Here is a 144,179-nt window from a genome sequence, read left to right as displayed (position 1 = left end):
AGAAAATTAGCAGACAACCATTTCTAGTTTTGAAGGTAACACATAATCGAACCAGGTAGTTCAAAATTACTCTTGCCGAGCCTTTGCAGCGCGGAAACGTTACAACATTTCGTTGCAGCTTCAAGAAGAAGCAGTTGCAAAACATTAAATTATGCTTACTACTTGTTTAACACACAGTGAAATAAGTTTAGCTTTTTATATTTCCGTTGACATTGAGATATTTTCCATTGACATTAAGTTTTTTTATGTTCTTCTACTGTTAACATCATAGATATGCGTAGTTGAACAAATTTTCATAAAATGGGTTGATAAACTTTATTTTAGAAAATCGAACAACGAAAATCATATCATGTCGTTACCGTAGGAAATAGTTACGCAGTTTTAGCACAACTAAAAACAAATAGATTTTTAATTAAAAAGTACACATTACAATTCTTTTCAAGGATGTTTAAATCTATTAAAAAGGCTTTTATTCTGTGTGCGCCAATATGCAACAAGGACATAACGAAGTAGAGTAAAGAACGCACAGTCTCACGAATCGTGAAACCAATCATCTACTTCTAGTAAAATTTGCCCTTTTGCATTTAATTACCTCAAATAAAATACATACCACAGCGAGGTAAGCTGACAGAAGCATGTTGAACCTGGAACCCTTAACCATGCACTGCAAACATAAACAAGCCCAGCTGAAGCTCACGCACGCACGACAGACGAAAAGTTTGGAACAAATCGAAATGGCAGCCCAACGCACAGGGCCAACAATAGCAACAATAATACCGAGATTTTCTCTGCTTCATTATTCCAAACATTGTTGTTTTCTCACCGGAAGCTGTAATTTAAGTTTCTCCTCGTTCTTTGCCTTTTTTTTTTCGTTGGGCCTTCCCTTCGCGTATGAACCCTTTTTCGGTTGATCGGTCGGGGTGAAATTGGAAGTTTGCGAGCGCTCGGTCCCGTCCGGTGGGTGGGGGGGACTAGAATTTTCTTCTCCAGGGCCCCCAAAACGACTACAGCGTAGGCCCCCAGAGCGAAAAGTGATGTGGGTTTTCGAAAATAGACTTCTGGTGGTGGAAAAAAAGGTGAATGAATGAAACTTTGATGGTGGATAGCGCTGGAGGAGGAGAAGGAGGCAGATGTGGATCGCGCTGCTGCCGATCGTGTCGATAGCGAACCAGCTTCAGCTTTAATTGAAGGAAGCTTGAAAGCCCCTGCTTGCTCGAAGCGTGATTTGTGCCGCAACGGGAGGGAAAAGATAGAAACACAAGATGTGCGGACCACGGCGGGCGAGCTTCCCGGGTCCTAACGCTACCTCCAGGGGCGCAAAGTAATTTGATTTCCCGGGCCACTCGGGTGCGATAAGTAAAAACAAACCAGTGTGCCAGGGCTGGGAAGGCCAGCATCCGTATTTCCAACCGGCGGGAGCTGGTCGTTCGGCCGATCATTGGGGCGGCAGCAAGAGAACTAAGGCGTGGAAAGCGATGAAACAACCCGTTGAGGAACCAACCGTCGAGCGTTGGAGGTGGTGCGGAGCGAGTGCCACGACCAAACCAGATCGCGCGCGGAAGAGGTTTGATCCATTTGGAAAGAGATTGACCACGATAAAGCAGGGGCCGAAAGAAGTGACCGGATCCGTCGCACCGATCGCAACACAGAAGCAGCACACAAATAAAAATGGTGGCCCCCTCCTGTCTGCCGGAGCAGTGTCTTCCCGACGCGCCGATCATTAATAATGTTTTGAAACTTTTGTACTCAAAATTTCACGCTTTTCATGAAGTTTATTACCCGCCAGCTGCCGGGTTCGATCGCCACTCCAATTCTTCGGCGCAGGTTACGCCACCAGCAGCGGGGGTTTTCGTAGTGCGTTTCCTGATCTTTTCTGCTGCTTCCTTCACCGCGCTAATGATATTGCTGCCCCGGTCGGGGTAGGAAATACCGATTTTCAGAAGTCAAATCAATCAACACATGCGATTCGTCGTGGATCAGCGCCTTTCAATGGGAGGCAAGTTCATCGGGATGAACTTTGCTATTCTTCACGCCGGGTAGCGCTTCACTCTATTCTCGTCCTAATCCTTTCGATCTAGGATTGCCCATTCCGCTAGCTATTTATTATTTTTTATTGTTGCTCTCGAACGAAAGAAAGAATCCAAATTACTTTGAGGCAACGGACGAAATCTTCATTAATCTTAGCTTTCGCTGTAAGCAATACCCGCAGCACCCGATCGCAATGGTTTTGGCGATTGTGAGCTGGAAATTTTTCTTGTTGGTATTGTTTCCTCTCTTTGTATGGTGTACTAATTTAGGAGAATAGTTTTTCATAACCAACTGATGATTTTGATTTGGACTAGTTTAAAATATGTTTCCATCAGGTAAGAGCAATCATGGACTGATTGAAACATGATTGTTTCACTTAAGTTCTTTACCGGTTTTAAGTAATGGCACTGGAAAAAAATGAGTGACCTGCGAAACATGTAATAAACGTCGCCATCAATTCAGAATCATTTTAGCATGCCGTTTTAATCGCAAGTGATAGTTGTTTATGCCACAATGAAGAATACTTCTTGTGACAGTACTTAAATGCAAACAAAAATGAAATGAAACTAACAAATTTGTTGTGTGATTTTGTGTTAATGAGATGCACCAAACAAATAAGAAATATATTTAATATCAAAACTTAAAATACTAAGATTTAAGCATAATTACTCCTGATAGGACATTTGACTCGTGAGTTTTTTTATGTGGCACTACATCCGGGACAAGGCCTCTTTCAGAAGAGAGTTACGGTGACCGAAAAACGGCATATTATATATCGGTGGTCAGCCGTTCGTAATACCGGAGGGTGCCAGACTCGTAAGTATAGTACGTGATATTCTTATAAATGCATCCCCGTTAATGTTTAGTCCTAGCTTATTGTTGGTTAAAGAAGTTCGGTACTATGTTCATAGATGACATGCCATTTGATCACATTAATTTGAGATTTTCACCAGTATAGCAGTAGGCTGTGACAATTTGACAATAAAAATATTTTTGCTATTATTGGAGGATTGGAATCCTGTAAACGCAACATTTATATTCCAATTCAATTATTTTGATTCAAATTTAACTAGTCTTGGCCTGTCCAAAAATCCATAGAGAACCTTTAGGTAATCCTGGACAGACAATGTTACATTGGAGATGCATTTTGGAATGGTTCAAGACCTGCAAGCAACTATCAGAGAAGAATGACGCAGGATACCCTTAGAAATTATTTAAAACTTGGCTTATTCGATCCCAAATTATATTTTCCAAACACTTCTGAAAAACATCAAACAGGCCAAACACTTGATATACATTTTCGGTTTGGTGATTTTCATGATAAACTATTATAATATTAAGTTACGTTTATAGTAATTTCCTTTCTAACAAAAATCATTTCATTCAAAAATGGTCACCGTACAATCAATGTTAATGAAAATCTCAAATAAATAAGACCAAAGAATAAGAAATCTTTAAAAAATAATACAAAACTGCTATAATCAATATGTTTAGAAATAAAATAAAATAAAAATGGTACAAATACAGTGTCTTATTTTGAATCCTTTTATTATAATAAGCAATCAATTTCAGCTTTGTACTCTTTGTGTTTGTTTGTTTTTATAATTCCTGTAACAAGTGCTTAGAAACATGTCGTTCGCATTCAGAATGAAATTACGCATCTGTAAACAGATGCTGTTAGACGAGAATCATGACTGCGCCTTCGAAAAATCTAGTAATAAGCAGAGCAAAAACGGAAACCCAATACAGTGTTGCGAGCGATCCGAAACAAGAAAGAAACAACCATGACGCCGAGGGACAACAAGCGACCGAAAAGTAAAACAGAATTGTTGAAAACACTTTTCCGTGGCGCCAGAAGCCAGAAGTACGATTGCTCAAACCGGGCCAAACACACCCCGATGGGCCGCCGTCGCCCGAACCAAATGGTAGTTCCGTCGACACCGTTCGCCCCGGCCCCGGCTCGTAACGTGTGAAAATCCAAATCAGTACGGAACACCCGGAGGATGACTTTTTCTTTTCCGAGCTCTGCCCCGAACCAACGTAGCGAGAGCAGCCCATTGAAAGCGGCCATTCTTGAGGCCCTCGGCTCCGTCCACGGTTTGCGTTTTCTTCTTCCAACCACTTTCCGGCCCACCACCACCACCGCCATTGGTTGTCGTGGCCGCCATTATCGCGTCTGGTCTGGGGTGCGATCCTTCGTGGAGCCTTCGAAGCGGCAAGAAGGATTGGAAGCAGGCAGTCAGCATCGCTCATCTTCGACGTCGTCTAGGGCTTTCGTTTGGTTGATTTGACTTTTCAATCACTATCGGTTCTCTTGACCTTTTTCCCCCCTCTTTGCCTTCATTACGGCTGCTTACCCCCTTTTCTACGCCCATCCCCCTCTTTGGGGGACCGCCAACTTCCATTTAAACCATTGTCGAGCTGTCGAGAGACGAGTCACTCTAGATCTCACCTTCGACGAGCTTCTTTCTTACTGTTTGGGCTCGCTTGTCTTGCCGTTTTTAATACTCTTGTTCTTCTTTGCCCACCCTCTTCCAGTGTCTCCCCGTCGCGATCGGCCAGTGGCATACAATCCGCCATGAAAACGTTAAACGCAGCACACACGTAATTTTTTTTTTTCCTCTCGTTCGACTCGACTCGGCGAAACCTGCGTGAGAAAATCTTTCCCATCGTCATTCGAAAATTGATTTAATTAGCGATTTTTATTCTGTGTGCTCCCAAACCGAGGCCGGCGCTACCGCTACCGCTTCCACCTTCCCCGTTCCCAGGAACCTCATTGCGTCTAGGTTTTTCCAAACGAGTGTACCCAAAATTTTCCTCCCAGCACACAACTCGCCCCACACGCTTTGTCCGCCAGCCTTTTCGGTTTGCCCTGAAACTAGGCCCTACGGCTTATCTTAGCAGGGTCTATGTTGCGGAGGGTCTGGTGCTCTGTCTTTGGCCAACGTTGGCGTCTCGGACCAGCTTTTCCCAGTCGTCCCGCACTTTGCGGGAAACATGGTAACGAGCAGTGCCGATCGAACAAACGGGGGAGAAGTCGTGAATTGGGTTTCTGCGGGAGGGAACAAACCCCACCGGTGGAAACCTTCCGAGGCGTCTCGGTGTTTTTCGGCGTGCGTCATCATGCGTAGCACGGTGGCGCAGCCCGATTGTATTCGATTGTCATGCATTATTTATTAGCGATTTTCTGCACCAATTCGATCAATTAGGTTGTCGTTCGGGCGAAGTGAGAGTAGTTGCCCCGGCGCTACACGCGAGGAAAGTTCCGCTTACACCGCTGGTTTAAGGTTAAGTTTTGCTAAGCCCAACCGCCATCAAAGCTGGTTCGGATGCCATCTGCGCATTCGCGGTGGCGAGCGGTAATCAGTAGATCCTCCCGTCGAGATCCAGTGCGCCCCACCGGGTGTTTGTGCAGCTGGTTGTAGACTGTGATTTGTGCGCCGGAAAAACCTGGACAAGTGGATGATGATGACGTCCCGGGTATTGGATGATTTTCGGTGAGAAACGATGCGCGCTTCCGATTGTCGGTTTTGGCCGCGGTTTAGCTACACCGGCGTCTGTCGGTAAGATTCGATTGGTTTCCAACCGAATTTCGCCTGATCCGGTGCCGAGGGGTTGAAAGGGGGTTGCGAGGAGGGCTGGTTTCGACTGCCACACTCTACTGCTGGCCCCAACTGGATTAGACTATCCCCGACTAACGGAAAAATGGCCCAAACTCCAACAGTTGCTGCTACGGGCAATTATTGTGTGGGGAAAGGGGTGAAAGAGTTGGTGAAGAAGCCAGCAGTTTTCGTGGGCCGTCCCGTTGAATTTTCCCGGACTCCCTATTCACTCCGCTTCCCGATCGATAATTTCCGTGCGGCCTGACGGAGAAAGAGCTGGAGCTGTTTTCGGTAGTTTTCAACCCAAAAACCAACTGGCGCCCGGACAGGGGTAGGAGGGAGCCGGGGAACGGGAACGGAGGTTGGCGTGGCGCTGTGCCAAGTGCCTACACACGGTCCAATTTTCCCACGCTTTGCACCCGTTTAGCTTTGCGCGCCAATCGATCGGGCGAGCGCGAGCTGACCTCTGGACCGTTGCTGCTGAACGGTACTTGCGCGCTCGAGAGGCGAGTTTAAAACGAATCCTCCCGTGAAACTGTAAACACAGGCCACTTCCGGCCGCGCGGGTTGCGTTGCGAAAAGGTGTGTTTGCGGTGCGGTGTGCATGCAAGGGAGGAAAGTTCAATGACCGCCGGGCGTTTTTCGGGCGGCCCTCAGGACGCGGAGGATAATTTGTTTGATAAACGTTTTGAAACTAGTATTGGTGGACTTTGATTGCCGGAACTAATGACGTGCACGAGGGGAAGTAGGTGTGCTGGTTGCGGGAAGTGTGAAAATACAGAATGATTTATTGGTTTTAGATGTTTCGTCACAGTAAGATGCGACAGAATCAATTTTGAAACAAACCGTAAGAAAACTTTAATGAAAAATCGGTTTTTAATATTTCTTTCGCGAATGCAGTTCTATTTTTCTGCTTTTAAAGTGTAATCCATGCACTTCTGTAGGTTTTACGTTTTAATTGTTTATATTTGCTTACCTTTTTTTATTGTATATAAGTTCAAAAATGACCAAAGTAAGATTAGAGGGTTCGCTATACACGGTTTATTACTTCATGGATTAACTGTAACTTATGAAGATAGTGATGGGGAGAATGCAAAAATTGACGTTTGCATCATTGATAATGTGTTTGCTAAAACAAGTGACGACAAAATGTATAAATACTATGAATTGTAATGTTTATTATGAATTGTTGCAATAAATTAGTTAAAATTGGCTACTATTAGAAATTAAACCTTTTTTCATAAAAATTGACAACATACTAGGGAAAGATCTGATTTAATAGCAATTAGTTCGCCAATGTTTTGGAAGGACAAAATTAAGTCAAAGTTGATAAGAACATTTTATAGTAAACAAAACCCTTAGATACAAAGACATGGTAGAAAGCATTAACTTTTAGATACTAAGTCATATAATAAAAAATATAGCCAGGGCAAATAGAAAACATTAACATTATTATTATTATTATTACAGCATTTTCCGGCTTTTTATTCCAAAGTCCCATCAAAACACTAACAAGTGCCAGGTTTCATCTGACAAATTGCGCTCTATATTGGCAAAAACGCATCATCGATGACATGGCAACATTACCGTTCTACAAAGCCACATTCAATATCTAACAATAACAACAAAAAAATACACAGCAAGACAATTGACAATTTTACCAAAGCTATTTAGTGAGTGCCAAACATGTTGATGAAATGCTAGTAAAATGAACTAAAATTTTTAAAAAATTGAAATTCTAACCTCGAAAGATTTTCTTCAAAATTGTTATTGATCCAATTTACCCTAATAATATTAATTACTGGAATAAAATATAATCATCTGTAGCATCAATTGAATGTTCATTGGAAAGACTTCTTTCATCGATCGGGTCCGCGTACGATCGATACCCTATAAGGATCTGCCTACGAACGTGCCGGATAAAACTATAACTCCAGTGCGAGTCTGCGTTCTCAAGATGCGCCCCGCCATTCCAACATAGCGAGCCGGTTTTCTAGATCAGACACCAGACCAGCGAGGCTCTAGATCGGCTAGAGGCTAGGGCAAGCCAAGGTCTGCAACAAAATTGACCATTCGCTTGCTTCGAAAGAAGGAAGAACAGTGATCCACGGTGCCAGAGAGCCCGTTTCACGGGCTGGAAATGGGCGCGAAGCAGCATCGGGAGAAGTTTTCTTTTAATCAATTAAATATGATGATGAGCCAAAGTCGATATATTTTGATTCAAAGTTTAAAGTTAATGATAATGCATAAAAAAGAAGGCCCAAGTGTTCGACCGTACGATGCTGCCGCCGCCGACTGGCTTATCCGGCCACCACCCGGCTGGTCCGTTTTACTCTTGGTGCGGCCTGGTCGCCGGTACTACCGTACCCTCTTTCCATTCACGACGCTGGCAGGATGGTTCTGTTCAACGTTTTGTCTGCTCCTTCCTTCTTACGAGAGCACGGGCACGTTGAAGTTCTTATTTCTGCCAGCCATTTCCGGAATCTCTGCAACATCTTCGTAGACGCTCGGGCCGACATCATCCCGGCATGGTGGAGCGAGTGAAGAAAAGCTTATGCTGACATCAATCTTTTTTGATTTTCGAGTCCCGGCAGACGGATGAGTGAGGATTTTTTTTTGTTTTGAGCGCACAATTTTTGCAATATCCTCACGGATCTGCCCGCGAACGATGGGGGTTTGTGTGACGTTTTGGCGGCGAAAACGTACGGAAGCATGAAGTCCGCACACTGTCGAAGGTCGGTACACCACCACCGCGGACCGATGTTCGTGGGAGAGTGCAATAGGAAAGGTATAAAGTGAAGCGAAAGAAAACACTTTTTTCAAGATCAGGCGAACACGGCTGAGCGAAAGGAATAATAATGAACTTGAGAGTCAGTAAAATTACACTTAATTGATTTCAGCTGAGCTGCGCCTCATCGACCGGAGGTTACACCGAGCCGGAAGTGGAAACGCTCCGGTTTGCATGTAGCTCGCCTTCCGCCACGTTCGGTTGTGGAGGGTTTTTGGGAACTTTATGCTTCCAAGAGGGAGGAAAAGCTATTTGTTTTAGGGTTACCGTACGGGGATTTGGGGTTTTCCGTCTGCCTGTGCAACTTCCTGCATTCGACGATAAGAAAGCTGCTAGAGACAAACTCAGCAAAAATGAGTTGTATTATGTGAAAGAAACTCCATTCAACAACGAACCATCGTTTCCAGCGATGCAAGATGTGACAGCACTACTCCTTTCTGTAGGAAACCGGAGGCGTCAAACCGAGAGATTGCTCAATTATGACAACGGCCAACGCGGCTGCCGTTGCCAATTGTTGTCCACTTCTTCCTGCGACGCCGTGTCCTGAGAAAGCGCCAACTCATGCGCATCCCCTGAATGGGCCCATTCCAGGCCCATCGATTCTTCAGATTCTTCTTCGCAAGCTGCGAAACTGTTGCAGCTCGACAACGGCGACTGGCGACGACGTCGAAGACGATTTCCGGTTACTTAACGACCTCGACCATCAACACTGGCAACTCACTGGCGCAGCCCTTCGCATGGGCGACAATGGTTCAGTCGCCACAGTCTCTCCGGGATGCCATTAACAAAACAAAAAGAAAAAAAAAACCGTGGGGAAAGAAATAAAAAAGAAACCAGAAAGATATATTAAGGTGACCAATCGAGGGCGACCGAATCCTTCATTCAAACCGCTCGTGATATCAGCGCTCGATCTGACCATCGTCTCCCTGGGTCGGAAGGGGGGGCAGGCGACCAGATTCATTCATATTTTATTTCCAACTCGAGAGGAGATTAGGAAAGGAATGAGCCCGAGGGGGAGGCGAAAGAGAGAGAGAGAACATGGATGGTGCACGAACGGGAAGTTTGATGCCTGCGATAATAAATCATCGTATGCTCGAGAAAGTATTGAAAATCGGTCTCTGCCCCAAATGGCGTCGGTGGAGAAAATGCCGCGCGGGACGCGGGGGCGATCGAGGGCCGTCTTACTACGTGCGCAGTAAAAGGACGCTGGATGCCAGCCAGGAGGAAGATACGATGTCCGCCGGTGGCAGTTCGTTCGGTAATTGATTGAACGAATGCAGCCGAACTTGGGCATCCGCGTTCCTCGCGTCGGGACAGCACTAATTCACGGCCCCGAGATGGCTCCCGAGAGGAGCACCAGAACCACCACCAACGCGGCGATGAGTTGGCAGAAAATGGTTGGTCGCTTTGCCAGACCAGCCGACCATCGTACGCTTTCGGCCGAGGACAGATGACGATCCTCCCGGTACTGAGCAAAGGTCAGTTCATTGAATACATGCATCTATCCACCAGGAGGTATGTCATTATAGAAACAACAAAGATTTTAAATGTGCGATAGAATCGTGTAAGATACACAAATTGTATATACACTTTACAATTCACAAAAAATTCCAGATTTCCTCCACATTCTTTCAATGGAGGATCTGTATAAATTTAGCTAAAACTGGAACGAAAAACAATAAAAACTATGAAAAATGGGTTATCAATTCCATATTGTAGTGGATTAAAGAGTTTTCCTCTTATGGCGATATAATACCACTTTAGCTTGTTTCAATATATTTCATACATTTAATTTCGCTTTTTGTTACGCTAACCGATTCTATAAACCTTTTCAGGTGTGAGGGAGAAGTATTTAGTGTTTTATGGCAAATTCTTGCCAGCAGGAAAATTCGTTGTCGAAAAATCGATTGGCTTCAAACTTTCCTTAAGAACGATACACTCGCTTCTCGGCCCGACCGAGACCGGTCGACATTGCCCCGGTTCCTAATGGAGTCTCTTTGATTTGATGATGGATTTCGATTATTCGACGATAAAACATTAGACCCAAACGAAAACGGTAGCTGCCGGGAAAATTATAGTCTTCTTTGTGATGCTGCTGCTGCTGCTGCTGCTGTTGCTACTGCCGCAGCCGTTGTTGTGCCGTGTGTTCTGCGCTTCAACGGCGGTTGGACGGCGGCCATTTAATAGAAGGCTGCGCCGTGACGCCACCACGTTTCGTCGCCGGCCCCGTCACTGTTGCAGCCGATTTTTCTATCCATTCTTCGGTATGATTCTCGTTTTTATTTTTCCTCTGTTTGTCCATTCGTTCCGTGTTCTATTCAAGATGACGCACTGTGTAACGCCTTCGTATGGATCCGATCCGGTCCGTAGGACGGATGCTGCGGATGGTCGAATCGTGGATGGGGAGAGTGTTGCTAGTTACTCGAGCGTTTATCAGATTCTCCTGGTTTCGCTACACCTTTTGTCTGGTTCAGGTGGGTTGCTCAGGTTTTTTTCTCGGGGTACGTTCACGTTGCGAGTACCCATCTTGGAAACATCGAACGGGGAAGCAGGAAAACAACTTCTTCACTTGTATTTAGAATCCGCCCGAACTACAATCCATTTCCTCTCTCATTATTGTTTGCTTGGGCGAACGTACAACTTGTCTTTTTCTATCGTTTGGCTGGTAAAGAATATGACAGACAGCACATCCCCGTCCGGAAATAATATCTTCATCGCGACGAGAAGAAATGATCTTCAGTGCCGTCGTGTGATCGTCAGACACGTTTTAATATTCGTCCTTCGTCCCAAGGATGGCGAAAGGGTGGTTGTATAATTTATAGCATACTATTGTATTTCCATCAGTAAACATTTAAACACTGTTTTCTAAAACAAAATTAAGTCCTAATCCAACGCTTAACGACCTCTCACTTGCCCTGTGCCAACGATGCGGAAACACATCCAATTATTATGTTTTGTTTTACAAACATGAGTCGCGGGGTGGCCTACGAAACTAACACTCTGCTGCACTGTTAATTATTAAAACCACGTACGATGTACGGAGGAATTACTTTCATCGTTGCGGAGACATAAATAGAACAACGGCGTACAACATATAAATAACACGCAATGTTCGCTTGTCTTCACTTCCTTTAGCGATGGGTGAAATAGAAAAATCGAAACAAATTGAACGCCATACTGGGGACCAACGAACCTTTTTCCACGATACTATTTACAAACAAATGAAGTGGTGTCTAACGTAGAGGAACAGGTAAGAATAAGCGTGATCTTCTAAGCATGCGATCTTCCCACTTGGTGGTTTGCGCGATAAACCTATTCGAATATTGATCAACAAAAATCCGGCCCGGCACGCAAATGGCGCGGATGCGCGCTCCCAAAAGGTCAACGAATTTCCACCGCCTTCCCCGTCGTGGACGCTAGTTTTTATATTCGCATTTTCCGCCCAAAAGCCGGACGCGAAAAATGTCGCACACAGTTAGCCAAATTTCGACACGCGTCACTTCGGGACGTCGCGTTACTTTCACTGCTGACGAGTGCGACAAGCAAATAATATCCACCGGTTGGCCCCGGGTGGGCCGGGAGAGATGCGGGGAAAACAGGAAGATAATAAATAGATGCGCAGATATTTGGCCGAGGAATGAGACCGAGCCAGAATGAATTAAAATAAAACATTCTAGTTTCGCGCACGGCGGCCAATTGTTCGGGTCGGTCGTAGCGTTTTCCCTGCGAAAACAAAACGTTTCCCACTTCAGTTCCGTGCTGATGTTCAGCGGATGAACATCTGACAAAGTGTTACTAGGACCCGCGGTTTGATAGAAGGAAAAGTGCTTCGAGTGGTGATATTTTGAAATATGTTTTTCTAACACATCATAATGAAAGTTATACAAAAGTATGTAATAACTTTGCTCGCCATACAGGAGTGATTTCTAAATGACAAATAATTTTCGATGAAGGAATCAATTCATCATAATTTGAAAGCAGAAGTGTCCAACGAATATTGAAAGTACAATGAACAAAGTGAAAATACAGTTATTTAATGCATCCAATCAATCCAAACAAATTATTACGGTTTATTAAAAATTCTTCTGCATCAAAGAAATTGCACCTGTTGGTGACACTACCGATACAAAGTGAATAAAAAATATGTGACATTCTTGCAATGAGCCAAAATATTCTTTCTACCATGGTGCAACGAGAGAAATTAAGCAACAGCTATCTATTTTTACCTCCCGTTGCAGCGCGTTTACAGCATGGCCAGTGCTACTGCTGCTGGCGGTGTTGCCCTCGAGCTACGCTCTCCCCGGACAGGCCACCTTCAACTGCCACCTGCGTGGCCGCGAGTGTAAGCTGTGGAACATCTACTTGGACACCCCGGAAGAGGTGTCCGAGGCGATCATCAGCACCGGCGGTGGCGGTTCGTTCGTCGAGGTGGAGATAGCGTACTCCTCGCTGCCGACCATCCCCCAGTCGCTGTTCGCGGACAACGAGAATGTGATCTCGCTCAAGATGGAGGACTGCGACGTGGAGCAGCTCGAGAGCCAGACGTTCGACGATGCGAGCGAGCTGAAGTATTTGCAGCTGCAGAAGAACCACCTGACCGTACTGCACGAGGATGGGTTCGTGAGGGCGTCGAAGCTGGTGCGCCTCAATCTGGGAAGCAATCGGATCGTGACGGTCGCGGAGCATGCCTTCCGAGGGCTGGACAATCTGGAGACGTTGCGTTTGTCGAAGAACAAGATCGTCCAGTTTCCGGGGAAGGTGTTTGCCGGTTTGCACCAGCTGACTGAGCTCAACCTCGACCATAATCACGCCGAGGAGCTACCGGATCGGTTGTTTGAAGAGCTGGGTCAGCTGCGGGAGCTGTACCTGGATCACAACTATCTCTCCGGGCTCTCGCGGAACACCTTCACCGGACTGTCCGGGCTAAGGAAGCTGATTCTCAAAGAGAACGAGCTGACTTCAATCGATCCACTTGCCTTCAGCCCGCTGACAACGCTGACTGAGCTGGTTTTGGAAGGGAACAATCTGAAACTGCTCTCCCCGAACACGTTTCTTCCGCTGACCTCTCTGCGGGAGCTCGTACTTACTGAAAACTACATCGAACGGCTAGATGATACGCTGTTCGCTGGCAACACTTACCTCGAGATATTGAAGCTGAACAACAACTCGCTCGAGGAACTGCAGCCGGCCGTGCTGGCTAGCTTGCGGAACCTGGAAGACTTGGCGTTGCAGCACAACGAAATCCGTGCGCTCGATAGGAATCTGTTCAAGCACACTAACAGCTTACGGTCGCTCCAGCTCGAGGGGAATGTCATTCAGAAGATCGCTCCGGGCACGTTTGACGGACTGAGGCGCTTGGAGGTGTTAGATCTGGAGGACAACAGTCTATCGACGCTTGATGGGGGGCTCTTTGTAGGGTTATCGTCGCTGGAGAAGTTGTACATTAACGAAAACCAGATCGAAGAGTTGAAAGCCGGCACGCTGAAAGGAGCGGATCGGCTGCGGAAGCTCGAGCTGGAGCAGAATGTCATCCGGCGTATCGATGAACGGTTCCTGGACGATACGACCCAGCTGCGCACGCTGTCGCTGGATGAGAATCTTATCGAGGAGATCCCAGCACGACTGTTTGCCGAGCAGAAGAGCCTAAAGGAGATTTCGTTGGAAAACAACAACATCAAGCAGCTACCGGAAGGGGTGTTTGCGTCGATTTCTACCTGCCTCGAGGAGCTGTACCTAGCGGACAACGATCTCGAGGAGCTCTCACCGGGCGTTCTCGATCTACCGCGGCTGGAGCTGCTCGACGTATCGGACAACAGGTTCCGCGAGCTTCCGGACGCGATGTTCAGCAAGGCAAAGCAACTGCACGAGCTGTACCTGGACGGCAACATGATCGACGACATACCGGATGCTCTCCGTTCGCTTATGCGTCTCTCGACACTCTCGCTCACGAGAAATAGACTGCGCGACATCGATCCACAGAGCTGGAGCATGATGCAGCGGCTGAAGGAGTTGTACCTATCGGAGAACTTCATCGAAGCGCTGACGCCACAGAGCTTCGAGCGGCTGGAGTCGCTGAAGGAGCTCGACCTGGACCGGAACCATCTGCACACCGTACCCGCCAACACGTTCGTGCGCAATGGCAATCTGGAAAAGTTGAACCTCTCCAGCAACCACCTGGAAGGACCGTTGGCGAACAGCTTCGCCGGTCTTTGGAAGCTCAAAGAGTTGCACCTTTCGGACAACCCACTTCGCACGATGGAGGCCAACAGCTTCCGGGATCTGCGAAAGGTAGAAAAACTGTCGCTCGAAAACTCGAGCCTGGCAGATCTGAGTGGCAGCCCGTTCTACGGAATGTCATCGTTGGAGAAGCTCGATCTGGACGAGAATCGGGTGCAGCGACTGGAGGGTTCATCATTGCGAGGGCTGGAGATGCTCGAGAAGCTTCACATACACCACAACCCCGTGTCACGCATTGATGACAACACGTTCAAGCATCTGGGCAACTTGAAGGTGATCTCGATCGGCCCGGGAACGATCGACTTCTCCGAGGATCTGCTACAGAACAACCAACGCTTGAAGGAGCTCTACCTGTTCGACTGTTTAGCCGGACCACTGCCGGGAAGGTTTTTCCACTTCAACAAGAAGCTGAAAACGCTTGCCATTGCCAGCAATGACAAGTTGGGTGGTTTGAACAAGCAGTGGTTTAAGGATCTGTCCAACCTACAAACGTTGATACTGACAAAGAACGGCCTCAAGCACTTCGAGAAGGGAATCTTTGATTCTCTCGATGGCTTGGACGAACTGCACCTCTCGGGCAATGCGGTTGGTGAGCTTGATAGGGACGTGTTTAGCAAGCTGTTGGGTTTGGAGGTACTTGACTTGTCCGATATGTCGCTTCGCATGCTCCCGATGGGCATCTTCGATAACCTGTACGACCTGGAGCGGCTGGATTTGGGTGAAAACCAGCTAGCGAATGGTTTAACAAATGGCGTGTTTAGGAATCTCTACTCACTGAAAGTGCTCTCGCTGGACAACAATCACCTGCAGACGCTGGATGCCGTGCTGTTTGATGATTTGAAGAATCTACGCGAGATCGATCTCAGTGGCAACGAGCTGAGCAGTCTTGATCCGCAAATTTTCCACGACTCACTCGACCTCGAGCTGCTCGATCTGTCGTCGAACAAGTTCACCTCCTTTGACCTACAGCAGACGACCTTCTCGAAAACGCTGGTCGAGCTCGATCTCGACGCCAACCAGCTGGTGTCGATCCGAATCACCGAAGATCTCGAAGAACTGTACGTCGAGAACAATCAGCTGACGACGATCGAAGTCGATAACTCTCCGTCGCACAGTCTGCGCAGCCTTTCGATAGCGAACAATAAATTCGTCGAACTCGACTCGCTGTATCGGTTCAACAATCTGGAGGAGCTGGACGCCTCGTACAACGAGGAGCTTCGGGTGCTTGAGCTCGGTCGCATTGCCCACACCATGTCCGTGCTGGAGGTGCTGAACGTGTCGCACTGCAGCGTGGAGGAGCTCGAGCTGAGCGAGCTCGAAATGCACGCGTTCCTGGAACTGCTCGACATTTCGCACAACAAACTGGGCAGCCTCGAAATGGACGCGTACCGACACTTCCCGGCGGTGGAGAGCTTCATCTTCGGAGGCAACGCGTTCCAGCAGTTTTCGATCGAAGACGTGCTGGGTAGCTTTAAGGATTTGGAGATGATCGGGCTTGATGGAACGGCGTGGGAGCCAGATTTCCTAGATGAGCTTGAACGCTACATTGCCGACAGGGATGTGCGTTTCTGGCATTACGGCATCGACGATGACAAGCCGTGCACGATTGGGAGGGCAGATAATTTGTTCTGTAAGTGAAGTGTGTGCCGAACCCCACGATACTGTGAGTGAAACGTGTCCCTATGTGAAATGAATAAGATGAATAAAAAATTCGCTTTCCTAATTACAAAACTATTAAATATAAGCTGGTAGTTATTATTTGAACTAAAACATTATTTTAGTAGCAATAAAGCACAGGTCCAACAGAACTTCGTGTGCAAAATGATGCAGCTCACTGGGAGCGATAAGAATTTCGCGCGATCTTTTACTTTGCTTCAGCAGTCTCATGCCACCGGGTCGGGTTATCGTTAGACCCGGTTTTTATTCCTTCAATGTTCAAGCACACATCGAACGGACAGACCGATGAATTGTTTTGCAATTTGATGCAGAACGTCGTGAATACATCAACTTGAACTCGTTTGTAGCACGATGCCGGTAATACCAAGGGTTACGCAAGAAAGATTAGTCCCACTGGTAAAGATACAGGTTGGACCGAAAAAAGAACGTGATAGATAGGCACCGGGTGTTAATCATGCAAAACGGCCAAAAAAAGGAATGATGGAAGATACTGGTAGGAACGACCTGATGCCCTGTTACAACATACAGTGAAGAAATAAATAAATGTGAGCGTTGGCGCTGATTTTTGCTGCAGGCAGCTGCAGAAGGCTCATCAGTTCCGTTTCGGTTGCGAGACGGTGAAGTGTGTTGTGTGTTTAGGCCCAGAAGTTGTCCGTAAAGAGGAACGCCTGCAACGATGGGATCCTTCATGAGGAGGTACACGTTGTTTGTGAACAGTATGAAAGTGAGTTTGGTGTCACAAGCGTTTCTAAATTACCCTTTTTCGTCGCTTTTAGCCTCTCGGTGGCATTGGTGATGCTCTGTGTTGTAGGGCTTAGCTTTGCGGAGGACGTGTTTGAGTGTGATGAGAACGAATGTACACTGGAGCTACGAGAAGAGGAGTTGGAGGGCGATATCAATTCGGCGAAGTTTCAGCTCACCGTCGAGAGCGGTCTGGTCGAGTTTTCGTTCGTCGATTCGGAAATTTCTACTATTCCCCCTGCACTGTTAGGCGAAAATGGGGACAAGATTGAAATCTTGGACGCGAGCGAATCCGATGTGCAGTTTGTAACGCCGGCAGCGTTTGCCAATGCGCGTGAATTGAGAATCGTGCGCTTGCAGCTAAATCGCATTTCGGAGCTGCAAAATGACCTGTTTGGCAATATTTCCACCCTGACGAGAATCAATGTAGCAAGCAATCGGATCGTCAATGTTGGTGAGTTCACGTTCCGCGGGTTGACGAACCTGAAGGAACTGCGGCTGTCCCGCAACAAGATTAGTGTTCTTCCAAGGAAGCTGTTTGCCGGACTGAGTTATCTCACCGATTTGAACATTGATAGCAACCGCATCTCGGTGTTGGAGGACGGTTTGTTTGAGGATCTTGCCCAGCTCACTGAGTTGTACCTGAGCTTTAACTACATTGAAAAACTCACCAATAACGCATTCGTCGGAGTGCCTTTGCTGACAAAACTTGCACTGCAGAACAACCGCATCTCAACGATCGAAAAGAATGCGTTCAAACCCTTGCCGTTGCTGAAACATCTTTGGCTGATGTCGAACAATCTGAAGGAGCTCGCACCGGAAACGTTTGTATCGCAGATCTTGCTGTACGATCTCGACTTAACGGACAATTATTTGAAAGATCTACCGAAAGGGTTGTTCCGCAACACCGTTTCGCTTGTGGAGCTAAAGATGCAGAATAATTCGATAGAGCAGTTTGATCGCGATCTTTTTTCTAACGTGCAAAAGTTACAGCGGCTTAAGTTGGAGAACAACAACCTGCAATCGTTACAGCGTGGGTTGTTTAAGAACCTGAAAAAGTTGGACACCTTGCTGTTGGAGAACAACGCTCTAGAGCACATTGTACCAGGCACGTTAGATCATTTAAAAAATCTACAAATATTAGATTTGAACGATAATGAAATAAAGTCCATCGAAGGAGGGCTGTTTCGAAAGAACAAAAAGATCGTGAAGCTGCTCCTGAAAAACAACCATATCAGTGCCCTTAAAGCTGGTTCGTTCGATGGGATGACCGGACTGAAGGCGATCTACTTGGATAATAACAAGATCGAGTTGATCGACGAAAATTTCCTTGATCCGCTTCAGATCATACTTCTCACACTGGACAACTGCGGTATCAAAGCGCTTCCTAAGGGCGTTTTCTCGAAACAACAGTTCCTGAAAGTACTTACGCTAAAAGGAAACAAGCTTGCTCACATCGATCCAGAAACGTTTGCACCTCTTCAACGGTTGACAGCCCTGGACCTAAGTTTTAATAGGCTTCGCAATATTTCAACTTCTTTGGCCAACCTTCGTCAACTCGATGTGTTGGATCTAGACAGCAACCGTATCAGCGAGCTGCCGGATAACGCATTTGCAAACACTACGTACCTTACGGTTTTGGTCCTTCAAAATAACTATTTGAAGGCCATACCGAAGGCTGTGACCACTCTGCCGAAGATGAGAGTATTAGGTTTGGCCAATAACAATATTAAATCCAGCGCGACTTCCGGTGGCTTGGAGTCGGTGGAGCTCCTACAATTGTCCTGGAACGAAATCGAGACCATTGACGTCAAGCAGTACAAAAACTTGAACAAGCTGCACCTGGACAACAACCGTATTGAACGTATTTCGCCGGACGCTTTTGAATTCAACCTGCGTCTCACCTCGTTGAGTTTGGCAAATAATCGGCTTACCGGTCCGCTGAACAATAGTTTCAGTCATCTTTGGAAGTTGGAAGGACTTGATTTAAAAAATAATCCACTCGGAGACCTGACGTTCGAAACGTTTAACGGTTTGGCAGAGCTCAATGGGCTATCGTTGGAAAATATCAGTCTGGCGAAAATCGACACCCATTTGTTAGACGCATTCAGATCGCTTGATAAGTTACATTTATCGGGCAATAAATTCACGGCCATCTCAACCAATGTCCTCGATCACTTCAAACGTTTAGGCGAACTATATATAAGTAATAGCGAAAAAGGTTTCGAGGATTTGGGAGGAGTTGCGGCGGTGGCAGAAATCAAAGAACTTTCGCTTTCAGCAGTAAACTGGGACGTTCCTGAGTATCTGCTCAGCAACAAGAGAATACTGCAGAAGCTATATATTCGGGGTGCTCGATTCGCCAGCTTGCCTGCGGACTTCCTACATTCGCCCAGATTCTTGAAAACGCTAGCAATTTCTGATAACAAAAACTTCAAGCGACTTCCAGCGAACTTCTTTAAGGATGTACCTTACCTCAAGGAGCTTACGCTGTCAAATAATAGCCTCTCGACCTTGGAGCCCGGAGTGTTCGATCCCCTTGCTCTACTTGAGTTGCTAGATATTTCGGAGAATCCGCTGAAAACCGTAAACAAAGATCTGTTCGCCAAGACGTACAGCGTAAAGGAATTGCAGCTGCGAAATATAAATCTGACAAGCCTGCCATTGGGAATATTCGATAGCCTCGACAATATGACCCACCTCGATCTGAGTAGCAATCAGCTTTCCACACTTCCGAAAGGAATCTTCCGTAAGCAGTACTTCCTGGAGTATCTTTCCCTGGAGGGTAATAGCTTTGAGCAGTTGGATCCTGCCGTTTTCGATGGAGTTTCGCGGCTGAATGTAATTTATCTCGCTCACAACAAATTAAGCTCGCTACACCCTCAGTTGTTCAGCAACCTCGTGCAGATTCAGGTGCTCGATCTGGGTTACAACAAGTTCGTGACGTTCGATCTGACTGCAACAGCTTTCCAGAATAAAGTCTCTATCCTAAGACTGGGCAACAATGGCCTCACGTCACTGAAAATCACACCAACCCTTGAGGGTTTGTTCGCAACCGATAACCAACTGTTCACGATCGAGGTGAACCAATCGAAAGAGTATCCGAGCGTTCTGAACCACCTTTACGTGGAACGCAATCGTTTCACAAACTTGAACAGTTTTGTGCAGTTTAAAGCCCTAGAAAATCTGGATGCCTCTTTCAACAATTTCACTGCGTTTGATTTTGGCGTGCTGTCCACACAACTCCAGGGTCTTCGCGAGCTGAGCGTATCGGACAACAACGTGCAGCAGATCAAAACCGATGGAATCATCAAGCAAGATAATCTCATTTATATGGACATTTCGAACAACAATCTCACTAGCCTGGATTTGGATGTTTTTGGAAAGTTCCGCTCGTTGCAGCACTTCATCTTCGGAGGAAACTATTTCGATACGTTCTCAATTTCGAACCTGCTCGCGGCATTCCAAGAACTGGAATCGATCGGACTGGAGGGAATACAATGGAAGTGTGATTTTCTTCACAGCTTGGAATCACCGATGAAGGAATCGTTCGTGGGGTATGTTTTCAAATCCCAAAAAGATGAGCCGAATGGTTGCGCCAAGGAAGTTAACGGGCTTTGCTGCTTCTAATGAATTGACTTGTAAATAAAAATAAATAAAATGACTACCATACTCAAACTAAGCGCCTCTGTTTTTATGCTTAACTTTAGAATGATTAACAATTTAGCAGAAAAACGACGCGAAGATATTCGAAATAAGCCATAAATACCTTACTGATAAATAATACCATCTGTACAATAGTTGGCGATCGCCAACTTCTGCAATTTTGAGAGTATTCCGAACAATTCAATCGTGACTATACGTCAACAAAACTTTGTTTTAACTGTTTTTAAATGTGGCACGACATCCCCTAGTAGGAAGAGGTCTCTCTCCGAAGAGAGTTTATGTGAACGAAAGACGGTATATTATAGGAGGTCTACCATTCGTATTACGGAAGGGTACAAGACTCGTGATTCGATCTCACACTTGTGGTGTGCTGTTTCCTCGCGCTACCGCTGCGCCATGGGCACCCCAATGTTTCAAATTTTGATGAAACTAAAACTTCTTTGGGCAAGTGTAGCTTGTAACGAAAACAGTTTGCTAACAATATCCCTCTGCAAACACGTATTTCTTTTGATAACCAGTTCTTCTCGTTCGTTGTACGCCTCGTACAGTACGAGCTCGAAATGCACGCGTTTCTGGAGCTGCTCGACATTTCGCACAACAAACTGGGCAGCCCCGAAATGGACGCGTACCGGCACTTCCCGGTGGTGGAGAGCTTCATCTTTGGAGGCAGCGATCTGGAGATGATCGGGCTGGATGGAACGGCGTGGGATCCCGATTTCCTAGATGGGCGTTTCTGGCATCAAGACATCGACGATGACAAGCCGTGCACGATTGGGAGGATTGATAATTTGTTCTGTAAGTAAAGTGTTTACTGAAACCCACGATGCTGTGAGTGAAACGTGTCCCTATGTGAAATGAATAAGATGAATAAAAAATTCGCTTTCCTAATTACAAAACTATTAAATATAAGCTGGTAGTTATTGTTTGGACTAAAACATTTTTTTTGTAGCAATAAAGCACAGGTCCAACAGAACTTCGTGTGCAAAATGATGCAGCTCACTGGGAGCGATAAGAATTTTGCGCGATCTTTTGCTTTGCCTTAGCAGTCTCATGCCATCGGGTCGGGTTATCGTTAGACCCGTTTTTTATTCCTCCAATGATGCTGCTCATTTATCAAGCACACACCAGACGAACAGACAATGAATTGCTTTGCAATTCGGTGCAGATGGTACTCGACGCGATAGGGAGTCGTGAAAACGGCGACCAGAACTCGTTTGTAGCACGATGCCGGTAATGCCAAAGGTTACGCAAGAAAGATTAGTCCCACTGGTAAAGATTCGGTTGGGCAGAAAAAAAACAACGTGATAGATAGGCACCGGGTGTTAATCATGCAAAACGGCCAAAAAGAGGAATGATGGAAGATTTTGGTAGGAACGACCTGATGCAAACCTGTTACAACATACAGTGAAGAAATAAATAAATGTGAGCGTTGACGCTGATATGAGTCAAGGTCAATCGAATTCGTGTATTTTTACTGCAGGCAGCTGCAGAAGGCTCATCAGTTCCGTTTCGGTTGCGAGACGGTGAAGTGTGTTGTGTGTTTAGGCCCAGAAGTTGTCCGTAAAGAGGAATGCCTGCAACGATGGGATCCTTCATGAGGAGGTACACTTTGTTTTGTGAATAGTAGAAACGTTAGGTTGGTTCCTCAAGTGCTTTTACATGACCCCTTTTCGTTGCTTTTAGCCTCTCGGTGGCATTGCTGATGCTCTGTGTTGTAGGGCCTAGCTTTGCGGAGGACGTGTTTGAGTGTGATGAGAACGAATGTACACTGGAGCTACGAGAAGAGGAGTTGGAGGGCGATATCAATTCGGCGAAGTTTCAGCTCACCGTCGAGAGCGGTTTGGTTGAGTTTTCGTTCGTCAATTCGGAAATTTCTACTATTCCCCCTGCACTGTTAGGCGAAAATGGGGACAAGATTGAAATCTTGGACGCGAGCGAATCCGATGTGCAGTTTGTAACGCCGGCAGCGTTTGCCAATGCGCGTGAATTGAGAATCGTGCGCTTGCAGCTAAATCGCATTTCGGAGCTGCAAAATGACCTGTTTGGCAATATTTCCACCCTGACGAGAATCAATGTAGCAAGCAATCGGATCGTCAACGTTGGTGAGTTCACGTTCCGCGGGTTGACGAACCTGAAGGAACTGCGGCTGTCCCGCAACAAGATTAGTGTTCTTCCAAGGAAGCTGTTTGCCGGACTGAGTCATCTCACCGATTTGAACATTGATCGCAACCGCATCTCGGTGTTGGAGGACGGTTTGTTTGAGGATCTTGCCCAGCTCACTGAGTTGTACCTGAGCTTTAACTACATTGAAAAACTCACCAATAATGCATTCGTCGGAGTGCCTTTGCTGAGAAAACTTGCACTGCAGAACAACCGCATCTCAACGATCGAAAAGAATGCTTTCGAACCCCTGCCAATGCTGAAATATCTGTGGCTGCTGTCGAACAATCTGAAGGAGCTTGCACCGGAAACGTTTGTATCGCAGATCTCGCTGTACGACCTCGACTTAACGGACAATTATTTGAAAGATCTACCGAAAGGGTTGTTCCGCAACACCGTTTCGCTTGTGGAGCTAAAGATGAAGAATAATACGATCGAGCAGTTTGATCGCGATCTTTTTGCTAACGTACAAAAGTTGGAGGAGCTTGAGTTAGAGAACAACAATCTGCAGTCGTTAGAGGGAGCGTTGTTTAGGAATCTGAAAAGGTTGGACACCTTGCTGTTGGAGAACAACGCTCTAGAGCACATCGTACCAGGTACGTTCGATGATTTGAAAAATTTAGAAGTGCTAGACTTGAACGATAATGGAATAAAGTCCATCGAAGGAGGGCTGTTCCGAAAGAACAAAAAGATCGAGAAGCTGTTCCTGAAAAACAACCATATCAGTGCCCTTAAAGCTGGTTCGTTCGATGGGATGACCAGATTGAAAGAGATCTACCTGGATAATAACGAGATCGAGTTGATCGACGAAAATTTCCTTGAGCCGCATCAGATCAAAATTCTCACACTGGACGACTGCGGTATCAAAGCGCTTCCTAAGGGCGTTTTCTCGAAACAACAGTTCCTGCGTACACTTATGCTAAAAGGAAACAAGCTTACTTACATCGATCCAGAAACGTTTGCACCTCTTCAACGGTTGAAAACCCTGGACCTAAGTTTTAATAGGCTTCGCAATATTTCAACTTCTTTGGCCAACCTTCGCCATCTCGATTTGTTGGATCTAGACAGCAACCGTATCAGTGAACTATTGGATAACGCATTTGCCAATAATACACACCTTGCGAATTTGAACATTGACAACAACTATTTGAAGGCCATACCGAAAGCTGTAACCACTCTGCCGAAGATTAAATATTTAACTTTGGCCAATAACAATATTAAATCCAGCGCGACTTCCGGTGGCTTGGAGTCGGTGGAGGAACTACTCTTGTCCGGCAACGAAATCGAGACCATTGACGTCAAGCAGTACAAAAACTTGAACACGCTGCACCTGGACAACAACCGTATTGAACGTATTTCGCCGGACGCTTTTGAATTCAACCTGCGTCTCACCACGTTAGGTTTGGCAAATAATCGGCTTACCGGTCCGCTGAACAATAGTTTCAGCCATCTTTGGAAGTTGGAAACACTCGAGTTAGACCACAATCCGCTCGGAGACCTGACGTTCGAAACGTTTAACGGTTTGGCAGAGCTCAATGAGCTATCGTTGGAAAATATCAGTCTGGCGAAAATCGACACCCATCTGTTCGACGCATTCAAATCGCTTGATAACTTAGATTTATCGGACAATAAATTCACGGCCATCTCAACCAATGTCCTCGATCACTTCAAACGTTTACGCGAACTCTACATAAGTAATAACGAAAAAGGTTTCGAGGATTTGGGAGGAGTTGCGGCGGTGGCAGAAATCAAAGAACTTTCGCTTTCAGCAGTAAACTGGGACGTTCCTGAGAATCTGCTCAGCAACAAGAGAATACTGCAGGAGCTATATATTCAGGGTGCTCGATTCGCCAGCTTGCCTGCGGACTTCCTACACTCGCCCAGATCCTTGAAAACGCTAGCAATTTCTGATAACAAAAACTTCAAGCGACTTCCAGCGAACTTCTTTAAGGATGTACCTTACCTCAAGGAGCTTACGCTGTCAAATAATAGCCTCTCGACCTTGGAGCCCGGAGTGTTCGATCCCCTTGCTCTACTTGAGTCGCTGGATATTTCGGAGAATCCACTGAAAACATTGAACAAGGACCTGTTCACCAAGACGTACAGCGTAAAGGAATTGCAGCTGCGAAATATAAATCTGACAAGCCTGCCATTGGGAATATTCGATAGCCTCGACAATATGACCCAACTCGATCTGAGTAGCAATCAGCTTTCCACACTTCCGAAAGGAATCTTCCGCAAGCAGTACTTCCTGGAGTATCTTTCCCTGGAGGGAAATAGCTTTGAGCAGTTGGATCCGGCCGTTTTCGATGGAGTTTCGCGGCTGAATGTAATTTATCTCGCTCACAACAAATTAAGCTCGTTACACCCTCAGCTGTTCAGCAACCTCGTGCAAATTCAGGTGCTCGATCTGGGTTACAACAAGTTCGTGACGTTCGATCTGACTGCGACAGCGTTTCAGAATACAGTTTCCGCCCTAGGACTGGACAACAATGGTCTCACGTCACTGAAAATCTCACCAACCCTTGAGATTTTATCCGCAGTCGATAACCAACTGTCCTCGATCGAGGTGAACCAAACGAAAGAGTCTCCGAGTGTTCTGAACCACCTTTCCGTGGAACGCAATCGTTTCACAAACTTGAACAGTTTTGTGCAGTTTAAAACCCTAGTATATCTGGATGCCTCTTTCAACAATTTCACTGCGTTTGATTTTGGTGCCCTGTCCACGCAGCTCCAGGGTCTTCGCGAGCTGAACGTATCGGACAACAACGTGCAGCAGATCAAAACTGATGGAATCATCAAGCAAGATAATCTCATTCATCTGGACATTTCGAACAACAATCTCACCAGCCTGGACTTGGGCGTTTTTGGAAAGTTCCCCTCGTTGCAGCACTTCATCTTCGGAGGAAACTATTTCGATACGTTCTCAATTTCGAACCTGCTCGCGGCATTCCAAGATCTGGAATCGATCGGACTGGAGGGACAACAATGGAAGTGCGATTTTCTTCGTAGTTTGGAAGCACCGATGAAGGAATCATTCGTTGAGTATGTTTTCAAACCCCAAGAAGATGAGCCGAGTGGTTGCGCCAAGGAAGTAAACGGGCTTTGCTGCTTCTAAAGAATTGACTTGAAAAAATAAACAAATAAAATGACTACTTTACTTAAACTAAGAGTCTCTTTTTTTATTTCAAAATTTCAACATTTCAGCTAAAAGACGAGGCGAAGATATTCGAAGTAAGGCATCGTCACCTTATTGATTAATAATACCACTTGCGAGTGTTCCGAACGATTCAATCGCGACTATACATCAACACAACTTTGTTTAACTTTCTAAACTTTGTTTGAAATATTAATGATATAGAAACTTCTTTGAACAAGCTTAGCTTATAACGAAAACAATTTGCTAACAATAGGGATAGTTTTGTTACCACCAACCACATATCTGTACATCTCTTTTGATAACCAGTTCTCGCACAAGTCGCTGACCCATGATCCCGGAGCAAGAATCGACAGACAGAAGAAAAACAGAATCAGAAGAACTTGGTGCTAATCACGACCGGTGGTACGCATTGGGACATAACCTTGCTAACGAAAAAGCGAAATGTTTTGTTAAGATTCTGTTTTTTATTTGACCTCTAAAACATGAGCGATAGGTGAGCCCACTAACAAAAACAAGTTCTTGATACGGGTTTTTGGTTTTCTTCGCGTAGCCCTTCCATTCTTTGCTAACGAAGGCTGATACAGCTGTAGGCAGTATTCAACTTTATTACCTTAACAACAGCCGAAACACGCACTAGTTTCATCTCGACTGCCCGTGGGAGCAGTTCGTTCGGAGTGAAAATGGGTAGCGTAAACTTGAGGTAAATCACTGTGGCAAAAAGGAGTTTTTGAAAAGTGAACGTGGAAAGAAATAGTGAAGGTGTTTTTCTTTTATTTCTTTTCTTCTAGTTTATATATAGCTATTTGTGTTTCCGTTTTACTTGCAACATGTTTTGCAACCAACGAGGATGACAGTGATGAAAACGATTGTTTTGCAAGTACCGTGTATGAGTGTGATGACGACGATTGTCGGTTTAAACTGCAGCTGACGGAAGCCGACGAGAATTGCAATTCGACAAAGTTTCACCTGACTTCTGAGAGCGAGCTTGTTACTGTGACATTCTATGGGTCGGCTATGTTTACCATTCCAAAATCGCTGTTTGCTGATAACGGGTACAAAATAAGTGAATTGGACGCTTCTTACTCCAGAGTGCAGGCCGTACATAATAGTACATTTGGCCAGGCACACGCTCTAGAAAAGCTATCTCTCAATAGAAATAACATCAAGCACCTGCCGAGCTACATCTTTGCCAATTCGACGAACTTGACATCCATTAGAATTCGGAGCAACCAGTTACGTGATGTTGGAGAGTTCACCTTTCAAGGATTGATCAACTTAGAAAATCTTCAATTGGGGGCCAATCAAATACAACAACTTCCCCGCAAACTGTTCGCAGGATTGAAGCGTCTTTCATCGTTGGAATTTTCCAAAAATAACCTGGCAGAACTGGACGATGCGTTGTTTGAGGACCTTCGGGAACTGAAGGACCTGGATCTGAGCTATAACAAAATAGAAAAACTACCCAATGCCGTATTTGTCGGAACACCACAGTTGAAGGAGCTCGACTTGCGAAACAATAAAATTGCCAGAATCGAAAATGATACACTTCCGTTGCCCAAACTCAAGACGCTTGACCTATCGCGAAATCAATTGAAGCAACTGCCGAAGGAGTTGTTTCAGAAAACCGTATCGCTGGAATATCTCCTTCTAAAGAGCAATGCGATTGAGCATCTCGAACCTGACTTGTTTAAGACGTTGTATAAACTGAATAGATTGTTGCTGGAGCACAACAAGTTGCAGTCGTTGGATGTGGCGTTATTCAAGAGCCTGCGCAGATTAGAAGACCTGTCCCTCGAATACAATCAGCTGCGACACATCGAACCGGGGACGTTTGACGCTTTGGTGAACTTGGAGGAACTAAATCTAGGCCACAATCAATTAACGTCGATCGATGGTGGCATATTTGGGAAGCTAAAAAATGTGAATAGACTTTATCTGAGTGACAACAAGATCAAAACTCTACAACCCGGTGCACTTGATGGAATGTCAAATTTGCGATATCTCTACATCAATGGTAACAAACTCAGGACGATCGATGGAGCTGTTTTTTGCGCCAATCGACAACTGCGAACTCTATCGCTCCAGCGAAACAAACTTATCTATGTTGCACCTGAAGTGTTCAACTGTTTGGAAATCACTGATCTGGATCTTGATAAAAACCGTCTACGAAACATTTCGATAGCAGTGAGAGATTTGGAAAAACTCGATCTATCGAACAACCGTTTTCGCAACCTACCGGACGATGCGTTTTCGAAGCTAAAGAGTCTTGAAACGCTTAGAATGGATAATAACTATCTGGAGGCCATACCGAAGACGGTTACTGGACTACCAGCCCTAAGCACGTTGACACTGAAGAACAACAAGATCACTTCCACCACTGTCGAGAGTGGCCTGCAGGCGATAGAACAGTTGGAATTGTCCAATAACCGAATAACCCGAATTGAATTGGACCAATACCAGACTTTGAGGTATGTGTATCTTGCTAAGAACTACATAGAGGACTTCCCGGAAAATGCACTTGCCAACATCAAATATCTGCAAACACTGGATTTGGCGGATAACCGACTCAAAGGTCCATTGGAAAACCGTTTCAAGCATAATAATGGACTGGAGGATCTCGTTTTGGATGGTAATCCCTTGGGAATTATTACGAATAACTCCTTCGTCGGACTGGGCGGCTTTGTACGGAAATTATCGTTGAAAAACACAAACCTGACCGATCTTGGAACCAACGCGTTTGCAACCAATTCGACATTTAATGAACTGAATTTGTCAGAAAATTACATTTCCAAAATTGGAGAAAATGATTTTAACGGCGTAAAGAATATCAACAGGTTGTATTTGGAAGATACTCGAGTGGAAATTCAAGATTTCCGTGGTCTACCTGATGGGATCAGAGACATTTTTGTTTCGGCCGAAAGTTTGGGTTTTCCCTTTACTCTACTTCGGAACAAAGAAAAACTGAATATGCTTTGGATGGGTGGTACAAAGTTTTCAGTCCTAACGTCAGGTTTCTTCAACGATACCCGCGTGTTGAATGTGTTGCAAATCACAAACAACAAACAACTGCGAAATCTTCCATCGCATTTCTTCAAGGATGCCACACGTATAGAAAGACTCGTGCTTTCCAACAACAGCTTGTCAACGTTAGACCCAAGTGTGTTTGATCCGCTTTTTGAACTCTACCACTTAGATATTTCGCGTAACCCATTGGCAACATTGGATAAAGAGCTATTCACCAAAACAACAAAACTGACTAAATTGATCTTGCACAATGCCAATTTGACGAACCTACCACTTGGCATATTCGATAGTCTCGAGGAGCTGGAGACTCTCGATCTAGGAAACAATCAGCTGTCTTCGCTTCCGAATGGTATTTTCCGTAAACAGTACTCGTTGGAAACCCTGGGTCTTCAGGTAAATGGTATCGAGCAATTAGATCCGGCCGTTTTCGACGGAGTGTCGCAGTTGCGAAACCTCTACCTCAGCCACAACAAGTTAAGCACGCTGCACCCTCAGCTGTTCAACAACGGGGTACTTGATTTCCTCGATCTGAGTCACAACAAATTTATAACGTTCGATCTGATGGCGACCGGTTTCCAGAACACATTAGACATCCTAAGCCTAAACGGTAATGGGCTTACGTCGCTGAAAATCTCACCAACTCTTCGTCTATTGGAAGTAGCCGATAACCAGCTGTCCACGATCGAAGTAAACCAAACGGAAGAATCACCCAGCATTCTAGAACAGCTTTCCGCCGAACGCAATCGGTTCACCAACTTTGATAGTTTTGTGCAGTTCGGAGCCTTGACCTATCTGGATGCCTCCTACAATGACTTCAGTGAGCTGGATATTGGGAGTATTTCCACGCAGCTGCAACTTCTCGAAGGATTGAACGTATCGGACAGCCACGTGCAGCGAATCAAAGCTGATGGAGTCAAAGAACAAGACGCTCTCACCTACCTGGACATTTCGAACAACAATCTCTGGAGCCTTGATTTGGCCGCATACGGAAAGTTCTCCTCGCTGCAACGCTTCGTGTTTGGAGGAAACCGTTTCGATACATTCTCGATGTTGGATCTGCTCGTGGCATTCCAAGATCTGGAAGCGATCGGATTGGAAGGAACTCAGTGGAAGTGTGATTTCCTTCGTACCCTGGAAGCACCGATGAAACAATCTCTTATTGAGTATTTTTTCAAGCCGGAAGGAAAGAAGATTCAGCTAAGTTGCATCTAGAAATCTGCCTACTGTCTTCGCAATGACAGAATGAAATTCACTATAATAAATAACAAATATGTTTAATCTGCAATTGAATGTATTTCATTTCATGACTAATTATCTTTTCATGGAATTATCTTGTTACCGAAAAATAAGGTGTGATTTGAAAGAAATTGTTTTGGCAGATGGAAAAACAGAACACCAAATGGAAATATAGTATGAAAATCTTCTTTACTCTCAAGAGTCTATCGAATTCACGTGAAACCAAATCTGCTACTATAATATTCTTGACCAATCGCATTGACCCTTGACCGATTGCACTGACCCAGCTCCGGTTAATCTAGCAAGCATAACGAGTCTAAACAAAAGGGTCTGCGCAATGTGAGTGGCTATTATGTAAGATGACTGAGAGCAGAGATAAGCAAGATACTTTACGAAGGAAACGTAATTCATGGCACAAAACACAGATGTTTTTTCGCGAAATCTCTGCTCCGTTTAGCTGATGCCTTTCAAATGACTTTAAGAAAGAGTGATAATGGTTTTTGGCAGCTTCAAAGATGATAGGTGTCGAATGGTAAGTGTGCAAAATATTAGCCTTAAATAATGCGTAAATGCTGAACACAGCTTCAGTTCCGTTTTGGCAACGAGAAGGAAAAGTTAGATCGTTGTTAAAATGGGTTACATTAAACTAAGGTGAGTGTGAAAAGAGTATTAGTGACTGCTGGTGAAGTGCAAGTGAATATTAGAGCAAGGCTGATGGTTGGTTTACTGCTTTCTTTTCAGACTTTCGATTGCGTTTCGCTTGTTCGGTTTAATTGTACTATGTGCCGGTTTCGACCAAACAACGTACGATTGTAATAACGTTTTGTGCAGCTTTAAACTTAGCCAAATCGATGAGAATGAGGATGTGAATTCGCTTAAGTTTGTCGTAAGCGAAGACAGGGATATTGTCATGGAGGCACAGTTTTACGAATCACGAATCCAAACCATTCCTTCTTCGCTGTTCGATAATAATGGGGAGAAAATTGTAGTATTTAAAGCCGGGCATTCGAACTTGTTGAGAGTACAACCGAAAACTTTCTCACTGGCCTCACGGTTGATGGGTTTACATTTGGAACATAATCTCATCTCCGAGCTACACAACCACATGTTCACGAACAACAGTAAACTTCAAACGATCGACTTCTCGATGAATCGGATCTCAAAAATAGGCAACTTTACCTTCGAAGGTGCGATTAGCTTGCAAAAGCTTAAATTATCACACAACTTGATCACAACCCTGCCCCAGAAGCTGTTCCAAGGATTATCTAAGCTTTACCAGCTGCATATTGATCATAACCGTATTACCAACTTTGAAGAAGGTTTGTTTGCGGATCTCCAGAAGCTGAATGAACTTTATCTAAACAACAACCAAGTCGAAAAGCTGAGCAGTAATGTATTCATCGGTTTGACACAGCTGAACACGCTTGACCTGCAGAAGAACCGAATCGCACTGATCGAATTAAACACATTCAAACCGTTGGAGAAGCTGACAAACTTACGGTTGAACTCGAATAAATTGAAAACTATCGCACCGGCCACATTTACTTCGCTCAACCTACTCGAGGAGATTGACCTAACGAATAATTTGTTCAATGATTTACCAAATGAATTGTTCCTGAACACCGTTTCACTTCAGATACTTCAGATGAGCAATACTTCATTGGAGTATATTAATAGCGATCTGTTTAAAACATTGAGGAAATTAAGAACGTTGGAATTGAAGCACAACAAGTTGCAGTCATTGAATGGAACATTATTTGAAAATCTGGGCAAGTTGGAACACCTGAATTTGGAAAATAACAATCTGCGACACATCGAACCGGGTACATTTGATAAATTGAAGCGGCTGCGACTGTTGGACCTAAAAAGCAATGCAATAACGTCGATAGATGGAGGCCTGTTTCGAAAGTTGAGATTTTTAACAGAGCTTTTCCTCGGTAACAATGAGATCGAAGCACTTAAATCCGGTTCACTCGATGGATTGACACGATTGACCGATCTTTTTTTGGATGGTAACAATATCAAAACGATTGAAGAGAATGTCTTTTGCGCTTCTCAAGAATTGAGCACTGTATCTCTGGAGGATAACAAGCTTACTCGGGTTGCACCGGAAACATTTAGCTGTTTGGAAAATTTATACCATCTGAACCTCGATAAAAATCATCTGCAAAGCATTTCGTTGGCTGTGGAATCTCTGAACAAGCTCACTCTATCCAACAACCGGTTCCGTAGCCTATCGGATGATGCGTTTTCGAAACTGAAGAATCTTAAAACGCTCGAAATGGATAATAACTATTTGGATGTCATCCCAAAGACGGTTGGGGGATTGCAGAGTCTTACTGGTTTGTCACTAAGGAACAACCAGATCAATTCCACATCAGTAACCGAAAGTAAGTTGCAGGCTTTAGAAAGATTGTACTTGTCGAATAACAAAATCTCACAAGTTGAAGTAACTAAGTACGAGCAAATCGAAGAAATATATCTTGACAACAATTATATTGAGGAAATTCCGGAAGATGCATTTACGCAAAACGAAGAGTTACGTAAACTGGATTTAGCGGGAAACCGACTCACTGGACCATTAGAAAAACGGTTCAAGGTGAATTATAGCTTGAAACATCTACGTCTGGATGGAAATCCACTTGGATATATTACAAAGAACACGTTTGCAGGTGCAAACAGTCGACAACATTTGTCGCTAAAGTACACCAACCTAAGCGATTTCAGTAATAATCCCCTGCAATCTACAAATTATGTTGACGAACTTGACCTCAGCGGAAATAGTTTGACATACTTCAACGAAACCATTCTAGCTAGTTTTCGAGAGCTATACTACTTTTATTTAAATGATAATAAAGGTAGCATTGAAAATTTGAATGGTTTGACAAATATAACCACTTTGCGGGTCATTTCCATTTCGGCCGACCGTTGGATTGTTCCTGAAAATTTAATAAAAACCAAGGTATGGCTGTACGAACTTCATATGTATGGTGCTCAATTCTCCAGCTTGCCTACGGATTTCTTCTTCAACACAATCAAAAACTTTGAAAAACTATCCATCAGCAACAACATGATGCTTTCAAAACTTCCGCATCGCTTCTTCAAGAATGTACAATACCTAAAGCAACTGACCCTCACAAACAACAGCTTGTCATCGTTGGAACCGGGAGTGTTTGATCCACTGTATGTCCTTGAGTATTTGGATATTTCAAACAATCCGTTGAAATCGTTAGACAGCACATTGTTCAACAAAACGACCCGACTCACGACGCTGAAGTTGCGGAACATAAATGTGGCCAATTTGCCGATAGGTATATTCGACACCCTCGACGACCTGGTCAGCCTCGATCTGAGTAGCAATCAGCTTTCCGCACTTCCGAATGGAATCTTCCGTAAGCAGTACTTCCTGGAAAGCCTTTCTCTTGAGCGAAATACAATCGAACAGTTGGATCCGGCCGTTTTTGATGGAGTGTCGCGGTTGAACTATATCAATCTCAGCCACAACAAGATAAGCACTATCCCCCCTCAGCTATTTGGTAACCTGCTACAAATTGGTGAACTTGATCTTGGTTACAATAAGTTCGTGACGTTCGATCTGACAGCGACAAGTTTTCAGAAAATACTGAAAACCCTAACCATAGATGGGAATGCCCTTACGTCGTTGAAAATCTCACCAACCCTTGAAATTTTGTCCGCAGACGACAACCAACTGTCCACGATCGAAGTAAGCCAAACGAAAGAATCTCCCAGCGTTCTGTCCCAGCTTTCCGTCGAACGCAATCGGTTCGCTGGCATTGATAGTTTTGTGCAATTTAAAGCTCTGGAGTATCTAGATGCCTCCTTCAACGACTTCAGTGTATTTGACTTTGGCGTCCTGTCTACGCAACTCCAGGGTCTTCGCGAGCTGAACGTATCGGACAGCCACGTGCAGCAGATCAAAACAGATGGAATCATCAAGCAAGAGAATCTCATTCATCTGGACATTTCGAACAACAATCTCACTAGCCTGGGCTTGGACGCATTTGGAAAGTTGCCCTCGCTGCAACGCTTCGTCTTCGGAGGAAACCGTTTCGATACGTTCTCAGTAGCGGATCTGCTCGTGGCATTCCAAAATTTGGAATCGATCGGATTGGAAGGAACTCAGTGGAAGTGTGATTTCCTTCGTACCCTGGAAGCACCGATGCAACAATCTTTTATTACGTATTTCTTCAAACCGACTGGAGAAAAGACTCAGTTAAGTTGCGTCTAGGAATCTGAAGAAGTTTGCATTGTTTTATGACACGATCGATCAGTTTGTAATAAAGAAACAGCATTTGATAACTGCGTCTTTGTTTTTTTTTTAACTACTTCTAGCAAAGGTGGAAATATCTAATGACGGAAAAAAGGTTCATGTGGAAAGAAAAAGGTTAGATGCAATTGACAGCAGGATGGAAAAATCGGTGTCATGCCATTTTTGGTAAAAAAACTACCTTACAGACAGCACTTTGTGGGCAGGTGCGTTGTCGTGGTCCCAGTCCCGTGGAAGAACCAGCGTCGCCACAGATCCGTTGTTTTGCCTCAGCATCTTAAAATCCCCCAGGTGGAAATTTTAGTATGTCCTCCATCCTGGAGGAACGAATTCTGAACAAAATTGTTGATTTATAAAACATTTTCGTTCGGTTTTGAGGTTGGGGGGGTGTGTGTCTCATTTTTTCGCCGATAAAAAGAAAATCGCTACACTCGAAAAATTCTCAAAGACAAGCGGATGCACTCACAGCAACACAACTTTGCATACTGATCAAGGAAAGGCTAAGCTTGAAAAAAAAATTGACCACAATTCTCCCCTGCCCCCCTCGTAATATCCACGCACCAAAAATCTCATTGCTATAGTATCCATTACTTTTGCCTCAAGAAACAGACCTAGTTCCTAGAGTAAAAAAAAAAAAAACACGACGTAAATTGGAATAAGGAAAACAAACCTGGTAGTAATTAGGAACGGTGGCACGCATTACGCTAAATATTGACAATAACAAACAAGAATATTTCCTTCAGTTGATGTTTCGTTTTTGACCCGTAACGAATAAGCGATAGGTGAGTCCACTAACCCAAACAAGTTCTTGATACGGGTTTTTGTTGATTGCGTGTTACTGAATAAAGACTGATATAGCTGTGGACAGTATTCGACATCGGGAAGAATAGTACAAAGACACATTAGTTTCATCACGTCTGCCATTGGAAGCAGTACGTTCGGTGTAAAAATGGGTAACGTTAACATGAGGTAAAACAGTGTGGCAAAAAAAAGTGTTTGAAAAGTTTCTAAAAGTGGATTTAGAAAGCCCTTTTGTTTCCTTTCTTCTAGTTTATATATAGCTATTTGTGTTTTACTTGCAACATGTTTTGCAAGTATCTTGCACGAGTGCAATGACAACGATTGTCGGTTTCAACTGCAGCTGACGGAAGCCGATGAAAACTGGAATTCGACAAAGTTTCTCCTTACTGCTGAGAGTGGCCCTGTTATCGTGGAATTGTATGGTTCAGCATTGTCTACCATTCCCCCATCCCTGTTTGCTGATAACGGTTACAAAATAAGCGAACTGCTTGCTTCTTCGGCTGGTGTGAAGGTAGTACACGTCGATACATTTGGCCAGGCACACGCGTTAGAAAAGCTTGACTTTGATAGAAATAACATCAGGCAACTGCCGAGCTACATGTTTGTCAATGCGACGAACTTGGCATCCATTCTAATTCGGAGCAACCAGTTACGTGATGTCGGAGAGTTCACCTTTCAAGGATTGATCAACTTAGAAAATCTTCAACTGGGGCACAATCATATACAACAACTTCCCCGCAAACTGTTCGCAGGATTGAAGCGTCTTTCATCGTTGGGAATTTTCCAAAATCGCCTAGCGGAACTGCACAATGATTTGTTTGAGGACCTTCGGGAACTGAAGGACCTGGATCTGGGCTATAACAAAATAGAAAATTAACCAATGTCGTATTTGTCGGAACACCACAGTTGGAAAAGCTCAACTTACGGGAGAATCGAATCGCCAATATCGAAAATGGTACATTTTCATTGCCCGAACTCACAACTCTTGACCTATCGCGAAATCGATTGAATCAACTGCCGAAGGAGTTGTTCCGAAGAACCGTATCGCTAGAGAATCTCTTTCTGTGGAACAATTTGATCGAGCATCTCGACCCTGACTTGTTTAAGACGTTGTATAAATTGAAAAGATTGTTACTGGAACACAACAAGCTGCAGTCGTTGGATGTTGCGTTATTCAAGAGCCAGCGGGGATTGGAATACCTGTCGCTGGAATACAATCAGCTGCGATACATCGAACCGGGCACTTTTGACGCTTTGGTGAACTTGGAGGAACTAGATCTGAACCACAATCGATTGACGTCGATCGATGGTGGCATGTTTGGGAAGCTCAAAAATGTGAATAGACTTTACCTGAGCGACAACAAGATCAAAAGGCTACAACTCGGTTCACTTGATGGAATGTCAAATTTGCAATATTTCTACATGAATGGTAACAAACTCAGAATGATCGATGGAGGTGCATTTTGCGCCAATCAAGAGTTGCGAACTCTATCGCTCCAACGAAACAAACTGATCCATGTTTCACCAAATGTGTTCAACTGTTTGAAAATAACTGATCTGGATATTAGTAAAAACCGTCTCCATAACATTTCTATCGATGTGATAACCTTGGAAAAACTCGATCTATCAAACAATCGGTTCCGCAACCTGTCGGACGATGCGTTATCGAAGCTGACGAATCTGTACTCGCTAACCATGGATGATAACTATCTAGAGCTCATACCGAAAACGGTTACTGCACTACCAGTCCTTAACACGTTGACACTGAAGAACAACAAGATCACTTCCACCAATGTCGAGAGTCGCCTCAATTGTCAAATAACCGAATAGCACGAGTTGAACTGGACCAATACCACAATTTGCGGAATGTATTACTCGACAAGAATGACATAGAGGACTTCCCGGAAAATGCACTTGCTAACATCAAATATCTGCAAACACTGGATTTGTCGGGAAACCGACTCACCGGTCCATTGGAAAACCGTTTCAAGCATAATGATGTGCTGGAGGATCTCGTTTTGGATGGTAATCCCTTGGCAATTATTACGCATAACACATTCGTCGGACTGGGCGGCTTTGTACGGAAACTGTCGTTGAAAAACACAAACCTGACCGATCTTGGAACCAACTCGTTTGCAACAAATTCGACAATTTATGAGCTGAATCTATCAGAAAATTACCTTTCCAAAATTGGAGAAAATGATTTCAATGGCGTAAAGAACATCAACAGGTTTTATTTGGAAGATAATGGAGTGAAAATTCAAGACTTTCGTGGTCTACCAGATGGGGTAAGGGACATTTTCGTTTCGGCCGAAAGTTTGGTCTTTCCTGTTACTCTGCTGCAGAATAAAGCAGATCTGTTTATGCTTTCGATGGGTGGTACAAAGTTTTCAGTCCTAACGTCAGGTTTCTTCAACGATACCCGCGAGTTGAATGTGTTGCATATCACAAACAACAAGCAACTGCGGAATCTTCCATCGCATTTCTTCAAGGATGCCACACAAATACAAAGACTAGAGCTTTTCAACAACAGTTTGTCAACGTTAGAGCCGGGAGTGTTTGATCCGGTTTTTGAACTCTACCACTTAGATATTTCGCGCAATCCATTGGCAACATTGGATAAAGAGCTATTCACCAAAACAACGAAACTGACCAGCTTGGTCTTGCACAATGCCAACCTGACGAACCTACCACTTGGCATATTCGATAGTCTCGAGAAGCTGGAGACTCTCGATCTAGGAAACAATCAACTGTCTTCGCTTCCGAATGGCATCTTTCGTAAACAGTACTCGTTGGAAACACTGGATCTTCAGGTGAACAATTTCGAACAGTTCGATCCGGCCGTTTTCGACGGAGTATCGCAGTTGCGAAACCTCTACCTCAGCCACAACAAGTTAAGCACGCTGCACCCTCAGCTATTCAGCAAAGGGGTACTTGATTTCCTCGACCTGAGTTACAACAAATTTGTGACGTTTGATCTGACGGCGACCGGTTTCCAGAACACACTGGATATCCTAAGCTTAAACGGTAATAGGCTTACATCGCTGAACATCTCACCTACTTTGCGTGTATTGGAAGTCGCCGATAATAAGCTGTCCTCGATCGAAGTAAACCAAACGGAAAAATCACCTAGCATTCTAGAACAGCTTTCCGCCGAACGCAATCGGTTCACCAACTTTGATAGTTTTGTGCAGTTCGGAGCCTTGACCTATCTGGATGCCTCCTACAATGACTTCAGTGAGCTGGATATTGGGAGTATTTCTTCGCAGCTGCAACTTCTCGAAGGATTGAACGTATCGGACAGCCACGTGCAGCGAATCAAAGCTGATAGAATCAAAGAACAAGACACTCTCACCTATCTGGACATTTCGAACAACAATCTCACGAGCCTTGATTTGGCCGCATACGGAAAGTTTTCTTCGCTGCAACGCTTCGTGTTTGGAGGAAACCGTTTCGATACATTCTCGATGTTGGATCTGCTCGTGGCATTCCAAGATCTTGATGTAATCGGATTAGAAGGAACTCAGTGGAAGTGTGAATTCCTTCGTACCCTGGAAGCACCGATGCAACAATCTCTTATTGAATATTTTTTCAAGCCGGAAGGAAAGGAGACTCAGCTACATTGCATCTAAGAATCTGACTACTGTCTTCACAATGACAGGATAAAACTCACTATAATAAATAACAAATATGTTTAATCTGCAATTGAATGTTTTTCATTTCATGACTAATGGAATTATCTTGTTACCTAAAAATAAGGTTTGATTTGAAAGAAACTGTTTGGGTAGAAGGCAAAACACTACACCACATGGAAATACAGTATGAAAATCTTCTATTACTTTCACGAGTCTATCGAATTCACGTGAAACCAAATCAGCTACACTAATACTCATGACCGATCGCATTGACCCTTGACCGATTGCACTGACCCAGCTCCGATTCATCTAGCAAGCATAACTAGTCTAAACTGAAGTATCTGCGCAATGTGATTGAGTGGCTATTATGTAAGATGACTGAGAGCAGAGATAAGCAAGATACTTTACGAAGGAAACGTAATTCATGGCACAAAACACAGATGTTTTTTCGCGAAATCTCTGCTCCGTTTAGCTGATGCCTTTCAAATGACTTTAAGAAAGAGCGATAATGTTTTTTGGCAGCTTCAAAGATGATAGGTGTCGAATGGTAAGTGTGCAAAATTTTAGCCTTAAATAATGCGAAAATGCTGAACGCAGCTTCAGTTCCGTTTTGGCAACGAGAAGGAAAAGTTAAATCGTTGTTAAAATGGGTTACATTAAACTTAGGTGAGTGAGAAAAGAGTATTAGTGATTGCTGGTGAAGTGCAAGTGAATACTAGAGCAATGCTGATGGTTGGTTTACTGCTTTCTTTTCAGACTTTCGATTGCCTTTTGCTTGTTGGGTTTAATTGTACTATGTGCCGGTTTCGACCAAACAACGCACGAATGTGATAGCTTTGTGTGCAGCTTTAAACTTAGCCAAATCGATGAGAATGAGGATGTGAATTCGCTTAAGTTTGTCCTAACCGAAGACCAGTTTATGGTCAAGGTACAGTTTTACGAGTCGCGATTAGAAACCATTCCTTCCAACCTATTCGCTGATAATGGGGAGAAAATTCAAGTATTTGAAGCCGGGCATTCGAACTTGTTGAGAGTACAACCGGAAACTTTCTCACTGGCCTCACGGTTGATGGGTTTACATTTGGAACATAATCTCATCTCCGAGCTACACAACCACATGTTCACGAACAACAGTAAACTTCAAACGATCGACTTCTCGATGAATCGGATCTCAAAAATAGGCAATTTTACCTTCGAAGGTGCGATTAGCTTGCAGAAGCTTAAATTATCACACAACTTGATCACAACCTTGCCCCGGAAGCTGTTCCAAGGATTATCTGAGCTAAAAGAGCTGCATATTGATCATAACCGTATTACCAACTTTGAAGAAGGTTTGTTTGCGGATCTCCAGAAGCTGAATGAACTTTATCTAAACAACAACCAAGTCGAAAAGCTGAGCAGTAATGTATTCATCGCTTTGACACAGCTGAACACGCTTGACCTGCAGAAGAACCGAATCGCACTGATCGAATTAAACACATTCAAACCGTTGGAGAAGCTGACAAACTTACGGTTGAACTCGAATAAATTGAAAACTATCGCACCGGCCACATTTACTTCGCTCAACCTACTCGAGGAGATTGACCTAACGAATAATTTGTTCAATGATTTACCAAATGAATTGTTCCTGAACACCGTTTCACTTCAGATACTTCAGATGAGCAATACTTCATTGGAGTATATTAATAGCGATCTGTTTAAAACATTGAGGAAATTAAGAACGTTGGAATTGAAGCACAACAAGTTGCAGTCATTGAATGGAACATTATTTGAAAATCTGGGCAAGTTGGAACACCTGAATTTGGAAAATAACAATCTGCGACACATCGAACCGGGTACATTTGATAAATTGAAGCGGCTGCGACTGTTGGACCTAAAAAGCAATGCAATAACGTCGATAGATGGAGGCCTGTTTCGAAAGTTGAGATTTTTAACAGAGCTTTTCCTCGGTAACAATGAGATCGAAACACTTAAATCCGGTTCACTTGATGGATTGACACGATTGACCGATCTATTTTTGGATGGTAACAAAATCAAAACGATTGAAGAGAATGTCTTTTGCGCTCCTCAACAATTGAGCACTGTTTCTTTGAAGAATAACAAGCTTACTCGGGTTGCACCGGAAACATTTAGCTGTTTGGAAAATTTATATCATCTGAACCTCGATAAAAATCATCTGCAAAGCATTTCGTTGGCTGTGGAATCTCTGAACAAGCTCACTCTATCCAACAACCGGTTCCGTAGCCTATCGGATGATGCGTTTTCGAAACTGAAGAATCTTAAAACGCTCGAAATGGATAATAACTATTTGGATGTCATCCCAAAGACGGTTGGGGGATTGCAGAGCCTTACTGGTTTGTCACTAAGGAACAACCAGATCAATTCCACATCAGTAACCGAAAGTAAGTTGCAGGCTTTAGAAAGATTGTACTTGTCAAATAACAAAATCTCTCAAGTTGAAGTAACTCAGTACGAGCGAATTGAAGAAATATATCTTGACAACAATTATATTGAGGAAATTCCGGAAGATGCATTTACGCAAAACGGAGAGTTACGTAAACTGGATTTAGCGGGAAATCGACTCACTGGACCATTAGAAAAACGGTTCAAGGTGAATTATAGCTTGAAACATCTACGTCTGGATGGAAATCCACTTGGATATATTACAAAGAACACGTTTGCAGGTGCAAACAGTCGACAACATTTGTCGCTAAAGTACACCAACCTAAGTGATTTCAGTAATAATCCCCTGCAATCTACAAATTATGTTGACGAACTTGACCTCAGCGGAAATAGTTTGACATACTTCAACGAAACCATTCTAGCTAGTTTTCGAGAGCTATACTACTTTTATTTAAATGATAATAAAGGTAGCATTGAAAATTTGAATGGTTTGACAAATATAACCACTTTGCGGGTCATTTCCATTTCGGCCGACCGTTGGATTGTTCCTGAAAATTTAATAAAAACCAAGGTATGGCTGTACGAACTTCATATGAATGGTGCTCAATTCTCCAGCTTGCCTACGGATTTCTTCTTCAACACAATCGAAAACTTTGAAAAACTATCCATCAGCAACAACATGATGCTTTCAAAACTTCCGCATCGCTTCTTCAAGAATGTACAATACCTAAAGCAACTGACCCTCACAAACAACAGCTTGTCATCGTTGGAACCGGGAGTGTTTGATCCACTGTATGTCCTTGAGTATTTGGATATTTCAAACAATCCGTTGAAATCGTTAGACAGCACATTGTTCAACAAAACGACCCGACTCACGACGCTGAAGTTGCGGAACATAAATGTGGCCAATTTGCCGATAGGTATATTCGACACCCTCGACGACCTGGTCAGCCTCGATCTGAGTAGCAATCAGCTTTCCGCACTTCCGAATGGAATCTTCCGTAAGCAGTACTTCCTGGAAAGCCTTTCTCTTGAGCGAAATACAATCGAACAGTTGGATCCGGCCGTTTTTGATGGAGTGTCGCGGTTGAACTATATCAATCTCAGCCACAACAAGATAAGCACTATCCCCCCTCAGCTATTTGGTAACCTGCTACAAATTGGTGAACTTGATCTTGGTTACAATAAGTTCGTGACGTTCGATCTGACAGCGACAAGTTTTCAGAAAATACTGAAAACCCTAACCATAGATGGGAATGCCCTTACGTCGTTGAAAATCTCACCAACCCTTGAAATTTTGTCCGCAGACGACAACCAACTGTCCACGATCGAAGTAAGCCAAACGAAAGAATCTCCCAGCGTTCTGTCCCAGCTTTTCGTCGAACGCAATCGGTTCGCTGGCATTGATAGTTTTGTGCAATTTAAAGCTCTGGAGTATCTAGATGCCTCCTTCAACGACTTCAGTGTATTTGACTTTGGCGTCCTGTCTACGCAACTCCAGGGTCTTCGCGAGCTGAACGTATCGGACAGCCACGTGCAGCAGATCAAAACAGATGGAATCATCAAGCAAGAGAATCTCATTCATCTGGACATTTCGAACAACAATCTCACTAGCCTTGGCTTGGACGCATTTGGAAAGTTTCCCTCGCTGCAACGCTTCGTCTTCGGAGGAAACCGTTTCGATACGTTCTCAGTAGCGGATCTGCGCGTGGCATTCCAAAATTTGGAATCGATCGGATTGGAAGGAACTCAGTGGAAGTGTGATTTCCTTCGTACCCTGGAAGCACCGATGCAACAATCTTTTATTACGTATTTCTTCAAACCGACTGGAGAAAAGACTCAGTTAAGTTGCGTCTAGGAATCTGAAGAAGTTTGCATTGTTTTATGACACGATCGATCGGTTTGTAATAAAGAAACAGCATTTGATAACTGCGTCTTTGTTTTTTTAATTACTTCTAGCAAAGGTGGAAATATCTAAGGACGGAAAAAAGGTTCATGTGGAAAGAAAAAGGTTAGATGCAATTGACAGCAGGATGGAAAAATCGGTGTCATGCCATTTTTGGTCAAAAACTACCTTACAGACAGCACTTTGTGGGCAGGTGCGTTGTCGTGGTCCCAGTCCCGTGGAAGAACCAGCGTCGCCACAGATCCGATGTTTTCTTCCGGCTGTTTTGCCTCAACATCTTAAAATCCCCCAGGTGGAAATTTTAGTTTGTCCTCCATCTTGGAGGAACGAATTCTGAACAAAATTGTTGATTTATAAAACATTTTCGTTCGTTTTTGAAGTTGGGGGTGTCTCACTTTTTCGCCGATAAAAAGAAAATCGCTACACTCGAAAAATTCTCCAAGACGAGCGGATGCACTCACAGCAACACAACATTGCATACTGATCAAGGAAAGGCTAAGTTCTCAATGAATTCAAAAAAAAATTGAACCCGATCCTTTGTTCCGTCCCCCATCCCTACTACCCAATTCCCGTTACATTTGGATCCCCTCTCGTAATATCCACGCTCCAAAAATCTCATTGCTATAGTATCCGTTACTTTTCCCTCAAGAAACAGATCTAGTTCCTAGAGTAACAAAAAAAACACGACGTAAATTCGAACAAGGAAAACAAACCTGGTACTAATTAGGAACGGTGGCACGCATTACGCAAAATATTGACAATAACAAACAGGAATATTTCCTTCAGTTGATGTTTCGTTTTTGACCCGTAACGAATAAGCGATAGGTGAGTATACGGTTCAAACAAGTTCTTGATACGGGTTTTGTTGATTTCGTGTTACTGAATAAAGGCTGATATAGCTGTGGACAATATTCCACATCGGGATGAATAGTACAAAGACACATTAGTTTCATCTCGACTGCCAGTGGGAGCAGTTCGTTCGGTGTGAAAATGGGCTACGTAAACTTGAGGTAAAACAGTGTGGCAAAAAGGAGTGTTTGAAAAGCGAATTTAGAAGTTAAATAGTTAAGGTGTTTTTGTTTCCTCTCATCTAGTTTACATATAGCTATTTGTGCTTTACTTGCAACATGTTTTGCAAGTAACTTACACGAGTGCAATGACAACGATTGTCGGTTTAAACTGCAGCTGACGGAAGCCGATGAGAATTGGAATTCGACAAAGTTTCTCCTTACTGCTGAGAGTGGCCCTGTTATCGTGGAATTGTATGGTTCAGCATTGTCTACTATTCCCCCATCCCTGTTTGCTGATAACGGTTACAAAATAAGCGAACTGCTTGCTTCTTCGGCTGGTGTGAAGGTAGTACACGTCGATACATTTGGCCAGGCACACGCGTTAGAAAAGCTTGACTTGGATATAAATAACATCAGGCATCTGCCGAGCTACATGTTTGTCAATGCGACGAACTTGACATCCATTCTAATTCGGAGCAACCAGTTACGTGATGTCGGAGAGTTCACCTTTCAAGGATTGATCAACTTAGAAAATCTTCAACTGGGGCACAATCATATACAACAACTTCCCCGCAAACTGTTCGCAGGATTGAAGCGTCTTTCATCGTTGGCAATGTTCCAAAATCGCCTAGCGGGACTACAGAATGATTTGTTTGAGGACCTTCATGAACTGAAGGTCCTGGATCTGAGCTATAACAAAATAGAAACATTAAGCAATGATGTATTCGCAGGAACACCACAGTTGAAAGAGCTTGACTTGCGGGAAAATCGAATCGCCAATATCGAAAATGGAACATTTTCGTTGCCCGAACTCACAACTCTTGACCTATCGCGAAATCGATTGAAGTATCTGCCGAAGGAGTTGTTCCGGAGAACCGTATCGCTAGAGAATCTCCTTCTGAGGAACAATTTAATCGAGCACCTCGACCCTGACTTGTTTAAGACGTTGTATAAACTGAAAAGATTGTTACTGGAGCACAACAAGTTGCAGTCGTTGGATGTGGCGTTATTCAAGAGCCAGCGTGGATTGGAATACCTGTCGCTGAAATACAATCAGCTGCGATACATCGAACCGGGAACGTTTGACACTCTGGCGAATTTGGAGAAACTAGATCTAAGCTACAACCGTTTAACGTCGATCGATGGTGGTATATTTGGGAAGCTCAAAAATGTGAATAGACTTTACCTGAGTGACAACAAGATCAAAACTCTACAACCCGGTGCACTCGATGGAATGATAAATTTGCAATATTTCTACCTACACGGTAACAAACTGAGAACGATCGATGGAGGTGTATTTTGCGCCAATCAAGAGTTGCGGACTCTATCGCTTCAACAAAACAAACTTATCTATGTTTCACCAAAGGTGTTCAATTGTTTGGAAATCACTGATTTGGATCTTAGTAAAAACCGTCTCCAAAACATTTCGATAGATGTAAAAACGCTGGAAAAACTCGATCTATCAAACAATCGGTTCCGCAACCTGTCGGACGATGCGTTTTCGAAGCTAACGAATGTGTACTCGCTAACCATGGATAACAACTATCTAGAGGCGATACCGAAGACGGTTACTGCATTACCGATTCTTGTCTGGCTGTCTCTGAAGAACAACAAGATCACTTCCACCACTGTCGAGAGTGGTCTCCAGTCGATAGAATCATTGGAACTGTCAAATAACCGAATAAAACGAGTCGAACTGGACCAATACCACAATTTGCGGAATATATTACTCGACAAGAATTACATAGAGGACTTCCCGGAAAATGCATTGGCCAATATCAAATATCTGCAAACACTGGATTTGTCGGGAAACCGACTCAAAGGTCCATTGGAATACCGTTTCAAGCATAATGATGGGCTGGATGTTCTCCGATTGGACGGTAATCCCCTAGGAATTATTACAAATAACTCCTTCGTCGGACTGGGCCGTTTTGTACGGAAACTGTCGTTGAAAAACACAAACCTAACCGATCTAGGAACCAACTCTTTTGCAACCAATTCGTCAATTTATGAGCTGAATCTGTCTGAAAATTACCTTTCCAAAATTGGAGAAAATGATTTTAATGGTGTAAAGAACATCTATAGACTGTATTTGGATGATAATCGAATGGAAATTGGAGATTTCCGTGGCCTACCTGATGGGGTAAGGGACATTTTTGTTTCGGCCGAAAGTTTGGTTTTCCCTTTTACTCTGCTGCGGAACAAAACAAAATTGATAATGCTATGGATGGGTGGTACAAAGTTTACAGAGCTAACGGCAGGTTTCTTCAACGATACCCGCGAGTTGAATGTGTTGCATATCACAAACAACAAGCAACTGCGGAATCTTCCAACGCATTTCTTCAAGGATACAACACGCATAGAGAGACTCGTACTTTCCAACAACAGCTTGTCAACGTTGGAGCCGGGAGTGTTTGATCCGTTTTTTGAACTCTACCACTTAGACATTTCGCGCAATCCATTGGCAGCGTTGGATAAAGAGCTATTCACCAAAACAACGAAACTGACCAGCTTGGTCTTGCACAATACCAATTTGACGAACCTACCACTTGGCATATTCGATAGTCTCGAGGAGCTGGTCACCCTCGATCTAGGAAACAATCAGCTGTCTTCGCTTCCGAATGGCATCTTCCGTAAACAGTACTCGTTGGAAACCCTGGATCTTCAGGTGAACGATTTCGAACAGTTGGATCCGTCCGTTTTCGACGGAGTGTCGCAGTTGCGAAACCTCTATCTCAGCCACAACAAGTTAAGCACGCTGCACCCTCAACTGTTCAGCAACCAGTTGCTCTATTTCCTCGATCTGAGTCACAACAAATTTGTGACGTTCAATCTGACAGCGACCGGTTTCCAAAACACATTAGACATCCTAAAACTAAACGGCAATGGGCTTACGTCGCTGAAAATCTCACCAACTCTTCGTGTATTGGAAGTAGCCGATAATAAGCTATCATCGATCGAAGTAAACCAAACGGAGGAATCACCCAGCATTCTAGAACAGCTTTCCGCCGAACGCAATCGGTTCACCAACTTTGATAGTTTTGTGCAGTTCGGAGCCTTGACCCATCTGGATGCCTCCTACAATGACTTCAGTGAGCTGGATATTGGGAGTATTTCCTCGCAGCTGCAGCTCCTAGAAGGGTTGAACGTATCGGACAGCCACGTGCAGCGCATCAAAGCTGATGGAATCAACGAACAAGACGATCTCACCTATCTGGACATTTCGAACAACAATCTCACGAGCCTTGAGTTGGACGCATTTGGAAAGTTCTCCTCGCTGCATTGCTTCGTGTTTGGAGGAAACCAATTCGATACATTCTCGATTCAAGACCTGCGTGCGGCATTCCAAGATCTGGAATCGATTGGATTAGAAGGAACGCAGTGGAAGTGTGATTTTCTTCGCCGATTGGAAGCGTCGATGGAAAAATCTTTTATTGATTACTTCTTCAAAGCGGAAAGAAATCTTATTCAGTTAAACTGTTCCTAAGAATCTGAGGGTGCCAATTTTTTTTCTCTGATTTGAAAAATTATTGAATCATCTAGCTGCGGAAACAAAAATTAATTCCGTAAGAAATCAATGGGATATAATACAAAAACAAGATTGTTTATAAATATTGATGGCTTGTGTGTTTTCCTTTTGTTGCCGCAAGTCTTCGGAACATTTCCACCACATTCATGTCAAACCATATCAAGATCAAGTTGACCGAAACCACTGACCCTAGATCGATTTTAACTAGACGAACTGATTACTGAAAGTGCTTGCATGGTAATTATGTCAGACTACTGAGGAGAAAGCTAAATAAAAAAGCTTCTGGAGGAACGTAATTCATAACACACAAATAGACAGTTTTTCGTACAACATCTGTTCAATTTAGGTAATGCTGTTCAAAAGACTTTAAGCAGGAGAGATAATATCATATACTAGCTGTATAACCCGATTTCCCCAAGAGTGTTTTCATTCTGAATTTTGAGTTTTACAATCGATTTAGAGACCATCCGATTTAGAGACCACAAATAATGTGTAATTGATACCCATATTGTATTTTTTTATTAAGGTATGTGAGAGCCCCCCTTTCCCTTTCCCCTCAAAAGATGAAATTTTAACCCATGCTATTTTTTTGATTGATTTGATGCAATCACATATACCGTTGACATTTATATATTTAATTTTCGCTAGCTTCAAAGATGATAAGTGTCGAATGATAAAAGGGCAAAAAATAAGCCTTAAATAATGAGAAAATGCTGAACATAGCTTCAGTTCCGTTTTGGCAACGAGAAGGAAAAGTTTGATCGTTGTTAACATGTGTGGCATCAAACTAAGGTGAGTGTGAAGTATAAGTGAACGCTGGTGAAGTGCAAGTGAATATTAGAGCAAGGCTGATGGTTGCTTTACTGATTTAAAATCAACGTTCGAATGTGACTGTTACAGGCTTCCAGAGTACATTGGAAACCCTTACCTTGAATGGAAAAGGCATAAGATTGCTGAAAACCTCACCAGCTCTTGAGACTTTGTCCGCGGGGTGACAAGCAGCTGTTCGATCGAAGTAAACCAAACGAAAGAAGAGGCTTGGGCACGATAGGAATTTCGTATTATAACGATAGTAATAATTTTATTCAAAAACTGGTAACCATACCAATACTTCTCAAGTTATTGTGGTTAAAGGACAAGTAATCTTTAAAAACAAATACAAAATTGAAGGGAATGCTGGTGTGCGGTTCCGAAAATACAAAACCGCTCAAGAGTGAGGATTCAAAGGATCACTCCCGTGAGATTGGATCCGTACCAACATTTTATAAAAACAGAACTTCACCAAAACCGATGCCTTCCAGACGACCTTCACTAACAGAACGTTAATTATGCCGTTAAGCCAGAGCGTGTTCTTGATAATGGTTCTTTTTATACGTCACTAGGAAGGGTGTTTAGAGACGAATGACCGAATAGGTCAAAATCTCTAAAACTAACCAAACAAAAAAAACTAGGAAGGGTGTCAACTCCAACAGTTGACCAAACAGCCATGTCCACGCACGAACCAGTTCCATTTCGGCTGGGAATAGAAGCAGTCGGTTATGTAAGAATGGGCATCTCAAAAGCAAGGTAGTTCTGTGTATTAAATTAAAAATTGATGAGAGTATTTCGAAAGCAAAACATAAAATAGTTCTCCAGTTTTATTGTCTTCTTCTGTTATCATCTTTTGTTTTGTTTTTCTAGCATACTGATTGCGATTTGTGCTTTCTATTTCAATGCAACATGTTTGGCAAATAACGTGTTCGAGTGCGATGAAAATGAATGTCAATTTGAGCTAAAGACGGGGCAGACGGCGCTCAGCGGAGATGCGTATACGACCAAGTTTCTACTGACTGTCGAGGATGGTCTGGTTAGCGTGACTTTTGTGCAATCAAAGCTGTTTATCATCCCAGCATCGCTGTTTGCGGATGGTAATGGTATCAAAATAGATAAATTGGACGCATCAGACTCAAATATATTGGCCATCAATGCACGCACATTTGCCGATGCGACCGCGCTAGAATACCTCGATCTGCAAAAAAATTGCATCACGGAGCTGCAAAACAACGTGTTTGCTAATGCGACCAAGCTGATCAGCGTTGAGCTGCAGAGCAACAAGATTGCTGATATTGGAGAGTTAACCTTTCAAGGACTGGTGAAGCTGACAAAACTTCGACCATCGTTCAACAGGCTGGGAAGCCTTCTTCGCAAGCTGTTCGCGGCCTGCGGCGTCTTAACGAACTGCATCTAGCTCATAACGGCATTGTCGAACTGCCGGATTGTTTGTTTGATGACCTTAGTGTACTAACGGTACTAGACCTGACGTATAACGATATGAAACAACTCAACGGCGATATTTTCGTCGGTTTGCCCCAGCTGAAAATTCTTGAGTTGCAACACAACCGCATAGCTACTGTCGAAGAGAATACGTTTCCTTTGCCCAACCTAACGCATCTTGACTTGTCGAACAATCGTTTAAAACATCTGCCCAGGAAATTGTTCCTGCACACCGTTGCGCTGCTGGAGCTCGAGTTGAGGAACAACTCCATTGATCACCTCGACGTCGATGTATTCGATAATATAAGTCATTTACAAAAATTTATCCTGGAGCACAACAAGCTGGGGTCGCTGGATGGAGCACTGTTTAAAACCCTGGACAAGTTGGAAAGCCTGCTGTTGGAAAACAACAATTTGCGCCAAATCATCCCTGGCACGTTCGATAGTTTGAAGAAACTGAAAGTGTTGGACCTGACGAACAACGGACTAACGTCCATCGATGGAGGCCTGTTCCGAAAGCTTCGCTTCGTCACACACCTTCTCCTGGATAGGAACAAGATCAGAAATGTAACAAAGCTTGGTTCACTTGGTGGACTGGTACGGTTAGAGCAGTTCTATTTGGAGCACAACAAAATCGATAGTGGCATATTCTGTCCGCATCGACTGTTGCGCATTTTATCTCTCAAAGGAAACAAACTAACTCGCATCGCACCAGAAACGTTTAACTGCCTGCCAGATTTGAACGAGTCGGATTGAAATAGCAATCGTTTGGAAAACATTTCCTTGTCCGTAGAATCCCTCAGGGAGCTTGACCTGTCCAACAATCGCCTTCGCAAGTTATCGGACGAAGCGTTTTTAAACATGGACAGTCTTATAAGGTTGAACATGTATGACAACTTGCTAGAGGTCGTACCGACTGCAATAATAAAAATACCAAACCTTGAAAAATTATCGCTGAGGAACAACATTATCACTTCCACCGCTCTTGATGGCTACGCAGAGGAATTGAAGCAATTGTCCTTGTCAAATAATGTGATAACCCAAATTCCTTTAAAATCGTATCCAAAGTTGAGACAACTATATCTCGATGGAAATCGAATTGAAACTATCCCAGAAAAAAAACCTTTTCTCAACTAACACCTAACCTGAATGTCCTCGATTTAGCGAAAAACCAGCTCAATGGTCCTGTAGAAAAAAGCTTCAATAATTATAACATCAACGAGTTTCGATTGGATGGAAACCAAACCTGAGTGATCTCGGGGACAATCCATTCGAAGGCAACGGTATCATTAGAAAACTGGATTTATCAAGAAACAGATTATCGAAAATCGGAACAAATCTCCGAGGCATCCAATACCTCCTCGAGTTACATGTGAACGACAATGGAGTAAGCATTCAAGAGTTAAGTTTGATAGGTAAGGACCTCCGTACAGTTTCAATTTCCGCCGAAAATTTGGTATCCCCTGATGATTTGCTAAAAAATGTTACGCTCAATGAGCTTCACTTGCTCGGCCCGCTGTTTTCTAGCTTGACATCCGATTTCTCTCAAACCAACAAAGAGTACTTAATAGATTTAACTATTTCAAACAACAAAGAACTTTCGAAACTCTCTGCGAATGTTTTTAAAGATCTAAGCGAGCTAGAGAGGCTCACACTTGCAAACAACAGTTTGGTGACGTTGGAACCGGGAGTCTTTGATCCACTTGTTCTACTTGAGTTATTGAATATTTCCGATAATCCGCTAAAAACGCTGGACACGAAACTGTTCAACAAAACCACCCGGCTCACTACGTTGATTTTGCCTAACGTAAATGTGACCAACCTGCCGCTAGGTATATTCGACAGCCTCGTCGACCTGGTTAATCTCGATTTGAGTAGTAATAAGCTCTCCGAAAGGAATCTTCAGTAAGCAGTACCCTCTGGAGAGTCTTTCTCTAGAGGAGAATGTAATCGAACTATTGGATCCGGCCGTTTTTGATGGAGTTTCGCGGTTGAAGAATATCAACCTCAGCCGCAACAAGTTAAGCACGCTACACCCTCAGCTGTTCGGCAACCTTTTACAAATTGATGAACTCGATCTTGGTTACAACAAGTTCGAGACGTTCGATCTGACAGCGACAGGTTTTCAGAAAATACAGAAAACCCTAACCATGGATGGAAATGCCCTTACGTCGTTAAAAATTTCACCAGCCCTTGAAATTTTGTCCGCAGACGACAACCAACTGTCCACGATCGAAGTAAGCCAAACGAAAGAATCTCCCAGCGTTCATTTTTGTGCAGTTTGAAGCTTTAACAGATCTGCACGTTTCCTTCAATAACTGGAAATTCGAACTGGAAATTGGCGCTATTTCCATGCAGCTACAAGCCCTCCGAGAGCTAAGTGTATCGCACGGCCACGTGCAGCGGGTCAAAACCGATGGAATCAACGAACAAGACGCTCTCACCTATCTGGACATTTCGAACAACAATCTCACGAGCCTTGGCTTGGACGCATTTGGAAAGTTTCCCTCGCTGCAACTGCTTCGTGTTTGGAGGAAACCGATTCGATACGTTCTCGATATTGGATCTGCTCGTGGTATTCCAAGATCTTGAAGCAGTGGAAATGTAATTTCCTTCGTACCCTGGAAGCACCGATGCAACGATCTCTTATCGAGTATTTTTTTTAAACCGGAAGGAAAAGAGACTCAGCTTCGTTGCATCAAGGAATCTACTTATTATGATCGCAACTACAGGATGAAATTCACTTTAAGAAATCAAGAATATGTTTAATCTGCAATTGAATGCATTTCATATCATATCATGACTAATCATATCATTACTAATGGAATTATCTTGTTACCGAAATATAAGGTTTGATTTGAAAGAAATTGTTTTTTGAAATCGAAATTTTCGAGTCTTGAATTGGACGCATTCGGAAAGTTCTCTTCACTACAGATTTTCGTCTTTGGAGGAAAACGTTTCGAAACGTTCTCTTTTTCGTATCTACTCGCGATATTCGAAGAACTGAAATCTGTCGAGCTTGAAGGAGCGCAACGAATGTTATGAAATAGAGGCGAATGTAGCTGAAAGGCTCAAAGCCTCTATAAAAATAAACCAACAACATCATTGAAGGAGCGCAGTGGAAGTGTGGACTCCTTGGAAGCGTCGATGCAAGCATCGTTCATTGATCTGTGGTTGAAATACAAAGGAACGGGGACTCATTGCATCTAGGGAGCTGAAGGCGTTTGGTGCACTTAAAATAAAGTTCAATGATGCTGGATAATAAATATTTTAGGGTTGTACATTGCGCAAATGAATTTAATTTGACTGTTTTTTTGATTAAAACTAGTGCATGGTTGACTGAAAGATTTTTATTGCTCTTTCTGTGTCATACATAAAACTTTTACCAGCTTTTAGCGCTAATTTTTTACTTACAAATTACAGGTTCAAAAACTAAGGTAAACTGTCGCTATTTTTCTAATTAATAGGTTTAACTCACACACAAATTTGCACTATCACACCCTTAAATTATAATTACGTTTGATGTCCGAACAGCCAAAATTAATGTTTTGTTATTAAACAACAATAAAAAGGACAAAGCGAACTTTGTGTGAGCTATGTATCTTTATGCCTTTTAAATACAAATTGTCTCCAAGTACTGATTTGAAGTTTTATTGGTTGTTTTAAACATATTGAAGATAATTCAGCTTTTAGTCTCAATTCCATGCTGGTGGATAATCGGCAGTGGGCTGTTTTAACGAAAGGAAGTATGAGTAAATGAGCCAGTTTAATAAGAGATTTCTTATAGGGTTCTTCTTATTAACTGGAGCCAGTTTAATAAGAGGTTTCTTAAAGAAATGAAAATAAAAACATGGAAAGATCAAATGGCAAATCGTAGCACGATTTATTATGTAATGCCAGTTGTGCATATAAGCCACACATCAAGTAGGAAAGGCAAACGAAACAAACTGCTGGAACTGAGCCATCCATGTAAAACATTATCTGCACACCACAAGAAACACAAGGTCGATTTTCGATAACTTCTACGAGCTGTCTGACCTACTGATACCCGCTAGCAGGTTTGGAAATCATGAACATATGTTTGACTTTGCAAGATTAGTGAGCTTTAACTTTACGTGTTGTTAAAAACAGAGACTTAAGATTAGCAAATACAGCATGCATTAAAGGGATATGACCAATATTTTGTTGTCCTGAAACTATTCAATGCATGAAATAAGATGAACATTGAGAAAATGAACCAAAACAGGAACAAAACATAACGCATTCTATTGGTTTTTGTTCTACCGTATGCGTGATAATGTTTGCATCATTTAGCAATAACAAAATTTGAAATATCCTCAAAAATTTTAGGATGTTGTTTTTTCATTTCCATTGTCCAATTTGTGGCCATTGTAGTCTCCATGCGCTTGCGGAATGCACTGCTGGTTCTAAAAATGTAGGTTAGGTCTAATTCTCTCGAAAAACATTCTGGTCAATGTTTTCCGGAGGCTTGTCATACTTGGGTAGAGTTTAAGTTGAACTTCATAAAGCGCCATATTGAGTAACCCGGAATTCAGCATGGTGGCCACATATCTTTTGACCAGAACATTAGCTGTTCCTGCCTCTAGTTTTGGGTGGGTTTCGAGGGATGGGACAGAGCCCCATGGATAGTTATCCAACCTTATCCCTGGCCAAGACCTTTTCCACTGTCCACCGGAATTTTTTAACAATATAATTTTTTTTTTTTTTTTTTGTTTCATAGAGCATTTTATTTTAGAGAACCATCTGTGAAGAAGAACCATAAGTCTAAACGTTGACTTCTTTACAACGCGTAAAATTTAAGGAATTCGAAAAACAATGTTCATTGAATTTACAAAAAAAAAATTAAGTAAAGCAAGGAAAAGTCAGTATACGAATAAATGTGCATATCAGAACACTTCCTAGAAACAATGAGCAGTATCAGCAGGCTATATACTAGCAGCTATTTAATGTCGGACGCCTAAAAATCGTGTAACCTTGAAATTGTTTTCATTTCCTCTTTACTAATATGCAAGAACAATAATTGTAAATGATTTATCTGTGAAAGTGATGGGAAGAAAGTGAAGGAAACATTAAACTATAACTTTTCGTTGTCTTCCAAACTTGTGTTGCTAGAATTATTTCAGAATATCTAAAGATAAGGTTCCTAGTTCCTAGGTATTAACGAAAGCCAATGCAAACGCTACCAAATAATAGAACAATGTTTTGGAACATTATTATTTTGCATATTTATACAGTAAAAACTGGAAGAAAAAAAAACTGAAACTAATTTGGTGTCGTTAGTAATAATGAGGAAGAAAATAACGTAACTGAATGAAAAAAAATTGTTCAATGTGTAAGAGTCCGACTTTGGTTGCCTGTCACTGTATGCATTTTATCAACGTCATTGAAATAAGCAGAGTATGGAAAACAAACAAAATTGTGCTCAATCGGCACTTTGGGGCATGGTTTGAACAAAGATAAGGTATGTGGGGTTGCCCTTACACCATCAATCAGGGAGGATGTAGCCAAAAAGTAAAAAAAAGTTCCGCTTGCAGTGTTCGTTCTAAGCATTCGTTGATAAGTGGTGCAAAATAAACGAAAGGTTAGCCGATAATTAACTCAATGTCTGTGTGTTTTTTCGTCCCAAGATGTTTGTGCAGCTGTCCTCAATGACGCGTGCACAATGACCATATTGCAATCTTTCTTATTATTATTTTTTTTATTTTGCAATAATCAGGACTGCGAGGGTTATATAAGAGTGAGGTTATCCCCCAGCCGAACCCAGGATCGTTGTTTGCGCCTGAAGGGTACAAACTGTGTCAGTTCCAAAAGAAAATTTCAGTAAGTTCGAGAGTGCCCTCACTGTAGGGGTAGTAGTTCAAAAATGTGGCTCAAAACAAGGTAAGTCCTAGGCAGGTGATATTTTGCAACATCAATATTATTTTTCGCTCAAACCAGTTCTACAAGATTCTTGTGTAAGTAAACTGTGACTGTGTTCTTCTGTTTCTCCAGCGCGCTGACATTCCTGTTGCTCTGTGTTGTCCTTCAAACAGCCAGTGCAATCGAAGAGACCAAATTTGAGTGCAAACAATGGACGTGTGAATTCACCAACATCTACTTCGGCTCACCGGAGGAAACGGTGGTGGGTTTTAGGTATAAAAAATTTTTCCCACTCCAATCTCTAGACTCCTAAGAAGGAATTCAATTTAGAGTTAGCAAAGCTATGAAATTTCATTAACAATGAGGAAAGATGTTTATTTCGAACCCAGTAACTATGTAATTATTATTCACATTTTATTGTATTTTTATGTCCTACCCAATAAACTATACTACTACTACTACTACTACTACTCACCGGAGGAAACGGAGAACTTCACTATCGATTACGATCTGAATAACAATTATTATGTCAAGTTCACACAATCTTATATTCCTACTATTCCTCCTAAACTGTTCGTAGAAAAGCACAATATGCAGTTTCTCACGATTGATGAGTGCGATTTGTACGAGATCCGGCCCAATGCTTTTAAGAAAGCTAAATCGCTTGCAATACTCAAGCTTAGAGAAAACCGTTTGGAGAAGCTGTACAGCGGCATGTTCGAAGGTGCGAATAAGCTGAATTTGCTCGATGTTGGTCATAATCGGATTAGTAGCATTGAGAACAACACATTCGCTGGTGTTCGGAGGTTATTGAGGCTCCAGTTGAACCAGAATCGTTTTTCGGCCTTACCGAAGGATGTGCTGAAGCAACTCCCTATCCCAGAAACTTTGAATGTGGAATCCAATTTGATCAGCGAGTTGGAACAGGGTGTTTTTGCCAATATGGGTAGTTTGCAAAGCCTGGAACTTGGACACAATTTATTGCGCACGTTGGAAGCAGGTGTATTTACAGGATTGGGAGAACTGCTAGACTTAGAGCTGTTTCATAACCTATTGGACAGTATCAACGAGCAAGCATTCGCACCGCTTACCGAACTAGAATCGTTGGATTTGAGACACAACCACTTAAAAACATTGGCGAAGGACACTTTTGCGCAACTCACCAAGTTGAAGAATCTACGTTTAGATGGGAATTTTTTCACTGAAGTGGAAGCGAGTGTATTTGCGAATAATCGTGCCTTGAGATGGCTATCCCTCGATAGCAACGCCATAAGTGAACTCGCAAACGGTACATTTGGCAGCTTGGCAAACTTGCAAACTTTATCGCTCGATAACAATCGGTTGCGTCAGATTGACCAATATAACCTCGATGCTAAGAGCTTGGAACACCTTTCGCTCCGAGGCAATTTACTGAAAAAAAATTCAACCAGGCACATTCGATGAAATCACCAGTTTGGAGCATCTCAATTTGGAAAACAACCTACTTACATCAATAGACGGTGGTCTGTTCCGTAAACTTCGCCGCCTGGAGCAGCTTAATCTCAAGGGAAATAAAATCGAAGAGCTACGAGCAGGAGCACTGGCAGGTCTAGGTGGCCTGCAGAAGTTGAGCATCGATAGAAACGCTATTAAAACAATTGATGAACACTTCTTGAACGACACACAAACGCTGGGAACATTCTCGATAGCGGATAACTTCGTGCAACAGATTCCTGCCCGGCTCTTCGCCAAAAAAGATTCCTTAACGGAAATTACGCTGGCAAACAACCTCATTGAGGAACTGAAACCAGGAACCTTCAGTTTCAAGGCCGATAATGAAGTTATGTTGAACCTAGAACGGAATCTGCTGGTGCGACTGGAAGATAATGTTTTCAACATTAGCAAACTGGAATCCCTCAACCTGAATGACAACCATATTGAAGAGATTTCGGAAAAAGCGTTCGAAAAACTAGTTGACTTGAGAAAACTGCAGCTAGATGGAAATCTTCTGCGCCATATTCCTGCTGCCATCAACAAAACAACGGCACTAGAATCTCTCTCGATTAAGAACAACCCACTGGAAACGATACAAGCAGACCAGTTCAGCCAGTTAAAGCAGCTAATTACATTGAACTTGACAACCGATCATATCGAAACATTTGAGGCCGGATGCTTCCGTGGCCTACAAAATTGCGTTTCTACCTCAGAATGTGTTCGGGGATGTACGGGAACTGAAAAGTCTGATCATCGATCAAACGGACTTCTCGGTATTCAACGGTTCCCAGTTTCAGGCATTGGACCAAATCGAGTACCTATATGTGAATCATAGTATCCTGTCCGAGAGCGATGTAGTGTTTTTGTCGAGTTTTGACTAACTTGAGATACTTTCAATCGAAAACACAGAGATACCATCCAACGGTAGTCTTTTCAAATCTTTACAAGCTTTGGAAAGTGTCTATTTGAAGGACAATTTCCTCACCACTATCGGCGAAGACTTCTTTGCAGGGGCACCTAAGCTAAAGGAGATTGATTTGACGGAAAATCAATTAACCTCGATCAGTACCAAAGCGTTCCAGGGACTCAAGGATCTGAGTGTGCTTCGCATCGGCCCGTACAGTGGTGTGCTGAAGGACATTGTCGCCGGGAACAAGCAATTGGTAACACTTACCCTGGAGGACGTGGACTTTTCTACCCTGTCGGATCAGTTTTTCTCGGTTACCAGAAAGCTACAAACACTAAAGATTCGCAACAATCCCAACTTATCACAGCTTAAACCTACTTGGTTCAAACATATGTACTACTTGAAGGATTTGGACTTATCAAGCAACAACATTTCGCAAATTAGCGCAGAAATCTTTGAAAGTGTGTTTAAACTAGAAGCAATTTATCTGAACAACAATCCCTTGAAATCTTTAGATAAATTGGTGTTCAAGAATTTCCCATACATTCGAAAGTTGGGCCTTGAAAACATAACGCTCACCGAGCTTCCATTTGAAATATTCGACGGGCTGTATAAGCTTGAAGAGCTATACCTTGGCGCCAACCAACTATCCAACCTTCAGAATGGAACTTTCCGACAGCTGATTTCTCTAACAACTCTTGACTTGAAATATAATTCGATCCAGTACCTGGGGCCGTTCCTGTTTGCTGATAACCCACGCCTTAGGAAGGTCAATCTGTCTCACAACAAGTTGCAATACCTTGACACTAGCCTCTTTGCTCGTCAGCTGGCGCTTCAAGAGTTGGATATCTCCAACAACTTCTTCTATGCCTTCAATCTTCAACAAATGAGCTTCGGTCCAACACTGAAATATTTGTTCATCGATTCTAACATGCTTATGTCACTGGTAATCACACCTTACTTGGAGCAACTTACAGCCGATAGCAATCACCTCAAAGCGATCGTTGTAGACAAATCGCCTTTCTACAAGCTAACCAAGCTGTCGATAAATAGCAACCAATTTGAGAGTGTTTCTCAACCGGCTTATCCGTTCTACAACTTGAAGGAGCTATCAGTGGCCCAAAATGTCATCCCGGGGATCCATCTACCGACAATCCTTAGCAAACTACCTAGGCTGAATTTCCTGAATGTTTCCCTTTCCGCTGTTGGCACTTTTGGATCTGCAAACGAAGTGAAGCAAACGCGTCTGAAGGTGTTGGACCTATCGAACAACACACTCACTGCGGAAGAGGTCGAGAGGGTGAAAAACCTGCCAGGACTGGAAACCTTTACCATCGGAGGCAACCAATTCGACCACTTTCAGGCTGATGTGGTGCTGAACAATCTGCCGAAGCTGAAAACTCTCGGACTGAGTAGCTCAGAGTTAACCTGCGGTTTTACGAAGAACATCGAAGGGCTAGCAAAGCAATTGCACTTCACCGTGGAAACTTATTCTGACACCGATCTGTTTAAGGAGAATTGTGGAGGACAAACAGAATAAGAGGATACGTTTGAAAGGAATGGAAATGATGGACATACAGTTTATTGATTGAAAAATATAAAGAATTTGATATATTCATTTTGATTCATCAGCTCAGTAAAAGAGAAAGAAAAAGTTTTGGTATTTACATAATTGTATTTAAAGCATGGTTATGGTTTGTGTTGTATGTAAAACTGCAGTCCTATTAGCATTAGAATTCGTAAGCGAACGTAGGTCAAAACTTCAATGTGGCCAACCTGCCGCTAGGTATATTCGACAGCATCGTCGACCTGATTAATCTCGTTTTGAGTAGTCACTTCTGAATCGATCGGGCTTGAAGGAGCGCAGTGGAAGTTTCCTTCGCACCTTGGAAGCGTCGATGCAAGCATCGTTCATTGAACATTTGTTGAAATACAGAGGAACGGGGACTCATTGCATCTAGGGAACTAAAGGCGTTTGGTGCACTTAAAATAAAGTTCTATGATGCTAGATAACAAATATTTTAGGGTTGTACATTGCACAAATAAATTCAATTTGACTGTTTTGTTGATTTACAATTGTGTATGGTTGACTCAAAGATTTTTATTGCTCTTTCTGTGTCGCATATTATTAACTCGCATTGAATATAAAACTTTTACCAGCTTTTAGCGCCTATTTTTTACTTACACATTATAGGTTCAATAACTAAGGTAAACTGTCGCTATTTTTCTAATTAATAGGTTGAACTAACGCACAAGGTTGTACTATCACACCCTCAAATTATAATTAGGTTTGATGTCCGAACAGCCAAACTTAATGTTTTTTTTGTTCAACAACAAAAAAAGGACAAAGCGAACTTTGTGTGAGCTATTTGATAAGAGGTTTCTAGAGGACATGAAAATAAAAACATGGAAAGGTCACATGTCAAATCGTATCACGTTTAATTATGTAATCCCAGCTGTGCATATAAGCCACATATCAAGGAGCAAAGGTTAACGAAACAATCAGCCGGAACTGAGCCATGCATGCACAACATTATCTGCACACCACAAGGAAAACAAGGTCGAAATTCGATAACTCGGACGAGTAGCCTGACCTACTGATACCCGTTAGCAGGTTTGGAAAAGATGAACTCGTATGTTTGACTTTGCGAGATTTGTGAGCTTAAACTTTTTTGTATGAGGCACGACATCCCCAAATGGGACAAGGCCTCTCTCCGTAGAGTTTTCGGTGACCGAAAGACGGTATATTATAGATCGGTGATCAGCCGTTCCTAATACCGGGGGGGTGCCAGACTCGAGATTCGATCCCACAACCGTGGCGTGGTGTTTTCCTCACGCTTCCGCTGCGCCATAGGCACCCCAGCTTAAACTTTAGGAGTTGGAAAAAACAGAGATTTAATATTAGGCTAGCATTTATATTGGCACATGCAGCAAAAAGGCGATATGATTAGGGTTGTGTAAATCAGATTCAGATTCATGAATCCGAATGAATCTTTGCATTTAAAGAATTCATAAATCTTTCGTCGAGAGATTTATGATTCTCAAAGACTCAGCAACTGATGCAAATGATCGGCCAAAAATGGACAGAAGGACCCCACTTTTTCTTTGGTCGCATGCTCCACGGCTATGAATGAATCGTGGAGATTCGAGACAGATCCATGAAAGATTCATGAAGGTTCATGACGGTTTCGAAAGATTAATTACGCTTTTTATTTTTATTAAGCATTAAGAAGGTTAGAATCCGCAAAGATTCATGAATCCATCTGAATGAATCTTAGGTGAAAGATTAGATATGACTATTATTTTGTTGCCCTGAAACTATGCAATACATGAAATAAGACAAACATTGGGAAAATGAACCAAAACAGGGACGAAACATAACGTATTTTATTGTTTTTTGTTCTATGTCGATGATTATAAAGCGCGTAGAAGAGAAGTTTAGTTTTTAGTTTAGAGAACCATACGTGTGTTCATACACCGACATAAGAGATAAGTCTAAACAGTGATCTACAACGAGTAAAATTTAACGAATTCGAAAAACAATATTTATGATTTTTGCAAAAAAAATTAAAGAAAAGCGAGAAAAGTCAGTATACGAATCAGTATACGGAAAAGATGCACATTCCAACGCTTCCTTCCAAGTTTTCATTCCCTCTTTACTAATACGCAAGAACAATAATTGTAAATGATTTATCTGTGAAAGTAATGGGAAGAAAGTGAAGGAAACATTAAACTATAACTTATCGTTTTCTTTCGCTAGAACGAAACATTAAAGTATAACTTATCGTGATGTTGCTAGAATTATTTTAGAAGATCCTAAGAAAAGATTCTTCGGTAATGACAAGCGCCAACGCAATCGCTACCAAATAATAGAACAATAATTTATATGTGATTTGTAAGATGCTCGAATTTTACGCATGATTTAAAGTAAAAACTTTTTTGAATTGTTTCGCAACATGCTGTCTAAATTAAGTGTTTTGGACCATTATTATTTTGCATAATTATACAGAAAAAAAACTGAAAGAAATGGAGGAAGAAAATAACTTAAGTGAATTAAAAAAGATCGTCTAAAGTGTAAGAGTCCGACTTTGATTGCCGGTCACTGCATGCATTTTATCAACGCCATTGAAATAAACAAAGTATTGAAAACAAACAAAATTGTACTCCATCAGCACTTCGGGGCATGGTCTGAACAAAGATAAGGTGTGTGGGGTTGCCCTTACACCATCAATCAGGGAGGATGTAGCCAAAAAGTAAAAAAGTTCTGATTGCAGTAAACATTCTAAGCATTCGTTGATAAGTGGTGCAAAACAAACGAAAGGTTAGCCGGTAATTAACTCATTGCCTGTGTTTTTATCGTCCCAGAATGTTTGTGCAGCTGTCCTCAATGGCGCGTGCACAATGAACATATTGGAATCTTTCACAGTGCTGCAGATAACCAGGACGGCGAGGATTATATAAGCGTAAGGTTATTCCCCGAACCTAGGATCGTTGCATGTCCCTGAAGGGTATAAATTGTGTCAGTTCCAAACGAAAATTTCAGTAAGTTCGAGAGTGCCCTCACTGTAGGGTAGTGGTTCCAAAATGTGGCTCAAAACAAGGTAAGTCCTAGGCAGGTGACATTTGGCAACATCAATATTATTTTTCGCTGAAACCAGTTCTACAAGATTCTTGTGTAAGTAAACTGTGACTGTCTTCATCTGTTTCTCCAGCGCGCTGACATTCCTGTTGCTCTGTGTTGGCCTTCAAAACGTCAGTGGAGTTGAAGAAGCCAAATTTGAGTGTAAAAAATGGTCGTGTGAATTCACCAACATCTACTTCAGATCACAGGAGGAAACGGAGAACTTTACTATCGATTACGACCTGGAACACTATCATCATGTCAAGTTCACACAATCCAATATTCCTACCATTCCTCCCAAGCTGTTCGTAGATAGAGATGCTATCGAGCAGCTCACGATTCTTGACTGCGGTTTGTATGAGATCCGGGCCAATGCCTTTAAGAAAGCTCAGTCACTTAAAACACTCACTCTTAATGGTAACCGGTTGGAGAAGCTGTACAGCGGCATGTTCGAAGGTGCAAGTGAACTGAAATCGATCAACATTGCTCGTAATCGGATCAGTAGCATTGAGAACAACACATTCGCTGGTGTTCGGAGGTTATTGAGGCTCCAGTTGAACCAGAATCGTTTTTCGGCCTTACCGAAGGATGTGCTGAAGCAACTCCCTACCCTAGAAACTTTGCATATGGAATCCAATTTGATCAGCGATTTGGAAGAGGGTGTGTTTGCCAAGTTGGTCAATTTGCGACGACTAGAACTGGGACACAATTTACTGCGCACATTGGCAGCAGGTGTATTTACAGGATTGGGAGACCTGCGAGATCTAGAGCTGTTTTATAACCGATTGGACAGTATCAACGAACAAGCATTCGCACCGCTTACCGAACTGGAATCGTTGGATTTGAGTCACAACAACTTAAAAACATTGGCGAAGGATACTTTTGCGCGCCTGACCAAGTTGGAAAAGCTACTTTTAAATGGTAATTTTATCACTGAAGTGGGGCCGGGTGTATTTGCGAATAATCGTGCCTTGAGATCGCTTTCCTTCGATAACAATGCCATAAGTGAGCTCGCAAACGGTACATTTGGCAGCTTGCCAAGCTTGCGAAGTTTATCCCTTGCGAATAATCGGTTGCGTCAGATTGACCAATATAACCTCGATGCTACGAGAGTGGAAGACCTTTCACTCGAAGGAAATTTGCTGGAAAAAATTCAACCAGGCACATTTGATGAAATCACTAGTTTGGAGTATCTCGATTTGGATAACAACCTGCTTACATCAATAGACGGTGGTCTCTTCCGTAAACTTCGCCGCCTGGAGCAGCTTAATCTCAAGGGAAATAAAATCGACGAGCTACGAGCAGGAGCATTGGCAGGTGCAGGAGGACTGGAGTATTTGTACATCGATAGAAACGCTATCAAAACAATTGATGAACACTTCTTGGACGACACACCAGAGCTGCAAACATTCTCTGTAGCGGATAACTTCGTGCAACAGATTCCTACCCGGCTCTTTGCCAACAAAGCATCATTGAAGGAAATTACGCTGTCGAACAACCTAATTGAGCAGCTGAAACCAGGAACCTTCAATGGCGTGGCCGATAGTGCCGTTACGTTGAACCTAGAGCGGAATCTGTTGGTGCGACTGGACGTTAATGTTTTCAACGTTAGCAAATTGCAGTCCCTCAACCTGAATGACAATCTTATTGAAGAGATTTCAGAAAAAGCGTTCGAAAAACTAGTCGACTTGAGAAAACTGGAGCTAGATGGAAATCTTCTGCGCCATATTCCCGCTGCCATTAATAAAACGACAGCACTAGAATCTCTCTCGATTAAGAACAACCCACTGGAAACGATACAATCAGACCAGTTCAGCCAGTTGAAGCAGCTAATTACATTGAACTTGACAACCGATCATATCGAAACATTTGAGGCCGGATGCTTCCGTGGCCTGAAATCGCTTGAAACACTGGAACTCGAAGGTGATAAACTTGCTTTCCTACCTCAGAACGTGTTCGGTGATGTACTGAAACTGAAAAGTCTGATCATCGACCAAACGGACTTCTCGGCATTCAACGGTTCCCAGTTTCAGGCATTGAAGCAGATCGAGTACCTGTACGTGAATCAAAGTATCGTGTCCGAGAGCGACGTAGAGTTTTTGTCGAGTTTTGGCAAACTTAAGCTGCTTTCAATCGAAAACACAGAGATACCATCCAACGGTAGTCTTTTCAAATCTTTACAAGCTTTGGAAAGTGTCTATTTGAAGGACAATTTCCTCACCACTATCGGCGAAGACTTCTTTGCAGGGGCACCTAAGCTAAAGGAGATTGATTTGACGGAAAATCAATTAACCTCGATCAGTACCAAAGCGTTCCAGGGACTCAAGGATCTGAGTGTGCTTCGCATCGGCCCGTACAGTGGTGAGCTGAAGGACATTGTCGCCGGGAACAAGCAATTGCTAACACTTACCCTGGAGGACGTGGACTTTTCTACCCTCTCGGATCAGTTTTTCTCGGTTACCAGAAAGCTACAAACACTAAAGATTCGCAACAATCCCAACTTATCAGAGCTTAAACCTACTTGGTTCAAACATATGTACTACTTGAAGGATTTGGACTTATCAAGCAACAACATTTCGCAAATTAGCGCAGAAATCTTTGAGAGTGTATCTAAACTAGAAGCAATTTATCTGAACAACAATCCTTTGAAATCTTTAGATAAATTGGTGTTCAAGAATTTCCCATACATTCAAAAGTTGGGCCTTGAAAACATAACGCTCACCGAGCTTCCATTTGAAATATTCGACGGGCTGTACAAGCTTGAAGAGCTATACCTTGGCGCCAACCAACTATCCAACCTTCAGAATGGAACTTTCCGACAGCTGATTTCTCTAACAACTCTTGACTTGAAATATAATTCGATCCGGTACCTGGGGCCGTTCCTGTTTGCTGATAACCCACGCCTTAGGAAGGTCAATCTGTCTCACAACAAGTTGCAATACCTTGACACTAGCCTCTTTGCTCGTCAGCTGGCGCTTCAAGAGTTGGATATCTCCAACAACTTCTTCTATGCCTTCAATCTTCAACAAATGAGCTTCGGTCCAACACTGAAATATTTGTTCATCGATTCTAACATGCTTATGTCACTGGTAATCACACCTTACTTGGAGCAACTTACAGCCGATAGCAATCACCTCAAAGCGATCGTTGTAGACAAATCGCCTTTCTACAAGCTAACCAAGCTGTCGATAAATAGCAACCAATTTGAGAGTGTTTCTCAACCGGCTTATCCGTTCTACAACTTGAAGGAGCTATCAGTGGCCCAAAATGTCATCCCGGGGATCCATCTACCGACAATCCTTAGCAAACTACCTAGGCTGAATTCCCTGAATGTTTCCCTTTCCGCTGTTGGCACTTTTGGATCTGCAAACGAAGTGAAGCAAACGCGTCTGAAGGTATTGGACCTATCGAACAACACACTCACTGCGGAAGAGGTCGAGAGGGTGAAAAACCTGCCAGGACTGGAAACCTTTACCATCGGAGGCAACCAATTCGACCACTTTCAGGCTGATGTGGTGCTGAACAATCTGCCGAAGCTGAAAACTCTTGGACTGAGTGGCTCAGAGTTAACCTGCGGTTTTACGAAGAACATCGAAGGGCTAGCAAAGCAATTGCACTTCACCGTGGAAACTTATTCTGACACCGATCTGTTTAAGGAGAATTGTGGAGGACAAACAGAATAAGAGGATACGAGTGAAAGAAAGGGAAATGATGGACATACAGTTTATTGATTGGAAAATATAAAGAACTAAGCTGCAAGCATGTTAATTTGATATATTCATTTTGATTCATTGGAAAGATCAGCTCAGAAAAAGAGAAAGAAAATGTTTTGGTATTTACATAATTGTATTTCAAGCATGTTTATGGTTCGTGTTGTATGTAAAACTGTAGTCCTATGAGCAGTAGAATTCGTTGGCGAAAATAGGCCAACTATATAGTTCCCTCGCAAAGTTTTGTTCGTTAGTCGAAGGAAGAACATTTCTTTCAATGGTTCTCGGGTTTGGGCGTTTACCCACTAGGCAGCTCGAAATATCGTCCTACGCGCGTTAAAAACGTCCTACGTGCGGAACAAACGTTCTACTTTTTTGTATAGGGGTGAAACAAATGCAATACGTTTTCGAGCAGTCGTCCTACTTTGTCCTACTTCCCATACAAAACTGCTGGATGTTTGTTTCATTTTAGGACGTTTTTGGGACGATTGCTCGAAATCGCCTAGCGGGTAATTTCCAATACCAATACGGTTTATGACTTTAAACAGGATTTGTATACGTATCATAAAAGTATCAGATAAACAGATAAATAGATAAATTTTCATGGTTTTGGCCCAAAAACGTTTGGATAAGTCTATATACGATTTTTGTGAAATATATCCATTAAGCTTCTTATCAAGGATAAAAGGTGCATCCATAATCTACCTTAAAGTTTTGATTAAATTGCACCAAATTTCGGGGATTCTGTTCTCAATGGTCACCAATACTGTTAATTGTCCTTCAATTTTTTTTTAAATTAACCGGTTTTCATTTATATTCAACTCATAACAAAACGGATAAAAAGTACTTTTACTTGCAGAACGTAATCTTCTTCTTGGCGTAACGACCCCGAGTTTGTCACGCCTACCCTTTAAGGGCTTACGAGACTTGTTTCCCTGTTGTACGTGGATAGTCAGTCCTCTCGTACAGGGGAGGGTCCGGTCTCTTTTGGGATTCGAACCCACGCCGCGTTGGGATTGCAGAACGTAATGCCTCCATTAAAATTGGAACCAATTGTCCAGAAGCTCTCACGAATCCGAGCTTCGGCTTTCCAACTGAGCTGAGAGATTCTGGAATATTCTGTTGTGCAGCAGTTGGCAGATAACCTGAACAAACAACCTGCTGCTTATTTGACTGCCAGATGATGTACAAAACAGCCTTGTCGCTGCTCGTGCTCGTGTCCAGTTTTGCCGACTGACATAATCTTGCCAATGTGAGTTGGGCTGATGTTATGTAATGCTTCGACCGCAAGAAATGGCGAAAACTGTTATCAACAAATGACCTAGCAATGACCGTTCTGATTTCCTGTGCCATGCACCACGAAATATAATGCACCCATGATCCGTCTGCTGGGTCAGTTTACTAACGAAAGCCTTCGTAGCAGGGTGGTGGAATTGTGAAAATGTGGTCTACAGCAAGGTAAGATAGTGCGAATTTCAAGTTGTAAATTCAAGTTAAGCAATTCGTGCTAAAGTGTACAGATTCGATACTTTGAAGAGAAAAATTGCAAAATGGTTTAATCCTTCACTGGTTCCTTTTTTCTACTGAACAGTTCACTATTGTTGGTCCTGCTATGTCTTGGTGTTCACGAGGCTAAGAGTGAGGTTCCGAAGCGGTTAACTTGTGAACCGGAAACATGTGTGTTTCGCGATCTGCACTTCAACACCCCCGAAGAGATGACCGGTTTGGTTATAGAGTACGACAGCGATTACTATAATACTGTACAAATCGAAGATTCGACCATTCCAATAATCTCACGAGCCTTTGTAACGGAGGATGTTCAAGTGCTCAACATTACCAAGTGTGATCTGTACGACATCCTGCCCAACACATTTCGAAAATCAGTTGAACTGAAACAACTTTACCTCGACGGCAATCGCCTGCAGAAGCTCTACCATGGTGTTTTTCACGGTGCAAGGAAATTGGAAGAAATCGAAATCACCAATAATCAACTCAAAACCATCGATCTGGAAGCTTTTCTTGGTTTAACGAAATTGAAGAAGCTGGATTTCAGCGGAAACCAGATATCGACACTTCCGAGCGATATTTTTGTGAACATTAAAACACTTACTTCGCTAAAGTTCAACGACAACCTGCTGCAGCAGCTGGATGGTGAGATGTTTGCTGATTTGAACGAGCTTGAAGAACTCGATTTTGAGAGTAATTTACTTCGCACGCTAGCCGCAGATACGTTCGAAGGACTCAACAATCTCAATCGGTTAATTCTGAAAAACAATTTGATTGAATCCATTGATGCACATGCCTTCGCTCCACTCGCCAAGCTCACCGTTTTGGATTTAAGTGCAAATAGCTTCACGACAATCACGAGAGATCTTTTCCATCCACTCACCAAATTAAAAGAATTACAGCTGGAAGACAACTATATCAATCAGTTGGAAGAGAATGTGTTTGAGAGAAATACTGATCTAGAAAGGCTAGACCTGAACAACAATCTTATTCCTGAACTCAAACCAGCCTTACTCTCCAATTTAACGCAACTGAAATACTTCTTTGCTTCAAAAAATCTTCTCCGGACGATCGACGTAAATCTGTTCCGGCACAATACTATCATGGAAATAATTTGGCTCGATGGTAACTTGCTGGAGAGCATTCAACCAGGCACATTTGATTCACTCGGTCTGCTGGAGGTGCTTTACCTTGAGAAAAATCAGCTTACTTCTCTGGATGGCGGGTTATTCATCAATCTGAGTGAACTGAAAGAGCTTAATGTGGATGAAAATCGACTCCAGCAGCTTAAAGCTGGTGTACTAAAGGGCGCATCGAAGCTCGAGAAACTTACCATTAACAGTAACGCTATAAAAGAAATTGAAGAGCATTTCCTGGACGACACGCCACGGTTGGAGACATTTTCAATCGACGATAATTACGTAACCATTGTCCCGGTGGGGTTATTCAGAAACCAAACGAAATTGTCAGAAATCATCCTGTCGAACAATCATATAAAGGATTTGACTCCTGGAACGTTCGATAAGCTATTCGATAGTGCTACAGTGCTCAATCTCACCGGAAACCTTCTGAACGCAATTGATGTATCCGTTTTTAATATAAGTAATCTACAAACCTTGGATTTGGGAGAAAACTTCATACAAGAATTGAAAGCAACAGCATTTGAAGGTCTACCAAACCTCACCGAACTACACATTAATGAAAATTTAGTGAACCACATCCCGGAAGGCATCAACAAGGTTACTAACTTATCTAATCTTATGCTCAGAGGTAACTACATCACAAAGGTCACCGAAGGTCAGTTAAGTCAGATGAAGAAACTTGAATATTTGAGTCTGTACAACAATGTGATACAATCGATCGAGAACGGTTCCTTCCGAGGGCTAGATGCTTTGCTGTGGTTATCGCTCGGTAAAAATGAACTTTCTAATCTACCCAATGGCGTGTTCGCTGATGTGACCAATCTTCAGAGCCTCTATATGGATGAAACGAACATCTCATTTTCAACCGATGCATATTTTCAGTCGTTGAAAGCTCTGGAAACCTTGGGCTTGGATGATAATATTCTATCGATAGTTGGAATCGATTTCTTGTCGGGACTGTCCAAGCTTAAAGTGATTTCCCTGATAAATACAAAAGGAGTTTTCAACGGAAGCCATTTCAAATCGCTACAAAGTTTGGAAACTTTTTATTTGGGAAATAGCAGCACAACCACCATCAGTGAAGACTTCTTTGCTGGAACATCGAATCTAAAATTGATTCATTTAACAGATAGTCCTTTGACTTCGATTAGCTCTAAGGCATTCAGTGGTCTTAAGAACCTGACAGAGCTCTACATCGGCCCATACAGTGGAGAGCTGAAGGACATCGTCTCAAACAACACGCAGCTGACAAAACTAGGGCTCATAGAAATGAACTTTACCACCCTCTCCGATCACTTCTTCACGGCGACCAGAAAGCTTGAGACGCTAGCGATCACAAACAATCCCAATCTGTCGCAATTGAAATCAACGTGGTTCAAACACTTGCATTACTTGAACTTTTTGGATTTAACAAACAACAACATTTCGTATATAAAACCAGAAATCTTCGAAAACTCGCCTTTGCTCGCAAGTGTGTATCTGATGGGCAACCCGTTAAAAACGTTGTATAAAGGAATGTTCCAAAGTGTGCCTTTATTGACAACTTTAGACTTAGATAATACAACACTATCGGAACTCCCAGTAGGCACATTCGATGGGTTGTTTAAGCTCGAAAAGCTTTTCCTGTCCGATAATAACCTGTCTCACCTAGCGAACGGAACGTTCCGTCAGTTGCATACTCTATCCTTCCTAGGTCTTAGCAACAATTCGATCGAGCAGCTGAATCCGTTCCTGTTTGTGGATACTCTACACCTGCAAAGCATTGATTTGTCCTATAATAAGCTGTCAAGCATTGACGATCGTCTTTTCGCTCATCAGCTGGGACTTGAAGAGCTAACTCTCTCCAACAATTTCTTCGTCACCTTTAACCTGCCACAAATGGGTTTTGCTCGAACGTTGACAACTCTGTCAATTGAATCGAACATGCTTACGGCACTGACGATAACGCCATACTTGGAAGAGCTGAATGCCGACAATAATCACATAACGACGATCGAGGTAGTCAACTCGCCTTACTACAAGCTAACAACGCTGTCGGTAGAGAACAACAATTTTGACAGCATTTCACCGGCATATCCGTTCTACAACCTGCAAGAACTTTCAATCGCCCAAAACGCCATCCCGGGAATTCATCTGCCGACGATCGTCAGCAGATTTCCTAGGTTGGAATCGCTGAATGTTTCCCTGTCGGGTGTTGCAACGCTTGGATCTGCAAGTGAAGTGAAGCAAACTCGTCTAAAGGTGTTGGACCTATCGAACAACACACTCACCGCAGAAGAGCTTGAGAAAGTGAAAAATTTGCCGAGACTGGATACATTTGCCGTCGGAGGGAATCAGTTTGACAATTTTGCAGCCGATGTGGTGCTGAACAATCTTCCGAAGCTGAGAACTCTTGACCTGACCGACTCCGAGTTGAGCTGCGGATTTACCAAGTACATCGAAGAGATAGCGAAGGAGCTTCACTTTACAGTGGAAACATTCTCTGGCACTGACCAGTGGGAGACAAAGTGCAGAGAGGCGGAAGAAAACTCCACAGAAACGAAATGAAAGTGAAACATACCACATACCATATACTTGTTCAATAATGAAGCATGAATGTTAAAATAAATAGAAAAGTAACCTTGCAGCAAAATTTGTCGGATTGAATGATTTTAAATGCTTATTATTTTAAAGAATGTTTGGCAACTGTGGTGTATTTGTAACATAAATGAAGCTCAAGAAATCGAGGCGAAATTGTGAAAATTTGGACTACATGTACAGAGAGGCCCTTGCAAGATGTAGAATGTAAAGTAGCTTATGTAGTTTGCAGTTAATGCAGCAAATGTTTTTGAATTGCAAATTCGATTAAAACCTTTTAAACCTGATTACAGTTTGAGACCATTAGTCAATTTTTGATGATTTGTTTGATTTTTTCCTATGGTAGAAACTTCTTTATTTAGCTAATCGCGGTTGGTCGGAAGGAGGTAAAATTCTCAGAAATTCGGCGAAATACGACTCTATCATTCCTGTCATCTCTCCTGTTCGCCGTGACTGTGGATGATTTTATGTCATATCATAATCTCACACAACCACCAAAAACTCACGCAAAACAAAATGTAATACAAACCGTAACGAAGCATTGTACTGTGTACTCAGTTTTTCTGTGCGAGTTCAAGGTGCGACGGAACAATGTTGAGCCATGCAAACGGGCATCGAAACGAAGAGGATAGTACAAAGAACAATCTCTCATTTAAAATTTTCTAAAATAATTGTTCGTCAGAAAGTTAATGGCTTTTGTTTCTGTTTTAGCGTGTTGTGTACTGGCTTTATTGGTGTACTGTACGTTACGAAAAATTTGGAAAAACAATCGACATGAATCCATAGTAACGCGAGTCTTGGGATCGCCGAAAAAAAAAACTAAAAACACGAGAAATCTTTTCTGCATACTCGCCGACCTCAGCATTTTTACACTTGTTCGACAACTGTAACTCGGATTTATAAGAGAAAGTGTTCGAGATTTGAAAGAGAATGTGTTGCCCTATAAAGGCTGAATCTGAACGATAATCTTAACCATGCTCGCCAATCTAATGCAACTGAAATTATACTCTTCCTCGGAAAACCTATAACGAACGATCGACGTAAATCTGTTCCAGCACAATACCAGTGGCTTGAAGTAAACTTGCTGGAAAAACTTCAACCGGGCACATTTGACTTACTTCATTTGCTGGAAGAGCTATACCTTGAGAAACAACCAGCGTACGTCTCTTGGTGGTGGGTTATTCATCAATTTCAGTATTCAAAAGAATTCGATCGATTTGCATCAGCAAATGAAAATCTAATTCAGGAGTCTAAAGCTGGCCTAAAGAAAAATCGGCCCATGAGCGTCGGGGCTCACCACCTTGACGGCGTGGGTTCGGATACCAACCGAGACCGGACCCTCCCCTCTACGAAAGGACTGACTATCCACATACATATAGGGTAAAACGTCCTTAACGGGGCAGGAATGACCAACAGTAACAAATAATATTAAAACCATCACGTCTGCGTGCTCTTGAAAATCCTATCATGGTCCCATGCACCACAAGAAAAAACCAAGATTGCAAAGTACGTTGATAACCCTGTGCCAACAGTTGTTCCGTTAAAGTTAATCGCAACTGTAGCATAAAATGAACCAAAAACGAGGCATAAATCATGTTTTGGTTGTTCAACACAGCTGAAGATTGCGGAAGGTTTTTGATTCGAGCTACTAAATAAACAAAAGTTTAATTAGCAACGCTCTGCCTTTCTGCATGCCAGATGTGCCAGATCGTTGTGTGTTTTTCTATTTTTTCGCAAACTGATATAACCTCACCATGCAAAATTCAGCTGATATTATGCAATCCAGCGGCCATAAGTAACCGCGACATCTGTTATCAACACATAACCTAGCAATGACCGATCCGGTCCAAGCAGGACGAAATATAATGTGCTCAACATGCGACCGCTGTTTCAGTTTGCCAACGAGATTCCTCGGAGTGGGATGGTAAAATGGTGAAAATGTGGTCTACAGCTAGGTAAGATAGTAGTGTTTCCAGCTGCAAGTTAAAGCTTTGCAGTAACAGTTTGTGCAAGCGAAAGCGGATTTGATTCCTCATAGTGTAAAGTGGTTATAAAGGTTTAATGTCCTTAATTTCTGGTTTCCTTTTTTCGCTAAACAGTATACTATCGTTGATGGTGCTTTGCTTTGGTGTTCCCGAGGCTAAGAGTGAGGTTTCGAAGCAGTTAGTTTGTGAACGATCAACATGTGTGTTTCGCGATCTTCACTTCAACACCCCCGAAGAGATGGACGATTTGGTGATACTATACTTCAGCATTTACTACACTACTCTACGCATCGAGAACTCTACCGTTCCAACCATCGCCCGAGCTTTCGTGACTAAAGATGTTGATGTACTAAAAATCACCAAGTCCGGTTTGTACGACATACTGCCAAACACATTTCGAGACGCTGCCGAACTGACCCAGCTTCATCTCGACGCCAATCGATTGCAGAAGCTCTACAATCGAATTTTCGTCGGTTCGAGTAAATTGACCGAGATCAAGATCACCAATAATCAAATCAAAACAGTCGAAGGGAATGCTTTTGAGGGTTTGAAGGAACTAAACCTGCTTGATTTGACCGGAAACCAGATATCTACACTTTCGAGAGACATTTTCGCGGAAGTAGGAAAGCTTACTACGCTAACGCTCAACGACAACCTGCTGCAGCAGCTGGATGGTGGAGTGTTTGCTGATTTGAAGCAGCTTGAGGAACTCAGCTTGGAAAACAATTTCATCCGCACGCTAGCTAATAATTCGTTCGAAGGACTCAACAATCTTAATCGGTTACTTCTGAAAAACAATCGGCTTGAAACCATCGATGCGCGAGCCTTCGCACCGCTTGCCAATCTCACCGTTTTGGATTTAAGTGGAAACAACATCAAGACAATCACGAGAGATCTTTTCCACCCACTTCCCAAACTCGACATCCTACACTTATACGACAACTATATCAAACAGTTGGAAGATAATGTGTTCGAGAAAAACACTGCCTTAGAAATACTCAACCTGTACAACAACCTTCTTGAGGAACTCAAACCAGATTTGCTCACCAGGTTGGCGCAACTGAAATACTTCTCTGCCTCGGAAAATCTTCTGCGGACGATCGACGTGAATCTGTTCCGGCACAATACTAAAATGGAAAACCTGTGGCTCGGTAGTAACTTGCTGGAGAGCATTCAACCGGGCACATTTGATTCTCTACGTCAGCTGGAGCTGCTTCACCTTGACAATAACCAGCTTACTTCCCTAAATGGTGGTTTATTCATCAATTTGAACGCGCTCAATGAGCTTAATATGAACAAAAATCGAATTCAGGAGCTTAAAGCTGGCGTACTGAAAGGTGCATCGAACCTTAAGAAGATATTCTTCAGCAGTAACATGATAAACTTAATTGAAGAACATTTTCTGAATGAATCCGTTCAGCTCGTCCAATTCTCAATCGATGATAATTTCGTGAAAAATGTACCAATCGGGTTGTTCCGGAAGCAGACAATGTTATCGCAAATCGTCCTGTCCAACAATGTGGTACAGCGTCTGGAACCGGGCACGTTCGAGGGGCTACCAAATGTCAAACATGTGTTTCTGGCTGGAAACCTGCTGGAGCGAATTGATGCTACTGTTTTTAACATAAGCACTTTGGAGGCGTTGGTTCTTAAACACAATAACCTACGCGTAGTATCGGAGTCTGCGTTTTCAGAGTTACCAAGTCTCACCGAACTGCACCTGAACGAGAACTTTTTCGACCAAATTCCAAACGCCATCAACAAGGTGAACAATCTAACTTTGCTTGATTTTACACAAAATCGTATCGTAAAGCTCGAACAAGGTCAGTTTAGTCAGATGAAGAAGCTAGGAAGCTTGGGTTTGTACAACAATGAGATTCAATCGATCGAGGATGGTTCCTTCCGTGGACTCGATGCTTTGGTGTGGTTAAATGTTGGTAAAAATCCAATTTCCAAGCTACCAGCTGGTTTGTTCGCTGATGTGACCACTCTGCAGACCCTCTATATGGAAGAAACGAACTTTTCGGCATCGAACGACGCATATTTCCAGCCATTGAAAGCCCTTGAAGACATTTCCTTGAGTGATAATATTCTATCGATAATTGGAATCGATTTCTTGTCGGGACTGTCCAGCCTTAAAGAGATTTCCCTGATAAATACAACAGGAGTATTCGACGGAAGCCATTTCAAATCGCTGCCAAGTTTGGAAACTTTTTATTTGAGAAATAGCAGCACAACCACCATCAGTGAAGACTTCTTTGCTGGAAAACGGAATCTAAAATTCATTGATTTGGCAGATAGTCCTTTGACTTCGATTAGCTCTAAGGCATTCAGTGGTCTTAAGAACCTGACAGAGCTCTACATCGGCCCATACAGTGGAGAGCTGAAGGACATCGTCTCAAACAATACGCAGTTGGAAATACTAGATCTCAAGGAAGTGAACTTTACCACCCTCTCCGATTATTTCTTCACAGCGACCAGAAAGCTTCAGTCGCTATCGATCACAAACAATCCCAATCTGTCGCAATTGAAATCAACGTGGTTCAAACACTTGCATTACCTGACTGTTTTGGATTTAACAAACAACAACATTTCGCATATTAAACCAGAAATCTTCGAAAGTATCCCGATGCTAACCGAACTGTACTTGGAAGGTAATCCATTGAAAAAGTTAGATAAAGGAATGTTCCAACGTATACAAGCGGTAAAAATATTGGCATTAACTAATACAACGCTTTCGGAACTGTCAGTCGGCACATTCGATGGGTTGTTTAAGCTCGACGAGTTGCATCTGGACTCTAATTACTTGCCTAACCTGGCAAACGGAACATTCCGTCAGTTGCATTCTCTATCCTTCCTGGATCTTAGCAACAATTCGATCAACCAGCTGGATCCGTTCCTGTTCGCCGATACTCCGCGTCTGAAAAAGATAAATCTGGCTCATAATAACTTATCAAGCCTTGACGATCGTCTTTTTGCTCATCAGCTGGCGCTTAAAGAGCTAATTCTCTCCAACAATTTCTTCGTCACCTTTAACCTGCCTCAAATGGGTTTTGCTCAAACGTTGACAAAACTGTTTATTGATTCGAACATGCTCACGGCACTGAAGATAACGCCACACCTGGAAGAGCTGAAGGCCGACAATAATCACATAACGACGATCGAGGTAGTCAACTCGCCTTACTACAAGCTAACAACGCTGTCGGTACAGAACAACAATTTTGAAAGCATTTCGCCGGCATATCCGTTCTACAACCTGCAAGAACTTTCAGTCGCCCAAAACGCCATCCCGGGAATTCATCTGCCGACGATCGTCAGCAGATTTCCTAGGTTGGAATCGCTGAATGTTTCCCTGTCGGGTGTAGCAACGCTTGGATCTGCAAGTGAAGTGAAGCAAACTCGTCTAAAGGTGTTGGACCTATCGAACAATACACTCACCGCAGAAGAGCTTGAGAAAGTGAAGAACCTACCGACTCTGGACAACTTCAACATCGGAGGAAATCAATTCGACAGTTTTGCGGCCGATGTGGTGCTGAACAATCTTCCTAGGCTGAGAACTCTTGACCTGAGCGACTCCGAGTTGAGCTGCGATTTTACCAAGTACATCGAAGAGATAGCGAAGAAACTTCACTTTACAGTGGAAACATTCTCTGGCTCAGCAAAGTGCGAAGAGGAAGAAATAGAGTAAAAAACCTCTACGGAACAAAATGAAAGTTAAATATTTAATGAGCTGAAAATAAACTGGTTGCTATTGATGTTCATTTGCTTAAACGATTTAACGGTTACACGACGCACGAACTTTACACGACTAAGGCTGGTGTCAGTACTTTGTCGCACGATGTTTTTCCGGGCGACAGGTCCGCCAATTTTTCTGTAATTTTTCAAATTCTAAGTCGATTAAATGAATTTTATTATTTTTCTTAGATGAAACCCACAACTCCGAGTTTATAAAGTCCAACTTTGTTGACAGATAAAATCGGATGCGTCCATCCGATAAAATCAAATGATTTTGATTTTATCGCGCGAAGCTTGCAGCTGTCAAATCCCATACATTTTTGCCTGTCGAAACCTGACGCAGTAAAGCACTGACACCAGCCTAAACGTTAATATTTTAAATAATCTTGGTCAAAAATAAATGTGTCTTGATTTGATGTTATCAAGTTTTGATTTTTATGTTAACTGTAATGTCTATGGATCACCGGAAGATGATTCTAGACAGAATTTTAAAAAAGTGTGGAATACATATCGATGATGTTTTGAATAGACACGGCTCCACAACGGGCGATCGCCGTCCAACGAATGAATGGCGAAGAATGAACAGATCATTGAAATTATAATCCGCCAAGATGCGAGTTTTCCTCTATCCCCCCATGCAACGGGGATACACGACAAGAAACGATTGATTGTGATGCTGCGAAAGTATGCTGGAGATCGAAAAATTTAGCTCCCGGTATTGGGTCAGTTTCCATCGGACAATCAATACACTTCCAGCAGGTGCCCACTGGTGAATTCAACAAACCGTGCCAGTTTTTTCCCGCTTTTAACATATCCGTTGACGACCAAATAAAAAAAAAACCAAACCCCGAAAACTCTTTTGGTGCTCGATAATAACTCATCTATTTATTATACGATTATGAACGGATAATTACGATCAATGTTGTTTTTTTTTGCTCGCCTTCCGCTTTACCACGCACATCAACAACCGATTCGGGCTTCTGGTTCTGAGTCCGTCTCGTGGACCGTCAATTTTTTCGGTCGGTGTGAAAGATTTGCTTCCCAGCTGCGTTCCCTCAAAATCAGCGGGTTGACTGAGACCGTATCGAACGGGCCACATCCTGCCGTGGGCTTCTGTTCCCGCTGGCTTCGAGCTAACGATGCTATCGAGCCTCGGGTGGTTTGGGGGCCGGCGAGAAAGCTACGAGATGCTTTAACAGTCGAGTGTGAGTAAAGTATAAAACAAAATAAAAATTTGAACAGGAAAAAATTTAGAAGAGGAATTCAAATGTTTTACTGTTTAATGCAATTCACAAGATAACATTCTAAAGTAAAGGCTAGAGCTATTGTTGTGACAATTAGTAGACGTGTTTACGTTTAAGGATCAGGAGCTCTACTGGTTAGCACGTTGACTGCCAAGGCTATCACTTTTGATAGCCAGCTGCAATTAGTTCCAAAAAGTTAAATAAAAAATATAACATAAAAATAAATAAATAAAAATGCAACTAAAAGCTATAGTACATTTTATAAAGAAATATTTATCTAAAATGATCGTACTAAAAAATTGTGCAAAAAACGCTTAGTAGTCCATATGTTAGAACGATTCGCTTGTTGTTATCAGTGCGTTGTCCTTGCTCTATCAGTAACACAATTTTTAAGGTCGATTCCAATTGTAATCCGCCTTTTCTTCGTCAGCTCCCGCATCGGACGTAAGGTTCGTTTCTTGTTCGTTTCTAGTAAGTTAGTTAAGTAACAACTTTGTAAAAATAAAAATAGTAAAAGACAAAAAACCCCGAAAAAGAACACATTGTAGGTATATTCTTCAGCAGTTATTTTAAACAACATGCATCCTTACGTATATTAACACTTTACATAGCACATAGCTAGTAACAAGCAATGCGGGATTTGCCTCGAAACTTACATAGTATACGGTTGTAGTGATTTGTTTTAAAAACAAGTGTTAGCATATATTTGATAAAAAACAATTATGAAAAATGGTTGGTCTAAAACCGCTAGGCAATCAAATTGTTAAATCAGCATTAATAAAACATGATAAAAGAAAGGGAAACCACATGATGAAGAGGCTTATATGCCATATAACATATTTCAAACTTTTTCATTCCTGTCTTAATCCATTTATTTAAGATTTCTGACCCTCCAAGCCAACTTCCACTTGGAAAGAATATTCTCCATCAGGCCTTCTCAACTGATGGAGCTGGACGTGTTTTTTTTTTTTTTTGGTATCCCTCAATGGTAAAGGTCTCTACTAGAGTCTAGTCGATCTCGTTTCGCTTCTAGCGCTACCGACCAGGAAAGGCGGGGGGAGAATGTTACGTGGTCATTATATCTTCCGGGTTCATTCATGTTTTCGTTTCGTATCGACAACGCGACGCCTTCGTGCACTCCCCGGGCAACGTATCGTCCATCGCAAAGAAGCCCCCGAGCCCCATTACGTAGGTGCGTGTGTTCGGGATGATGATGACGATCAGGAGATGCCGCGAACCGATTCCGTGAGCAAATGTAGCATCAAGGTTAGGGGGCGAACGAAGCTGACCAGCGCGCAGTCAAAAACGCACACGACAGGCCTACAACACCCCAACAGGGATGAAAGCAAAACCAAAAAGTCGGAGTACGCTCGAATGGTGGTGGCTTTTCGGAGCCCAAAGTGCGTCATCCGGCCGTAGGGTACACCGCTTACCGGGAATGTACTCTGATCCGAGCTCTCGCTGTCGTCGCTCCAGACGGCCGTAGGCTTGCTTGTTGGAGGATGTGCGTGCGAATTTTTCAAAGAGAAGAAGCTTGCCGAATCCAGTAGCTAATTAGGAGAACGCACGCTCGAGCGTTTGAGATGTTAACCGCTCACAAAATGGTCCATGACAGTTCTGCAGTCCCGTTTGGGTGAAGGAATAATGTTGAATAAAAGGAAACCCAATTTGAACGTATCACGCGATCCAGGCTGTATCCTCGCAAGGGATGCTAAGATATATAACTTTTTAACTGTGAAAAAGTGTAATATCAATTGTAAGTAACGAGCTATGGTCGAAAAAAAACCTGTAGAAGAACATTTTGAAAAAGTGGTATGTATATGTAATTAATAGCTTTTTTTAAACAGTGAATCTTAATTCCCTCAAGTATAAAGCAGATTGTTCCTTTTAAAGTCTATTAAAGCATTCCATTGCGATGCTTTAAATCACTTCCTCCCGTCGTGTATTCCGACAGCGGCAGCTCGTTAAACATAACACGCGCTGGTGACCTTCGGCCACGGGATCAGGCACATCTAGAAGAAGTCGAATTACAGGACCGAAATGTGTCGCTCGGAAATAGCAACATTCTGCAGGCGGGCTTGCAAAGGCCATTCCTAGCCCACTCGATGCTGCTCCGATTGCTTGTTGCTCCTTACAGCATCATGGCTTATTCTGCAAACATTTCGGGAATGCACCGAGGACCCTCGAAAGTGTCAACGGCGTCTGTAAACATTGCTTTCTTGTGATGTTTCCCGCAGCCAGTACAGGGCAGGCCGGAACAGAGGGAAGGATAATGGCAGCAATTAACAGATTTAGCAATCATCATTGGCCTGGCTGTACATTTTCATTCATCATTCAGGCCCGACTTGGAGTGGAGCTTCATCTGTTCGGTCGGGGGTAGATATTTTGTCAACCATTATTGGTACTTTTACTGGTTAATGATAATTAACTGTGGCAATATATCGCACGGTTGTGGAACAACTAATTTTTTTTTTCTTGTGTTGTTTTATCATGAGTTGTCGCATTGGAGATGTTTTCAATTCAAACGTCAAATGTACGTCGTCTCCAACCTTACAGGTTGTATGTATCTTTAACATGATTAAATCTTCATCAATGTTGCTCTCTGTTTCACACACTGCCACTGCTGCATACATCTCTTTCGCTCATTTATGCTGCAAAGATGCTAAACAACAATAACCGATTCAATGACCTTCGCCGCTGGAAAACTAATTTCGAACGGTTCCTTACCGGTTCGGCTGACCAATCACAGTGCCCCGTCCTGTGTGTTGGTCACCAACACTGCCGTCCATTACGCACACACGCGCGCACTTTCCCACGCACACACACGCAACCAATTGGTAAACGCCTACGAACGCCATTTTTTGTTGTTGAACGCCGGAAAGAGGCGGAGTTCAGTAGCCCGGCGATTGGGTTTTAGGTGTGCGAGAGCGAGCAGACCGAGCGCTGGTGGAGCGAACGAAGAAAAGAGAAAACCAAACCGATTGGAACAAAACCGGCTCACGATGAGGTAGTTGCTGCCAAAGCTGATACTTGCGCTACGTATTCTACACATCAACCGGTTAAAGGGCATTTCAGTGAACCAACGTACCCACACGCATACACACACATACACACACACACGCACACGCAGAAATGGCCTCCACACACAGCGCAACGTTGGTGTGGTCGACGATAGTTTATCCAGCGCGTTTGAAGTAGTCTTTAACGCACTTTGTTCGTGGTTGGTCGCGTAACGAGCGCGTGTCGTCCGGGTTTTTTTTTCGGCTGGTGGGTCCCTCGTCGACGTCGTCGTGTGTGCACTTTTCCGGCGCCCTTTTTCTCGCCCCCATGGTGGAAATTTGGCTGCGATACAGCTTCGTTCGTGTGTGACGCGGTGTGTGTTCTATTCCGGCAAACAAGAAAAAAAAAAGGAACAACGAGCTCGAATCGGCCATACCAAACGGTTTGTGCACGAAACAATAGCGGATGGTGTTTGAAATTTGTGTTTGTAGCATACCGAAGAGCTCGGGTTAAAGGTGTTGCCGAAAGGAGGTAAACTTGTTTTTCCACAGTGAGTTCACAATTGCTGCAAGTGTTTGCAGAATACTGCTTGCACGGAGTTAAGGTTGTTCGATCCAACGCGCGATTCGCTCCAACGGCATCGGAGAATTCATTCAACGGATTCGGTTCACCTTCAAAACAACCTGCCAGCCGGAAGTAGAGATAAACGCCCCGCAGCTCGCGCTTGTGGAAGGCTTCAGTTCCCAAAGTGTGTCCAAAGAAAAAAAAGGAAAGAAAAAGAAAAGGAAACAAGATTGACCGCGTGAAAGTGTCCCACGAGAGTGTGTTCGGCGACCCTAATAAAGCCCTCGGAACCGTTCGGAGCACAGCGGGAAGCCGCTTCGATTCGTTCCAACCAGGTTCGCGCGTGGTGTAAATTGTGTGCGGTCCACGGAAGATCCTTTTGGGGAAAAAGAAAGATAGAAAAAGAAAAACGATCGAACTCGATCGTCCTCCGATCGCCGGTCAGAGAGAAAAGGAAGCAGTGCGTGAAGACACCCGAGGCAAGAAAGGAACCAACCGACGTGTTAATGTGATTTTGTGCCCGATTGGTCCGGTTCGACAAGGGATTCGCCGTCCCGAAAAGTGATCTGGCTTAGTGTGGAAGCAACGAACCGGCAGCGGGTGTGCTTCAGTTTTCCGAAGCCCGCCGATCCTGCTACATGAGTGTGTTCAGTCGGAGGTGAAGGTGAATGCGTCCGAAAAGTGGTGTTCTGGTGTGAGCTTTCCTCGGTGAGGAAATTTCACTACGCAAAGTGTCGCAAAGGTTCTCGTGCCGGCCCTCACTTGGGAAGCAGTGAAAAGCCGGCTAGGCCGAAGGAAGTGAGCTAATAGTGACCCGTACCGTGTTGTACAGTAAGCGTTCCCGGGGTGAAACAGTGCAGCAAAAAGGAGTAGAACCGAAGGGAAGAAATAGAAAATCATCCTTCGGTAAAGGGGTTGTGACACGGCTCGAGTGCTCACGCAGCGAGCAAGATAGAGAGTGAAATAGGTGACCACGCTTACAACAACGGCCTTACAATTCATTTCGATAAAGTGGCCTCGATCGGCGCCAACACGCTCAACTTCACGGACCTGGGGAGCCCTTACGAGGGCCCCCCAAGCACACCCCAGTCCGGCATGGACGCCCCGGATGCGCCGCACACGCCCAAGTACATCGATGGCGGTGCGACGGCGGCCGCGCCCGGCAAGTCGGCGTTCGTCGAGCTGCAGCAGCACGGGTTAGTGTCCACCTTCGTTATCCCAAGCAGTGATTGTATCTTCAAGAATTAGGTGTAACTAAACAAAACGAACAGGGCCCAAAAACAAACAAATTGACAAAGATAATTAACATTGAGTAGGTTACCCCATCAAACATTTTCCTTCGACTCTTAAAAGTGCATTCTATACCGAATGAAAATCATCATGGCATGAAAACCCAAAGTTTGCTTGTTTGTGATTCGCAAAAAATAATTTGAGCCTAACGGAGGAAATATTTTTCAACATTTTCTTCTCAAAGTGAACAGAATTCTGCAAAAAATAAAAACTTTCGAACGGTAATATAAAACCAAGAACCCAGCTAAACCAATCAAGAACGAAATTTCAGTCATTGCTGAGTAGTGATGCTGATTTCAACTGAATGATTACTATTTACACGCTATGATTTATTTTTTCTTGTTGAATTAAAAAAAGAAAACAATTTAAATTTAACTGGGTTAAAAGTTCTTCACTCACGACCTTCTCGTGCACATCTATAAATGTGCAACATCTACGTTTTAATGTGGCAAAGAATTTGAAAGTTCCCAAAAGGCCTAACCCTAAGTGGTTTGATACTAAAAACCTCAAATTTTAAATTTATTTCCGACGCCCATGAGAGACTTGAATGCCATCAACGTAGAAGTCGGGGAATAACAATCATTTTGAAAGTGTTAAGACAAGTCGAGCAGCATTATGCACTGGGTTTGTTTTTTTTCAAAAACTTCATTACGCACTGAGAATTCATACTTTGTTCATTTGAAGCATTCTTTTTAAATTCTATGCGAAACACTCTTATAAAATTATAAAAACAACAACGCAATCATCTCGAAGTATAGAAAATTATAATAATTCATTACTAAGGGAAAAACAGTTAAATTAATAATCAAGATAATTGTTTACTTGAGGCCATTATTGATTTTCATTTGAAAACAAAATAAGTCAAATTTTCGTGCACTAATCAGACGTTTCCTCCGTTCCGTCGGTTTGTCGGCTGATGCTGCACATGTTTGTGTGTGTGTGTGGAGGTGTGTCACGGTGTACAATAAAATCAATACCGAATTGCTTCAATTAGGCGTTTAATTGTACCGGTTTCCGCCGGTGCAATTAGCACCCAATCGATGGTGCATCATCATCGTCGTGGCCGGTCGGACGGTTGTTGTTGTCGTCAGGCGAGGTAGCAACCGTAGCAACAGGACCGTTAAAATCACGCATTGGGAGGCAATTGGGAGGTGACGATAAAAATTTTGTTTCGTTCCACACCCTGAGGTCCTGGCATTGGTGCAGGGTGGTTGGTGAAAGTGAATCACGGAATGGGGTGCGCAAGTGTTGTGACATATTTTCGGTGATGCACATTTCCATTTCGCACCATTCGAACTCCGCAAGTGGCTCGCATCAGTTAAAAGATATTACCGTTAAGTTCTCACGCGGAAACCGTGTATCCTAAAGGGAACCAGAATCGCAGGAAATACCGATCGCAAGCCAAACAGACTTTCCGAGTGGAAAAAGAGAGGTTTAAAAAAATCCCAACTCAAACCGAATGTCAGTAACTGGCGGGCAAATGTTATTTATATATGTAACGACCATTACTATTTGCAGCGATAATTAACACGGCTAATGATAATGATTACCGACGTCTGGGTGGCACGCGCTACCACCTTCCCACCTTCGCGTCGTGGGAAGCGATCATAAACGTCGTCACTCGCAGGGAACTCGTTGTGGAAGTAGTAAAAATAAAAAAGAGGCACGAAAGGGAAGAAAAAACCGACCATAACCTTCCGATCGTATCTCCGGGTCGGTAGCATAATGTGCGCATAAAAGTAACACAACCATCCACTCGCTAGCAGCAGAAGCCGAGCATTGAGCGACTCGATATGATCGATGGATTGATTGTGATCGTTCCGTTGTCGCGTGATGATTGAGGGAAAAAAAGCTGAAGCATTCTGGACCCGGTTGCGGGCGGATAGTTTCTCGATCGCCAATGAGATCGGGAGGTCCTGTTGGATGCCCGATTTGGCTGGGCACCATTTCACACAACACGCTTCTCTTTTTTTACAAGCTCCAACTAAGGATCAGACCCCGGGAGTTGTCTAGCGTAACATAAATCGACACCGGTATGCTGGTCGACGGTTGTTTGTTTTTAACTCGTCGAGACATCCGAAAGGCCGTTGCTTTCTTTGCCAGTTTTTTTTACGATCGCCTTTACGCTGGTGCAGTCGTGTCGATACAGTTTGTCAAGTTTTATGGCCCGCACACGCGTCTAGTACCTCATCGGTGCCCTGCAAGAAGCGCCTTTCCCTACCCTCAAAGCCGCCCTCTTTCCATTACGTTCCGCAACGAGGTTTTGTTCGCGCCTTTCGGACCAGCAGCCCCCCAAACCCGAAGCAGCTCCGGGTAGTTAACGCCCAACGCGGAGAGAGCTTTACTTTTGCGTGCCTCCACCGTTAAAAGTAATAACTTTTTGCTCCCGTTTCGTTCTTGCAGGTCGTTCGGGCGCGGGGGGGGTAGGGGGGGTTTATGGCTAAAATAAAAACTAAAGATAAACAACGAAACAAAAACACACCATACTCCTGCTTTTATGAGCCATTGCTGCTAATTTGTCTACCGACCGGCGATAGGAGAAAAGCACATACACAGCCACACACGCACACCATGGGCTCGTACGTGGGTAGTTCCTGTGCGCTTCCGGAGGATTGATTTATGCTAGTTCAATCAAGATTTGCGTTTAATGTTTGTGCAGCTAAATGGCCACGGAGGGAATGGCAGGTGAAAAACAGTCGGGGCTTTTTTATGGCCTTAACAATAGTTTTATTGCGCTACTTTACAACGAGACTTGCTGTGGGAGAAGCAGTCTCGATTGCCCGTCGAGCCTTGAAGAGGATGTGATTTATTTACTCACAGTCAACACTAATTCGCCCGGTTTGTTTTTGTGGACCATTTTGCTGAGTTTGTTTTCTTCGGGCTACGGTCCTGCGTAATCATTCGGTTTCAATAGCTAATTTTTCTTCAGATATTATAGACACACTCCATCTTGACCGCACGCAATATTTTTGTAAAAGTCTCTTTAAATGATAGCTTTCTTACTGTACGCGCTAACTGTCAAACATTAAATCAGCTTTTGTAAACGAAGTGCACGTGACATGTTTCAGTTGCTAACCAAAATTTGGGTTTCCAATGTTTTCTCCTTCCACAAATCAATCCAAGTAAGCATTCGTGTGCATTTTCATAGAACTCAATCGTTTTATCGTTGTCATCGTAATATTCTGTAATATCGGAATACATTTCATTTATTCTAATGTTTTTAAGTAGAATTGAAAATTTTCCTAACTTCATTTGCGTAAAATTTAGCTAGAAGCGATGTTAGGAACTAAGATGCTCAATTGAGTCTATAAATACAGTCAATTGAGATGCTTGAATGTTATCATGCGATAAAAATGTCTATCTCTTTCTTTGGGCTTAAATGGGTAATTTCCCAGGTTTAACTTATTTAAAAATGTACTAAACCAAATGTTGCCCATTTTTTTAATATTAATTTCATATTTGCACAGCTATTTTATATACGCTATAAAAATATGTCTTTGAGTGTGGCTCTTTCCCATCTTTTTATCACGCCGTTTCTTAAGCATTGGTTTTAAAACTCGTGTACCATCAGACACTCTCGCAACAAATGGCTGATGGTCGGCACTCCACACTCCCGAGGAGCCGGAAAAATGGAGCCATCTAATTGCTCTTGCTTTTCTGGGTTTAAATCGGGTGGTTTCTGCTTTTCCCCCTCCAGCTGTGCATCATTCCCGGCATGTGGGGCGCGCGGGAGCAATCTGTTCGGGTGGTAATGGCTCGATCGAAATTGAAGGTTCGCTGCCGAAAATTGAATTATACGTAAATTGTTTAATTCACTCCGCGGCACACGGAGTCGGAGCTCGCCTTCCCCATCGGGCCCTAGATATCGCAGTCGCCGACCGAGTTGCTAAGCACGTTTATGCTTTTCGGTGTGTTTTGTTGCTTGGTAGTTTTTTTTTTCTGGTACGCTTTTCCCCACGCGTCTATTTGAACACACACACACCATTTGAACGCTGACGGACGCCATGGTGGAAAAACCGACCATCCGGTAGCCCGCACTAGGTGGCGTTTATTCTTTTTCACCCTCCGGTTCCATTTTGCTCCAATGAAATCATTTTCCCTTGCCTACACACAAACGCAAATAGGAGAGAAAGGAAAACTCAGGGACAGAAATGCGTCAGTTCATTTTGTTTTTTCTTGTGGTGTGGCGCCTTCCGTTTCAAGTATATATTTTCTCGTACACAACGAAAAAAGGTTTGATAGGAAGCACACAATGCATAAAATTACACCCTTCATTTTGGGTTCGCGGGCTAAATTCAATCTTTGGTTTTGGGAATGCATTTCTCGCGCACAACCGTTTAATGGTGCGTCTGTTGACCATTACACCTTGATAACCAAACCTTTTTCCGACCAAACACCAGCACACGATCGTGCGCGCGATAATTGTAACGTTGTAAAGGTAGTGCATTAGCTAAAAACATTTATTGATTAATTTTTTCTCTGCTCCCGGGCGCTTTTCTCCAACTCCTCCCCGGCAGGTACGGTGGCATCCGGAGCGGCTATCAACATTTCAGCGGCCAGGGAGGCCAGGATTCGGGCTTTCCGAGTCCGCGCGGTGCCCTCGGCTACCCGTTTCCACCGATGCACCAGAACACGTACTCTGGCTACCACTTAGGCAGTTACGCTCCACCCTGCGCTAGTCCACCAAAAGATGGTAAGTTTTCCGGCAAAACGAAAAACAAAAAAACCGCAAAATTGGTGTTCAAAAGTGCTCCAAGAGTGTGCAGATTTTTTTCCTCTCCCCTGAAGCGAATGTGTGCAAAAGTGATACGAGTGTGACAAGAAAATGAGCGGCGGAAGCGATCGCGAAAATGCTATGTGGTTGAATGATCGTAACGTGTTTATCCGTTTCTAAAGTGTTACTTCAGTGTTCACTCGAGTGAGTTCGAGTGTAAATGTGAAAAAGGCTATTTTTTTATGTGCAGAAATGGATGGGACTTTTTATTCTTTCAACGAAGCTAGCGGTGACATCGTTATGACAGTTTGATTTCCCATTCGGTGGAGGGAGTTATTCCGATGTTTGTTAATAGACTTAATTAGTTGAACCCAAATATTCAGGGTAGGAGACGTTTGATCAAGATGCGACTACCATTAGCTAAAACAAAGCGGACTAAAAGACGAGCTTTTTCATAATGAACCAACACGTCAAATGAAATATTCATTCAGACAATAATTAAAGAGGCATTTGATAAATATTCTACTTCACCTTAAATATTCGCCTCAGGACGGTTGACGGAACGGGAAAACAACCGCCAGGTTTGGGTTTATAAATTGCACAACATTTGTCTGATGCACCATCAAGTATAGCAAAATAAAACAGTTTGCGTATTTTTTTTGTCCAGTTTTATTCATTCGCAAAACTCAAAACAAGAAATAAGTCGCAAAAAATACATAATGACCCAAAGATAAACTAACTCGGTTAAGTTTTACGGACGGATCAAATTGATGCTACGGCCATTTGTTCATATTAGCTTGAAATGAATAAGTAATAAAACATTTGCTAAACGACCAGACCAGCAAGGATTGCAAGATAGTTTTTGTGTTTCAAAAGAAGTAAGAATATACAAAAGGTTCGACGGAGACGTTTCGCTTCTAAGCACCTTGGCTCGTGCCACGGTTGTGTGTTGTTTGAGGGCGCAAAGGTGCAAATTAAATTAGATTCCAACCGCGGCGCTCGTCGGAGGGTTGCAAAAGTCGAGCAAAAAAAATTTGGCGCCAGCGCGAAACAGCTTGCTCTAAATAATAAAATATGGTTCGAATAAGAGAAGGTGATCAACCGATAGAAAAAAAAGCACGAAACAATAAAAAAGGACCCTTGTTGCGGGCACAAATCGAATCGACACCACGACCGTCCCTCCCTAGCTGAGAGCGGAATAAAATGGCGCAAGGGAAAGAAGCACACAATAACACCGTGCAACTGTCGCTCGGAATGAAAACGCCGACGGCTGGCGTCTGTGGTGCCCTTAGGAAAACCCCGGGCCGAGGTTGCGCCGGTTCGTTCGGAACAGTTCTCTCAAAAGAATTCCGTTCCTCAGCGGACGATTTCCGGTACCGGCGTGCCGGATCGGTTGGTTGGTAGGCGGTTCCCGGGAACGGCTAACGTCCTCGGGGGGAAAACGATAAAAAAATACGACGGAACAAAAACACATCCAACGATCCCGGCCAGCTCCCAGGATTGCTTGTATTTTCTTTTTTTTTTTGTCATGCAAAACACGCTCCGACGAACCACGCCATGTGATCGCATTGACATCAAGCGGAATGTGAACGCTTTCAGCTGTGTCCTGTCCACAGCGAACGACGCTTCGATTGAACTCCCATTCGGGTTCCTTCCACGGTTCTCTTCTATTTGTGTGCGTCTCAAAGCGCTCCCCCTTTCATACTCGCTTCCGGTTGCGGCACCATTTTCCGACCAATCCGAGCCGATGGCACAGAAGGACGACGAATGGTACGCATCGACACTGAAGACCAAGAGTCGTCGCAAGTGTCGGGGACGGATGTGATTTCTCTCATTTGAATAATAAAAGTGCGTCAACCCATATGGAGGGCTAGGACGAAGTGCGGGAAGGACCATAGGGTAGAACCCGAACCGGAAACCGGAAGCGTCCGGCGAGCAAATTCGCGCGACGATCAGCGACTGTTTGTGTGGCGCGGCCTCTTATGATAGGCATGATATAACAATTTTATCGATGACTTTTGCGAACGAATGAAAGTGAACGCCAGTCAAAGAAAGAACCGTTTTGCGTCTTTTTTCCCGCTTCATGGTAGAACATACAACAAAAAGGTTTACAATATTGGCAGAAACATAAAAATAATACACATTTCAACCCATTTGAAAGTGGATTTGTGTGATTGGTTCTTATGTTCTGATTCAGCATGAAATACCGTAACCTCAAAATAACCTCGTACCCGAATTAACATCTAAATCCAAAAATCCAGCATTAAAAATGATTTAAGAACAAACATCCACACATTTTGCATTTTCCGACTCGATCGCAAAGTACAACTGCTTCGACAGACGATCGCCAAAACTGTGTGGAAAACGGTTCGTTGCCTAAAGCTCTCCACCGGCGAGCGAAGGAGGACTCCCGGGAGAAATCGTAGCCTTTTGGGAATGCGTGCCACAACAGGCTCGCCCAGAGCCGGACCCCAACATCGAACACACCTTTTACGTATATGTAGGGCATACCGAAAGGCGAAGGACCGTCGCCAAGGATTTCTACGAAAAACCGGCAAGCTCCCGCCGCGAAGCGGATTTAGGCCCTCGGCTTCGGCGTTTCGGACGCCTTCGCTTTCCGGGGACAGTTTCCCGTAGATGGTGTGCGGGATCTGCGTGAGCATATCTCACTCCCCTCCCAGGGAGACTGGGTCTGTGCCTTTGTTTTAAGTGGTCAAAATTAATGTTTTAGAAAAATATGTTGTCATATGTAAACAAACCTTTTTGCACATTGATGAACAACATTGTAGAAAATAAAACCCCGAAAAGTGTTCAACCAGTTTAAACTTGACCGACTTTCGTCCAACATCGCGCCCTCAGTTGCATTTTGTGAATATTTTATCGCCGACTCGGGTGAATGAGTTTGATTGACACAAAAGACACTCGGGGGGAAGACGCGGATTGCGTCTCTTTCTCGTGCAAAAAGTGACGAAGAGGTGGATAAAAATCACGATACAAAATCGAACACATCCCGCTGCCAAAGGCAGAACCTCGGCCACCAAAGCGCGTACTGCTGAAGGGAAAATAAGAAACACAACCAACATCGGTGTACGAAGGGCATTGTAGTGCCGGAGCGAAAACCTCGGTGCGTCCTCGGTGGTTTTGTATCGAAAGAAAACGAAGTTTCGAAGATAAAAAAAAACCCGCGAATCTGAGCACCCATGCGTCGCACCCTTCCGCTGGTTTTCGGAAACCCGGGAAACAATTCGCGGTGCGTATGTTGTACGCAACCGTGCACATGTCTCCTTCGAGGAGCACGCTGTGCACGCTGGAATAATTTATTCCCAGCTTCCCTCCCCGCACGCTCGCGATCGGTCGCGATCGGAGGAGTCTTCGTTACCTGTTCGGAGTGTATTTTTTTGTAGTTGCTTCATCTACGCATGTGTCATGCGCGTCATGCTTTTCCGTCAGCAGTCACTCAAACCCCCTTCACAAGTGTTCAGCCCGCGCGCGAGCAAGAGTGAGAAAATGCGAAAAAATATATAAATAAAAAACGACAACCCTCCCCGGGAGATCGACGGATTGTAGAGAAAAGAGAAAAAAAAACAACCCGGCAAAAGATGTGTTGATGCTCGTCAGCAATAATGAAAGACAAAATTCAAAAATACTTTGTTGTGAAAAGGTTGGCGCTTTTTTCTCGAGGCAGATTTTTAATGCATCGTTTTGGGGGGGAAACGCACGCAAAAAGATCGTAATCAAATCGTGTTGTTGAAATTGCTGGAAGATGCGTTTTGGGTTCACATCCCACCCGCCCAAAAGTATTGTCTGATAAGAGATGGAAATTGAAAATTATCCTATGTGTTGACGAAATGAATGGAACACATGGTAGCGAGCGATGAGAAGTGATCGTTCAAATTCGGTTCAAATCAGATGTAGTTTGATATCAATTTGGTGGCCTCCAAAGAAACACCCACCAAACAAACGGAGGTAAACAACGGGGGTAATGTTTCAATATTTTTAACCTGCGGTGCATACAGTACGACACAGTACAGTAGCACACTCCACGATGGAGCCAGCAGTAGGGCAGACACACGAACACGAAATGGACGAACAAACACGCACCACGCAATATGGCTTCTCCATTTCCCGGCCCGCGCGGGCGCATACCAACCCCGCTGATCGCGTCGGTGCAGTGCGTTTGTATGGGTGCTTGGTGCGCAGGTGGAGGAGGTGGGGGGGGGGGGGTATGTTGGTACACATAAATTAACATTTTTGATTAAATATAAAGCAACGTATTTAATGCACCTTTGTGCGCTTGGGGTTTTTTTTTCTCCCCTTCTATGTGTGCATGATGGATGCATTCCAGGGTGTGATAGTTGTTCGTGTGCGTGTGTGTGTATGTGTGAATATTGGTTCTTTTAACACTTTATTTAACAAATATGCTCATTTTTCTTCCGCTGGTGCTGTGAAGAGTTTACTGGAACAACTTAAAACACGCACGCTATTTAGTGGAATGGTTTTGTTTTGGAAACTGAACGATATTTCGAGACTCACGAGTTGAAACATATATTCATCAAATGAAACTTTTGTTTACCTAGTTGCTGTCTTCTATAGTAGCAAATACATTTTCCAATTCAACAGAGACATTTTATATCACAAGAAAATAAAACAAACTGAATGATGGGGTTACAAACCAAAGATGTAAAAATGGCTAATTATTTAACACAAAACTATTCGTCTTTTTCAACCTCACGAATTTAAAAATAAAACATTTTAACAATATCATCAAAACAAGCTTTTTTTGTACTTATAGAAGACTTCAATTCTATAGTTGTAAATACATTTTTAAGTTCAACCGACGTCGAAGTTCAAGTTTTCTGCAACTAGAAAAAACACAACTAAACAATATTTTTTCAAATATTAGAAAGATGGGAAAATGGGAAATTTGTATTTCAACCAGTATAGATTTATGCTGGAAAATAAATGGTCAGTCAAAATTTGAATTCAAAATCATGCAAAGAAATAATTCTTGATTCACCACCAGAGAAAATGTCGCTGCAACAATGTTGCCTAAAACGATGCAAGGAGTTGAAGTCAAACTTTTCCACCGGCGAAACTGTTCAAAACTGCGATGGAAATCAATTGCTTTCCAATCCGGTCCAACCAGTCCCGTCCACCAGGGAAGGGTGGGGCGATTTGCCAGCCGTTGGGTGGAGAATCTAAAATCCGAAGTGATGCAAATGAAGTTTGTGCACTTTCTGCAACACGCACCCCGGGCGCGGTGTGGCTGCCCGTCGTGGACAGTCTTGTGACGTGGCGCTTCAGTTTTCCCGTCATCCAGGGTGGCCCGCTTTCCACGGGAAGGCAAATTCAAATCGGGTCAACCGAAACCAGCGCGACCGCGTTTGATCGATACTTTCGTGTTGTGTCCCGTTGACCCGTCAACATTGTTGCCGGACCCGCGCGCGCGCCTCCGATGCACTCACGCACTGTGCACGTTTGCATTTGCGGCAGTATCGGTGTGCATCCGGTGCATCTTTTCCTCTCCCGCCCCCTTGTATCACCCTCCCCACGACGGGTGGAACGGTGTTAATGAAATCATTATCGTCTCTTTCTGCGCACCGCTGGTGGATGCAAGGGCTCGCGTCGCCTCACCGTCGTCGTCGGCTACATCGCTTAGGTCTGGTACCGCCCACAGGGAATGCTCGCGGAAAAATCCTTATCACTCTCCCACCCTCCCTCCCCCTCGATTCCAGCACATCCGCGACGGGCGGTTTGTAATTTCAATTTTCATCATCTGCAATCGATCTTCTCTTCTCTCTTCTCTCTCCAACTACCGGTTTTTCCCCGTATCCGCCACCACCACCCTCACCGACGTCCGCCGCCGCCGCCGCCGCTGCCGCCGCCATGCACGCGCACAACGCTGCTGCGTCCGGCCCGAACGCCGCCGACGGTGACGCGCATTTCCTGCTAGATAAATTAGAAGACACCGGTCTGCGGGTAAACGGCAAGGGCAAGAAGATGCGCAAACCGCGCACCATCTACAGCTCCCTGCAGCTGCAGCAGCTCAACCGAAGATTTCAGCGAACACAGTACCTGGCGCTGCCGGAGCGGGCCGAGCTCGCCGCCAGCCTCGGACTGACGCAAACGCAGGTAAGTGTTTTTCCCGTTTTCTCCTCCCTTTCCAACTAGCTCAAACTTGGGCGAAAAGCTATTGACAACAGCCAAGTGCACGAATTCTTTGGCGACTGTTGAGTAATTCTTTTAAAAAATCAACGCATTTGACCAAAACTGGTCAAACTTGTCTGTTGCAAATCTAATAGACAAACATAATATTACTGTATCACTCAGTCAAAAGTTGCTTTTCTATTTGTTTCCCAATCAAACTTATTTTTAATTTACGTCCAAAACAAATCTCTCCGCATGCAACAAACCCTCCTTCCAAAATCCGGGGGGTTCGTCACCGTACGCCCGCGTACGTCACTGTGGCCAAATTTCTTTATTAGATTTATTAAGCAAATTACCGAACGGAAACACGCGGAACCCCCGAAAAGCCGTGCCGAATATCGATATCGACATAATAACGGCTAATTTGCGACAGCGGCAAACAACAAATCGGGTTGATGAAAAACAAAACTGTTTGGAAAAAAAAAACACGGAAGGTGCAAACTTTCCAGCCCAATCCCCATAACCCTCTCGTCGCTCCCGGGAAGCCATCGAAACCAGGTTGAATAATAAAAAACATTCGGTTTAAGGAAAATGTTTCCACGAAAAAACCGAGCAACGTGGCACAGATGTGGTGTGTTGGTTGGTTTTCCACCGCACCAAAGGGTGTAACGTGACACTCGAGTGGTAGATTTTTGGATTGGAAACTTTTCGGAGTGTACCGCAAAAAGGAAAAGGAAAAGAAAAATGGGGGTCGCTTCGACTTCGATTGAGTCAATTTCATGCAAAACATTTTTATTTAAGTTGCCTCCGGTCACTGAGCGGGGAGGAGTGGAAGGTGCAGCAGGGGCAACCGATTCGATTAGCACCGATTCACACAACCTTTGACGTTGGTTGGAGGGGTGTGCGGTGTATTGGCCGGAGTTTTCCCGAACCCTCGACGTGGAATAGCTTTTGGTTTTCCTTTTGATTGACAAGTGTATTGTAGAGAGGCAACCTCCCCCTCCCCCAACAAGAACTCCCTTTCCAACCAATACCGGCCCAGTTTGAGTTCCATTGGCATGCTCATTCCAATTGCAGACAGAAGGTTTGTTCCTTCGGTGATGCGTTTTTCTTTCCCTTCCTGGCCCTCCAACCGTCCCGTTTCCGGAGTGAAAACATTTGCACCCCTCCGACCCGGGAGGTGGGTGGAAAAAATAGGAAACACTTGGTAGTCCAAACAAACAGTATCAACCCCGGGCGACCGGTTGGAAATGGATGCGTTTTCCCTAGCGTGCATGATGGCAGACCCTTAGTGTGGGGGGGGGGGAGGGAAATCGATTTTTTGAAAAACCAATCGGAACCAATCGTATGCCCCGTTGTTTCCACTTCTAATGATAGATAGATTTTCCGGACATGATGCTTTGTGTGGGTTAGTTTTGTGGTTCCCCGGAACCGAGGTTGGGAGGGAGGTCGGAAAAACACAAAAGGTTGAATGGCAACTTGACTTTCGCGCATGAATATAACATGATACTTGATGCCCTTTCCAGGACACACAATCGAGCGGCCGGAAAAACTTTGTTATCAAAGCCCTACTGAGCCGGGCCAGTTTCGTTTCTTTATTCCTTTTCATCGGGGGTCCTAAATCAGTGTCAGCGAGCACTTTTTCGGGGGTTGTTTGTGGCGAACGGATCGGATCCGTTGTGCTCGAAGCAACAGTCTTGGTACATTCTCCGCCAGCCGGAACTTGTGGGGCATTGTTTTTGTCTTGTTTTTCCCTTTTACTTTACTGACATCATGTTCCACAACATGTTCGCTGGTTTGTTTGTTTTTTTTTTTTTATATTGCTTTTCATTCGAACCCTTCCGAACGCAGCGCGAGTGGTGGGGATACCTTGCCCCGACGTGGTGGTGGTAGAAATGGTAAATTGAATTAACGTAACCTGCCCGCCCACTATCAATAAATTCGAATTGAAAACAAAAGAAGACGTGTCCGCCCGCTGACGCTAACTGGCCACCGCTCAGGGCCCCCATCCATCCCCACAAACCAAACCAACGCACCAGATGGTGCTCACTTCCTTGCTCCTCTTGCAGCTTCTTCTCAATCCCCTTGCATCCCCGGAGAACGGGTTCGGGGTTGGCTTCCAAACAAAGCGAGAAGCGAAGCACATTGGAACACGTTTTGGACAAGTAAAAGAGGAGTTACATTTTTTTTCTCTCGAAGACAACCGATGGCAATATTTACAAAAATGGGCACATCATCATCAACAGCATCGGTAACAACAAAACTAAAACATCAATACACCATATTTGTAGGTTTGTTTAAAAATTTGAATGATCATCATCCGATTTTTTAAAGCTTCAATTCAGATTGATTTGCATTTATCCAGAACAGGGCAGCTAGACAATTTGAGAAGAAGATCCAAGATTTATAAAAATTACAAACTAGTCATCTTCCCAAAACACGAAACCAATCAGTTGTGCAATCGTAAAATTGTTAACACGTTAACCGCCACGCTGTTTTAATACAGATTGTCAGTGCAATCAGTGTTGTTTAAATTTAGTTATCAAATTTATTGAACCAAAAACTAGGCTACCCAAAGTATACATTTTAGCTATCTTTATAACCTACCTGCTAGGACTTATCTAGTCCCTTTCTATATTAGAGTAAAGGGCGGATGAATATTGATGCTGTTACCCATTTTTTGAGTGATACGGCATGGAACATGTTAAAGGAATATAACGTTATATCATCATACTTCTTGGGCAGTACATCTTGTACGTTAAAATGAAATAGGAAATAAAAACATAAAAAAACATTTAACACGCATCAACCAAATCTTTCCCATCACAGATATGAATTGGCGAACAGAAAAATATGGAGCTCGTTCACCAGGACTCCTATATATTATTCGAAATAACAAACTAATAAATTCATCCATCATCTAGTGTTCTATTTAATTAATTCGAATTTTCTTTTTAAGAATCTTTTGTTTGTTTAATTTTGTGCCAACAAGGATGCGCTCCTTCGTTGTCGCAAACGAATTGCAATGCAACACGCTGCGATGAACGTTTTCATAGCCTTCCGCAGTGTCGCAAAGCCAGGAAAACGAGTTTTTATACAACTTTGGATCCATTCCTTTCCATGAGTGTCGCCCACATGGCCGTTCGCAGGCGGCAGCAAGCCACTATATGCGTGCAGCTACTAGAGCTACTGGCCGGGGCCATGATAAATGTGCTGTTGTGTCAGTGCGTTCGTGGATAATTTATGACAACCGGGCTGGCCGCGGACGTCCACTGTCCTTTCTCCACCACGATTGGGTGGCTTTCCTTCTCCCGGCCGTGCCCTCGTCAAACGGTCCCAGTAGAGCGGGGGTGGAACTCGAACTTTTGTGCCTCTCGGTTTTCTAGCCAAACACACCGACACCTAGCACGGGGTGTTTGCCGCCGGGAAGCGACCGTTCGGTTTTATTTATTCGTCCAGCCCATCCAGTAGCGATTCCTTTCGGTGGAAGCGAAGCCCGAGCTACCCGAAGAGACATGTGCCCGATGTCCGGTCGGACCTGGAATGGGTTAAATTAATTTAAATTAATGGTCGATATAATAAAGTTGCCCTCCCAGACGTTGGGATCGGTGTGGACGGCGAAAGCGATCCAACCAGTTCGCCTACGCACGACGCCAAAACGGAAAACCTCACCAACCGATCTCTCTCGGCGTTCTCGGCCCCATTGGTCCGATGAAATGCAAACGATGGATTGAGCCGATGGTGGTTGACAATTTGTTTTATCATCCAACTGTGTTTGTGTGTACATTCACCGTCTCGCCCCCTCCGCCGACGGGAGGCGCCATTTTGTGCAGGAATCGAAAGGGAGTATCAAAGCCTTTGGTGACTCACCAGCAAAATGGGTGCTCTGGGTGGGACGTTGCCTTCGCGGTCTCCGTTTTATGACTGCTGTCTGCTGAAGCAAGTGAGATTGATGACAACGACTTCAATCACAAGTGTCTTTAAATATTTACGGCAGGAACTTTACAATTGTCCTAAGTAAGTAAAGGCTCTTACAAATGTGTTTAACACTAGAATATATTAATTTGGAATCTTGACCGAATGCTTTTTAGGGGTCATTTTGACCCTCAAATCTGGAAACTGTTACTTTTTAGCATATTAGTTGGCTATCTTTTTGGCGTTTTTAATTTTTTCATGTACCACTTCATCACTCCGCTGTTGTTTTAGATATAGCTTTGGATTTCAAGAAAAGCCGTTTTTTTTAATATTCTGCCGTTTTTGAAATATTAAAATCGAAAATTACGTTGTTAAGTTTCACATTTTTGTCTTAAAACTAAAAATAATTCAAAAGTATTTAAGTTTAAACTCAGATAACAATATTTCTCAAACAAGAAAGAGTTAAAACTGGCTGCCCAAAGCATCTACTTGTGTTATTTGACTGTAGATTCGCGCAGTAAAAATGCAAGTCCTGGACCACCACATCAGGACCCTCCTTGAAAGCATTAACACTCGGTATTTTAGCACCTGCCTTACTACGCGTCCCGTATGTTGATTGCTACCGGCCAGCTCCTTGCCATATTCGATTGCTTCTGGTTTGCTTTACGTCGCCTTGCCGTGGCACAAACCAACAAAAAAAGGTTGAAAATAACACAGAAAACAGGAGTGCCAGCTCAAGCCCGAACGAGCATGGCATAATTGCAAGCGAGCGCGCTCCTCTCACGGCAAAACTATCATCACCACCATCATAATCATCCGGACCGACGTCTTTCGACACCTTTTCAGTCATTTGTCTCGTCGTCTTGGGCAGTCACCGGGGGTTAGGATTAGCCAAAACCGTCTCCTTCCCTAGGCGACCCCACGTCGATCTCGTTTGCTGGGAGGTGCTGAAATGTGGGTGCCCCTGTATGTCGAGCAAACAAAAAAGTTCGTACACATTACAATCATTACAATTACCTGCCCATGATCGATCCTTTGCGTTACGGGGGTAGGGGAGCAATTGTTTGGGCCCACCTGGGGGTAGGTGTGGAAAGCTCCCTTACATTCACATCACCCTTGTTGAGTGGTTCAAATGGTATTGATTAGGTGATGACCGCACACATTCCGCACAAAGGATTGGCGACAACCTGCGGGGAGGGTTATCATTTACCTACCGACGCCATAAGACGATCGATTGATGGGGACCGGGTAGCTACTAGTAGTCGGTCACGGGTGACAAATTAGCACTCATGTCAAGCAAAACTAATGCCCGCTCGCTCACCCCGAGCCGAAAAACACTTTCTTTCGTCGTTGGAAGGTTTTTCCAGCGGACAACGACCGCCGGACGTGTCATCCGTTCGACCGTTTCGTCCGGGACGGGTAAATAATTCAGCCGGTAGGTTGTTCAATGGCAAATTATAATTCAATTTGCACACCACCATGGCGCACCGAACCTAATAACCCTTCCAATTCCTCGCCCAACAGGTTGGCAATTTGTGCCTGCGATCAGAACCGAGACCTACGGAAGTACAGGGACGGGAAAACGCGCTGAAAACGTTTACAAAAATTGAGTAATTCCACCAGGGCACATCAACATCATCATCAGCCGGTACGGCTCGTCATTCTAGCGGCGCACTTTTATACATGGCGATTACTCTCACCTGTACCTTTACTTCGGGTGGTGTTATTGCTTTTCACTAAGCACTCCTTTCTTTTTCATCTTTCAGCTCGGTGGTCACTTTTTATTGCTTGTAATTGCTGGTTGACGATTATCGTTTCAATTAGTAACGCGGCCCCTCTCTTTTCTCACCCACCCCACCCCTCGGGTGAGGAGCTACTTTCCTTCCCCCTCCCCAGGGTGTGTGGTGCTTAATGCGTCGCGACACTTGCGCGACATTTTGAAAACTTGTACGCGTTTTTCCTCTTTCCCCCACGCCACGGTGGGACAGTTGACAGTTGCTGCACCGGAATGCATGATTGACTGGCGATGCTGTTTGGAAGTTTATTATGTTGTTGCTGCTGCTGCTGCTGCTGCTGCTTGCGGAAAAGCAGCTGGAAACCAACAGCTAATGCTCGCGTTGGGACCACGGGGAGTTTTTTTTCGTGCGTGATCCTGCGACAGTTTAATTGATCGAAAGATCAACTACGAGTGAATCATTTCGCGTGAAAAAACATGACTCGTTGAACATAAATCTATCGGTCATCATAAATCGACCGTCAAGGAAAGGGGAAGATTTTTCACATACCTTAGCAGCGGGTGAATGGCAGCCATAAACGGTGCCCTATGGGCTTTGGATTGGACTCGTAGGGGCTCACTCTGAAAGGAAAGGAAAGAAACCAAACATTGCACTGTAATGAAATCAGAACGACATTCTCCGATGAGGGTGGAATTGTGTAAAGATTCTAGGAAACTAGATGTAGAAGCCAGCGGCTATCGACAATAGGAATCAGAAGTTTCTGCTTCTGGAAACGAACACGATTGGCATCCAGATTAGTCAGCTTGTTGTTTATCCACTGGCAAATCCCCAGCCCATTCCGATCATCAAGATTCAACGCACAGTGGTTTACCCGAAGGTGGAAAGTGATCTATGACAACGATCCGTTGACAATTAGATCATGGTGGACTTCTTTAGTCATTAAAACAATATGAATCATTTAATGGAAAATACAGGGAAAATAGTATGATTTGCCCTACTGATTCATTAGTTCTCTGTTAATGTTTTCTCCAGTGCCCTTTAACGTGGTGTTAGAAAAAGAGTAAACGATAGGCGTGATCGTAAATCCCTTAATTAATGTTTAATATATATCGAAGATTTGATTGACTTTGATAATAAAGGAACTGAAAATACTTTTACAATTTTACTGCCATTTACCAATTGCGATTTGAGTGTCCAAGATTTTTGTAGGATATTTTATTTTGCAATCTAGCAGTGTATGTTAATACCTAACCCCAAGACAATCCGCTATGCACAATGTTCGCTTTCTAGCTTTCCCACTTGACGATTCGTCGTAACTTCCAAAGTTTGCTCTTAACCTGACGCGAATGTCGCGCCAAAGTCAAGCCGGTAGGGAGTGAGTCAGAAGTGACGGGCACCATACCATCTGTGCGGGACCGGGTCCGTTGTGCGGCTGCCAACTTGCCAGACGGCCCGGTCCACTGACAGCCAACCCGAAGCGACGGCGACGACTCACACAATATATACACTGACGGATAAGCACAACCGGACGGACGGACAGCAGCCACAGGGAGCACCCGCACCCGCTCGGTACGATGGTGCTGATGCGTGCGATCGCGACCCGTTGAAAAATCAATTTATCATCGAATATAATTGCTTCAATTATTGTGCTATGTTGCCGTTTTTTTTCTTCCCGCTTCTCCGCCAACGTCTCCCAAAGTTTCCGTGCGTTTCCAATAGTTTCCAGTCGAACGGAACACCGCTGGTGAATCGACCTCCGAAAAGCACGTTGCGTCCCGGGGAATGAACTTGCTCTTGGAAGCGGATTGGTACGCGCCACGGGACCGGTACGATACTTCTGCAAACTTCAACGGCAAACAACAACCACCACCAGCAACAGCAGCAGGAGCAACATACCATCCATCCATTGGATTATGGTCGCCTCTTGACGTCCCCGGGCATGTGAGGGCTTCTGATGGCTGGTAGTTAGTCAATTCAGTTTGTTGATGGTTTGTCGAATGTAGTTTATCCTATCTCGGTTTGCACGGAAAGGAGTTTTTTTGCGTGAAGGACCTGGTTAAGTTGCACACAACCATGGGAAGAGTTGAGTTTTGCGTATGTTTGTGTTAACATTCATGAAAGCCTTTTTGCGAGATTACTAAAAAGAAATCAATACACATTAAACTATCTTTCCATAATTCACTTTTTGAAGGTTGATTTAATCCCAGCAGCATGACTTTAAAACACCCCCGATTTAAAGGACACCCAACCATGAGATCCTCTTTCGATTGGGGTGAAATTGGAACAATTTTTCAACTAATTAGACTCTCCCCGCTGCCAGCAAAACCGTCGGATCAGACGCGCCCTTGCATAGCGACGTAGTAAACAGTTCACCCCGTGCGGGTGCTGGCTGAAACAGGACTCCCCGAGCCGGATTTCATCCGCGGCCTGCGAGAGAGCCCGACCCTAACGCAGCAAGCAACCTGACGCCTGCGACCGGCAGAACCCAAGGCTAATGATGCTACTACGCACAGATACGGCACCACTAATTGGTTTAGGGTTAAATCGGTAATTAGATGCGTCGACGGTTTGCTCCCGGTTTGGCCGGGACAGCGAGGGCACACACACACACACTCAGTGAGTTCTACGATTTCTGGTGCCAGAAGCAACAGAAGAGATCGATACAAAATGGTGAAGTGCAGCCCGCCGGGAGGCGTTCACTAGTTCGAATGACACAGCGTCTTTGGCCCCGACCGGCCGGGTGGGATCGATTGTATTTCTCCTTTCCGGAGGCACTCTCACTCTGTTTCGCACGTCCACGAGCAATGCGAGGGGATCCATGAAGCCCATCGGCTTCAAGCTCATTCATTCTTTTGATGCAACGCTTTCCACGTTCAGAAGTGTGAGCTGGTTTGCTGTCTTGAAAGGAGCTGAAGTTCTCATGCACTCCTTCCCGGCTCGATTGCTGAATCATCGCAAAACTTCACACGGTAGCTGCAAAAATGGCGGCTCACCGTTTTTGAGAGCATTCAGATCTACAAATACAAAAGGAAAAAGACAATATAACAGTACACGAAATCGTTTTTGAATGGGAAAAACAAATGTGCTGTTCAACACATTACAATCTCTTTAAGATAAATCATCGCAAAAGTTGCACCTAGGTGTTATTCGATTAAAAATCAACATCGACGCTCGAGAAGGTGCTAAGCGCTATGCAAACCACGTGCCATCTCAAACGTTGCGATCGTCCAAAAATCCAACCTACAGCATCGTTTGCAGAAGAAGTCCTTGTTATTTCCACGACTTCCGTTTAATGATCGGATCGGACAATCGAATCAGCATGGTGCTCCGGTGTGGTAGATGATTCGACTCAGCATCCCAGAGAGCTGACCGCAGCAGATCTAAAAAGCTTGCGGGACCCCCTGCCGGGTTAATAACGTATGCAATGTTGCTGCTGCTGCTGCTGCTCCTTTCGACGACGACGGCGGCGGCGGCACCGTCAGGCGTCAGGCCACTTCTCGGCTCGGTTCCTAATGGATCACAACAACGCACGGCGGGGGGTTTCGAGGCTCGAGTTTGGCCAGCAAAACAGCACGACCCGACATTGGACGTCCGCTTGCCGTCAGCTGAGGTACGGGAACCTTTTGCCAACCCTTCTTTCGCCTGCCAAAACAAAAAAGGAAACAAAACTAAGAAACAAAAACAAGAAAAAAAAACAGCCCACACTCTCTTCGACGAGCCGCGGACAGAGGATAATCGAAACAAATTAGTTGATTTTATGAGGGCCACCTGCCGCCGGGTCGTGGCGGGCTTTTTCCTCCGCATAGGGTTCCCCGGGAAAAAAGCAACCCTTTTTCGCGAAGCCCGACCCGGGGTGCGATGTGTCGAGACTAATTTTATATCCGGTCGGTTTCCATTTGCCACAAATCAACCGTGGCGGCGCCAGTTCTTTCCGATCGCCTTGGCACATCGACATTTCAACACACATTTTTCTTACGTTTCCTTATTATGCAAGGAAAATATTTTTATCAATCAGAAATTGATTTCAAACCGTTGACCTATTTAAGACCAACATTTTTCAATTGCAAACCGTTTGATTCGTCCTTCTCATTTCCGTCAAACACAATGTGTCAATCATTAGCACCACATTCCAAGAGGCATCGCTAGTAACGATTTTCCAATTTTCGACAGGCAATTTTTCAACGCACAACTCCCCCTTTTGATAACTTCATCCGTGTTTCTTCCGGCGGGAATTCGAAAGGAACGCCCCACTGCCCCTTATCGATCGGATCACCATTTTCCGCTTGGATGCAAATCGTTAAATAAAAACAGAACGAAACACAGGGCTAGCAAATAAATTACGGACGCACGCACGCGGGGCCCAAAAATCGATAAAGGTCAATTGTATTCAATTACTTGCCGCCCTTGATCAACCCTTGCCGAGAAAGCGGATGGCCAATGTAGAAGAAAAAAGAAAAGGAAAGCGCGTGTGTGTGTGTGTGAACTAAAGTGCATCGGTTGGGCTCGGGGGGAATTTAACATGGTTCATCGGAAAAAGTTAAAAGAAAGGGTTACACGAAGGATCGATCGCAGGCGCAACAACGCCGATCAAATAAGGCACGATCCAGGCACGAAGAAGAAGAAACTGGAAAACCTACGCAGTAAAGGGCGCCCCTAGGGGGACACGCAGCAACGCATTGGATTCCCCGACACCCCCTTTCGGCGGTGGCTCTTGGCCAGCGCGGGCAATTGAGCTGTAATAAATTTAATTAGCCTCAACCGTTATGATTTACGATGAGTTCTATCTGCAGCGCGCAACTCGCAACTGGCGTGGTCGAATGTGGCCGCCCGGACCGGAAGTCGCGTTTAGGGACTTATCGTGGTCGGTTTGGTTTCGTTCGGCAGCCGGATAGATGCCGGTGGTCATCGAGATACACACGCGGGGATGCCCGGGAGGGGGGTAAACTGGTGAAGCCCGTGAACTAGAACACAATAATTGACATATGGTCGTGGAGCCGCCGTTCGACAGCAGAGCAGCAGAATCTCTTCGGCTCGCTCGGAAACTGGCCGCTGTCTGTAGCCCGCCAATCCGGATTTCCCGGCGTGCAACGGCTTTGGTGCACAATATTGTCTAATTAACTCATTTATATACATATACGCAACAGTTTGCATTATCATATTAATCACCCGCGCAGGCCATCACTGGCCGGGCACTATTTCCATACTGAATTGGTAGCATGATATTGAACCATTTTTTCTGATTCTTTTTCTCTTCATCTCTCTCTCTCTCTCTCCCTTACGATAACGCAGGTTAGTAACTGGATGGATGCATTTGCCTCTACAGATTGCAGGCCCGTGGGAAGAAGAAATCAATTTTCCTTCGAATTATACGCAACGATGGTCGATGGTGGAAAGCGACGTGAGTAATAGAGATTAAGGAAAGCACGCACCTGAACTTGGGCTTATCGAAACCGTCCGGAGCTGGTTGTATAAAAATGCTAATTCTTAACTACGCATCATTTTTGATTAAACGAGGAATAAGGTCGTTTTGGGAAGTTGAACGTGACACGAGGAGCTTTCGAATGTGCCAAACAGGATGTACTTGCGCGTTGGCGAAGATATTAATGATGACTCCGGCACAGAAACAGAAGCTCTTCACATCATCGTTTACATCATTTGCCTAATAAATGAGCTGGCCGAAAAGAAGGTGAGCAAGTTACGAGCCCCAATCGTGACGTGAAACCAATCGATGCTGTCAAACGCACCGGGGTGTACGCTTTAGAAAACACTCTGAAGGCTGGATGGGTGGATCAAGGATCAGTCTCGTTCCTTTTGTTCGAGCGTTCTCCGCCAGTCGAAAAAAATAGAACCGAACCCGAACGGAGATCGATCATTGCATTCCTTTGATCTCGACCAGTTGAGATTTGGTTCGAGACAAATGATTCGGGAACCCGCTTCCCATTGAGGAGCAAATGCGTGGTCCGGCCGTTTGGTGCCGCTTCTGGTGCTGCTGCTGTAGTTGCTGTTGATGTTGTTGTTGTTAATCTACGTTAATTAAATTTCCTTTTTCCCACTTCAACCCGGCACCGGGGATTCCTTTGCCGACCCGTCGCGTCGCGGTACCCGGCATGGACGGCATTGTTCTCTTTCTTCCGCGGGTTTCATCGACCACGCACACGTCCATTCATCTATTCTTCGCCGCGCGCGGCGACGAGGACCCCAAATGGGTTCGTGAAAAGGTTCCAGGGCCCAGCGTGAGGAAACGGAACCCCGGACAACAACAACAAAAAAGTAGCTGTCCACAGTGCACAGGCCAACAGGCAACAGAAACATCCGCATGTGTCCGCATGGCCGTACAGTTCCCAGGGGTTTCGGGGCGCTCGGTTCGGGACCCGGGCCGGGATTGATTTGGATGTCAATCATAATCATGTAGTGGGTTTAATTTCATTATCTCCAGTCGGGAGCGGTGCCGGCGACGGCGGTGTCCCGAAATCCTGAAAAGATCCTGCTGAACACCCCCCGTTCGGTGCAGAGGCCGTTTGGAGTTTTGTTTTTAACTCTCGTCGATCGATGGCTCGCAACACTTGCGTGTGTTGTTGTTTCTTCTTTTCGGGATGATGAAACCATCAAAACCATCAACCCGGTGAGCATGAGTTGGCACAATCGTTCGGATGGGAGTTGTCCGGGTGTCTGCAGCAATGTGTTCCAGGAATTTCCCCGCGCTTCAGCCTCGGTCGTGCTTGGAAAGTTGGACACGTTACGACAAGTGGACGTTAAATCTTTTCAAGTGCTGAACTATTGTTTCCTCCTTCCAGTGGTCCCGGTGGGGTAACACATATTGACTCCCGATCGGTAGAGCACTCTCCATCCGGCCGACAAGGGTGTCCTCTCTTCCAGGTGCCTGGACATGGTTCACACTCGCGAACTGTATGAACTGTGTGTGTATGTGTGTGTGGAAGTGATGAAACAATCAGCCGGACAGCATCTTTAGCCATACAGTGTGCCCCCTAACCCTTGCGAGAGCGTGTCAAGGAAGGCACGGTATCTGTCTCGAGGTGATCTTTCGAACCGGCCGAGGAACCTGCAAAGATATAAGAAGTCTTAGTTTCACTTCGAAACACATACACTACACGATACTTTACCGTCCCGGTGAACGCAAGTCAAACAAAATGAAAACAAAACACACACGATCGCTGAAAAAGGGTACAAACTCGGGAGGGGGGATGGCAACAAAAAAAGTGCGGTAATGAGCCACGGCCTCCATCGGCAGACACAACATCGCAAAACGGACGCCACACGCATATCGCCAGGCGTGCGCGCGCGCACATGTGGTTGATGGCGCTCGGTTCATTCAATCAACGGGCCCGAAAACACACCGAAAGGTAAACAAATAATGCACATGAAATATTTGCTCATTTGGAACCAAACCTGCCCCGAATGCCCCGGTCGTGGTTGCCAACAGAAAAGGAAAGGGGGAAAAAACACCAACCCAAGGATGGGTCGCGGATTCGGTGGAGCACCAGCGTTCGGTTCGGCCAGCTGTCGCGAGATGCGAAGGCCAGAGGAGCTTTCACGACCAAGGCGCTGAGTTGATGGGCCAGAAGATACTCGGGCTTGTTTGCGCCCCCCTCGTTTTTTTGCGAACGAGAGGTGTGTTTCCATCTTTTCGAAATTCATCTGTCAATGATTTATGGAACCCCGTACGGTACCTTCGGTAACAAACACCTTTTAGCCACAAATGACGTGCTGGCTTTCCATCCGTGGCGTCGCGAAGAATGGTTTTCCACCACCATCAGGTTCAGCTGTTTGAGACTGAGCAGCCCATCCAGGTTGTGTCTCACCTTTCCAAGTAACACTGTCGGTTTCTTCATTTGAAAAAAAAAGGTCCCCGCTAATCGATCTAGCTGCGAACGAGTTCTATTCAAGACACGGTTATTTAAAAGTATAACGGGTGACATTTAAAATACCACGCGCCAACGCGAATCGATTTAATGTATCAAACCATCCATAATTTATAACATTCCATTGACGTATCTCCCGGCGACGGGTTGACATTTCTATCATCACGTCACCGGAAAACGGTTCTAAGCGGCTGAGTCAGACCTCTTTCGTCTCCATTCGACGAATTCCCCCGTCTGGAGTTTGGATAGGTAGAACTCTGCCGAAACGCGGCCCGAACCGACACAACACAACCAAACCTGATCTCCAAGGACGATCGACGGCCGATGATGTTTCGGAGAATTTTCCACCATCAGCGGAGGAGCATTCTGAGCCGGGCAGCACACACACACACACACACACACACACATAGGGCATAAAGATTTTACCGACAAAAACGAAGAAAAAACCCAACAAAGCCTCAAGCGCAAAAGTCGGCATCTACCAATCGACCTTTTCGGCATGGTTTTGCGAGGATCCAACCCGGTGATCCTCGGTGTGTGTGTGTGTGTGTGTGGAGGTCCATAAAAATGTGTTCACTTCCTCCAGCGCCTTTCTGGCGGGACTTTTCTCCCGCGGGCGGGCGAACACAAAGTGCAAGAGATTTTTGCGGAAAGCCTTACGAGCAAAGAACTGGCCAACATTTTTTGGAGTTTTCTTGTCGTGGTCCTCTCAACGCAAGAGGGGGAAGGGGGGGGGGGGGGGGGCGGTTTTATGCGTTTTTGAAGAACTGTTTTGTTTTGGTGGCCCAACTCTCAACGTCCCAAAGAGTTGGGGTTGGGTTTGAGAATTGGTTGTTAGTTCGGTTTGAAAAGGAAAACTCACTTATTCTTAAACGCTTTAATGACGAAATCTATGCTTGGGGGGTGCATCCTCATCGTAATGATGTGCAAGATGTCAATTTGTAGTATCTATATATGTCTCTAACCACAACATTTTGAAAGCAACTCCATTCTATCGTTCGATTTGCGCCGTTTCCACAATGCCGTTCTTCGAATTCTGGTAAACGTGAAACAAACCTTCGAAGCAGAATTCGATCGTAAAACAATAAAGACCCCAACTTAGCTCCATAAGCCGACCGCCGTGCAGCGAAGACGTTCGGCAGGTTCTTTCGTTTCGGCAGAAAAGGATCCTTTAAAAAAAAGCACCACCACGGTACGATGCATTTATGATGGGTACCGGGGTCCATCCTTCTCGCCACCGAGCGGATCGATAGCGGAGGAGGGGGCAGGGTATTGGTGGTGACGGGGAACAAAGGGAGGCCTACGGCTGTCGCCGTCCTGGAACCGCGGTCCCGGTGTCGGGCCGCGGTAGTGGCGCTGCTCAATGTTGTGGCAACTGTTCTCGCGATCTTCCCCGGCATCTTGTACTATTATGACGCCCGCCCTCGGGTTGACCATCAGTTGGGTTGGGGAGGGGAAAGAGGGAGCGAGACGCACCCGTACCGGGAGGTGGTACAGCATTGGTTGTCTCTCGAGGGAGGATTTTTCGATCCATGGGAAGGGTTTGTTCTCCAGACATGCGCCTTAAAGCGTGGTACGGTTTACCCCAACTTCAGCTTGCCACCCCTTATTTCCTACCCCCCCTCGGGAGGATATGTCTGCACAGCGTTCCCTCTGTGTGTGTGTGTGTGTGTGTAATCATCGATGGTTGGAGGGAAACGGTTTGATTATACTCTTTAAAAAATATTAATAATAATCATTTTCACTTCTTCAACCGCGCTAACCGCGTGGCAGAAAGTGCCTCCGTGCCGCACGCCGGTCGATAATAATAGTAATAAATGTATTGATTTTGCTTTAATAATATTATCACCTCCTCGGCTAAATGATGTATTGCGAATTAATACAAACAGATGCACGGGGAACAAGTGCAGCACTGAGGTCCGCTTTCGGAAGAGGTTTAGCGTTTCAGCTTTTCTGTTTTCTTACCCAAAAGCCTCTCCCGGGAGGATCAATACCCGGCGATGCAGATGGGCCCCTTGGTGCGGTGGACCCAATTGCGATTACATCACGAACGGAAGAGAAATAACGCCCGTTCCCACACTGTGAGAAATGCAGCATTTCTTTTATGGTTTAAAGGAATCTTTGCGCTGCAATTCTTTCTCGTTGGCTTCAACTTGACGCAGCCTCGCGTGGAATGGAAAATGATAATGAAAAATGTGGCGAAAAATAACTTAACCAGAAGGGAGAGACGAAAACAAAGGGAAGGGAAGAAGAAAAAAAACTCAAGCCACCAGAATCCATTGCGCTGGGCCGTGCAAATGAACCCGAAGACGCGCGTTACCACCCTTTGATGAAAAACAATTAAAACCGTATCTTCTCATTTTTGCGAGTGCGGCCCCGGTACGGCCCCGGGAATCGGGAAACGTCCACTCCCCGCCGGATGCAAACAACGCACCGATCGGCCCCGTTGCGCTGAAGATCTTATTCTCATTTCGGCCGGCCCGAGGTCGCCGCTCTGGTCTTTCGTATTTTCTTTTCGCGGGATCATAAACGTTTAAAGCATAAACGCCCGGTACGGGCAGGACACACATCGTCGAAAAGAATAATCCACACACCATTTAAAGGGTGCGCTTTGGCTAATGAGAACGACGGTGTGGATGGTTTTGGCAATCGGTTTGGCAGCGAGAAATCGATCACCGGCGACTTCACAGTCAGTCGCTGTCTATCGTTTTTTTTATTTTTGGTATGCGTTTAAGCAGACGATTTCGGGACAATCCGGGGAAAAGAGTTGTAAATCACATTTTATGGAACGATTCGAGAACTAGAAGGGTGCGTTTTAGTTCTCAAAACCGATCGTCTGCTAACAGATATTGACAAACGAATGATGTTTCAGTTGAAGGCAACTATAAATTATAGTTTTATGTTTTGGAACATATCTTTTCATTTCTAATTAGTTTTATTATGGAACAAAAAATAAACGAAGCCGGAGCAAACGAACAGTTTTCTTAAATAAAGGCTGTTTCTTTCTTAAAAAAGTTAACAACACATAGCTGTTGCCCTAAAATTGAATCTGGTTTTTGGCAAACAAATTAGAATTCCAGTAAAATTTACGGTTTGGTATTTCTCTTCAAAATTATAAAATATTAAACAAAATTAATCAAATTCAATTAACACAAATTTTCTTGAAATGAAATCAGACAAAGCGTGAGAATAATTTCTAGTATCTTTTAACAATGTTTGTTTTGATGAAAAATATTCATAAAATGTTTAAAAAAAAAATCTTAAGTCACATTTTACTTCAAAGTAGAGGCAAACTTCGCCAAAAAACATGTTTTTAAAACAATAATATAAACTCACACAATTTATATGAAAATTAAATTGGCTTTAATCTTCCATGGTTTCAAGCAATACTCAACTGATCCCTCAGGGTGGAACCGATCGGCAGTTTGAGAGTTTTTCCTCTTTTCTTGAGCAAGCTTCAACAAACTAAAGGAACTCGCAAAAAAAAACATCAAAACGCATCCTTTCCGGACGCACGCTTAACGCGGCTCCGATCTTTCTCGCGCACGCTTCGCGGATTCGGTCCCGGGTTCTGGCTCTCGTCGGCTCGTTGCGGCCGTTGATAGATTTCGTGAATTTCATTTCAACTTTCCTTCCCACTTTTGGGCCGCTCCTCGCATTGCCAGCCACGTTTGGAAACGAGCGAGATATGTTTGCTTGGGAAGAACCCGGTGATCGATTCCAGTCAGTCGAAAAGTTCCAAATTCACATCGGATCTCGCTAGAACGAAGTGTCGGTTTATGTCAGTCCGCTCGCGCCTTTTTCGAAGTTCAGGATATCTTAGCTTTTACGCACAACCATGGAGGATGATTCGATTGAACATCAAACGAAACCGTATCGAAGTTGGTCGAATGGGATGCGGTTCTAATGAGTGTGGTGATGTCTCTATCTTCTCCTATCCACCTCGTAAATGGTTGCAAGGAACAAAGTGCTGGAACGCCAGGACCGGTTCGTTGAGATGAAGTGGATGGACTTGTCATTGGAAGCGAAGTACATCCACGACCAATAATCCAGGCGATAGTCCTAGAATGGAAACGCTAGAACATCGAAGGGTACGATCCGATGGGAAACTGTTACCCCGGGCCACGCTTTCCTCTATGCGCTCGCTTCCTTGGGAATGCTTTAATTAGATTGATCACACAAACGAACCTGGGGCGATTTTTCTCCAAGAACGACTCCCTGGCGGCTCATAATTTGCGCGGCAGCACGTCTCCGACCAACGTGCAACCATCCGCATGTCACGCGGGAAAATTCGAAGCTGGAGAAACGGAAGCATCATGCTTTTGCGCTTCAATTCCGCTACAAAATGCTTGCAACAAACTGTTCGCCGACGCCGACGGGAGCTCGGTGGATTCACCGCGTTCGCTTCGGTTTAATTGACGTTTGACATTCCTTCGCTGGCCGACCGCTTTCTGAAAGCCCGATACGGAAATCGATTGTTGACCGGGCGTCCCCAAAACGGGGACCGGCGGATCGGACGTTTCTCATCGGTGCCTTTGCGGTGCCGTGTCTTGCGGAACCGCCAAGGCGCTACCGTGGCCCCCTTTGAGGAGCGCCATTCTTTGGCAACCGGTGGAACGTCCGGGGGGAGGGCGTTTCTTTTCAATGAACACACAAACCGACGACGCCTGCGAGCCTAGAACAAATTGTAAAGCGGCTCCGGAACTGAACCTCGGCTCATTTTTCGCTTATAATCAAATTTAATTAATTCACTTTTCCCTTCGAACGGACGATGATTCGCGCAGAAAAGTGTCTGGCGCCTCTAGGAAAGCGCCCCCCCCATCCCTCCTTGATGCCTCGACAGTGACGCCATCGTCAGCATGATAGATCCGATTGCCTTTTCGGGAAGTGTTCTGTTTATGAAATTCTAATTTATGCATGTACATGTACTCTCCCATGGTTGCTTGTTATGCAGCGGAGTCCTGCGCACCGAGACACATCTGCTGGAGGAAGGGCGCGGGGCAGGGGGAGGTGGGAAGAAGACCCACATATCCACACACATACGCACACATACCGCTGCGGGCCATTCATGTTGGGTAGGGCATCTCGGCGAAACCAAGGCGCAGTACATAAAATTCACAAATCCTACGAAAAGATATTCAACCCCGAAACGGAGCCCAAGCGTAAGGGCTGGGGGAAAGGGTAGGGAAAAACCGCCGTAAGAGTAGATTCGACGGAGTATCGGGAGGGGTTGCGGTGGAAAAAGCCCCAAGTCGAACCAAGAACAACCAGCCAGCTTTTGCCCGAGACGCGCACGAGGTTGTATATTTTGCTTGTTCGCTTCGTTCGACCGTCCCGACCGAAAAGGGGGCCGATTCCCGAATTTGTTGTGGGCTCCGGCAACCCGCGGGCCCCGCGGGGTTGACGCCCATCGGTTTTTCCTCGGTGTGCCCGTTTTTTTCGGGACCGACTGGCGTCCGCGTGATCGGCTATCTGACGGGCCTTGTCTCGTTGTGGTTTTTTTCTTCTCGTTTTTTGGCCATTTTTTGTCCCGGCCCATTCTTTCTCCTTTAATAATGTTTCCACTGGTGGCGTTTTATTGTTGTATGATAGTTTTTGGGGTTTTTATGTTTGGTGTCTAATTGGTTCGAAAATGTGCACAAGCTTGTAAAAATCGGCTCGAAGGGTAGCTAATTTTTCCGGTGTAAAACTGCACATCATTATAGCGAGTCGACTTCGAATGTGAAGCGGTTTTGTTTTGCGTACTCGACGACGTACCACTATGTCTCCGACCCGGGGGGTTCTAAAAGAAAAAAACCGTTAGATCTTCAACCGTTGTTTTAGTATAGTTGTATATTAACTCGTTTTGTGTCAAAAATATAACCCAAAAGGACCAACTGGAGATTTGAAATTTTGTGGGAAAAATGCAACTTGTAATGATTTATAAAAATTTAATAAATTTAGAAACTACCAAATACCAATACATATTTTTACTAATTTTTCTATCTTCCTCTTAAAGACCAATTTTGATTAGATTTTATTTTTAAATCTGATTTGCACTCATGGTTCAGGAAACGATATTTGAAATTTGAAATCGTTTCGAGTACGAGAATATGGACAATTTTACCCAATGAAATATTATCATAATAAAAAAAAGTGGTTTACTGATTCAGTGCGCCTTTACTATTTCATGCAGCGATTTAGAAGTTTCCCTTAACAAACGATCCACCAACCGTGGAAAAGACAACATCTCAACCAGCCCGCCGGAAACCCCCAGAAAAACACAACGATGTGGATCACAATAGAGCACATGCACACACCGAAAACTGGCCACAGCCAGGTGCGCCCTCCTCTCCCTAACCATGCGAGAGTCTTCGGAACTGACCCAGAACGAAGGCTGGCGATTGTCATAACTTTTGAGTTTGGTTTTTCGCTGCGAAACCTCCAAAATTCACCCGCGGAAGGCAATCACAATTGGGAACTGGTGTCCCTGTGTGTGCCGCATGATGTCCACCGAATCTTGTTTTTTTGTTTGTTTCGAAGGTCCCACAAACAACAAGAGAAACAAGCCCGCAAATGTTATTTTAATGTGCGCCACCGACCGAATGTCACCCGGGGCAGGAAACCGAAGCAGCGGAAAACCCGGGCAAGTGTGAAAAACTGGCAGCCATTCGCGCGGCGGGACGGAGAAAAATGATAAATAATTATTATTTGACAACAACCGGGCCGTTGAGCAAATCCCCGGGTTCTCCCATTCGGCGGTTGTGTGTGACATTTGACAAGGCAACCAAGAAAAAAAAGGCCTCGATCATATTTTCTTCGCTCGATAGTTTTGAATAATGGTGGCCCGACTGCGTGTTGTGTTGTGGAGCGGTATTTTTTGTTTTGTTTCTTGTCGCTTCTGCTTTCCCCTTGCCGGTGATTATTTCGAGTGCCTTCCTCCGTATTGGGAGGCTTGTTGGAAAATCTCGTGCGCATCCACCGCGTCCGTTTTCGTTGGATGTTTGTTTTTCATATTTCCATCCGGCATTTTTTTTCTCTTTTTTTGACATTTTCCCACCTCTGGCAATTGGTGACCATTGTATTGCCGACGATTGTGTCCTTATCATCTTCGGCGCGGTGGATTTGGCAGGGCACATACACACCTGATTGTTTGGTTTGAGGTACGATGATGGCGCGAGTTTTTCCACCCACCCAACGTCCAAGAACTCGCGCCTGCACCAGTACTGTCACATTGTGTTTCCAGTGCCAACAAGCAAAAACAAAAAATCGAATCTTTATTGTTGTCACCCCAAGGCATTTCCTCCCGCGACCCGACAGCGGTTTTCCCTAGTTTTTCTCTGGTTTCTCTCTCCCTTCCTCACTCAGTTTTGGCCTGTGAATCTACGCGACACTTTTCACTGCAGCTAAACAATGCTCATTTGTTTGACTCTCCGCCCCACTTCCTTTTTTTTCGGTGACCCTTGGCACCCCGCAGTCGGGCGGACATGTTCCCTTGCATCTAAACATCGAGCCAGCATAAAACCATCGGACGCTATTACTATTGCTTTTCCATTGTTTCGCGTAAGTTACTTCTACCATGTCTTGTGGCAACCAAACCATACCAATGCTTCCATCTACGAGGGGGCCCGTGTTGTGCTGGAAGGGGGACTGACTGTCGCCCTGTCATTTCCTTCCACCGTTCCTACTGACTCGACCCACCTTTACCGAAGCGGTGGGAAAATTGGTCTTCAAGTTGCCGCAAACGACGTTGGGCCCACGCCAAACGCTCCGAAGGGTCTGTCGATTCTTGATAGATGGGTGGCAATGGCTCGCCATCCCGTCACTGTTTGCCACCGTGTGTCCTCTCCCCCCGGCAAGGAAGTAAGGCCAAATGTAAACGCACCCGGCCTATTGCTACCCAAAAGTAGACGATCAATAATTTATCGGAGCCTCTCCCGAAAAAAAAGTGTGTGTGGCTTATGAGGAAATAATATTCACGTGTCGTCTGGTCTGTTCGGGACGAGACGGTATCCATTGCCTAATCGCGTCAATGGACGCATTTTTCGTCTATCAATAAGGCAGCGGACGGTAGTGGGAGAAAGCATAACTAGCCCTTGACACACGCACCCACACACACACACAGTGGCCTGTGACCCTAGACGGGCTGCAAAAGCTTTCACAATGGAATGGACGACGAGACACGTGCGCCCTCCTCCCCGGTATGATATATTTAAGGCTGCATTATGACATATTTTATTAAAGCGGACGTATTGTCCCAAAGGAAGTACAATTCGATTCCTTCCATTTTCCGGCCTCGTTCCTCCGATTGTACATTTGTTCCAACGGACAAAGCTATCTGGTGAGTTGTTAAATGAGTCGGAAACATATCGCGGACACAATGAGCGGTGCCTTTTGCCAATGACTGACAGTCGCAGCGACTCATTAAAGCCTACGAGTGTAATGAGGCATGTAAACATCTTATCGGAACATAACCTTTCGCGGCCAGTATGTGATAATTGTATATGATATTACATTTACCATTTAACCGCCCGTTCGCGGACATTGTAGTGCAAGGAGCGTTCAAGGGGGCCGGGCAGGCGTACTGGGAATGGGGTGAAGATTTTAAAACTCCACCCTGTCCGATACTCCGTCCGTAAACCCAATTGCTTCCCCCAATTCGCCCGCCGTCTACGGAGGTTTGTTTTCCGACCGGGAGTCATTCCATTCTTTCCGGTAGCAGAAAATTCCATTCACAAACGAAGCAATCCTTGATGGCGAGGGGAGGGAAAAACGGAGAGACGATACGAATGTGGCCATTCCGGCGAACGTTCCCTTCGAACGATTCGACAGCAGGCGATCATGTCGCTGGTTGGAAAATGAAATTGTTCTACAACCGCAAAAAGTGAGCAAAAATACACCAGATTCGTTCAGTGTTTGGGGACGGACGCGTAGGAAAAGCAACATTGAACGCTTGGAGCATCCTTTGCGCAGAACGCGATCCTGCGCCTGGGAACGACCGGATCGGAGCCGTTTACCGCCGGTCAAGTTTTGCCCTTTTTGTGCGTACATTTTGTTCGCTGGCATTCGGGCGGGAATTCCGGCAGGACATAGTTCGGCAAACGGCCAAAGGCGAAACGCGGGCGCGCGCGCGCACGTTAGGCTTCCTGGTGACGTGCTTGCCGTGAGCGCACACACACGGAAGGCCGGAGATCGCCGCCAAGAAAGCTGAGAAGGTTCCGGCGAGGCGAGACAATAAAACGGACGTTTCCCGAAACTATGCGCCTCGATGGGTCTTTTTTTATTGTTGTCCTCCCTTTTGCCCGAGTGATAGCACGCTAGCTTGGTGTTGTCATCTGGTCAGCGCTTAAGAAACCCGAGGGAAGAAAGAATAAGTTGAAGTAAGTTGCATCTGAGAGCAAAAACAGCGGTACAGAGTAAACCTTCAACCATCTCCAAGTTGTTGATAGCGGTTCGCTTTGACGTTGCATGCGACGCTCGTGGATGATCAAGAGCTGGCGGAGGATTTCCTCGTCGGATGGATGGATGGATGGATGGACTTGACCGGGCTGAACTGGTTCGGACAACATCAAAGCGCACACGGGCACAGGCAAACACCGGGTACATACCACCGCTGCACGTACGACGACGCAGGGCACGATCGCGAAGATCATGTTGATGCTGCTGCTGATGATGATGGCGATGAAGCCATGGAGCTGGGATTTCATTGCAATTTTCACACCGATAACGACATCACAGCACTGGCACACACAAACACGAGGGTGCAACACCTACCCTCCACTAAGCACAACGCCACGGGACCGCGACCGATTCAGTACCGAAAGCAAAACAACGGCTTTGCGAACATTTTTGCGCGTTTCCTCAATAAAAGCGAGCCGCACCACACATTCAGACGCGATTTTCTTCGCCCGGAATTTTCACCATTCGATTCGACTTGCCACCGTAAAGGACACCGCGAAGCACCGGCAGAATGTTTTGGCGTTCTGCTAGTGGACGACGCATTATGCAACACGCCATGCCGCCTTTTCCGCACAGTGATCACTGGGTAGTTGATCGTAGTTGTATGACAGTTCTTGGGGTTTATTCTTTAATTTTCCTGGGGCGATAGCACTTCTATGATATCGGCCAAAGCACGTGTGATGTGTGATTTTGATTATCAAAAAATGTTCAGTTTCGATATCGATAAAGAATTATAGATTTCGATAAACACTTGATAAAATACTACATCGGTTGCATAGCTCCGCCAGCAGAGCCTACTGTGCAGAATATTTTAATTTGTGACAGCTGCACGATATGATTGCAAACGATAAGTTTCGATCAACAAAGTTTCCGTGGTCGATCTTGAAAAATTGAAATCAACATTGTCGTGAATGTTTCATACCTGTGCAGTGTTATTTTGTGTTTGTAAAAGCGATCTTCAAGGTAACGATCTTTATCATTAAAACTACATTACTCGCGTTCTCTTCCTGGGAACAAACAAGTGTTCGCTCGTCCGGGGGGAGACTATAACCTACAGCAGCGTGTGTTGTACTATGAATCACACCGAACACAACGGAGCACAGCATCGAAAAAAAACATCCAGCGGCCCTTTTTGCGAACTCTCCGACTCGATGTTAGATGCATCAGGTGGCGTCCGGGTCATTGCCGAGCGTTGGATGTGGGGGGCTGGTGGAGGCGGTCCACACTGTTTGCATGACGAACGGTCAGCATCCGCTATGGCAGGCGGACGGGAGAGAACCGGCCGAGCACGCGTCAATTGTTGTGTACTTCCTCAATCTAGACGTGTCGAGGGGGTAGTACCCGACCCGCGCCATACACTGTGAACCGCAGGGCGAGGGCGGCAGAAACACATGAAGCAATATACAGCGCACGGTGGAACACAACAAAAAAAACCCTCCCCGAACGATCGCAGATGGTCCCGGGGTTTTGATGTGCTGCACTCTCGTGGAAGGCACCGTGATTGACCTTCACCTTCGTCGACTGGGCTCCACCGGAGCTCGATGTTGATCCCTCTTGCTTTTTTTTTCTTTTCTCTTTCTTCACTTTGCCTCAGCCCGGATCGGAAGTTTAACATGTCCAAGATCCTCGAAGTCCCCGCTCGGTGGTGGAACGCACCATAGGCTGGGAAAGCACTCCGACCTGGGAGCGGTGGTCGGATCGCAAACACACTCCGTCCCGGTCCCGTCTGTCGCGAGGCAACGAGGCTCTTCCTAAGCGCGTAAAACTTAATTGCTATAAATTATCTCGATCTTCATCGCGCAAAACCACGCGGTCCCCCAGGAGGAGAAGCTGGGGAAAGGGTGAGTTTGGGGGGAGCCACACCGCGAATGCACTCGCCCTAGCGGACGGCCCTGAAGCTAGGAAACGGCAAAACATTTGTCTCCGTACCCGCTCTTTGCCGTGGCACAGAGAATGTCCGGCATGCTGCTGCTGCCGGCGGTCGTTAACGTCGGACATGGCGCACTCGCAGACCCTTGCGCCGTGTGGCGTGCTGGAAGCGTCAAAGAAGATTCATTCATTAATTTCCGGCGTTAAGATGTTTATCAACGGCAATCATCATTCTAATGAGGCAGGCGAAAAGACACCAGGCACGTCGTGAAATGGATCATATGGTTGACGATCGCGTATATCCGCGGGGGATTTTTTTGGTTTCGTATTATTCTACCCCGAGAATTTGCTACTTGCCGGAAAACCCAAGCGACACATATGAGATCATAATTTTTTAAAGCACTGAAAACGTTATGCCTTCCACATCGGAAACCAGCTTTTCACCCGGTTCAGGTGTACCTACTAGTCATCCCCGCTAAGTGAAAGTAATTACAGCTGTCAGCGCACTGGCCACCTTCTAATCACGCCAGGGTACCGACGAGGAAAACCCCTAACGTGAGAAATCTCTAAACGATTTAAATAAGAACAAACAATAAATAAAAGTGATACCTTTGACTAATCGCCTCCAGTCGGAACAACAAGCAGGGGCAGTTCCGACAGTCTGTGCCAGCCCAGTTTCGAGGCGGCCGAGTTGGCGATCATTTGCGTAATTGACTACTTAATGTACACGTTTAGTACGCGTCAAAATCGCGCTCCCAAAGATCTGCCGGCCGCGGTTGCGCATGATGCGAGTCCACGGCGTCTATGGGCTTAAAGTTAAGTCAACCCGCAAACAATGTTATCGCGATGGAATGCCATTTTCATGCTAATAATAATTTGACGAGGTGTGGTGGTGGTTAGCGAGGGGAAGCAAAAACAAAACTAAAGCACCCCGTTTGAGTGGAGAAAAGGTAGGAGTCCTCCCGCCCTCAAAGATGCTAGTAGTGCCGATGCTGTGGGGGTGCTCTTAAACTGTTAAGGTGTTGTAGTGTGTTTTTTATTACTATTGTTATCGGATCGCATCTTGTCCGGCGGGCGATTTACGGGAGCAATTTAAATGCAAAACAAGCGACGGTAAAGTAGGAATAAAAATTCAATCTATTAAATACGGCCCCCTCGGCACGCGGTGGAGTTGCGGAAAAATTGAAACGAAACGCCGCGGAAAAAATCTCGCCCACCGATGGAAATCAGCTGGAACAACTTTCCAAAACATTCGACCACCGGTGGTGGCGCCCGGGGAGGTGAATCGTTCGATCGATCCGGCTGTCGATCGCGTCGTTGTTTCCGTTGTTCCAAACCGTGTGCGCTAGAAAAACGCTCATCACCACCCTGTGCGTGTGCTGTCGTTTGCAACCGTTTGCATTGGGGCTGGTATCTCACCTCAGACCGCAGGCAAAGGACGCACCCCTCCCTACCATCTCCACTAACGTTGCGAACGCCCTACAAGGCCACACATCCGCAAACAGCTTGATCGGAGCAGAGAGCCAGCGTGCGGTGCTGGAGGAAAACTCCCATGGCAGCGACATGCCGGCCCCAGCGGTGTCGCGGCGTCAAATCTCAAAGTCAAGTGAACGGCACGGAAAAATGCCTATGGAAATGTGGACCAACTCGATCGGTCATGTTCACCCGCGGTCGCATGGATTACGCCGGGAGCGCGCTAGAGAAGAAAAAATCTACAATTATCATTCGATCACTCATCAATATTAATCGATGCAGGAAATTTGCAGCCAGCTCCCGATCTACGCACTGCCGAGGCCCCATTATTCCTGCCACCGTGACTGCGGGGTCCGTGTGTATTTCGAAGCACCCCGCACAGCTGCTTAGGAACCGGTTTCGGGTTTAGATGTCAACTAAGGCGCATTCCAGCCGAGGATCATGTGGTTGGCAACAACGCCGGTCGCCACTTTCTAGTGAATCCTTGTTAACCTTTTCGCTATTGCGAGTCAATATGCACCCTTTTAAAAATGTTACACTTGGAATAATTCCTGCTTTATTTTTCTTTTCCCTTGCCCGGACGTCACTAGCTTCGCAGAAGCTCCCAGAGCAAACGGGGTGGCCAACGAACAAAGCCAACATCGACGCACGGTGCTGACACGGTCGTTTTGTTCATCTCCACACACACACACAGATCGGTTCCTGTGGCGCTCGGTGTTGTGTGTGCGATGTGGGAAAAAAGATTGTTTCATTTCCCGGTATGCAACAATGCAGTAATCATCCCCCCCGACGAGAACCGTATCGCGGGCGGGCGGGCCGTCGATGGTTGGAGGCAGGAAAAATCACCACATTGTAACACATTCCGGCCGATAGCTCAGGGGCCCCTCAGATACAACGGAGACGATTGAAATCATCACCTTCTGTTGGGCAGCCAGTGTTCGGCAAACTTGTTCAAAGCTAGATCATTAGACGATGAGGTAGCAACAGCTGGATTCGAGTTCTGGAGCCCTTTTTTTTGGTAAACCAGTCAGTCCTAAAGTCCCAATAATTTTCCTTTATTTAGAAGTATCATAGTCGAGATGATCTTTCAAGGCTTGTGAAGCGACCAACTTCTTGAAACTCAAATTTATATTGCATTTTTTTATTCGACTATACATAATTTGTCAACCGATTACTGTTGAAGGCCGTGTGGTGGCACATTCTAATTAAACATTATTAATGTGTCCTATGCACTTGCTTTTTACAGTCCAATCCTGAACGAACATCTAAATGCATTTGTTTTGTTTTTAATAATTTAAAAGAACGATTTATAAAACTAATTTCAATTGCTTCAAAGTGGTATCTTCTGACCGGGTGATATTTTCTGCATCAAGATGAAAATTTGAACATTTTAAAATCGAAGAAAAATTGTCATTGTTTCTACATTTGTTTGGTTGTGGTGAATTGCCAACCTCCGGTTCCAGTCTCTTGATGTCGGGTGACTCGCTTGGCGGCTTTTTTTAACGTGCTGTGGTTTTTCTACGATTCTGGGAATATCGTTGCACCAAACTCATATTGCTCACGTCGTGGCAAATGTCTATAAGCGTTCGATTCGCGCTCCTCCACCGGCATCATTACGAAATCATCATCCGCCAAAAGATCGTGATCTTCGACGGGGAGGGGCTTCCACATTGCAAACCATTGCGATCACCTAATAGTTTGCAGTCACCGAGACCGCCGGCGGTAGGCGAGCGGTACTGCACTGGAACCGATCGATCAGTTCCGTTACGCATCGAATGAATAATTAATGCTGACGAAAATGAAGTTATACCGATGTCATCAAAGCTTGCGGACAAATATCCGCTGCTACGGTCGGTTATGTTGATCTCGCAAAAGAGATTTAAAATTCTCTGAACCTACCGGAAGTCCTTCGCCGCGACGGTTCTGCCTGCCAGTTGCCACCTTTTTGGCCACACACCTGCGTTCGTTCGTGCCCGTTCGATCGGTCTCGATCGCTCCGGAACGACACCACGGAGAGCAAATTGTTCGCGTGTTCACCGCTCGATCGAGCCGGCTTGATCTTGAAAGCGGTTGTGTGCCGTGCCACCCTGTACACGGTGGCCGGCGGGGTCGGAGACAATCCGTCCCCGCGCGTCCGCCGTAGCTGTCGACGCTGACGATGGCGTGATTGAAGGGAAGCTTGGCGAATGATTGATTTCTTTCATAACGCGCGAGCGTGCGTCGCGTGGAGTTGCGCAAAACTCGTCCCTCTAATGTATAGGCACCGTTCGCCGCGCTTAACACGATTCGATAGTTACGATCAAGGTTTTAGATGTGTTCTTTTTTTTCCTATATCAAAGTATTGCTTTATGGCAGGGCGAAGAGCAAAAGGGAACTTGCAAGCAACGGCGCACGAGTTCTAGCTTCAAGGGCTTCAAGAAGTCGGTGGAGGGGACGTGTAAGTAGAAAAACCAGACTCGTTTCTTCTGCCAATAGCCGATTTAATTTGCATTTGACGATAAACTACACAAAGAGCCACCTTTTGCCAGTTACACTTTGGCTGAACATGCATGTAAGGGCTTCGATCAAACATTGTCTTCGTCGCAGCAGTGACGGGCGAATCATTCCGCATGCATTTCATGTCGCAATCTCATGTTCGCTTTTATTTTTAGTACCACCGATCCCGTCGTGTTGATAAAGTTGTTTCACATACTGATAACAAGTCCCACTGGTCACTCACATGTTATATGGCGGACGCCGAAAAATGTTGCTGCCTGAGAAGTTAATGAGAAGAAAGGGCCAGTGTCGAACGAAGCGACCGTATAAAACCATTCCCCGCCGAAGGCAGCTGGTACGCACATTCCGGAACCTCCAGCGAGAGAGAAAGAGGGCTTTTCATTCGGGCAATTAAAAGGGTAACAATAAAATGTCCCTTACGAGTTTTTGTGGTTGTGGTTCGGTTTGCCGTTCTCCAAAGGATTGGAGTTAAGATGAAATAAAAAAAAATGGCACATTGAGCATGATTCCCACCACGTCGTTTCAATTTATTAAAAATAATTAAATAATTGAAATCGCTTTTTGCCATACCGAAACCGCAACCATCGGGAAAAGAAAGGGAATCGGTCGTTTTTGCTTTTACTGGCGAGTAAAATGTGGTTCTCTGGCCGGAAGTAGGGCAACCTGACGTGAAGAACCGTTCTGGAGGAAGCGCTTCATTCCTGACACATTGTTTCGCTTGTGTCTGCTGTGGCTACCAAACGTTGGAACATCGAGGAACGATTCCCTTCGAAGGCAAGGTACAAAAAAAACGAATCACTCGTCAGCAAACCATCCCTCCCCCCCTTCGACTCCCCACCCCGGGGACGCTGCTCGATGCTCGATCGGTGCATATAATGAATGCATATTTTCCGCTTGACAAATCTAGCGTAACCGGAAAACCGAACGCAGGGCGCGCGCATCTTCACCATCGACGTCGACGTCGTCGTCGTCACCGTTGCATGTCGCGTTTGTCGCCAACGCCAACCTAACAACGGCAACAACCTCGCTTATCTGACCGCCACCGGGGAAGGGTTTCGCTTGTTTGCTGATGAACGTCGAACGCATCGGGATGGGATTCCGATAAAAATGTGGAAAATCGGTCTCATTTGCATTCTCCCGTGTCGCGATCGGGAAGGTACAAGCCTCCGCATCGAGTTCGAACGTCAACCGCCACCGGGATGGGAGTGTTTTCCCACACGAGAGCCACTGTGGGCAACCTTCGTTCCTATCTTTTGGATCATCAAAACTTGCGGTTGCTTTTTTATTGTGGCTAGTACGACGGTGGAACGGTAGCGATACGATTTTTCCGAAAACAATTGAGAGACAGTCTTCGTAAGTTGGGTTTTATTCGTTTTTAATAATTTCCATGCAAACCCGGGGAGACGCTTTCTGGGGCGCAGAAGAGACACCGAGGAAACGGTCCCACACGCTTTCCATTGCACGCCTCGCTGCGCCACCAGAAAAAAGGGTCGAATCAAGATTTCGAACCTTGGAGTACACGAGACCCTCAACTCAAACGAACGGTTTGGTCGATGTCGAGCGAATCAATGTAGCACCCTCTTTGACGACTGTGTGTGGCATCTTGATTGACAACGCGGGTCAACGTCTTCAAGTGCGTGTGTGTGTGCGCGCGCGCGCGAGCGGCAAGTGCGTTTTCCCGGGACATCCGGTCGGATTCGACAGTTTTCCCAGACCATTTCGACCCGGGGCCTCTCTGTCAAGTCGTTCTGCCATTTGTCCCTTCGCCGTCGAGCTCGGCATTGCTTCGTTGTGCGTTGTTTACCCAGTTTTCAAAGTCGCCTCGTGTCGGCGGAAGCTTTCTGGCATGTGTCTTTCTTACAACTCAATGTGCAAAGACTGTTGTCGGAGGCGTTTTTCTACAAGTTGCCTTATACACTAGGTCGGCAAGTGGAAAAGGCCTAATCGAAAGGGATGGCGGGCTTGATAGACGTCACGTTTTCGCCTCGGCAGGAGAAGGAAGTTCAGACTGTATCACCACGTGAGGAGTCTGAATGTTTCGCGCGCTTTTTCCACTTCTTTCGAGTGACGTTACTTTGGGTTCATACTTAACAACAACAGAAAAAAACGACAACACTCCTTGTGCGATCAGCATCAAGATGAAAAGCTCGTTTTAATCGTAAGATCGTTTTTTTCGTCTTCGTTTTTGCAGTTGCAACATACGCTTCACCCATGGCGCGTTACCTGATTGCGGCCGTGTAAAACCGCCTCTCATTTGTATTCCGCATCAGCATCAGTCAATTTTTATATCTTCGGCTCCAACGCGGCACTCGGCACACTGCGCAAACTCGGTGTGGCTGCATTTGATGCAGTCGTCGTCGTCGTCGTCGTCGTCGTCGCCACCGTCATCTTTTTTTTCGTTTGTTGCCTCATCTTCAGCATTATATCTCTTTCTCACCCCCGTTTGTTTTCTTTCTAGAGCATTGGTTAACGTTTTCCCATCGCGCTCCGGGTTCGAGTTCCTCATCGGAGAGAAGAATGAGGTGGTGAAGATCACCCTCGAGCGTGCGCTGTGGGGAAAAGGGCAGCATCAGTAATGCCGTCGTCGATGCATTTAATGCATTCGGTGCCGCATTCGAGACGGGGGGGAGCGAGAGAGGGTTCGCATTTCGGGCCGAAGATCACACAGCACACGAGAGGGGTGGCGCGCATAACTCCCTCCGCGGAACGGGGTGGCCCGGATCCGGACGACGACAGATGGTCAGCCGGTACCAAAAGCGTGTATGTGATTGTGATAAGCGAGCGGAAAGAAGAAGAATGGGTATTGCTATCCGTCTTGGCTTGACGGAAGTCGATCACCGGGTCTCGCCGGGCAGTGCCGAGTTCCGTCAGTTGAATGATTTGTTGTTCAATTGTTCCGAGGCACCCAGCGACGCAAAGCTGCCACCAGGGGAATGATGTTGACAAATTTCCTCTAGAACACAGTTATTAGATCATCTACAGTCGGTTTTTCAATCGTGCGATCGGTTTTCATAAAAAGTATACACGTTTACTCTCCATTTCTTCTCTACGATACTGTCGATTGGTTATTTGTTTTATTTCATTTCTAATGCTCCTTGAATGTGATCACTTGCGGTTCGAATAAACTTTTCCCAATCTTAAAACATTAGGGCTTGTGACCAAATGTTAGACGCACTTTCGCTATGTGCAATTTGCTCCTCTGAATTGTTTGTGTTATGAATTTCATATTAAGAGGAATCTCGAATAGATATTTAATCCTTGTATCATATTACCAGTTTGTTTAAATAACTGGTAATTTTAAGTTGCACCTAAATATAAAGGAATGGTTTTGAGCTAAAATTGCAAAATAATGCTGAGAAAATGTATTAAGAATAATTAAGGATTCACTATTTTTTAGGCCCTTCATTGCTCCTGCTGAAAAACCACTGCGGCATACTTTATCCACCTTCCCGATTGACTTCAAAAGTAGATAAGCGAAGTGGACAGATTAGCTGATCGCTTAAATCGGTCGATTAAATCATCCCGCGTTGTCAGCACGGTTCCAAATCCAGCTGACAGGGAACACTATCAACCTGCCCGGTGGCCCTCCTGTAATCGATCATTCCCTTGCCCGGCCGACCGTGGACGTGGATGATGATTGAGCAACTGTTTTGACAACCGATCAAATCCATGACACTTTCCGATCGAAGAAGGACCAGCATGTGTGCGTGAGAGAGAGAGAGAGGGACGCATCCCTGCGGGCTACACGTTCCGCTCGCTACTTGAAACCTGATCACCGGTGGAGGATCCGCCGGAGCCGACTGGAGCCTGGCCGCCTCTCGGTAACAACAAAGCGAACCGGTTGGTGTGATATTTTTATTAGACTGTCACACGACCGGTGTAAAGTTCTGTCACCGGGTTTGTTCGGCCCGATTTTCGGTAGTAGTAGTAGCTGGATGGTGTGTGGACCCTTTTTTGTGCCGTTCGTCGCACTTCTATTCTTCGTGCTTTTCGCCGGTCCCCTGCGTCCCAGGAGCGGCAAGGACCGGGATCCGCTTCCCGAGAACTTGTTTTACTTTTCCCTTCGATCCCGATTTCCCGTTTCACGACCGGGAGACCGGCAGCGAACCAGAAGGGAATGGGAACCAGAGAGAAAGCCCGGGAAACAATCAATAGCGAAAAATTTATCATGCGAATTGATACATTTTATTTATCTTCCCGGGACCCCTTCCTTTCCTTTGCCCGACGAGACGATGGCAGAAAGAAAATTGGCGAAAAGTTGCTGACGGCATTGGCAGCCCGCACCCCACACTGCCCCCCATGTGTCCCCATGCGGTTTGGCGGTTGTGTTCACCGGGCATGTTGTCCACGATCCGGCGGCATCGAGGGGGAAACAATCGAGACATAAATCTAACCTTGTTTTTTTATACAACATCTTCCGTCCCTTCCGCACGGACGCCCAACGCCCTGGTTCCTCTTCTCGGTGGAGACAACTGTCTTTTGCCAACGCCGCGTCACGGGCACGGCACTGGCACGGAACGGTGTGGCTTTTGCCAACCTTGGCAACTTGAGTACGCGCTCGCGCCTGTGGGATCGATTCGCGAACCGATCGAGCCTTTGCCAATTATGGCCCGGCGAAACGGCTCTGTTTATCTTTTCTTTTATCGAAACCGACCCGAACCGGGGGGGGAGAAACGTTTTGTCGCGAGATCGAGATCTCGCCAGATCGGTAGCTACGGTGGTGTCGTCTCCTCTCCCCTCTCTCTTCCCTTTGCAAACCCTTTTCGTTTCTCGCTTCATCCCTGCCCTTGCGACCTTTCTCGGCTTACATTCCGGGCGCGTTCGATCAAGATGATTGCGGTATCCGCGTGCGACGTGCGACAGAAATGTCGATCGGTTGATCGGATGATGACCGGGGCGAAGGCATCTTCCAAGCGGGCAAACATTTCGGCCACTACCGATATCAATCTCCGATAGCTCTCTTGGACAAACTCCCGGTTCTTGTGTCCGTTCCTCTGTTTCCCGAGGGTATGATTTATGGTTATGTCAGTTTTATTGATTTTAAATTGGTTAATGTTTTCATTCGATTACGAACACCATTTTCGTGGGTTTTTACTTTCGGTTTGTGGATCACTCTGGTAGAGTTACTTACCAGAGTTGTTTGTTTTTTGTTCCATACCATCTATAGACGACTTGCCCACCGGTTGGGGTGTTGCTGCCATTTGAAATCACCAACACGACCTTGACCAGTTGGTCGAAAAGATTACGCGGAGGGTTTTCCGAAATAGAAATGGCAAGAAATCAACAGCAAGGTTGATCCAGAAGGAGGTGACCACCTATCGGACACACAATAGGCAACACAGTTTTCTTCCTCCGAACGACACACCCACCACCGGGGCATATTAGCATCGGCAGCCAACATCTCGTTTGTCGTTTGCCGGGGCCGTCATCGCCGTCTCTTCCGTAGGCGCAGCGTGGAAAACATCCCCGAGCTCTGGTAAAACACACTCCCGGGAGGTAGAAAGGCAAAGGGAAGAAGTTGCAAGCCCGGGCAAGCCCGTTTCCTCCACGGTCACGGTCCGCAGAGGACGCGGCGTTCTTTCGTTCACGGTACACCGCACACCGATATGTAAACTTCAATTTATAATTTATATATATTTCTTGGCTATCGAAGTCGTGGGAAGCATTGCGTTGGTAGGGAGAGAGCGGTTGGTTGAGATTTCAGAAGGGAAATTGGCGGATGGACGGGGAACCTTCGGAGGTGAATCTTCATCAAACACTCGGTACCGAAGAGGGTTGGGGCGAGCTACTTCAGGTGGTCAAGTCTTGGAAGAAGTGGACAAAAAAGTTGACTCTTCTCCGGACGTTGCTGGGAGATTCCGTTAGGCAGTGTTGTGGGAAAGCCATCATTTTCATAAGATTCTTTTTTTTTTTGAGTGAGTACACTGTACATGTAAGTGATGTAAACGAGGCTTTGGGGGGAGTTGACCAGATACCGTCCGTCGATCGTAATGTTGATGTTTTCCTTTCGCGATGCGATGGGACGGTATGAAGAGAAAGATTGATATTGACGAAATAATAAGACGGCTACGACATGAAGTGAAGGAGGAACCATCCGCAATGTTGGATGAATTTCAATTAAAATGATCATCTGATCGTGGCAACAGTAATAATAGAAAAAAGTAATTAATCTATATGCAGTGTGAACTCCTCCTTCCCGAGAACCTGCACCAAACTAACGACATCCGGTGTGCAGAATCGTGTGTGTGAGTGCCGTGGCAAAGGCTTCCACCTCCGAGCGACCTTATCGTAAATCTTTGGCAATAAAAGTGGCATAAAATCGTGCTCCATTGCTCCTTGAATTAATTACCACCACTCGACTGGAGCGGTCGGTTTCACCGGTAACGTTTTATTTACACAGCAAATAGACACGCCGGTACTAATATACCTCTCATTAAAGATCACCGTGAGCTATGTGGTGCACCCTTCGGAATCGATCTACAGCGATCCAACCGACAGAAGGTTGCCTTGGGACTGATGGCATCGGTAGCGCGCGGGAGTCTCTTGCACAATGTCCAACGACGCCGACTGTAATACATCCCTTTACCACCAGCCATAACCAGCCCAGTAACCCTAAGCAAGGCAACATCAGGTACCTCCCAGAAGGGTTGTGCAATTTTTCCGACCAGGAGCCGACGACTACTGCATTGCCGCGTTGCAATTTAGCATACGTACGCCATATTAGTGAGTGCGCTGGTGTTGGTAAGGGTACTTTTTAGGGCCGATCCGGAGTGCGGTGGGTAATAAAAATAAAATAAGGTGGTAATGGCACCCCATCAATTATTCAAAATTTTCTTTACGCTTTCCCCCCCACCCAAAGGGAGGTGCGCATCGAGGGCGAATCGGACACGGGGAAAGGGGAGAACCTGTGTCCCGTTTTGTTTGGTCGTTCTGTTTCAGTGTTCTTCCTGGCCGGTACATCTTCCACCTTCTGTGGTTTTTCGTCCGCCCCGGGGAGCTCAGGGATGCTTCATCATCCAACTGGACAACAGGGTGTCGGTCGGTTCGGTTCTTCCGAGGGAAATATGTTCTCGCAAGACGATTGGCGCATCCTTCCAGTAAACATGGCAGCCGTGGGCAAAACCGTGGCCAACAGAACATACAGCTCGAGCGGTCCCGTCGACGACATCGAGGTCGTTCCGAAAAACCGCCGGACCCCGGAATTGGAGGCTGTCCCGGCTTGTGGTTCCGAGAAGTTGCCTCCGGCCTGCACAGAAGCCGGTCCAGATCCAGTGCGCCCGGGCGGGAACCTTGTTCCGACCGTTTTTGTTTAGTCTTCTTCGAAAGAGGTGGAGAAGATGGTGGTTCCTTGTACCGGCGGAACCATGGCCCAGGACCGTCCCAGAGATCCCCCGTTTTCGGTTGAGTGGCAAGGCGGAGGATGGCAAGTAAAATGTTCCGCATCTTTCCCCTCGGGGTACGGGTTAAGTTTCAGCCTTTTCGAACCGACGCCGATGCGGGGAGGGAAACGATAGTGAATCAAACGAATAAGAAAAAACCAAAGAGCGGGTTGTTTTATGGAGCTCACTCTTCACCTCTTGGATTGGAGGTTTAATGCCGACGGTGAGAGGGAGGCCGATCGAGCCTTTCCTGAATGAAACAAAACGGGCATCAGCATAAAACGTCAGTAAAACATTGATCAACATGTTGTTTCCTTCGGGTTTTTGTATGCCACGCAAGGTTGTGTGAACCGGTGGCAGCGGCGGCGGCGTGGAGAAACTCGTGGGAGCCTGGTATTATGGAAGCGGTGTTCTAGCTCCGGTCAGAAGTTACATATTTTATATGCAGTCCATAGTAGTAGTACCCTTCGTAGGTGGCTTTGTATACTGTGCTGCAGAGGTCCCACCAAAGCCAAACTGTAAGGATAGATGTGCCGGGGGAAAACACCGTTGTTCACATGATAAAAGCTTTCCGGTTGCCTGCTACTAGACTTCATCTAGGTTCTTATCATGGCGGTTGCGGTAGTGTTGCGCCTAGGAGGGAACTCTCCGCCCCCAAATATGCTGTGGTTGTTCAAGTATTTTTTTTGTGGATCATTTTTGAGGGTGGAAACTCCACAACTCCCGTGGAAAGATACACGCTGCGCATGTGCATAAACGAAAGTCGATACATTGAAGGCGGGAACTAGGTCTAGGAGCGAACTCCTGGGGTACACTCGCCACGGTGACATTATTTTCCCCGAGGGTTCCCCAAGGCACGGGCATGATTGATGTTTGTATCCGGCTACGAAGTTCTTAGTGTAGTACCCTCCCCATTTTGTACTCGAGGAAGTACAGGCACGAACAGGAGTCATCTCTGCAAATAGCGCACTGCAAAAGCACCGGCTGCGTGCGAGGACTCGCTCTTCACCCGAACGACATGGAAGCGACGTTTGCGTGCCACCGTCTCCGGTCACCGCCGTGTGTCACTGCCGATTGTAATCTTCCAAAACGAAACCTGCAAACCGCCAACGTTCCGCCCTCCCACCCCCAAGCGGTTTGGGGGGGAAATTCAAGAAGCACCGGTGAAACTACTACATCTAACTAACATGTGGCAGGGCGCCAGAGTCCTCCATCCAAACCACGCTCGGAATGGAGTGCACGAATATCCGAAGGGACCGCGAGCGGCTTTCCGAGCTGCTTTCGAAATGATAAATTAGTGGCAGGAAGTTCGTGGGGTGTTTTCCATGGAACGGGGGACTACCGCCGTGGAGCGAGGAGGTCTGGGTCTTGTATTGCACGTTACCTACCATAAGAGCCTAGGGTCAGTAGGTGGGAGGAAGAGGGCTAGAAGCGGTGTAGCATGGAACACGAGGCGTTTGACTCAAGGACAGGTCGACGTTTCGGCGCTCGGTGGAACCGTGACGGATGGGGTGGGAGGGGATCCAAGCTCTTTGATGGACAGCTCCACGGCTTTGGCGCTCGTGGCTGTGGGTTAAGTAATCGTATCGTTCGTTCCATCGCCTGAGTTGTGGCTGGACCACTGAAGTTGGTACGGAAATGTAGAGTGACACAAAACATGGCGCAGAAGATTTCCCAGCGACGGAAACGGGTCAAACGAGGATGGCAGGAGTAGGTCTATGCTGTTAGTGTGTGGCTTTGTGGGTTCAGCAAGGGATTGGATATAGCTTAAAGCTACTACTCCTTGGCTGGGAACTTAAAGTTTTGAAGTTTTTGAAGTTCTAAATCTTTGTCATATTTTGAATGTCTCTCAAGCGAACGAAAGATCTTTCGTGTTCCTTCCTGATGAGACCTCATGCGTATAGCTGATCTTCCCCGAAGTAGCTACTAATTGAATTATCATAGTAGTCCACGACGTTAATAGCACTCTCCAACTGATGGTGGAAACTCGCCTACTCTGCTGTGAAGGAAAGGCTACAGCATAAATCCCCCGCGGTCTAATGCGTCTATCCCGAACGGATAGGAACTTCCGAGGTTGTATATCTCTGGTCTGTCTAACCACGCCAACTCTGCGCTAGTAAATCCGTTCCATGCTAACCAGCTCTTCACACTCCACCATTTTCTCTCTCTCTCTCTCTCTCTAACTGGTCATGAAGGGCCGGAGCATTTGTTTGGTTTGTATCGCCATCCCAACACGAGTGCGCGTCTTGCTCTCTTTCGAAAGGCGGAAACATTTCATTAATCGCTGTTTATCAGTTTTAATTTTTATTTATGTTCGTCCACGCGGTGACGCAAAGTGCGTTCGCTGCGAGATGCGCCACTCAAACGGTGCTGGTAGTTGTTGGACCGTACCCCACCGGGTTTGGGTTTGGTTGTGCGCCTCCGTACGGGCGTCTTGGCTTGCGTTAGAATGTCGACGCAAAAACTGTGTCAGCGGTGACCGACGTCCAACGGCAACTGGATCGGATGGAGTCGTCCCCGGGAGAAGGACAGTGCAGTGACAAGCCGCTTGTTCCGTGCGTCGACGGCTGCTTTAATAATCCCTCCGTACTCAATTCCAAAATCTGAAGATCCTCTTTGATTTAGCCCCGGGAGCGTTCGAACTCGGGCATCCACTCCCGGTCCTCGCGAGCCGGCATATCGCGGCTTGTGGTCAATTGATTTAAATAACTCCCATGGGAGATTTTCCGTCCCCACCACCGCCCGGCCGGCCCGTCGGTGCTCGCGAGCGGATCGTCGCGCTGGTTCGGGCCGTTGTTGGCGTGCTCTAATCAGCTTTAATCAGCCGTGATTTACTGATGGAGAGTTATGTTTGGGTTTTATTTTTTGCTTCATGTTTTGTTTGTTCGATGTCCCAGGTTGTCGTCCGTTTGCTGGCTTCTGTTTTGGCTTAAAATTTTGCTATACGTTTTTTTTCTATTTTAAGCCAAATAGAATGTCCTGAACTTGAGCTATAAAAGCTTTTTTCATTTTTTTTTTACATTCAAAATATCCATGTATCTTTATTGAACCCTTCTTGTTCAACTTATTCGAATCAATAAAGTCCTCCAATGGCAATCGATCAACCAAACTGATCAGTTGTAGTACAGCCCACAGTTCGGAACAGAGTGTCCCTTTTCCACTCAACTTACACATTTTTCTCCCCTACCGGTACCTTGTTTCACACCGCAACTCGAAACCAACGACAACACCGACACATCGTTGCTCCAGTCTCGTGTTTATCCATAGCTCATTTAAATAATATTTCAATTAAAATGGAAAATTTATTCCCTCCAACCGCCAGCCCGGACCAGCCTGTGTACGCACATTTGCGCGACTAAGTTTGCGGCTAGTGGCGATTTTATCACAACACCGTCGGGATGCCCGAACGGTACATGGTGTCGTCGACGAGGTGACGAGGTGCAAAAGTCGAGGTTTGACCGGCATGTATCTCATAAATTCTGTACCCGTCCGAGCATAAGGATGGACTGAAATTGCGCCAATACTACTCTACGGACTACGCCGGGTGACAGTCTACTCTTTTTTCGTCCCTTTCCAAAAGCATGCAAATTAGCCTAAACTGCGTCGATGAACGGATCTAAATGTATGATGCACGCATGTGTTATTGATGAGGAAATATGTTTCCATGATAATTTCTGCCCGTCATAGGATACACTCCCGGTCGTTCGAATCGACATTCACATTCGAGCCATTAAAGGTGTTAAAAAACTCGTTACAAAATGTACTGTCCTCTTGTGAACCCATGGTAAAGGGTCAGTAAATTAATTTCGACTGAACCAGCCAAAAGGACGCATCGCCATAAATCATGTTTTTCTTCTCTACCGAAGTGAGCAATAAATGTCCAGAGCACATCAACGTATACCCGCCGTCGGTCCGATGGTTCCATCGATGCAGTTCGAGTGCCGTGACGACCTTGTAACGATTAAAAAAGCATAATCATAAACAGGAGCTCGAGAGAAAGGGAATGGGGGGAAAAAAAGAAAACCAACAACAAACCATCACAATGATCCTCCTAAACAACAATAAAAGCGCTAGCATATACACGTATACTTTTAATTATCGGGTACGAGATGGTTTGCTTCCCGTTTGGCTTCGCCCTTCGTCGAGTCACGCTTCAAACCGAGCGAGTGGTGTGTTGAATATTCCATCAGCAGCATTATTGCTTTCTTATCCAGCGAAAAGCACCGCTACTGTATCACTTAAAGTTTTGGTTTTTTTTAAATTTTCACATTTTACTTTTAGTAAAAGGATGTAGCTTGAATATACAAACAATTAAAGGTATCTCACATTTGGGGTTGATTTGGTGCGTTTGTTCACAGACCAACATAGAATCCAAAGGACATTCATTTGATTAACTTAAAAAGGTTTTTAATGTTGGTGTTTGAACTGCATTGGATTTACATTGCATTTTTTTTTCTATCCCTATCTCAAAGACCCGAACACTCCTTTGAAACATATAATTAGAGTTATGAAGTTTTGAGATTTTCTGCTCCTATAGACTCTTAATGTTATTGAAATAGAGATTTGACAAAATGTTTCGTTTTTTTTTTTGAAGAAAATAATTTAATTAGTTTAACATTAAATTACATGGTTAAGCATCAGCTTTACTAGATCTAACTTACAAAAACATCCAAAGATATCAAGTACACATTGAACAAGCGATTTATAGATTTGTGGATGATCTTTTTGATGAAGATCTGCAGATGAAAATTTATCTACTCCAGTTTTCATGTGTAGTTGATGATGATGATGATGATGAGTCCCACCTCTTACCCCAACACAGGTTTGAGAATGGCGGAGTTATCATAAGATATTTGTAAGCAATATCCAAGGCAAATCACGAAGTGGTGGGATCAAAGTGACCCTTCACGAAAAAGACCAGTCAGCTCTCTTTTCCTTGCGTACAGCGGTTAGCACAACTTCCATAAGACAGGAGTCGTGGAACCGCTCTCCGGAGTGCACGGCCAAAAAATGCTCTCTCCTATTCGTGTAGCCGGTATCTCCCTTATCCAACATATGGAGGGGAGTTACCACTTTCCAGGATTGGCAAATTAAGCAAACCTTATCCGCGAAACAGTTGGTCACGTCGAAAATATCATCAATGGATGAATTCGAGGCGCCTGCCACGTGATTGCACAAGAGCGACTGATGCAGTTCCTACAGAAAGATCAACTTCAAATTTCCACTTTTACGCGCGCGTGTCTCAAAGATATGTTGTTCCATTTTTTTTTTATTTACATTTAAATTTGCAAAACAAAAATCTCATCATCATCATCTGTGAGATCGTGATGACAAGTGCGATGCTTACAAACATTAAATTTTCACAATAGACAACTACGAGACATTGCACATTCTACTGGGTGCTACTTAACAACCTGCTTAACGTACACGGCACACAAGCGCTTGAACTCGCGAACGTTTGCAGCCTCGGCAATCTCTCTAGGCATGCTGTTATACCATTGTATACCTTTACAAAACAAAGAATTTCTGGCAAATACTGTTGAAAAGTTCGACGTTCTAGGATCATGAGCCCTTCGAGTGTTGTACCGGTGAACGTCAGAACCCCTAACTACTCTTTCTCCAAGGTACCCCGGTAACAAGCCCCTCAGGAGTTTGAATATTAGTATCATAGTCTGATACACTATCCGCTGCTCTACCGACATCCATTGCAGAACATCCAGCATAACAGCAGACGGCGTGTACCGACTACAACACAACACTAACCTCATTACCCTATTTTGCACTTTTTGCAACCTTTTGAGCTGTGTCCGATTGCCGAGGAACAATATTGATGGACAAAAATCAAAATGTGGTGAGATAATGGATTTGTAGAGGTGAACTTTCCCAAAAAAATTTAGGTTGTTCCCCAGTCTACTTAACACCCCACACTTCTTTGCCACCTTAGCGATGACCCCATCAATATGTGCACTGAATGTAAGTCCGTCGTCAAGAATGACTCCCAAATATTTCACCTGGGAGACTCGGTCAATTGGTTCCGTGTTGATGGCAATGGAAAGCTGGCCGATCCACTCCCTCCTCGACATCACCATGTAGTGTGTTTTACTAATGTTTAATGCGAGTTTCTTGTATTTCAACCAGCCATCCAGAGCCACCAAGTCTGCATTTAAAAGGGACTCTGCCTGTTTCACGTCCTTTCGCGATATAAATATTACTGTGTCATCAGCAAAAAGATTTATCTCGCAGGAACGTAAGACCTGCTTCATGTCATTTATATACATGATAAACAAAATTGGTCCAAGAACACTTCCTTGTGGAACCCCAAGGGTGTTTTCAATGGGATCTGAAACAGATTTTTTGAAAATTGTCCTCTGGGTTCTACCTGTCAGATAATCGCTGAACCAACTGAGTTCCTTCCCCTCAATACCGAATCGTCGAAGTGTTGTGAGCAACAAGGGTCTCGATATTGTTTCAAATGCCCGCTTTAGATCCAAGAAAACTGCAAGCACCGGCTGTCCACTGTCCATCAACCCCTTCCACTTCGCAAGCACCAGGTTCAGTGCAGTTTCACAGGAATGTCCTTCCCGATATCCCGACTGCTCCCGGGCCAGCAGTCCGGTCTGGTCCAGGTATTGCACCAATTGGTCTTTGATAACAACCTCCAGGACCTTTTCGACAGTGTGAAGCATGTTGATGGGGCGGAACTCTTCCGCTTTGATAGCTCCAGTCAGCTTTGGAATAGGTACAACCAATGACTCCTTCCATGTCTCCGGAAAAACACCCCTCTCCATCGATTGGTTAATCAAATCCAGGAGCGTCTCCCCCGCTACATGAAAGCAATCCTGCAAAGTTTTTGCATTTACATTCCCTATTCCTGCCGTTTTGGTCAGGTCAAAACATATCTGCCTAAGCTTGCTCATGTCTATTGGTTGAAAAGAAAATCTATGCCTGGGAGCATCAACTTGTCTCAGCTCGACTGGTTCGTCTACCGTCGGAATGTTGCTGTTAACAAGTGTGACGCTATTCACAAAAAAGTTGTTGAACCCTGCTGCGATCACCGCCTCATCGGACTCGAAATTATCGAATTTCACACATGAAGCTGTATTCTCGTCGGGTTTCAACATGCTTTTAAGAAGTTTCCAAAGTTCCCTACTATTACCCTGATGCTTGCTAATTTCCCTATTGAAGTATTCCTCACGAGTAGTTTTTAAAGACCTACTGTACTCGTTTCTTAGCTTAGTGTACTCACACCAATGTGAAGCCAGATTAGTCCGAACAAATTTTTTGTACACTTTGTCTCTTTTCCGCTTTAGACGTTCCAGAGCCAACGTATACCATCTGCCAGAGTATCTAGTCTCCACGGTCCTTTCATAAACTAAACTATTCATAGCACTCTCTAGTGTATCCTTCAATAGATCTGCAGCTTCATGGAAATTTGTAGTTTCCCTCTGTAGACCCAAAGTGACTGCCTGACAAAGACCCTCTTTAGAGTACCTATTCCAGCATTTAACTTGTTTTTGAACTGTCCTGAAACGTTCATCATTCAAGTTTAAAAGCAAAGTTTCATGATCAGATATTTTTGCACAAGCATCTGTTACCACGCTAATTGAGTCTGTGTTGCAGTACACATGGTCAATCAATGTCCTGCTATTGTTCGTAATACGGGTAGCTGCACTAACCTTCTGCTTCAGGCACACCGAGTCCATAAGTTTCTTCAATTTTTCGGACCTCACATCATTGAACCAATCAATGTTGAAGTCCCCAACCAAGACATTACGCTTGCCAAAATCTAGAAATCTGTCTAACCAGTCCTCCAGAATTTCGACAAATCGTGAGTCACTTGAACTAGGTGAGTGATACAGAACGCCATAGTTTGCAGCCGCCATGCCTCGAGTCACAGTAAACCCCAAAAACCAGTTGCCTTCCAGCGACTCGTTTAGAATCACCTTCAAGGCAACCGAGTTCCCAGCATAAACTGCAACCCCCCCTGTGTGTCGTGAGTGGGACAAACAGGACACGGCCCTGTACCCCGGTATACTAAACTGATCAAATGCTTCGCACTCCGTTATATGCGTCTCAGATAGAAGGACCAACGCGGGTTGCATCCTTTCTACCGAGTCGCGTAACAGAACATAGCTTGACGATAGGCCAGCGACATTGCAATACATGATTTCATATCGCTGTCCTATCCCCAGCAATCTCTGCTATTGGGAATGCTTAGCAATCTTTGATACCTGTTTTTTGTATATGGGGCACTCGCTACTAAAAGCAGCATGTTCCGTGCTCCCCCTTGAACCCGCCAACACGCAGTTCACACATTTTAAGGCCGCCGACTTACATTCCGACGTCCTGTGTGCACCACTGCACCTAGAGCAGGCTTCCTCCTTATTGCACTCGGTGCTCTTGTGCCCAAACTGCCCGCACCGGAAACATCGCAATACATGAACAGAAGTGCTTATCGCACAACTGTCAAAACCTATTTTGACCTTTTTGAGGTCCTCTAGACATTGTGCCGATTCCTTGTCTACATCGATTACGACATTGTACTTCTGGTACTTGTAGAACCTACTTTCGTACATTCCAACAAGCTCCAGTGTCGCAAACGGGATCCCTGCATTCTGTTCCTTCAGAAGTGCTATCACATCCTCACCAGAATACTTCTCCGTCATTCCCATTATCCTTACTCTGGACAACGGTAAACGAACGGAATAAGCATCCCCGAGTTTGGACTGCACCTCCTTGCTAACTTCATCTAACGCGGATGCAGGACACTGTACAAAAACCTGACCTTTTCTACCATTACGGAAGTCCGAAACCTGCTGCTTCCTCGGATCCAAACGGGCGCGTAGATCAACTCTTGTCTTGTCGCAAGATTGATCCACCTTCGGTACAATTACTAAAGACTTGGAGAGTTTTTGCTCTGCCACTTTAGCCACGTCTTTTTTACCTATTTTGGGCCCAGAGCCAGCCTCCTTCACAACACTCTTGGTTGCTGTGGGCTTGGTATTAGCTCTTCCCACGTCAAAATTACTAATAATAGTTTGAACCTTATTTTTCAAACTATTATCTGCCCCACTTTTTTTGGCCACTACTGTAGCAAAGCTCTCACTCCCCTTCTCCTTAGCACTCACCGGCGAAGGCTTCTCAATGATAACCTTCGGTACAGGAGGGGCTCTCAATGTAGTGGTGGTGGCATCGCGCAAAGTTGATGTAACTTGGCGCTTTACCGCCTCATACACTTCTTTTTTCATTCCTTCCAGTCCCTTCTTAACAGCACTCTCAATCAGTGCACACAATTTTAAATCTGCTGCTTGTAGGGCTTGGGATTGCTCTCCGCTTGACGGTCGGCTTTCTCCCACCACTACATCCTGCATGCCCGGTTTCTTATTGCAAGCGATACAAGTATCGCACATAAACACAACATTTTTTGACTTTTTAACCGCCTTTGCAGCCGATTTAGTCAGATCGGCGCACAGGTGGTGAAAATGACCGCCGCAATCATTGCAGACGATCGGGTCATCGCTAGTTGAAACGACCACGGAGCATTTTTTACACTCCATGGCCGTAAAACAAAATCCGAGCAAAAACGCACGCAAATAAACAAACACCGTATACGTACCGCCCGCTCCACACGCTGCCGTCTCACCCACACGAAACACAAATTACTCGTTTGGCCGGTTAGACCACTACAAGCACACCGTTACGATAACCGGCGATATGGATACCGCTCCAGCTAACGCCACTGATAAGCGACGCCGCCAAGAACAAAACCAACCGCTATCACCGAACGATGCACCATGAACAAAAACAAACTCTACCAAACACTAAACAGACACTTCGGACACATTTGCACAGCGAAAACAAATGTTAAATCTGCCCTCGACTGAGCAAAAATATCCGAAAACGTAGAGCACTTCTAAAACACGCACTGCACTGTCAACAGTCACTCATAACAGTTTAGATCATGGACTTCGTCTGAGGTTTCAGAATATGAAGGATTTTTTGTTTTGCAAATTTATCTTATCCACCTTTGATTTGTTCAAATAAAATACCGATTTTCTCGTTTGTATTTTCAAGGAAAATTGATTTCCACCACTTAACGAACGCGTTCATGTGAAACATACTTTTTCTTACAGCGGCACATCGCGCGACATACATGTGTCGCGTGACACCGACGGAACCGTTTGAACCAATCGTTAACTGTTTCCCTTCGTTTTCTCGTTTTTTTTCTCTCTCTCCACCGGCAGGTTAAGATCTGGTTTCAGAACCGACGGTCGAAGTACAAGAAAATGATGAAAGCCGCCCAGGCACCGGGCGTCGGCGGAGGACTTCCATTGGGTGGACCGAACCAGGGCGGGCACAGTCCGTCGCAGCATCAGAACATGCATCAAGGTAAGGGAAGGAAAACTTGGCCCGGGCCGGAAATCTATTTGCCCGCCGGGGCCGGCGCCGAAAAGCTAACGCCGGTCGTTCGGTCGATTCAAGTCCACCCGAACCTAACCTGGGTCACCAAAGCCGAAAAGCCGAAAGTAAATTAGGATATAATTATAGCTTCCATTCCGGGCGGCCCCAGGTTCCCGGTTCTCGGGCTTTCGGTTGAACTAATAATTGGGCCGTGCGATCGCGAGCTCCCGTTACGCTCCAGATGCTGCCATTCGTATGGCTGCACTGAGGCAAAGGACGACCCCTGTTCTAATCGACATGCCTGTGTCCTTTTTCTTTTCCCTCCGCGCGCAGGACCCGGTGGAGGATCGAGCAGTGGATCGCCGTCGCATTTCCTACCTCCCGGACACAGTCCAACGCCGTCGAGTACGCCCGTCTCGGAGCTGTCACCTGGTAAGTAGCATCTTCGTCCCGCGGCGCCACCCTCGCTGCATTCCCCCCACCCATACGTACGCTGAAGACTAATAGCGCTATTCGCTCTCTACCGGCCGCATTCCAGGTCTTAGTCCGCCCTCGCAAGCACCCTGGGAGCAGAAACCGCCGCCGCATTGGGCCGACCACAAACCACCGCAGATGGCACCGCAGCCCAACCACGCACCCCCGCAACCGACCCACGCACCGCAGATGGGCGGCTACGTACCTCAGTACTGGTATCAGCCGGAAACGAACCCGTCTCTTTTAACGTGAGTAGCCGCCATTTTCTTATTGACATATTTTGCGTGAATTATTTTATCTGAACCAAAAACAGTTTTATTTCGTCTCATTAGACAATTTTTTTACTGCGTAACTCAAACGTAACCTTTTTTTTCTCCGTTCCTCTCTTCCCTACAGAGTGTGGCCAGCGGTTTAACAAAGCGAGAATGTAAATTATAATTTTAACTATTCCTAGTGCTTAAGGCGGTAAGAGATAAGCTCGCTATAGCGATTAGAAACAAATGTCCGTTGTGTGTTTGTGTGTGTGTTTGTTTGTCGCGTGGACGAGCGGGCGGCACACAACCTTTCCACACACACACACACACACACACAAAGAAATACAAAGACGAGACGTACATCTGTGCATCTCTGTGTCCAGGACCGTAGCGCCCAAGTGAAGGCAGGAAAGCAACATCCTATTTTTTAATCGGCACGTGATCTGTTCGTTTTATAACATTAGAAAATTAAAGATGAAAGGGCGGGGAAAAATAGCTAAAAAACCCAGTTTGCGATGTGCGTGTTGATGAGAGTGTGTGTTGTCTCTGTCTGTCTGTATGTGCGTGTGTATGTGTGCGTTTGTACGTGAACAATTGGTTCATTGTTTTATCATTTGGTTTAGTTCCAGCTCGCGCCAGCCGGCAGTTGCGAAATGGTGCTCTGGGTGGGGTTAAATTTTTCGCAACCCCTTACCCTAACAACCGGCAACGAAAAGCTGCGAAAAGCCCGCGACAATTTTCCTTGTGTGTAAGCCCCAGTGTAGAAAATTCGATCACGCGCCAACCAAGAAAAGTGCGCACTGGTGTTGTTCGCATAGCAGCCAGCCCTATCCCTCGATCTTACGGATTCTCGATACAAATGGATCAAGTTCTGTGCAATATTTCTTAGGGACGAAATCATGTCCGCATGTTTCCCGCTCGCGGTAGGAAGAGGAACGTTGGGTTCGCGCAATTCGCTTAGATATAAACAAAACACAAAAAAAAACTGTAAAATCTCTGCGATCCTCGTCAACATTCGTTAATTTTAAAAATCCTACCAAGTACCAGCTACTTAACGTCTCAATCATTCCTTCCGCGTTGACGAACGCGAGAGATGGATTCCCGGGAAGGTTCGGGGGAGTATTGTAATGCGAAATTGTCTTTCGTTCGATCATTCGTCAAGCCCCCATGTACAAACGAATTTAGAAAAGGCACTCGCTTGAAAGTTGAGTTGAGAGCCAAAGTTTTAACTTTTAAAATTGATTAAAATCGCAAGCATACCCAACATTTGGAAAGGAACGAATTAATTTACACCACCAGCACACAAATCGAACGAATAGTCCACCCCTCCCCCCGACTAAGACGTCATCCGTAGAGCTTTGATGAACCACAACCCTTAACGAAAAGAAGACATCTCAAAAGTTGCATTTTAAAGTAGTCGCTTGCTAAAAATGAATAAAATTGCCACAGTTCGAGTTCGCAGGAGTCCGCAACACATCAGCCATTAAAGTTCAACCGATGTAAAGTTAGCGTAAGGCGTTAGTGACGACCCCCCCGAGTTTGGCGTTTGGTTTTAAGGTGAGCAACGAATTTATCGAACCCATCCTTTTCGTATTTTATTTGAATTGTGTTCCTTTTGCGAGAAGTTCCTGAGAAGCAAGACGAATCGTTCGCTTTATTTCGGAGCATCTCGCGGAGAGACCATAAGCATTTTCACTTCAAGTGCAGCCTTAGGCTTCTTCAACGTCTGAAATAAGATAGGAAAAATACAAAAACACACTCACACACATACACAATCACGTACACACACCCAAACGAACCCACATAAACTAACGCCAAACGAAGGGACGTGTACTGCGCGCAGGTGAAGAAGTGAAGAAACACAGCACAACCATCCAAAACCGAGCTGCGCTATTGTTTTTAAAGCAAATTGTGTACATAGCAGAACTATAAACACATGTATCTAGCGTTTAGGGTCTACTTATAAATAATATAAATACTAGCATATTAAAATAGTATTCGAGTAACAGTTGTGGAAGCGGCAAACAGGCAATGTCAGCCAGTGGACGCACCCGGCAAGTGAGTCGCTAGGGAGTGGGCGAAGAAACACACACAAGAAAGTATTTAATTGCAAGTGGAATATTCAACGATGAAAACATTGAAAACAAACAAACCGAAACGTAAAAAACTAACAATCGATGGTGTACATTTAAGGTAGTGATAGTGCAAAACAAAGTTAGTAGAGA

General features: G+C 44.7%; 8 protein-coding genes across 8 annotated transcripts; all 8 read left to right on the top strand.

Moving 5' to 3' along the window:
* The first annotated feature begins 9,868 nt into the window (after positions 1-9,868).
* LOC131264927 (protein artichoke-like) lies at positions 9,869-16,293 on the top strand. The gene is made up of 2 exons (XM_058267190.1): positions 9,869-9,933; positions 12,657-16,293. The coding sequence occupies exons 1-2, from the start codon at positions 9,869-9,871 to the stop codon at positions 16,291-16,293; spliced, it is 3,702 nt and encodes a 1,233-aa protein (XP_058123173.1).
* Positions 16,294-17,008: 715 nt separating this feature from the next.
* On the top strand, positions 17,009-20,703 carry LOC131264926 (protein artichoke-like). Its single transcript, XM_058267189.1, has 2 exons — positions 17,009-17,028; positions 17,109-20,703. The coding sequence occupies exons 1-2, from the start codon at positions 17,009-17,011 to the stop codon at positions 20,701-20,703; spliced, it is 3,615 nt and encodes a 1,204-aa protein (XP_058123172.1).
* A 596-nt stretch (positions 20,704-21,299) lies between these two features.
* LOC131264925 (protein artichoke-like) lies at positions 21,300-26,017 on the top strand. Its single transcript, XM_058267188.1, has 2 exons — positions 21,300-21,502; positions 22,423-26,017. The coding sequence occupies exons 1-2, from the start codon at positions 21,300-21,302 to the stop codon at positions 26,015-26,017; spliced, it is 3,798 nt and encodes a 1,265-aa protein (XP_058123171.1).
* A 30,011-nt stretch (positions 26,018-56,028) lies between these two features.
* Positions 56,029-59,944, top strand: LOC131264924 (protein artichoke-like). Its single transcript, XM_058267187.1, has 6 exons — positions 56,029-56,045; positions 56,157-56,297; positions 56,414-57,426; positions 57,521-58,167; positions 58,211-58,351; positions 58,469-59,944. The coding sequence occupies exons 1-6, from the start codon at positions 56,029-56,031 to the stop codon at positions 59,942-59,944; spliced, it is 3,435 nt and encodes a 1,144-aa protein (XP_058123170.1).
* A 3,044-nt stretch (positions 59,945-62,988) lies between these two features.
* Positions 62,989-66,708, top strand: LOC131264923 (protein artichoke-like). Its single transcript, XM_058267186.1, has 2 exons — positions 62,989-63,005; positions 63,117-66,708. Exons 1-2 carry the CDS (start codon positions 62,989-62,991, stop codon positions 66,706-66,708), a joined length of 3,609 nt encoding a protein of 1,202 aa, XP_058123169.1.
* Positions 66,709-68,176: 1,468 nt separating this feature from the next.
* LOC131264922 (protein artichoke-like) lies at positions 68,177-71,930 on the top strand. Its single transcript, XM_058267185.1, has 2 exons — positions 68,177-68,193; positions 68,327-71,930. Exons 1-2 carry the CDS (start codon positions 68,177-68,179, stop codon positions 71,928-71,930), a joined length of 3,621 nt encoding a protein of 1,206 aa, XP_058123168.1.
* Positions 71,931-73,898: 1,968 nt separating this feature from the next.
* On the top strand, positions 73,899-77,633 carry LOC131264921 (chaoptin-like). The gene is made up of 2 exons (XM_058267184.1): positions 73,899-73,915; positions 74,060-77,633. Exons 1-2 carry the CDS (start codon positions 73,899-73,901, stop codon positions 77,631-77,633), a joined length of 3,591 nt encoding a protein of 1,196 aa, XP_058123167.1.
* A 5,950-nt stretch (positions 77,634-83,583) lies between these two features.
* LOC131266606 (homeotic protein distal-less) lies at positions 83,584-143,187 on the top strand. The gene is made up of 7 exons (XM_058269197.1): positions 83,584-83,684; positions 88,296-88,471; positions 94,446-94,624; positions 141,070-141,214; positions 141,560-141,658; positions 141,765-141,948; positions 142,097-143,187. The coding sequence occupies exons 1-7, from the start codon at positions 83,584-83,586 to the stop codon at positions 142,113-142,115; spliced, it is 903 nt and encodes a 300-aa protein (XP_058125180.1). The 3' UTR covers positions 142,116-143,187.
* Positions 143,188-144,179: the final 992 nt, after the last annotated feature.

This window comes from Anopheles coustani, chromosome 2 (genome assembly GCF_943734705.1).
Source record: "Anopheles coustani chromosome 2, idAnoCousDA_361_x.2, whole genome shotgun sequence".
Lineage (NCBI taxonomy): Eukaryota > Metazoa > Arthropoda > Insecta > Diptera > Culicidae > Anopheles > Anopheles coustani.
This window is presented reverse-complemented; position numbering and strand designations above follow the sequence as displayed.

Coding starts and splice junctions, on each gene's coding strand:
- LOC131264926 (XM_058267189.1), top strand. CDS start 17,009: ATGGGATCCTTCATGAGGAG. Junction 17,029..17,108: donor ATGGGATCCTTCATGAGGAG/GTACACGTTGTT, acceptor CGTCGCTTTTAG/CCTCTCGGTGGCATTGGTGA.
- LOC131264925 (XM_058267188.1), top strand. CDS start 21,300: ATGCACGCGTTTCTGGAGCTGCTCGACATTTCGCACAACAAACTGGGC. Junction 21,503..22,422: donor GACATCGACGATGACAAGCC/GTGCACGATTGG, acceptor CGTTGCTTTTAG/CCTCTCGGTGGCATTGCTGA.
- LOC131266606 (XM_058269197.1), top strand. CDS start 83,584: ATGGACGCCCCGGATGCGCCGCACACGCCCAAGTACATCGATGGCGGT. Junction 141,215..141,559: donor GCATCAGAACATGCATCAAG/GTAAGGGAAGGA, acceptor CTCCGCGCGCAG/GACCCGGTGGAGGATCGAGC. Junction 141,659..141,764: donor CGTCTCGGAGCTGTCACCTG/GTAAGTAGCATC, acceptor GCCGCATTCCAG/GTCTTAGTCCGCCCTCGCAA.
- LOC131264924 (XM_058267187.1), top strand. Junction 57,427..57,520: donor GGAACACCTTTCGCTCCGAG/GCAATTTACTGA, acceptor TTACATCAATAG/ACGGTGGTCTGTTCCGTAAA. Junction 58,168..58,210: donor ATCATATCGAAACATTTGAG/GCCGGATGCTTC, acceptor TTTCTACCTCAG/AATGTGTTCGGGGATGTACG.
- LOC131264927 (XM_058267190.1), top strand. CDS start 9,869: ATGACGATCCTCCCGGTACTGAGCAAAGGTCAGTTCATTGAATACATG. Junction 9,934..12,656: donor ATGCATCTATCCACCAGGAG/GTATGTCATTAT, acceptor CTCCCGTTGCAG/CGCGTTTACAGCATGGCCAG.